This window comes from Dufourea novaeangliae, unplaced genomic scaffold, assembly GCF_001272555.1.
Source record: "Dufourea novaeangliae isolate 0120121106 unplaced genomic scaffold, ASM127255v1 scaffold16, whole genome shotgun sequence".
Lineage (NCBI taxonomy): Eukaryota > Metazoa > Arthropoda > Insecta > Hymenoptera > Halictidae > Dufourea > Dufourea novaeangliae.
In genome coordinates this window covers 569,656-713,834 of record NW_015373891.1, presented here as the reverse complement: position 1 = coordinate 713,834, position 144,179 = coordinate 569,656, and the positions used below count along the sequence as shown (strand labels likewise).

Below are 144,179 nucleotides of genomic sequence, written 5' to 3'. Positions count from 1 at the left end.
CGTGAACAAGGCAGAAATTTGAAAACTGAGTAGGCCTGGTATTATAGACGCTAGTAGTAGAACATCGAACGGATCGGACATTGAGCACTGACAATGAGTTGCACGTGGGTTGGACGTTTTTGGAGATGGATTTCTTCAAAGGTAAATTTTTTAGAAACAGAATGAAATAATTTAACTTTTACACTTAGGGTAAATGTCCCAATTACTGCCAGTATCCTTAATACTTCTACTTTATTTATTTTTCTTAATAATAACGTATAAAGAATTGTGTACAAAACATTTTATTGTTAAATTTATATACTCTGATTTACATAAAAATACAGGAATGCATGTAATTGTGTGTACCTAATGTTTAAAAATTAATATTGAAAAATGAAAATGCAATTTGCACAAGACCCATAATTTTACGTATTCAATCCATACCTATTGTACAAAATGAATTGTTAAAATATATAAGAATTACTTTAACTTTCGAGATGACAATTACAGGGACACTAGGTTAGCTCGCTGATTTTACAGAAGATTTTTCGGTTAAACACAACATAAAATGATTAAATGGAATTATGCCATAATCTCGAGCTGGCAGTAATTGGGACATCTACTTACATTTTATTTAATAAGAAACCCATAATAATTAACATATTGACTGTCACGTCGCACAGGTAACGGTGAGTATCATTTTACTCAGAAGCTAAAACTGAATATTTTGTATTAAATTATTAAGTGAAAAATGTTCGGATGAGATCTACAAGCTTCCAGAAAGTCTGAAAAGTCAGGACAGTGACAGACGTGAGTATTCTTTTGCCAGAAGAAGGATTTATAGGTGGATGGCTCGGCGTTTCAAGTGTTACGCAAAAAAGATAAAGAACAGAAAAAGTGAAAGAGACATTGAAAAAAATTAACGTCTGCATATGTAACCGGCGTATCTTTACATTGAATTAAAACTGCGTGTACACATGTATCAATGCACCGAAAGAAGTTAAAAATTGAATATGATACAATCGAATATTATAAGTCGCAGTAGTATAGTGCCGAATTGATCAGACAATTCCTTGTTTTCTGGATTCATGTTACGAAAAAAGCTTCTTTAAATCTCTTCAATGGCCTGAATAGAACACTACTACTAAAAATGAAAGAAAGTATTTCTTACTTATTTAAAATTTCGACGCACAGATTGTACCGGAAGAACAATCGAGGTGGGTAAGTTTGCACATTTCTCTCGCTCTTATATCCGTGGATCGTGATATTGACGTCAAGTTTCGAACGAGACGTTTTGTCGTTTTCAAACCGAAGTTAATGATAATGTGTCTGAAACTTCAACCAGTCCTCCGGCAGAAATTGCTGAATGTTGCTACGTTCGCCAGCGCACAAACGACAGTATTTATTTCCACGTTCTTGTAACTAGCAAGACTCCTTCCTGTAGTGATACACATTCACCCCCGGCAATTGCCTCTTACGTAGAATTGCATCTTGCTCGACAATTGAAATTCAAAATTGATTCACGGGACGGAATTCAATTTAGATATTCAAAACTCCGTGTTTACATTACACGTTCCTGCAGTTCTCTTCAAGAAAAATAAATATTGAAGGATATTTCCTCACAAGGGAACTTCGATACTCCGCAAATTCTAATTTTCTTTAAGCTCCGCAGGTTTGTAAGAGAGTTCAATTGTGCAATTTTTCCTTTTTGCTAGTATTTGGTTCTTCGGTGTGAAATCGCCCCTTAAGGTTAGCCTGTGTTTTATTATTATACTGTACTAGATATAACAGAAAATGTTAAAATTAACATTTTAATATGGCATTTTATTCTCAATGAAACTGTGCAATCAAATTGTTAAAAGTTTGTAAAGCTTTATACTCAGCGTTCAACGCTCTTTCCACTTGCAAAATCAAGTTTTATATATCCATTAGTTTTAGATCTAACTTGAAAAAACAATTAGATTGTTCGATTTCAAATGATTGAACGAGGTGCTGTATTGCACACAAGAAACGACCTGTTTTAAATAGTGTCTACATCAGCAACCTCTATGACAAGAAAAGAATCTTTTATTTCACTCTGCAGGGTGTTAATAAAAATGTGAAACACTTTCACAGGGTGAATTCTACATGTAAAACTAAGAGAAAAATCAAGATTGATTAAAGTGCGTTTAAAGCTTCGTTTCTGAGTTATTAATTGTAGAAAATACAGGAAAAATACGCGTGAAATACGTCCGGCACGATGGGTATACTACTTATAACATTCGATTCCCAGCTAATACACAGTATCGAGAGATGACCTAGCTAAATTCAAAATGAAATAAAATCAAATCGATTACACCAACACATGAAACAACTGAAGAGCGCTCCTCTCAAGTAGAATATCCTGCCGTGTCAGTCGTATTTTACATGTATTTCGCCCGTATTTTTAACAATTAATAACTCGAAAACGTAACCTCAAACGGAATTTCGTAATTCTTGAGTTTCATTTGAGTTTTGCACGTAGAATCCACCCAGTGGAAGTGTCCCACATTTTTATTAACACCCCGCATAAAAATGGGAAATTATTTTGTACTCTACAATGAGCAAATACTCGAATACACTTGTATTTCGTAATCATTTCATCAATAGGTACCGAATACATTATCATTTTGTATTCTGTACCCAACAATGTGAAGAATACTTTTTGAAATGCTTTTTGCCCGTCACTGCTTAACCCCTTGCCTTACAACATCGAGTCAGATTCATGGTGACAATATCAAAATGGATTCAACAAACAGAAATATTATTCATTTTCTTTCAGTGAAAGTGAAATACTACTTTGCTGATATTAATATTTAACTTTTAGAGCAAATGTACAATTGCTATAAGTACATTGGCGTAACTAGGATTTTTGTCTGAAGGGGGCCACATGTATGTATTTTATACCATGTACGTGGGTTGCATAAAATAAAGTTACACATTTTACAATAATTATTTACATATTTATGTAACACTGAAACTAAGAATAGAACGATATAAACATAATTGGTAAAAATAAATAAAATGGGAAAAGAAATTGGCGATTGATTAAAAGCAAGAGTGTATGATGTACAGATACCTATAGTTAAAATCTATATAAGCTTCAATGTGCTGTTTTTTTCTGCAAAAACATTTTTCACATTCTCGAGCGCAAGTTTCCTTATTGCATTCGACCCTTCAATTGATGTTACAGGATTATTAGTTACAGTAGAATGTTAAAATGAAACAGCTTAATTCTAATACAATGTTATTTAATACTTTAACGTAATGAGAAGAGTATTCGACACAAGTATTTATTTTTTATAACATAAGATTTTACTAACTGACGAATGTTTTTTTACATATTTCACTAATTTCTGGACGGGGAGGCCCGTCCGCATTCTGGGGGGAGCAAGGCCCTCCCCCTGGCCCCTACCTAGTTACGCCAATGGATAAGTACACGATTTCCTGTTGTTTCTGAGGAATTATTGATGATAAAGTAATTCTGGAGACTGCAAACATCAAGAAAATCATAGGGTAAGGGGTTAAAACAATGTTCGTCTGTCGTGGGAAGACAGACGCAGTCACAGCAAGCACGGCGCCAAGGACGCCGACAGTGGTAGTAGCTAGACTGACTGGCGAAGTCAGACATGCGCTCTTAAAGAGAGAGAGAGAGTAGTCGCGGCGGCGGTGGCGACGACGGCGGCAGTGAAAGAGCCAGCCGGAGCGAAACCCACGTTTCAGTTTGTCGCGTGTGCTGGCACGGCGCGCACATTGTACATCGGGTCCCGCGTAAGGAACGCCTCGTCGAGAAGATGCCCGTGATTCGAGGTCCTCGGCGAGGGTTCGCCGGTCACGGCCGCCGATCGAGTGTTCCGCGCGATCGTCGATCCACCGCCACCCTCTCTCAACGATTTTCTCCCGCAGAGGAACGATGAGGTCAGCAGCAACGAGAAGTGCCTCGACACCGTCGAAAACCAGGAAGACTGGCCCTACGTTCGCATTCGCGAGGTACCTACTGCGAATACTTCGGTCTTTACAATGGCGAATTTTGCCTCGCACCCGACGCCAGAGACATTAATTTAGACGACAGAGAACAATTTTTTTGTTTTATATCTTTTCGTGTCTTTAATCGATTCATAAATCCCCTTGTTTTGTTCCCGACACGTGGTCCAGTGAACCTATACAACAGTGATTTCGATACTTTTTTCCCGTTCCCCATCATCGTCACGTGTTTCTACAATTCGAAGTCGTATCCCACTTTTTCCCTGGATTTTATATTTCCTGTTTATGGTGGGAGAGATCAGAAGAGTGTTCAGTTGAAGTCTTTTCTTTTCCTTCACCGGAAAACTTGGAAGAAGTGCACGGGCGAATGATACCGACTTCCCTCGGAATCTGAATCACCCCGTTCGTGTTGCGATGTTGCTTGCAGAGGCGTTCGTAACGATTGTTCGTTGCGTGACGTTTGAACAAACATCATCTTGCTCGGGGAAAATTGTTCCGGGACGGAAGCAACGTAGAGACGATTGTAACACTGTTCGCGAAATACGTGTCTCGTGGCCAGAGGAAGAACTTCTTGGTAAGGTACCCAGTTCAAATTAAACACATTTTCAATCATGCAACGGAGGTCGTGTGTTTTCGATGTGATTTGATTGTGTAAATTTGATAGGGGTCGACTATTATTACCTGGACCTTAATTGTGTTTACCTGCAGGTGAAAGAAGAATGCTTGTTTAAAAAGTTATGTCTGTTGATGATGCGATAACTAAAAGTCCAGTTACGAGTCAAATGTTTTAAGTTTTTTCTTTTTTTTGAATGGGTTTTTTAGACTTTGTTAAATCATCATTACCCTTTAGGCATCTGTTTTTGCCAGCGCTGCAATAAGCGCCACCTATCAAATGCATCAACGAGAAATTAAAACAAAGCACTTTGTTATTATCCTAAAGAATGTATTGATAAAAGCCAACACACTATTTAACGATATGTTATAGACTCTTCTTTTAACAAATTCGAAGATATCAATTATTTCTTTAACGTTCTAACCGGAGCTCAGTGTGGTATTTTATAAATCTAGTTAAACTAAATTCATGAAGCACCACTGATAGGTTTCAGAGGAAAACACTGAGAACAATAGTTGTAGCTATTGTAATTATATTCTCATTACACAAAATGGTTTTTTCATTTTGGTGAATATAGTCACTTTGATTATTATTTAAACATATTCAAATGTCTATAGTATAATAACAATTTACATCACTTTATTCGGGAAAATCCAGAGAATTATTTCATGTAAAATGCTACTGAATATCAATTACTGTAAAAGTGCAATACATTTCCAAAGTTGAAAATTTTCAAGTTTTTAAAAAATTGATTTTTTTTAGAACATTTGGGGAAACACAATTTCAAGATTCGTATTCAGCTCATAAAGCTTTATAAGAGACGCCTAAGGTTGCAAAATTGGTTACATGGATCATTTTACAATTGCTGACAGGCATACTGCTGTTCTTTCATGTCTATATAAAAGTTAATTTGTATAACCCTGAATTCCTTAAGATTTGATATAAACAAAAAAATATGTCTATATATCTACTTCTTTTTAAAAGTAAATTTAACAAGATTGGAAAAATACCATACTGTACACCGATCATGGGACACCGTTGCACATCGATAGATCATACAGAACGATGATAGATTGACGAACTCTTTTTATTCCAGCTGTGAACTGAGAACGAATGAATCATCGGTGACCGAAATTGCCGGTCGTTCGAGCGGTTGCGATCTCTCGCGATCGCCCGATATTCTCGTTGGTGCCACGGGCGGCGAACCAGAATACAGTCAACATTCTGCGCACACACATACATCGTGTCAAGCCATACACACTGTTGCTTGGCCCTGTTGGCAATTAGCAACCTAAGGAACAGCCGGAAACGAAATAATGACGGAATTGCCGATACCGTCAGTCAGCAACACCCACGCGTACACGCAAACCGGAAATGAAGCCCAGTCTCAATGCCAGGTGCAAGATGACAAAAACGAGAAGACGGAAAAAGCGGTACTGATGGTAACCATCCTCCAATTTTATTTTCATTTGTCGCCCAGCCTCGAGCCCATAAATGACGTCCATCAGAGGGGTACGGCGAAATTCTCTTCAAGGAAACTCTCTTATCCATCTATGACAATCCGTCAGACAAATGGGAGGTGAATTATTGAGACTTTGACCGCGACAACTTCTTTTTCTACGCGTTTCTTCGACTCGATAAGGGGAGACCGAGACTACAGGGGTGTTAATAATAAATGTGGGACATTTTCACAGGGTGGATTCTAGATGCCAAACTAAAAGACGAACATCATGAATAACGAAATTGTGTTGGAGCCTTCGTCTCCGAATTATTAATTGAAGAGTCCTGGGAGAAATGATCATGGTTCATTCGAAATCGAAATTAAGATTTTAGCATCGTGTGCTCCGGAAAGGTATCGAACTATAGTATAATCAATAGCAAAAGTGGGCATAAGCTAGAGAAATTAAAAATCAAAGAATCCTGGGTTCGGGAATGAACGATCAGTATCACATTTCTGCAATGAAAGAATGATTTAGGTACAACTCGATAGATCAAAGTCTGGACTAGAAAAGAAATTTTACTTTCGTAAAAGTTCTGAACGTTTAATTTTCTTGAAAAGATTCAGAAACAGATTATAAAAACGAAAAATATTAAATCTTGGATCGTATAGAGTGAGGGGTATTCATAAAGCTTGTTTTTCAAATGAAAATTTAAATTGAAACCAAATGAAACTTTTACTGTTTATGACTGTGATCATTTTTCCCTTGGACTCTTCCATTGCTAAAAAGTATTTGCGCGTATTTCGCCCGTGTTTTCGACAATTATTAACTTGGAAACTCAGCCTTGGACGCAATTTAGTTATTCTTGATTTTTCATCCTACAAAAGAACATCCCCAGAGCGAAAATATTTTTTTCGTTCCAACTGGCATGAATTTCTAGAGAATGAAAAACTATTGGACACGTATTTTATAATTTTGGCTAAAAAACGATTTGAAGGGATGCAACAGCCTCTCAAGAAATTCACCGCTCGAAATATACTTTTTACGATTACGTATAAAGTAATCGATGTATTGAAAAATGTTTGAAACAGAAGATGCTCAGTTTTTAACGTAGAATTATAGGGATGCATAAAAAATGTGTTATCTATGGTTTTTAAAAAATAATAAGTAATCGTGAAAAGTATATTTCGAGCGGCGTATTTGGAGGGACTGTTTCACCCCTTCAAACAGTTTTTAGCAAAAACAAGAAAATACGTGTCCAATAGTTTTTAATTCTCTACAAATGCGTCCCAGTTCGAACAAAGTAAATATTTTCACTCTGGGTATGTTCTCTTCTTAGTTTTCCATATGAAATCCACCCTGTGAAAGAGTCCCGTATTTTTACCAAGACCTTGAACACATTTTCAACCTATTCATAAATGCTTCCATACTTCATCAATGTTAAAAAAATAACTACTCAAAAAATATTTTATCTCAATTTATACCAAGATCATACGAAGAATAGTCATTGTTTACTTTGGTAATCAAGTTAACTTCAATGAAATTAAGTACATAACTTTATAGTGTTTATTTTACAAATTTAATTGATTTTGTACCATTCCTAACAAAAAAATTGATATTTTCGTTTTGTCTATTTAAATTAATAATATTATCCACTGTGGCGTGGGCTCGCTCCGGATCAAGAATTATTCTATTTCGATGATCATCGCATTCGCATTTGATCCCCATTAACCGGATGCGTAACGAATTGTTCAATTTATAGCCCTGGAGAGCTTAATCCCTCCGTTTGTGAATATTAGAGCAACTCGTTGCGTGACTCCGGCGTGATCGGCACCACGCGTCGTTGCATCTCGTCGGGCGAGCCCACGGGATGGGAAAATGGGATTATTAATCGGCATGACGGGGTTTTAATTCGCAGCAAATAGAGGAGATTAACAGCCAAGTGGCGCAGTTCCGCGAGCTGCTGATAAACATCGGACAGCATCGAGATTGCCCGGAGATGCGGGAAAAAATCCGGAGGCTGCGTCGAAACTGCGTGGACGCGTGTAAATCTACGTCCCAGAACATACTGCCACAAGTACGAAGGTACGGAGATTTAAACAATTATTATTTTCTTTAATAATTTTCGGCCCCCCGTTGATTTTAACTTCGAGAGACATCTGTACCGTTTCGTAATTAAATAATAACAAAACGATCTGCAATCGAAATCATAATAATGATAAAATAGAACAATAAAATGGGAATTTTTAAAATATTCTGATATTTCGTTCTTTCATCACAGTTAGTTTTGAAAAACGGTACATTTCCTATAAAGAGAAGAAACAATGTTTCCAGGCAGAAAATCAGTCTGTACAACTGTAGTTGTAAGAGATGTACGCGAAAAACGACATGTTAAAACAACAACTCATATAATAAACGTGAATAACAAACACGATATTCATCATCATATTTTCTGTGTCTTATGACGGTGAATGTATAACGAACAAATTAATAAGTGATTCAATCACAGAAAAGACCAATCCGATCAGTGGTCACGAGACCAATCGATGGCCAGGAGGGTTAAGAAAATGTCCCGAAGTAAGCGCGAAAGAAAGGGAAAGGGGCAGTCCGTGGACCGATTGATTAACCAGTTTACGTCGATTACGCCGATCGAACGTTAAACGAAGACGTCGCACAGGGACGAGCTCGAGTTGCCTCCTGCTAATGAGATTTTAATTAACGCGGTAAAATATCCGATCATTCCATCAATAACGTCACCTCTTATCTTGTTTAGAAAAACAAACGTATTAGGGGCACCAATCGGTAATCCACTATTTTTCGACGAAATTAGTATTCGTTTGTGTTGAAATCAAGGATTTCCGCTGTTTCAATTATAATATCCATAACGATATCTTAACACTCTACACCCCGCTCAGCAGTTAGATCAACATGAATCGCAGGTAGTGTACTACCAAATCCTTTACGTAACCGTGCTACCGAATCGCATCATATTGGCATTGATCCGACTAATTGACATCTAACTAATTTGCAACCTCCTGCTCCATTGAATATCCTTATATAAAACACCGTAAAACCCGTCTAAACAAACAGTACCGCATCACGAATCAAATTCTATCACTTCCGCATTCAAATGAAGTGTCAACTTTGGAGAGACTATTTAAAAAGTACCAAAAAGTACTTCCGGAATCTTTAGTGCATTTATGTAGAACATATTAAACTTTACATTGAAGTCAAATTTAACTGCTCAAGTTTGCTCAAAATGGGGAAAACAGACGAAATTATTATCCAAACCTCTACCGTAGTAATTATACTTAATTACTCAAATATTAATTGCGGTACTTGTAATTAAAAATCGTAATGTAAATTCATTTAAGTAATTAATTAAATTAGTCATAATCAAATGTAGTAAATTAAATGTATTTCAATATTTGATTATAGAAAGTATAATTAATATAATACAACAATGTTTGGAATAAAAGTCAATCAGCATTCAGTTGACAACAAATTGCAATAGTAAATATTAATAAGAAAAAAACTTTTTATTCAATAAAAAATCAAGAACACCTACATTTTTTTAAATGGAAATGTACATTCTTTATGCAATAACCGATGCATCTGCGCATTATATTTAAAAAGGTAATAGGGTATTTAGGACGAAAATTGATTAGTTCAGAAGTAATTATTTTTTTCCCATACACACATACACTCGCAACACTGTGCGGTGGTGTACACGCAGAAACGCGTTACCATCGTCTCAAAATCCTTAAATAAAAGGCATTGTCCGTTCCCATTGTGCCGAGAGGATTGATCGTGGCTATTATGGCCGCGTTTGTCCCCCACCCCCCCCCTCCGCCGAATTACATTTAATTCCCGTGAGAGGAAGAAAAAGTTTATCCCCCGAGGGTAACACCAGGGAGGATCGAGTCCGAAATCGATGCAAGATCGATAGGCTCGTGACAAAGGAGCGTTGCGCGGGAAAAAGTTTCTAATCCACGGGAAAAAATTTCTAATTTCCGTCCTTTGTATCATCGGATTCTGCGCTCAGAAGAGTCCGTCATAAAATATCACTCTAATTTGTTAATGCGTAAAATACGAAAAAATTTAATGTATTATTCGTTATATTGTATAGTCGTAAAAAGAGAATACACATTATGAATTTATTGGTCATAGTGTCGCCAAAATTTTAACAATATTACAACAGAGTAACAGTGGACTCTATTCCCTGAATATAATAATGAACCCACACCAAGAGTACCAAAATGTCTCAGGAACCATTCCATATTTCAGAACAGCAATTTTCCATTTGACAAAATACATTAAATTTCTCAAAATCACTCGTCACAGAATTGTTCTATCTGAGAAACAAAATCGTTCGCTACTCCGTTTACCATAATGATCCTGTCACCTCTTCTGGAAACAACATACGGTACCTAAGAGAATGGAAAGAAGGATGGGGTGTGTAAGCGGGGTCCGGCTTTGAAGTTGACAGCAAGGAATGTGTGATCGATTCCGTGGAATTGGTTTCCTGGAGAATAGTGACCGTGGTCCAATCTCCAAAGATTTCCCGAGCTTTGAGAAATTTCCTTGGAGGAGCGGGTCGGTTCTAATGAAAATCTAAATGTTTCATGAGATATCCCCCTTTCTCGTCCACGCTCTCGTTGCTCTTCCGGGTCTACGATCAAGTGGCCAATGAGGTCGTTGATTAATCATTCGCACGCTCGTGTCGCTGTCATCTGAACGTTGAAACTCTTTTAACCCTTTACGCCCTGAGGATACTTTGTAACACAACACTTATATATTACAATAAGAATGCTGCCATGCACCGTTTATGTTTAGAACCCAACTAGAACTAATAAATATTCGGTTGAGTTATACGTGACTACCTTCAAGGATGAAGAAAATATATTTTTTCAGAAAAATCCGTATTACCTATCTTCGAGTTCTGGAATAAAATCTACGGTAAAAAAGAAACAATAACATAATTCAGATCATAAAAGGTTAAGTTTAATAGTACTGTACGCAATTGCACAATCTCTATCGTACCATAAAGTTTACTGCATCTTTCTCCTACGTATAAGGATAATATTTCATATATTATAATGCTACTCCACGTGAAAGTCGTTCGACGTCATCCTTTCCCTCTTTCAAACTCGCTATCCGTTCCTTTATTTTAGTTCATTTTCCGAAGCTTCCTTTAGCTTCTGCCCCCTATCAGACGTTCTATGCACTTTGCCTTAGTCTTTCGGCAGGTTGAATTTCATAGCAGCAGAAATGCTGAACCTCGGCTATTTCATCATTTATTTTGTGTATCATGATACAACGAAACCGTGATTATTATTACTACGTGATGAACACAACATAATTATACGTATTGTTAGTACAGTATATGTCGATATATTATTCTCCTCTAATGACTATCGACGCATCGTGGGCCTATTCATCGCTTAGATCAACAATGGCGAAGTATTTTTAGCAGTAGGCCAGAATCGAATGAAAAATTAAAAGTCGCGGGTCAAATATTTGAACTGAGTAATTTAAATAAATAATAATTGAGAGATTTATATTGTGTTTCGCAAAGATTTGAAGTCTCAATTTTTTTATAATTTACAGAACTTAGACTTTCTGAATATTCACGCGGGTACCTTAATACTTTGACTGCCATTTCACCCAATTATGGGTTACACGTACACTGCAAAGAGGGCTAGATTATTTAAATACCGTTACCAAATTTTTGTGTAAAATTAATATTGCAGTATAATTTAAAACAGAGACCAACAGCCCCTATTAACTAAATGCAGTAATCTGGCTACGTATGGCTTTTTTCACTGTGACAGTCAACGTGTTAAAATTGTTTCACAGGTCACTCTACGATCATAGGGTTCCCCGTCGCTGGCTTAGATTTATGGTTCTTCGGAACGGTTTCCTCGAACAGTGAATTAAAAATTTCCTCGAACACGAAGGTGACGTCGCGTAACTTTTTCTGCGTGGGCGTTACGTAACAAGAAAACCGACTCACATTCGTCATTGGCTCTAGGATATTTCCACTTACGCCTGTTTGAGGATTCTCGGTATTTTGAAGGGACGTTGTTGTATGAAAAATAGAAAGAAGTCAGAATTACTCGACCCACGGGAGGAGATTCTGAAGAACTTCATAGGTAGTTTTATTTCGAACAAAAACCTCAACGACGGTGTCAAACTTGAGTCGAACTCAATCAAATACATTATCGTCACTTATTCACAAATAATACGTGATTATATTTCATTCGCTAAATATTAAATAGGTACTACAAATCGAATGTGAGTTCACACACATGTCAATTAAAATGCTATTAACGGTGATACATTTACATTCTCTGATCTTCGTCAACCTATAAAAAGAAGTTCAAAAAGTTTGGTAATTATTTAGGATAGAAGGATACCTCATCGATTTCGTTAACCTTGGAATATGTTATCCTGAATAATTTTTTCCTAAACATATAACTGTCTTAGATTTGGACTTAATAATAGAAAACAAAGTAACCTCAATGTATATCAAACTTTATCGTATATTATCGGGTTTGCGTTCGGTCAGTAATTGGAAATAATTCTGTCATCATATAGCGGTACATGTATAGGAAAAAATTACTCAGAATGTTGACCTTGACGACATATTTCCAGCTCATCGAAATCGTATCAGGTCCCCCTATTCTAATTACCAAAAATTATCCAAATATCGTAGTTACAACGGTCACTAAATTCCTGGCGAAGATCAATACCCCAAAGTGTCGTATCACTCCGAAAGTTTGCTTATCCCTGCACTCACAACGCCAGATTAATTCGTATAATCAAGGCTCCACGCAAATTGAAACGTTTCACCAGCCTCCGCTTCTCCCTAACAAATACACACACACTCGATACCACATGCACGCTTTAATCCTTTAACACCCAGACCTAAATCAGTATTTCAAAATTATATGACTGATATATACGTATGTTGTATCTTATTTTGAAATCGAAAATATCGATATTAAATGATACATTTCTGAAAATTTACAAATTTATAAATTAACTAATTTCTTCATTTTCGTATCGAAATGAAAGTTGCAAAGGATCTGGGAAAATATATTATTATACCATTTTAACCATCATTACAAGAATAAAGTCATTATAACTTACTTGGTAGTTCTAGTGTTAAAAGATTTAATGGTTGTTTATTCCCCAGCAATTGAGTGCCCTATTGTATACACATGAGCTACCTAACATAAATACACGTGTACTCCGCCCTATACCTGATTAAGTGCGAGAGGGCGGAGAGTGGTTGAACGAACAGGAAACACTTGGGAGCCGGAAATTTCGCCTATAATCAATTATTCGGGCCTGAACAAGGGCGAAATCCTGAGTGGAAAATTGAATCTGGACCCAGCCGTTATTCGTTTATTGCGTGTTGTGTTGTGTGGTAGTCGTATCGTTGGGTAATTAGTTCGCGACACGCGCGTATAGTTGCGTGGCGCCACCGACACGCGCGCGCGCGCGCACACAAAACGGTTGGTCCCGCCGCGGTTCTCTGGTAACGGTCGCCACATAATTCCTGCCATACGGTTTCGAACGTCAAACGCACACACTAATTGCAATTTAAGCGATGCTTAAACGCCCACCCAGCGCTAGGTGGAACGATAACCGTCTGTTGCGTTCCCATTTTACCTTTTGCGCGAGCTCCAAGGTAGAAACGAAAGAGGAAAGATGCAGCAGATCGGTAGACGATCAACGGAGGAGCCATCTAGAAAAGCTCGAAATACGCTCGATTTATCGCGTTCGAATAGTACCACTGATGATCCCACGAGATACAATAATACGTAGTAATAAACGTATCGTGTGCTCCATACCTCATGGAATCATTCGATTTGGTCGAATAGATGATTCTGTATGATGTGAACGTAGGTATTAATGCAGATATTTAATATTGTTCTTACAAAGTACTGAATTAATGGGAATTTGTCTATTTCATTTGTTAACACTAATTTACAATTAGAAAACAATTAGATACAATTACAACTATTACAATGAGAAAAATTAGGAGTAATTGGACCTATGTTGATTAGACATGTTTTACTCCACTCATAAGCATCTAAAGTCTCAGACCCTTCTTTTACACCTTGCACAGTAGTTTTACTAAAATCAGTATCCCCTCAGTATTTAACCAATCTAACTCATCTAATATCACCTGAACTCGCTCAACTAATCTAATTCAATGTCTACCTAATAATCAGTAACCACACCCTTCCATAAATATCGCCCGAAGAAGATCAACGGGGACCACGCAGAGACGGTCGAGAACAATCAATCTATCACGCGAACAGTTCCTCTTAATGCTTCCGCGCGCGATACAATAATACACAATAACCAGCCGGTACATCTCGTGCGCCTTATCTTACAGAATCACGCTGTTCCAGTATCGATTCCCCGGCGACACGAACGCTGCGGTTTCATTTCGTGCTTCCGTGAAATTTCTCGAGAAAAAATCGTCGCCCCTTGACACGCCTTACCTTGCAATTAACGCGTCGATCGCGTATCACCGCCGATTTTGTCGTCGAAACGTTTATGGGCAGCACGGCCGCGTGATTAAACGGGGACACAATTTTCAGCGTGAACGCCATCGTTTAAACTTGCCTGCGCCCCGATGGAACTTCCGGTCCCGCGAACGGAAGCGTAAAGGCCCGTTTCCATGCGAAACACTTAGGTCAGAGATTGATTTCTGGATTGTGTGTACGCGCGTTTTTTTTCTGATTTCTTCGCGATAAGAATAAGAAATAAGAAATACACGTGTACAAGGTTGATGTAACAATTTTGAACTCATCAAGTGTCTCCGCTGACTTATAGACGGGGGTGTATAAGGTCTGATCAAAAAGTTCGGAGACTTTGTGTACTTATTTTATTTCGATTTTCCTTGAAACAATCAAGTGTCTTCGCTGACTTATAGACAGTAGTGTACAAGGTCTGGTTAAAAAAAAAATATATATATATAATTCCACAGAAAACAAACTGCAAAGTTTCTATAAAGTTATTCGCTTTTTACATATGTAAAGTTGAAATTAACGATGGGTTTTTACTATTTCTGTATAATACTTATTGTTAGTGTAACCTTCACTTTTTTTTTTTGAATGAATATACGAAAACAAATACGATGGAGCAAGAAAATTGGTGGTATTTCGAAAATATCCATAAAAATGAAATTAACTTTATAGAAATTTCATCTAGTGTAAGCGTAAATGTAGTCCACCATGCTTTAATAGCCTTTTGACACCATCAATCCAAGACCTTCGAAAGTTTCACAACGTTCTTCCAGTGTGTTTCACATTCGATAAATATTTTAATACTTCTGAACAAGAGCGTGCTTGTATATTAACAAGCATGAACGTACGTGTCACATAAAATATGTAATACTCTAATTGAAGTTACTATAGACTCACGCTAGGAAACTTTGGTAACACGATTATAAAGAAAGTGGAGGACGCACACGATTCTGCATGTTGATTAGACTGAAATAACCGCTCATTTAGTATGAGTTATTTAACATGACACAGGAAGTATATCGACTGTCCTATAAACAGTGGAAAAATTTACAGTAAAATTTGCATTACATAGCCTTTCATTTTCGAGGAAAATCAAGCTGTAGTTGTTCGTCTGCCACCGAACAGAGAATGTTTCGTAACACGTGAAATTGACTTCAGCCCTGGACAGAGGATGCAAAATTAACCCTTTCAGTGCGGAATAACGCAACATGAACAAAAGCGGTCTGTGTAATCAGAAAAAAAATAGTTGCTACAAACGTCATGGACGAGTACTTCTCCATACTGACGGATACTCTGAGCGCATTGTATGCGCCCTGGGGCCGAATTGAATTTTTTCGTCTGAGCACACATGTCCGCCAATGGTAGTAGTAAAGGGTTAATAAAAGAAAGCAGAATTCATATAAACGTGAACTCTGTCAAAACCTTATTTCCGATTTGCACACATTTTACACACCAATGATTCTACAAGTTAAGGCAGTATAACTGGTTCTAGTAAATTGTTCACGAACAATGCGCGACAACTCTTTCTTGTTAAATTGTAAAAGTACAGTTCTAGATTCAATTCAAAGGCTCTGTACTGCCTGTAGAGAGAAGTAGTTACACATTACTGATCTATCGAAATATCTAGTAGCTCGAAAATACAGCCAAATACGGTACACGCCTGTAAAGTGGATAAAATATTTCGAAATAAGGAATACCTTAGAGATATAACATAACATAAAATATTATACAAAACATGGTAAAAAAAAACTAAATTTATGGTACAAGGTTACTAAATCTAACTCGATGAACAACATATCATTCGATATACCATTACAGTTGGTCACAAAAGTATTCAGCCACTTTAGACATTAAGTAAATTTTGCGTTGAATTGTAAGTTTGCAAATAAAGAACTATATTAAAACCATTAATGATGTTTAATGATCATTTGTGATAAAATAAACTAATAAGGTTTCGATATAGTTTTTTATTTGGAAACTTCCAATTCCATGCAAAATTCACTTAATCCCTAGAGTGGCCGAATACTTTTGTGACCAACGAAGAAACTGTCCGATCCACATGATTATTTAACTACCACAACAGAACTAATTCTCTCTTCCCTACAAATCATTCCAATAAAATCATATGTTCCTCCCTTGTCAAACGCATCCAATCCTCTAACCACAAAGTGTCCCGTACCCCAAACAGGCCCCGAACGCGTGTTTGAATCCATGAAACTCTATTCCCGTTAATCGACAACGGGACTAACAGGGGTAATTGTCGCGAGGATCAAATTCACCTCGGTAACCACGTTAACGGCGATAACCCGCGAGAGACACAAGAAAGTTTCGGGAAGCAGCGGCTAGAACCGGAAGCGAACGATAAGTGCGAGTTTCGCACAGCGGCGGAGGGTAGCAGCGAGGTGACAGCGAGCTGGCGATAAAGGGGATATCGAAATTGATAGCCGGGCAAACGGTGGGAACGTTTTATTAGATTTTTACGATGCTTCCCTCAATAACGACCGTCTGCCGAACTGGACGGTGGAGCACGTACTCATTTACGAGTCATATTTCGTCCCTGCCCCCTCCAGACGGAACGGTAACATCAGGAAAGAGAAATAAAGGTGACGGCGACGAGTTTTCCAATTGGCGCCAGCTACTCCCTAATCTCATAACATCGACGGTCATACAGCCATTCAATCTAGTGCACGGTGGCGAATTATTTCAGAATCGTGGACAAAATTAACATCTTCAAAATTAACTAGGAAATATTGAGATTTAGCAGAGTGGAATTGTCTCGACAACGAAACCTCAAACGAATAAAATTTATTATTTACAGTCAATCCTTGATGAGTATTTCTGTCTTCTGGTCATAGTAACTATGTTATCTATTTGGTCACTTCGGACCCATTACCTCCCGCATCCTAATTTTCACAGTAATACACCTCTGTTACTCAAACCACGTGTTTCAGGTTCTAATTTGAAATCTATAATTGTTGCCGAGACATAAGGTCGTCCATTAAAATTTTTACCAGCACGATATATCTTACATGACTTCATAGCAGCGATTTATTCCGATTAGCAACTTGTATTAAACTTACCATGAAAATCCCCTTATACTTGTGTAAGACTAATGAAATTGAAAAATGCATCTCTCAAGTAGAATAACCTGTCCCGTGTCAGACGTATTTTGCGCATATTTCGCCTGTATATTCATCAATTAATAACTCGGAAATTCAGCGTCAAACGGACTTTCATCATCATTGATTTTCGTCTTAATTTTCCACATAGGACTAACCCTATGCAAATATGTCTCACATTTTTATTAACATCTCGTGTATTTTCACCGATTAATAACTCGGAAACTCAGCGTCAAACGACCTTCCGTCGTAATTTTCCACGTAGGACCCACCCTATGCAAATATGTCCCATATTTGTATTAACATCTCGTGTATTCAAATGCACTACAGAATATTTGTCTGAACGAAACCGTCCCGTGACCGTTCCATGTTTTGAACGGGATAGCACTAGCCTTACTTTACGGGGCTGTAAAACGTCCGGAAATATTTTTCTCGCCGTCGTGTCGGTCCGGTTTTACGATCGCGCGACGACGGTTTGTTTCGTCGGGCGGTGACGGGTGACGCGGTTCCTTAATTCCACGATTTCTCTGCGTTTCCTTCTCGCGCGAAGAAGGACGCGTCCTCCCGTGGCCCTCTTTACGAATTGAAACGCGGCCTCTTTTCGTGGGAGGGGTATAACAGGGTTTAAATATTTCGCGACCGCCCGGGGAACGGGGGAACTTAAAAAAAGGAGACACTCGAGGGATGCGATCTCGTTTCGCGGGGAAACAAACGCCAAGCTGGCCAGGTGTTTCCACGGGAAATGTAGAACACCGCCTGTGACCTTTGTCCGAGTGAAAACGTTTGTGTACTGGGGTGTTCCGTGACTACCGGTGAAATCTCGGCTTGTTAACGAAATTTGTTGTAGGAAACAGAATTTGTCGTAACGACCGTGTACATTCGATCATGAGTAGACTGCGGCTGTTTATGCATTTATAGTACCTTTTCATATGGAAAGTGCAATAAAATAGAGGTTTTTGATCAATTTTAATATTATTGTGTGCTATTATTAACATAATAAAGCCTCTGAAGGAGAATTCAAATTTCTACACAATTTTAATTTTTAGATATTAGAATCTGTAATTATGAATTCGCGTTAATTTCCGCAGTCTAGTCAAGAGAGATATTATGTACGGTATAAGCTAAATTTATTCAACTATTCATCTCCGGGATGTCGTAGTAAAGTTCCTTATTGAACTTCTAACAAGCAATTCCATTATCGAGCCTGATTAACCTTTTGAAAATTTGCAATATCTTCACCGTCAAGCGTATCTCAGGTTTATACGTGTAATTAACTGTTTGAACTATCTCCCCGATTCTCAAGGAAAGGCCATACCAATTTCCCCGTCTGAGAAATCTTCAATTTTAACGAATAATCCTAACGCAGCACATTTTCTCCGAACGAAAAAGCTGCCCTAACTGGTCACGGTCGGGTGAGAGTGCACTAGGAATAAAGTAGTTCTTTAAATCGAAGTCTTAATGAACTTTAATACCTATTTTCTTTTAGAACTGCCTTTTTTGTTAACTTTATATATCAATGGCTACGTTCCTTTCTAAAAATAAAAAGTTGAACTTGATTACGTAATTTTTTTTTTTCATTCAAAATCCCAATTTTCTATAAATGGTAACGACCCCAAAAGTTTATTTAAGACATGTAAAAAAACTACTGTAATAATTTCTTGAAATATAGAACATATTTGAAGGCAACAATGAGACGTCGAAAAAAAATTGTTTAGTCCGTTTAAGAAGTACCCTAGAGTGCACGGTAAAAAGAAAATGGCCTGGTCGGTCGGGAGCCTCTAATTGGGCCCCACGGTACGTATGTACTTACTTCGATTTGCCGCTCTCGGTCGGCCGTTGCATTTTTCAAATAATTAACTCGATGAAGCTCAGCGCAGCCGGGATATCTCGTCGCGGTTACCAGCCACCGAATGAATTACGGTCACCGAACAAAAGCCGAAGGAATAATAATCGCGAGACGAGGGACCAGGTGGTTCTAATTTCGCGGGGAGGAGGGAGATCTTTAACCCTCCGTGATCCCCGTTATTTTTACTGCTTCTGTCACCCGCCCTCGATCTTTGACATCTAAGACTTAATTTCTGTTTAATTTATAAGCTTTCAAAAATCTGAAAAAATTCAGGGATATTTCCCAGAGTCTTTAGTACATGATCCAATGATTTTTAAAGTTGGGTCAACTTGTTGAAAAACTACTTCCTCACCGATTTCAATGATTTTTGAATATGTTGTAGAAATCGACATTCTGAATAACTATAAATTAAAAAGAAACTAGTTCTTCGACAAGTTTACCTAAAGTTGAATGTCGAAAGATTTTTTTAGTAACAATTCTTTCGTTTCGAAGACATTTAGGTGCGAAATTTGGCTTGTGTGCCACAAAAATGACCCAGGAGGTGAACAGAGGATTACCGTTATAAACGTCCACGGCGAGAAATAATAATCCATGGCAAAATGACCCGTCTCGCGTTCCAGGACTACGGACATCGGGATTCCAGTGGACTATCCGAATCTGATGCTTCTGTTCAATGTCGTTCAATTATTCCTGCGCGAACTCGGCAAAAGCGAGAATCTGATCCGGATCGTGCCCATGGACATGACCGAGTATTACGGTAAGTCTGTAACAACAACGAGCGAGCACCTTTTGTTCGATTTTATCCACGAACGTGTCAGGTCAGGGCCACCAGTAGGTTCAGCCGTTTAAATAAATCGACAACGAGGCCCGCGGGCGCGCCTCTTCATGAATGTAACATCGCAACGACCCAGTGACAAGTTGTCGGGAGTCGGGACGAAATCGACGAACTACAGCCTCTGGCCATTGAGTTAGGACCACTCACAATTTGTAGCATCTTACATATTTTTAGTGAAATTGGAGGATCTGAACGTAATCTAATAATAAATATCATTAACTACTAAAGTATACATATATTTTCGTTTTTTTACACACATGCAGGTAAAGAAAATTTTCTCAAGGCGATTGGAAATGACTTCCGGTTACAGTTTGAAGGGCTGGACATTTGGACTGCAACAGACGACAAAGAATAATCGTCACATGTATCCTAACCTAGGCCAAGACAGAAAATATAATAATACGAAATAGAAGATGAATATGGTTACATTACACTTGTTACTGATACTTTAGCATAAACACTTAGCATTCACTTGGTCCTCAATTGCAAGCCACGCACTATATAGCTCTCATAACACACTACGTGGCACATCTATAAAACCACCCTAAAATTTTCAATTCTTATGTATTGTGGTTAAAACAAAAGTGTACCAAGTATTCAATGTCTAAAATTCTGTTGAGAAATAACCTTTTTCCAGAAAAGGATAGATTATTTTCCCTAGAAAAAAAATGATTCATAAGGATTGAAAATTTTAGGGTAGTTTTCTAGTTATGGCACGTAGTGTAGATACTCAATATTAATATATAATAAGATATCATGTATACTAATATGTATATAATACTATAATAGTTAATACATTTTGTAAATATATTTCGTTCAGGTCTTTCAATTTCACTAAAAATACGAAATATGTTGAAAATTATTGCGAGTGGTCCTAATTCAATGACGAGGGACTGTATACATATAGTACCAAAACCGATATTATCGTTAGGGCTTTCAGCTCCCCGGCGTCGTTTATCTCCGATCACGACGATTCCCCAGCGTTGAAAATGTGTTTTTCTTCTCCCATTACAGAGTCTCGGACCGGGCCGTCGAACATCGGCAACGTGATCACGCAGATTCTCCTCTGCAAGCAGATCACGCCGAACTTCCACGAGGAGGAGCTGTGCAGCATCAAAAAGGACTCTGAGGAAATTCGAGATATGATCAACGAACTGCAAGAGTTCATGCCCCAGTCGGACGGCGATATAGGTAACACACGTCTTGTATTTTTCACCGGCTATTTTCCGCCTTTTCCACGTTCTCGCCGAACTTTATTCTCCTCTTGTCTTCCAATCCACCCCCTTACCTGCACGCAAATTTTATCCAGGGGGATGTTACTGTTGCTTATCAAAGCGTAAATACATCGCGCGTGCATCTTTTGAATAAATAAAAGCGCCCGACGCGATTCGATGAGACGTACGAGCGTTTCCTGAATGGGACTGTTAACCATTTTATAAATCGACAAGATCGTACAGTTCTATGTTGATTTCCCTCGATACTGCGAAAGGAAACGTGAACACGTTGATCGCTATTCTTATGGGGTTAAATACACTTTTGCTGAAATGTACTATCAAATTTTTTCTTTTTAATCTTTAGACTGTCGAGAGTATCATTTTTGGGATATTGCAAAATATATAATAGTGATTTACGAATTATTTTAGTGCGATTTTTATGGTCTTTAAGGAAATCTATTATTTCGTACCCCTTAATTGAACTTAAACACAATGTCTGAGAAATAAAATAGCCAATCGATTTTAAACTCTTCGTCACACAGACACATACATTGTATGCGTTGGGAAAAGTTCGCGAAGTTTCGCAGTACGTACAATTTCAAAGCAATTATAAGTTTCTTCGAATGTAATCATGTTCGACCACAAAGAGCGCCGCTTGCTTTTCTCTACCCCTTTTCAAGGTTCTGGGTTTGGTTCTAACAATATTCTGTAAACTTATATACTCCGTTAACGATTAAATCTCAAGCATTATTACACGAAATGCATTCACTGCGACAAGGGTTTCTACAGCGTGAACCGTTTCCAAAGGAGTTCTTGGCTTCAGTAAAAAAATAAAGAGATGCTGGTGAATGAAAATTCCCTGATTTGAATGCCAATTTTTCTCCGAAATCTGGAAATTACGTAGAAAATAACTTCAAGCAAGTGTAGTGCACAGCTTTAACAGGATCACACGTTTCCACCAACACGTCCCTTTCTCCCCTGAGTTTTCGTTCTCTTTATTGCCCTCTAACCACCCTTTAAAGATGTCTTGTCCAAAGTGACAAATGAACGACATCAAGCCGCGAAATACCTCTACCAATTACTAGTAATATGATAGCGTATCTAAAGTTTTTCAAGGGCAGAATTAAAAGAAATAAATTTAACATTTCGTAATATTGTATTTAGTAGTATGTTGAAGTAATAAGACTACATCTCGTGTTCAATGTGACTTCCATTAGCAAGAATGCATTTCTGAGAATTTATTTCTGCCCTTGTATAACCCTGAAGACCATAGTATACTACATGGTTGAACTCGTGTTAATGCCCACTTTCATATGATATAAAAAAATATGTAGCATTCCATTTAAAAAAATTAAGGTCACCTTTGTTTCTAGAAAAATATTAAAAATACAACAACTTTAGATAGGCTATCATAGTACTAGTAAAATATACTACAACTTCCTCCTCTTCGGTTTTTTTCTAATGTTTACCATTTACGAAAAAAGCGATGGTACAAATTATCACGAACATCCTGTACATCTCTCTCTAAACACGACTGAATACATCCTCCCGGTCAACAACATTCGGGTAACAAAAGACGTATCGACACATCTCCGGGTAACAACGTGTTAATATCCCTCGATACCGCCCACGAATGCCATACAACAACAAAAAAAAGCCTTCGAGCTTTTGAAGATGCACAGAACCCTAACTCGATCACGCGTTTCCACGAACGCATCTCTTTGTCCTCGAACGCCCACGCCCCTCTCGTCCCCTTTTGTCGCCAGCCGCCTATTCCTCCTCTTCCCGCCCTCTCTATTCAACCACCTTTAATCGGGTTACTCCGTAGGCCAAGGTCTGGATTTCAAAGGAGAACAAGTTTCCCGTCTCCGTCCATCTGGCTTGGTCCTCCTCCACCTTCTTCGCCACCTCCTCCTCCTTCTCCCACGCTCCCGGCGTATTCCCATTGATTCCACGGAACAAACGTATTACCTTCCGACCGGGATAAGGCTCTACTATAGAGTTACCCGGTTCAATTCTCGGCCTGGGATGGCCGCACGCGAGAGGAGAGGTCGGCCGGCTTAATTATCCGTCGATGGAACGGCAGAATTCTCAGACGGACAGATCCTGATGGCGGATCGGACGTTCGCGTGCTTTTACCATCATTGCGAATCGCCGGCACCATCCAGACAGATCTGGGCACGATTTTATTCGAACAATAGATTAGTGAAAAGCAGTAGTATTTTAGATTGTCATCCTGACTTTTAACCCTGCTGTTCTCATCAGGTCTATATGACCAGAAATAAGGTTAGATTTCAGTAGGTATTATATTTTTAAATATTCGCTTTTAATATCCAATGTACTTAAATTTTACATCTATATTTTGTGTATATCCTATTTCTTAAGAACAAAATCATTTCAAAGTTTGAAATAATTTTATTCGAAGGCATACAAACGTGAAGAATAAGTGAGGAGAGTAACAGGGTTAAGTAGTTACCAAGATTAAATATTTTGTTTGCCAAGAGTTTCTATTTATTCAACAAGTAATCTTATTTTATTGTAAAAGTTTGAACTTCCACGTTTAACACTTTTCAACACAAGACCAACAACATCTACTAACTAAACGCATATACTGTCGACGAGTTATGACTTAAAGAACGCAAAAAAAAAACGTGCCTGACTACGTACGGACTTTTCCACTGTGGCAGCCAACTATAAGTGAATCAAGTGAAAATGGCAAAACACTTTTTCTATTTATCTGTCCCTAGATAACAAATTTGCTCATCTCTGCTTCCATATCGCGTATCACCGATGCATGTGTGTCGCGAATCCGTAGGGAATAACTAGGCGAATGTGGGGAGTTGGGTTGGTTACGGAGTACCGTGGAACGAGGTCTGACATTGAACAGGAACCGGGTCAGGGTCGGCCGGAAGTACAGCGGACTTCGCTTCGAGCGTTCCTCGGAAAATTCACGCCTCGAGGGAGAACCCGTCCCCGTTTTTATACGCAAATAAAAATAAGAAAACACACAGGCAAGGGAATCGGACCGACTTCCGGAGAAAACTACCGAATAAGGGAGGATGGTTCTCTGCGGAGTATAGGCTTTGTGCACGTTTCTGTCGACAGAGAACACTACGGGTGTAACGGGGATGGGAATAGGGGGAAACAGAAAGGTTAACGCACCTCGTTGAATCCCGTAGTCGACCCGGAAGAACGTGTCTCCACCGGAGGATAGGCATCGTATCTGAGATTCGACGATTCCATGAAACACACCCTTTCGGTTCGTTGACTGCGTTCCCGGAAATACAGAAACGGAACAGTGTGCATACACACACCAGAGTGAACACGTGAGAAATAAATAATAATATTTATTTCCATGGGATAAAGCCCATTAATTTACAATAAGATTACAGTATATAGGTGACACGACTGCAAACATACATATGTTACGATTTAATTAGAATATTTAGCTTTAGGTTTGGTCCGTTCTATTTCCCGGTAGATTTTAATCTTGAATACTTTAGAGTCCGGATTAAAAAAATCAATTTGGTTGCTATAATTGTTCGTTTGTGTACAGATTTTATTAATTGAGTCACTATTGTTAAATCTGGATGTGTACGGTGAAGGTCTGAAGCGGTGGAGCTCTTACTGGTCGGGCAGGAGTATTGAAGTTTAATAGTGATATGATCTTTGCATTGTTTGTTTGACCGTTAATAATTTTATGTAGAAAACACATGTCCGATACCATTCTGCTTGTTTCAAGCTTATTTATATTAAATTTTTGCATTATTTCATTATAATCGTGATCGCAAGGATGCATTGGTTCACCCTGACTTATATGCTATTAAACAAAAAATTCTATGTTGCGATCTTTCAATTTGTTGTGTGTGTTTCATAAATAGCGTACGCGACGAACGGAAAACGCGAAAGAATATTATTTAACGTTAAACGGGTGGAGGATCGGGTCAAGGACAGAGGGAGAACGCGGTGAATCGAGTGTGTGTTGCCTGGCGTTCCCCCGAACGTGTTTGCCAACGGAAACGAGAATTTCGACGGGACGGTGAAAAAGGGTGGGAAAATTGAGGCCCCCGAGAGAGGGAAATATGCCTCCCCTCGACCGCGAAGCCGATAAAACAATTCGAGCCGCGATCCGCGAAACAATCGCGCTAGCCACACCGACAGCCTGGCGCACTTGTATGTATTGTATACAGTAGGTACGTCGTTTGATCGACTGGGTCTGGAAACCGACGACCGTTCGCGATTTCGGTTCGATGCTTTCTGGATATATGCTAGTTTGTTTGCTTTTTCGACGGTGGGAATAACTGGTATCTAGATCCGCGTCGTTCGGTGCATCGACCGGAAATGATTGTTAAACGCGTTGTCTTCCAGGGGAATTTTGTATGTAGGTGTGAAAAGGTGATAACATGGAACAAGGTAGTATATGTATATAGAACAGGTTGTTATTTCCGTGACTACGGTTGGGATTTATCCGGAAACAGTAGTAACTATAACTATTGGGTCATGTATCTATTGCTCATTTGACGTACTTGCATCTGTATCATCAACTATTTTGCGGTCGTGAGAGCAGTTCGTACGTTTTACGGAAATCGAAACTTTTTTGTGGGGCAACGTTTAATTAATGATTTAACTATGTATCTTTGTTGCGAAATGTAAAACGTTATCTATACTATGTTGGATCGCAATAAGATTAAAGTTCAAAATAACTGGATTGATTATTTGAAAATGTTTCACTGTTTGTTGAGGGTTGTTGGATCATTCTGAAAATGGCGTTGGCGGTAATAATAATGTGGCGAGACATTCGAAAAGTAGAAATCTGGAAAATCGACCCCAGTCTAAGTAAAATGACTCTAAAAATATATCATTCAATTCTTCGTTTCACGAAAAAAAAAAAGAAGGGAAGATGCCAACATTACGCGGTTTTCCCAGGTGGTCACCCATCCAAGTACTAATCGCGCCTTCCGCAGGTTGACTTCAGTGATCGGACGGGAACTGGTGTTCTTCAGCGCAGTATGAACGTTGGCGAAAAAACCATTTGCAAATTGAAATAGATTATACGAGAAACACACATAAATAGTTGACAACTAATTTAACCTATTCACCGTGAAGACATGTTAACTTGTCATTGGAAACTGTTTCTTCATTACGCAAGACGAATTATCTTGCCAGTTAATCTTAACACATTAAGCGCCATTTGTATCCAGATGAATATAATACATTCTGGCCTAATGGGTCACTATATTAGTTTGGATATTGTATTTAACGTGTTAAAAACGTGAAGTATATAGAAGTAAAAATGGACAATTTTTTTCTTCCCTCAGGGGTTTTAGTTGGATAGACACACAATTCAAAAATATATTAAATCTGATCTAATTTTTTCCTGTACTGTATTTCACATGCTATAAATACATAAAATTCGCAGTTTAATTCTAAGAAAGTAAATACATTATACCGAACAGACTATCGAAAATCTACTGTGGATCGAAATGAACGGTTTCTAAATAAAAGGCTGCAAAATTCTAAACGCCAATTTCAAACCAATGTGACAATTTCTACGTAATTTTTCCGTAATACATAATACGCAATCAATATCATTCGTATCCAAAGTGAAGGAGGGTATAATGCACTATGTATTTTACCCGTAAAAAGAATATTCAATCCAGTGTATACTTACGCGAATACCACGATAGTATTCAGTGCTGAAGGGGTTATAAAAGAGTACGGTTCAGTAGAGAGATTCCGAGTGTAGATTCGAGTGTATGCAGGGTAGAACGTTTCGGACTAGAAATCCTCTCGATATTCTATTGCCAAGAGACGGTTACAGTGTTCCGTTATGACCCGGATGTTATCGCTTATAAGCGTTCATTCTATTTCCGTTCCTCGGGACGGAACTCCAGGCGAAAAGTCCCTGAAAATTCCGCTCGTGTTCGCCGTGACGAGATTGACACGAATGACACGCAGTGAAAGTATTATCCTGGCGCAGCAGCCCCGAGGTCAAGGGCGTTCAGCGTTCCAGTTTTACGCCCGAAACATGTGGACGCAAAAGTTTCCGGGAAAATGCGAGCCAGCGCCGACCAGAAAAGGGTTTCGGGTGCGTTCGACACGGAAAAGAAAGGGTGAAACGGGCGGAGGAAAATACGGAGACCGATGATAGAAGAAGAAAAGAAAAGATCTGAGGTACTCGAAGAGACCTGGGCCAGCAGTATCCTGGACAAAAGATATTGTAAGAGGAGAATAAAATAGAAACGGAATTTTCTCCCCTACATAGGTTTCGATTTATGCAAGATAACAATGAGATAAACAGACGTGCACTGCCACGTGAACAGTAACAATGAATACATTAGAACAATCATCTTCGTAAAGAGTCAAGACTAGCACGCATATATGCGAGTGACACGAATAATTTTTCTTTAACCCGGAAATGTAGTGTTGTTCCAATTGTTTAACCCTTTGACTACGAAAGGCGTATACATGTACGTGACGCATTGGTGTCGACTCTAGGCGCGGAACTTTCACAGCTCCGTACGAATACAGCCCCGTTTACGCGTCGCAATTTATCGTGGTCGCGCCGCATCGAAAGAGTTAAGCCCCTCCCTTTTCATCGTGCTTCAAGTCGTATGATTTTCCGGTATTGCTGGTCGTGCAACGGGTATTACGATCCTCAGAGCTTGTCATGGCTAATGACGAGGATGTTTCGCTCGCGACAAACGTTTGCCTCCCCTCTCGTTTCGCTACAATCCGCTCCGACTATTATACGCGCCTTTCGAGCCTTCACAAGAGATCAATGGAAAGTTGGCGTTTCACCGCTTTCTACAACCCCCATTTGATTTTTCCGCCGATGTACAGGGTGTACAAAAATTACTGGCTTCATTGGGTGAATTTAGACCCCTGGATCGGTGGAAATTTGTAAAAAAAAAAACTTGTTGCAAAATTGTGTGTATGTGTGACATTGAAAATTACTGCAATGTACGTCTCGAAGAGAGGCCTGACTCAAGGAACCGTTTGTACCAAAGAGGAACCGATTAGTAGTGGGGATGACGCACTGGTATTTAACCTGTAGCTTTTTGCGAGCATTTATCAATAATTTACTATATTCGTACCCCCGTATTTTCTTGGAACACAAGTTTTAATAACTTCCTCGTTGGAAGTCTGTACCGCATTAATTTTGCTTTCGATTGATGTAAGCTTTATGGAGAAATAACAATTTAGTATAAGAGATACAGGAATTTCAGTAAACTACCACAGAATTCATGTCACAAAAGCATCCAATCGAAATATTACATATCTCGTCGGGTTTGCATTTCAGTCTTGTTCGAAGCAGTACGCATTACGTTGGCACGCAATATCGCATTGCAAGGAACATTTATTGTCAAGAATAAGCCGACACTATCACGGCTTGATGCACGGTACCTATACGTTTCGATGCATCTTACCGGGGAACTTTGAGGCACGGATTTTTCATCGAGAATTCTCTTTAGACGCTCGTCCATCGACGTTAGCAGGCTTACTGTGATCATTAGAGGTGTATACTATCGATCCACAACACGTCGAATTTCGAATACTTTGCTGAAGATTGGCCCGATAGAAAGGAGTGCACAGTGCTGGGAAATGGAACTGGACGTAGGTAAAGATAACATACGCTTTTCGTTTCCTTAGAAATATCGTGTCTCGTGGAGAGCTGTCGCGTTTCTCGTGAGCTTTTTGTGGTATAAAAGAAAAACGAAACTCGAGCAAAGCGTCGAGTACGCGGATGTTTAGATCGAGGGGGACGCGAAAAAGGCAGTTTCGTCGTGCGAAGAAGACTGTTTGGTGCTTCATAGATTATTATTGTAAAATGATCTTGCTAAGGTATTACTACATACACCATGGAAATCAATATTTCGGACACCTGATCGGTACCATAAATACCCATTATTGAAATATATTCGTGAATAAACTTTCGAGCGATACTGCAATACGGTATATTTCCCATAGACCATCCCTTTCGTTTCCTCCTCAATGCTATTTCTCGCGTACGGAACCCTGTGACCAAAAGTTCGAAAAAACGTTCCCGTTGAGTCAACAATACTCGTTCATCACAAATTCCAACAAAAATCTTCGTTGCGTTACGGAGAAAGCAAAAAAGAAAATAAAACAAAAAAGGGAAGAGGACGTTCGCAACATCTCGGTTCCGTCGTCAATCCCGAAACAGTTCGCTTTTCAACGTCGAAGGAAACTCCCTTCCAGCGAAATTACCCTCCATTAACTAATTACACGGCGAAGAGCCAGCCCCCTTTCGGCCGAACAATTTAACGTACTAAGGTCAAACAATTGCGAAATAAATACTTTCCATCCGCGGCGGCCGTTCTCAATGAGTCGTACGCCCGGAGGTCGATTCTCGACATCTGGCAAAATATACAGGATATCGTGTAATTGGTGGTACAACCAGGTAGGAAGTGATTCTACGTGAAAAAAAAAGTCGAAAATGTAGAATATAATTTTTTCATTCAAGGCTTCGTTTTCGAGAAAATCGACTTTGAAGAATAATCCGAAATGCGTGTATTCATCATCACGGTAGTAAGTAGAAACTGAATGCAATGAACAGACGCGCTAGCCAAGTTCTATTCAACTACACGCGATCCAGCAAATTTTCAAGCGTAGTCCTGCGTATTATCAAAATTTCCAAGCGCAGTCCAGCGTGTAATCTTCGAATTTTAAAAAATTACATTGAAAATAAGGTAAACAAAATAACTAGAAACCCCCCGATCTCCTTGGATGGTAGCGCTCATATTAAGAATCTATGATTTAATGGAAGCGTTAGCACACTTTCCGAGGCGACTAATACTCGAGAGTTGAAACGGTAATTCCCACATTTCCAAAAGATTGCGGTGGAACGTACGAGGTGTGACGGTAATGTTTCGAGAGTAATTTTGCTTCCGTCAAAATGGCAACAATCTAAACAATTACTGACCTTTACACAGTTAATAAGATTAAATCATTGTTTGCCAAGTGTCTACTCGTTCAAGAAGAAAATATTGTATCATAAAAATTAGAATTTCCACGGTTTAATCAATTAAAAATGGCGACAAACTTTTTCTACCTTTATCTAGATAATGAATTTGTCCATCTCGGGCTCACGTCCATTTAATCTTGCAAATAGACAGTTTAAGTGAATTATTCTCGAAACTCTACTGTCACACTTCTTCCATGTACTTAACGGAATTCCATTCTCGCGACTGTTTGCAGAGAAGTTCGCGGCCCTGCGGAATCCCGCGATCAGAGGGGCCAGGGGAAATGGACGGCGGGCGTATCCATGGAACCAGATCCACCACAGGCCCATCAGATCCAACAGACAATCGTCCTACTTTCGCGGCGCTCTAAACCTCTTCTGCTGCGCCGCGAGGGCCAACTACGTCTAAGATAAGCCGAATCTTCGTTTTATTCGACCGCCCCCGGTCGAGACTATGCGTGCGTGTCCCATTTCATCATCGACTCGAATCAGTCGACACGTGGTGCGCACAATGTCTGACGAACAGTTCCTGGAATGATCTTTTCGTGAGAAATTCTATTAATGCTTGTAAGCGATAGAGTATTGGATAAGAATGTCTATATAAGAATGTAGTTTTATTCTCCAATCAACGTATACGTGTACTCTCAACTAGTAGCAATAATACTGCTAATCGATTAACGCTCTGATTGCCGATGATGCCACATTAGCGCCTGTTGTGTATTCGATTGATGTAACTGTAATCGCGCAGGTGGCAGCACATCTCCATCCGTGTACTTCAGAAATGCACAAACGGGGGATATGTCTAGTTATATTTTTTTTTAATTCACACGTGAATTATAGTGAACTTTGATTATCCAAAAATACTGATGAAACTTACTCGCGCAACTAGCCAGGCCTGTATAGTGTCGACACACAGATTACGTATTGATTACTGTTTTTGATATACAGGTATTTTATTGTTCAGACGTAAATAATATTGGTTATTGTTTGTCGAGTGTACTTTTCTCGTTATAATTTGTCGGGAACAATCAGAGTTTAACCGTATAAAAAATTGATACAATAGTACCACAACAGCTATAGTACTCATTCAATTCCATAGGAGAACTTTTACGGAGCCTTTAAAAAAAAGAAGGGATTACGTTGGATCTAAGAAACGTATAATTTTGCTAATCCTTAATATTTTGACTCCTTATTAAACCATTCCAGGAACTGTCAGAATAAACTATGTATGTAAATGTCTCAAGTTCAGCGAATGCAAAAGAACTTCTTCGACTTTCCTGATGCTGGACCCGGGGACGCTTAACCAAAATGTGATATGCACCTTTTGCTTGGTCACAATGTCAATCACAATGTCCACAAGTCATTCGCGAGTTTCTCTAGTGAAAGTTTTACATATCACTTTTTTGGCTACGAGGTAAAAGTGTATTTTCTTTGGCAACGCCAGTGTGTATGTGTCGGCACTGTCATGCCTTATGCTTACTGCTTACACGCGGATTGCCTAGTTTCAGGTCTTTTCGGTCTGAGTATTTAATTGTTGATAACTTGAAAACAAAACCTTCAACACATTTTCGTCGTTCTTGATTTTCCTTTTATTTCGACATGTAGAATCATCCCTTGAAAGTTTGTGACATCAACGGCAGAATACCCCGTATTGTGTCGCCATTAACATTATATTAATGTCAATTTCAATAAAACAATGAATGTATCAGTGACGCGAGGTATAGGGGAAATAATTTTAACATCACGAAACCATTCGTAAGTCGAAGTTCAAAACCGAAAGATCAATGCAGCTGGTTCTTGATTTATTAACGAATTCGCTATCACTGTCGCATGTACATTACAAATCGAAATTTTTGAATCAATCTCTGATATCAGGGAAATAGAGATTTCCTGAATAAACAAACAAACCTAAATGAGAGTAACATTCGCATCTTTTATTACTACAATATTATGGCTTTTGACTGAGTACTTCAATGCCTAAATACCTGAATACTTGACTACTTATGTACTTATTCTGCGTCAAAATTCGTTAAAACAAAAAGAAACAAATGATTTTACGTAAAAACAATTCGAATGTGTTGAATAAAATTTGTTCGAATTGGGTTTCGTATTTTAAAAAAAGGTGACTTCGATATCCTCTTGAATTACACTGTATTCAAAAGATTCTCGGAATCGATTTTCTCAAAATAGCATATACACGAGGACTCGTGAACTGATCTTGTACGTCTATGTGGATTCGTGTATATCGTGTCGATGTATGCATGTATGTACTTATAAAAATGTAACTTAACGAAGAAACACACCTGCATTTTCTCTGTTCAGTGACCTGAACAGGGCTAGGAATAAAACACATGATTGTACATCATCTTATGTCTGTGAATTAATAAATGGTTGATGTGTCAAAATACACATTTCTTGAGAAATTTCTGTAAATAACCTGAAACAAAAACTGATTCCTTGGATTAGAAGCTGAAAAAGAACGGGTTAGTAGACATAAAGGACAAGGACAATTATCAGACATTTTTATGAAGTATACAAAAATCAAAAAATGAATTTACTAGAAAAAGTTGTTAAACGAATTAATTTAAACCAAAAATTGAAGAGGACTCTGTGCAAAGATCGAACAAGAATAGATTTCGGGGAATATAAAAATACTAATTTTTTATACAAGTACTTTTTATCGACTCAGTGACTGTACCTTGTTTTGTATCAAAGTAATATATACTTCACTTTTGTGTATTAAAAATTGTGATAAACATTTGTAGAATTATTAAAAATAGAATATTTTCCTTTGTAACATAAGTATTTTTATCAACAGTATTTCCAACGTAAACACTTGGTGCACAATAATCAATAATAATCATTCAATACAATAACAAAAAAATAGAAAAACAGCAGCCACAATAGGGCGCTAAAACAAGTAAAACAAAAGCAGCCACAATAGGGCGCTAAAACAAGTAAAAAAAAGCAGCCACAATAGGGCGCTAAAAAAAGTGAAAAAATAGCAGCCTTGTAAGGCGCTCAATCTGTCCACTCTTTGGATTTCATTTGCTTAAAAGAAAAACCCGTGAGTGGACCATTCGTTTTTCCGTAACACTAATTCATTGAATATGATGTGAAATATCCCGAGAGCAGCCACATAGGCGCTTATCACACGCAACACTAATCATTTGTCAATAAATGACCAGTTTCTCAAAACACGCGAGAGGTGCTTTCTTTGTTCGCCACTCTAATTTATTAAATACATAAATAAAAAAAAACTCCCGTGCACCTTCACCTTACCACAAAGTTGATAAAGTTGGTGCAGCCACCTGGGCTGCTAGTGAACCACATTTTGCAGCTATTTCAGCTGCCTTGTGGTTCTAGTGTGGTTCCAGCATAGTTTTGGGCATTTCATAGATCGTAACACTAAAACAAACCCGGTCAATCCATGTCGCAACACTAATTCAACGAAGAAAAGGACTATTTCAATCAATCAACGTTGTGACTTTAATTCAAATAAGAAGTATATGCTATCGCGCTCATTATCGCAACACTATCTAAAAATACAAAAACTATCTCAAAGCAATCGCGAACTCATCATACACAACACTATCCTTTAAGCAACTAAAAAGATCAACATTTAGAATTCACAAGACTAATGCAACCCGTGATTAAGTCTCATCCGCAACACTAATTCAATCCGCGACTTTGCCCAATATGGCTGGTCGTTGGGCCGATATGACGGCCAATATACAAACTACTACTACAATTACAGGCGAGTACAGTGAACAAATATTTTGTAATGACTCCACATCCGAAGATGCAGAGCCATTCGTTGCTGCCCTCTTGAGTACACAGTTTGTGCTGGGCCTCTTCTTTTCTTCGGCGGTCCGCCCCCTGAAACCCTCATGCTGCTCGGTTGTGGACGACCAACGACTCGAAGAGTCTGTATGATCGTACCACGAGTACAATCGAGCAGGTCGTTCGTTTCGACAATCCTATCTTTCCGGCCGCGACCGCGACGACGACCCCCTTGGGGTTCGCCGAATTTGAAGAATCGAAATCGAAATCGGAAGCAGACAGCATGCTCCGTCTGGTCCAGTTTCGAATCGACGCTACAAATTATCCCGGTAGCAGGACTACCACGCGAAACCTATGCGAGCCTACCCGAGCCTACCCGAACCTACCCGATCTTGTGATAGCCTGCCCCGGCCCCTACCTACTTACAGTCTAATCGTACACATTCACAAATCAAAGAATATGCTACCTACCTACTAACCCTATATTTAAAAAGAATTTGGCAAAAGACAGATTCTCACCAACACACAACACTCCACGGTTCTCAAGCATGCGCCCGGGTGCAAATCAACCGGACACCTAGAGAGGACGTCCCGGGACGCCTCCGACACCCGAACGTGATATTCAACTTGCACACTCTAATGTACGTACCATTTTCCTGAAATCGACTGGCAAAGGCTAGCATCCATTGCGAGAATAGAAAAATTGTTTAAGCAATATACGTATACTTGGTACACTTTATATCGATTACGCGTTAATTTTCTCGTCTGATAGCGAGATACTCTAAACCGGTACATATTCCATGGAAATTTTATTATAAACATTGTATAAAGCAAAGGAATATGTACGACCGATACCGGAAATTGTGCGAAATTGTTCCACGGAACAATTACAGATGAAATGTTAATTGATAGAAATCTAAACGACGCAATTCCACTGCCTGACCACACACACACATAAGTGGAAAATACGTCGTGCACGGTAAGCTAACGCATTGCCAGTCGCATAGACATGTTATTATTATATGCAATCAAGTCATCGTTCCCCGTTGCTCTCGCCCAACCAAGTAGCACCTGGGCACGTGAAAGGGTTCGAGCAACGAACACGGAATAATTATCCTGAAAATCCTAACTAAAATAATTATTACTTTTTGCTCTTCTAACGGGCTACTTCTCTTTGATTCTTTTTCATTGCATTTTGCAATAAAAATGACTCGACTTTATATTAATAAAAATTGAAAATCAAAGATTGACTATTTATTAATATTATAGGATTTAGTTATTAAGACTCTAAGCAAGACTCTGCAATTAGATAAATGACTCTACGTATTGAATAACCCTCGGGCGATCTCGTCGCCAAAGGCAACGTAAGACATCACATAAGTGTAACAGACATGTCACTTTGACATAGAAATCTACCCGTCGCGAAATGCCTTCTTGTACATGGTCTGTAATATCATATTTATCTAGAACTTTACGGTCAAGCTTAATCCAAGTGTACCAAAATACACTATTTAATTTTTATTTCTGTCTTAGAGCAACGTGGTAGTACGTATTTCTGATATAATTCAGTACAAACTGTTAATCTAGAATTGCATATTCTTAATGATGCTTCATGAATATTCTTATTTCTATTAAAACTATCAATGAAGACAAATATATTAATCTCAAAACTTCTTCGCAGTAAACTGATATATTATATACTGTATTCAAATAGTAAATAAATTTAAGTTATATTCATTTAGTTATTTATCTACAAATGATGGTATAACTGTTGAAAATAATAATTAACAGACTAATAGGTGAAATAAAATTTTATTAAATACTAACTGTCATAAAAATTAACTCTAATACCAAAGGTGTCCAAATGCTGCCCACGAGCTACAAGCAATTACAAGCCTCCCCTCGTAGGTTTCCCCGACTACCGACCTTAGATTGACTCGAGAGAGTCAATTCAAGTCCCATAGTCAGAGTACCTCCGAGGGAAAAAATGCTGCTCGCAAGAGTAGATGGACACATCTGGGCCTGCCCTTTTTTAAAGGACAGAATACAAATACTCATTCTTTCTGAGTATATACGTCTACCATACAAATATGTTTGTGGAACACATGCTGGTGAAACACAGTAGTACCTTCCCTGCATTTAACGCTCACACTCCATTAAAGTGGACGTGAGTACACGCCAGTACGTCTCGGTACTCTACCCGTGTACGTAACCGTATGCGTTCTTTGCCATTGGCAACGAAAGCACCGGCCACGATAACTGGAAATCGCAATGCACTTTTCAATGGTCATACATGCACAACGTGTTAAATTGTTCCATAACACGCGGTTTTTCACTAGGTCGTGCATATCGATACACAGGTGACATAACTTAATACGTCTTCTTTTTATGCACCGATACTTTATCGCGATTCCCAGTACACGTGTTCCATTATTTCATGGAACTTGCAAATACGAATGATACCTTTGTGTCTCGCGACACTGGTTCCGGTATATGAAACGTGCTGTCGCGTCTCGTGGTATTGCGCTAACTACTATAACATTCTCATATGAGATGGCACCACCACGTTTTCCCCTCTATTTTAAACATACCGGTGTGGTTTCCGTTCTTTCTACTCTATGTCCGAATTTACCGTCCACATTTATTTCATCCATTAATGAGTTGAATATTACTTTTTTATTATACCGTTATTTATAGACCATTGTGAATTTATTGTACATTCTACATTCTGTAATTTGCCTTATGTAGATCGTAATTCATTCTATATTCATAAATGACATCAGACGACTGTATTGAAATGTCTGCAATGAAATTATTGCACACATCACCATCAAATTACTGCACTTTCTAGTGAAATGAATAACATACTACCATGTTCTCGCTATATACTCAATTAATAAATAAATGCCAATTGTTTAAACAATAGAACGATCTGTCTTAAAAATATCCAAGATCAATATCTCGTGTGCATAGGCAATGCAATTTCGTTTACACCATGATCGTCTGTATACCAAACATGTAAAATTTAACTCATAAATATACTTTGAACACAAAACATTTATGAATTGTATTACTAATGATATACGCGGCGTACAAGAAGACCCTAACCTAACTAAAAAACACAACAGATCAAACACTGTTCGCGGATATGCAATTATACGAACACATATCCACATTCACTGTACTCGCCAAAAGCACGTATACAACCAGTCGCCCGTGTCGCTTCGGACCTATCGTCCTACGACATGATTGGGGACTAGAGGAATAAAAACATGCAGACTCACCAGACGACTGAAGAGTTTCGTATATGACTCGAAGAATCTGAAGAAATGGTGTAGTTTCGCCCGAAGACATCCTCTGCAGTGGTCGGTGATGCAGCATCTGATTAATCTGAAAAAAGGGAACGGAACTCATTATAACCTCTTCTCCAAATCCTAACTGTTTCAGTTGAACTGTGTAAGTAATAAAATACAAAGATACTTACTATCTCTATTAGTAGAGCTTCGCCCAAAAATATCCTCTTCAGTGATGCACTGACTCTACTTTCGCGAACGAGCATTTTCAAATAGAAAAAAAAAGTACAATAAATGACTATCGCGACCGTAGATTCCAGCCAGCGAAAAAAGTGACTCTAGTTTCACGACTCAAAAAGCAGTGTCCCGACACTTTGAAAGTAATTGATAATATGCAACAAACACTGACTCTAGTTTCGCGAGGTTCTAACATCTCCGGTGAGATTCTACTCGGAGCCAGTTCGCTCCGCATAAACAGAAAAAACTTCTACGATGTAAACAAACACTGACTCGACTCGACCGCCTTGCGCGCGGCCACTAAATACCCTGAAAAAATGAAATATAATACAGTACATGTGCACCGGCCTATCCTTTTTATTTTTATATTCTACCAAGTGTTTATTCAGAAAATACTGATTCAATGATAAATATGAACCTAAATATGCAATGTGAGTTTAACTACGAAAAGGTATTAGGTCTACCGAAATGTTCTGTCCGACAATGTCATTTCACGTTTCAACACGTTTGAACGTGTTCGTTTGAAACAAATATGGCTGCCTCTTTTTAAGTGAAATATTTATCAAAAGAATTCTTGTTCGATTTTAGCACGCAGTAAATCACGAAATCGTGATCATGCGTATGGTCAAAAACAATCGAAATACAACAAAATAGAAATATGCAATGGAGTGTAGACAATTTGTTATAATACATTACCAGAATTCACCAATTTCCCGCCAAATTGCGTCTAATGGGAGATTCAACTGTCATGGCATCAGTGGCGCGTTCTTTCTAGCCGAAATTCTGAAACAGAAAATAAATATTAATACCAAGTAATTATAGTAAATGAACAATGACTGAGTCACAACGAAACAATTATTGACTCGTGGAGGGTCGCCAGAGATTGCAAATTGAACAAAAACTGCGTAAATACTAATTGATATCAGAGGGAGACCAGAAATCGCGAAACCGATACGCTTTATCCATCAATACCAAGTTAATTTACGATTATTCACACTGAATTGAATAGTTATTAAACGAAAATAACGGTAGAGTGCTAACGAAAATACTAATAACATAAATGATTTAAAGTAAAAGGTAATAATACTTACTTCGCCACGACTGAGATCACTGCACGTCTTATCACTCCAGCTTCCCCGAGACGAATGACAGTTAGCCCGCCTAGCCCTATGATTGGCTACATTCAGTCTATTCGATTATGTTACAAGGTTCGTGATTGGTGGATCGGCAGGTGAAGATAGGTTCCCTTCCTCCCCACTCCACTTTCTATTTCAACGAAGTAAAATATTCACCACCATATTATAATTCAATTTTTTTTTTCTTGCGTGTACTCGAGATTAATTCAGTGGGGAATGACTCTCATAAAACGGAAAAAAACAGAAACACAAGTACGATTTATCGGAAATGTAGTTTTATAGTACTTATGTAGTCCCTTGGTTGCAAGCAATCTGAGAGCCACTGGTTTTGTGCATTTGTTTAGCCAATTTTTAAAAATTCACATTCCAATTAGTCTACGATTAATAAAAGAATTCAACTGTGTACACACCACGGCCTATCTCCGAAAATGTTTTACTCCAATTCGTTTTATATGGAAAACATTAATTACGCTGCCGTCTTCTCGAAGTTTTGAAACCTACAAACTACGATGCTTTCCTAGCGCCATCTATAATAAATGCGTCCCGCCAATCTGAGAATGGCGCCAAAATTTATAAAATCTTGACAGATATATATTACATACCTATAATTTTATTTCACTACGACTTTGTACTAAATAAAAATATATGATATTATTATTCCCATCACTAGAAGTTATACAAAATTTTGTAAAGTGGTAAAAATTACTTTTTATATTATCTAATTTGGTGAATATGTTACTACGTGATACATATATGCACATATATATATATCTCATGAAAGAACTGTAGGTAGCCCAGAACCTTGAGCTAATAAGCTTGAACAAAGATAAATTAAATTTAGACGAATTACTTTAAAATAAAATAAAGTCAATCATTTACAGTGTAAAAGAACCTATTCATTATGTTTTCTAATCGTATATATTTGACTTCCTCGGACGGTAGATGGTACAAATATGTTACTATGAATCCGTTGTAAGAAAATCCCTAGCAGACAACACGAGCGCACTCATGGCAACTCATGGCTGACGTTTCAGTCACTAACAGTCACTAATAAACATAAACCGTCAATGGGATGTTTATCTTATATGTAGGTACATTATATATAAATGATGCACTTTTATGCGTCATAAATGCCGTTTTATACATGCACTCTATAACAGGTTTAAAATATTTCTATGTTTAATTGTAACAAAGCAACGCCGGAATATATCACACTGTGCCATTAGACCTTGAATTACAAAAGTAATGTTAGAATATAATAGGATAAAAAATATGTAAGTTAAAAAGTATTTAAATGAGCTGCAGACTTTATGCATGTGTAGCATATATATTCAATGTGTAAATAACAGAGTATCCTGTAATGAGCATAAATTGCTAATCCTGGAAACTATTTTGGTTTATTTGAAATATTCTTTCACCATATGGAAGGCACAAATTATATGTTAATACTTGTGTTTTTTCTGCAGAATATTATTGTATATTATAAGAAAGTATCAGTAAAATGGCTGAGAAAGGAATGGTGGGAAACATTCCAATTGAATGCTTGACTGGAGAACCAGCAGTAGTTTGGTCTGGTTGGCGTACATTAGGAGATAGAGAGCTTGTTAGAGAAGCATCTGCGAAGGGCACTCACATAAATCTTGCATACAAGTGTATAGCCCACAGGCGAAATTGTTCCATTGAGGATGCTAAACATTATTTTAATAAGGAAGTGGAACTCTGGACTACAGAACTCTTAAAGAAACGTCAAATTTATAGGGCTTCTCATATTTTACAAAACATGGTATATTTAACTTACCAATAGAAGTCATACATTTATAATTTGATGTTAATATGTTCCTTTTTATCATAGAAAAAGAATCCGGTGGAATATATATTTGAAGTTTGCACAAATTCTAAAGATTCAACATTAAGGAACTATTTATCAGAGTATTTAATAAGTGTGGCACATTTTGAAGCTGAGCATATTGATTCATTGAATATATTAAAATATATTATACAATTTGAAGAAAAATATATGTAAGTTTCTTTGTATGTGGTGAGTTTAAGAAAGAAAATTAACAAATATATGGTTTTTAGGATACAAGATGGTTTAAGCTCAGTTCTTTGTATAGAAAATATTATAAAATTACCAGAAAGGATAAAAGAAGCATTGTGTACAGAATTATATTTTTCTATAAACGAATGCACTCTCTTAAAAAATATAACTAATATTGTGTTATGGGATTATTTATTATCAAATAATAAAATTGAAATGATTAGGTTTTGGATTGATTCTTATTATAGTGGTAATGCAATTAAAGAGTCAAATGATATCAATGAAGAATACAAGTTATTGTTTGCTTCCACAAATATTGCACCAGATATGATTGAAAATATTGATTCTTCGAATGCCAGTAATCTTGTAAAAGATCTGGTTAAGAATCATCTATGTAGGTATGTCTTTCTCTAGAGCATACTAAAATATTATAATGTGTATACAAATACATTTCTATGCACTTGTTTATTAATACAATGTATGAACATCTTAGGTATGGAATATTTGTGGAAAAAGAAAAACAGGATATAAAATTAACATTAGCGCGCATCTGTGGCAGCGCAATGACGCTATCAGAATTTGACACAGTATTGTCACGTGAAACGTGCAATATTAATAAGACTGAATTTTTGCAAACAGTCGATAAGGAACTGTGCCTTGCTCATTGTTTGAATGATACTTCTACTCAACAGGATAGAATTAAAGTTGAAAATCTATTAGATACATTAACGAAAATGTGTAATAGCCAAGAGCAGTGTGAAGATACATTAATAGAAGGCATTTTTGGAACAATTCATTACCTTTCTGATGATATGAACGAATTTTTGAAACAAAATTATCTGATTGTTTTAGTACTAATATTTTTAAATTTATCTAAAGGAAATGTGGCCGACATTCACAACACAAATAATGAAATGAAAGAAAGTGTACTCAAAAACATATTTAAAGGTACAGATAATTTACAACTGGGCGCTTATAGCATTTCCAATGAAATTCTTCAAAGTACATTGAAACATGTACCAATTCTTCAGCACATTATTGAAAATACACCAAAGAAAGAGGCCACAATGTATGAATTATTAGATGGTTATAAAAATTTAAATGTAAAACAGTTACTTAAGTGGCGCTTCAATAATGAGCCAATGCCTCACTTCTCCAGTGAAACACTTGTTAAAAAATACGGACATGTAGAAGCACTAACGTATGAATATTACTTAAAAGAAGCCCGTCCAAACATGGCTATACTTAGTTTAAAACATTCCCAAAGAAAGTTAGTAAAAGGTGTATCTTCTAGAAGGTAAAAAACCATGTTATAATTGATATCTTTATTGTTTAGACACATATATTACATACTTCAAAAAAACTGATTTTAGGAAACAAAAAGCAAGTCTTTATGCACATATTCTTGCTCTACGAAATTTAGATAAACCAGACATAGTTTGTGGTTGCATTTCTTTTATTGAAATGCTAAGTATTAATTCAGAAAATTTAAGACTTCATGTAACAGCAGCAAATTATGTACAAAAAGAAGTCAATGTACCCATTGGTAAATTAATACATCTTCTTTAATCAATACAAAACCTGGTATATTTATTAACATTTGCATTCTTTAATTTATAGGAAATTTATTAGAGAGCATAATATATAAAAATGAAAATGATCTAAACACTGTAATGACCTATCTTGAAAATAGTTTTCAAAAGAATATATATGAAAATTTCATTGAAGATAGTCAGCAAGTTATAAACATGCTGAAAATATGGGATATTATTGTACGATTTGCAAAAAGTCACAATTTCCCTTTACCAACGAGCTTATTAAAATTTTTAGCCAACCAAAACCACTGGTTCGAATTTCTTTTAGTTTGTCAGCTTTTTGCTTATCCCTTGAATCAGGTACTAGTTTTATATTTAAGTTGACCCATTATTAAACATAAAGAAGTGAGAATATCCTATTATTTTAGGTATTAGAAATTACTAAACTCTTTGAAGATCCAATTATGAAAGAACACTTGCTAACTTGTTTAAATAATACACAAATTACCAAAACACAATCAGCTGTTCATAGTGATCAAAAATTGAAGTCACGAGATGTCAGACAGTCGCTGTATTGTAAAATTGGGGTTAAACAAAGTGTAAGTAACAAATGAAAAGTACAGGGGAGAAAAGATGAGTGTTTTAAATATTGAAGATCTACAACATCAAATATTATGTAATTTTTTCTGTTGAAGTTACTAAATACAGAAATGAATTTCACTTTGCTAAAGGACTCTCATCCTCTTTTCTCCTGTATTCAAATGCCATGTATGTCTAATAGATTCCTTAAAGCATTTGAAATTAATTGTAATATTGTTAAAAAGCAGGGATCTCCACTTTCTGATTCACCAACATCGACAGACTCAGCAAGCATTTCTGATTCTTGCAGTACATTAGAATATCCCATAAATGACAGTGTTTATTCGGTAGATGATGACTTATGGTTGATTATTCTAAAGTGCCATCAAAGTCCAGATCCACCTGGTGCACTAATAAATGCATCTCGACTAACATCAAGACCTTTTCTCACCGTTTTAGCAAGTTGTTATGAGGTATTTTGGTTACCCTATTTTTATCAATTGTGCCTATTTCTTTTACTAATACTATTGACAAACCAATGTACTATTGAAAATCGATTTCAGCCATCATCAACAGCAGCCTATTCTTATTCATGGATGATAATATCTGCTGCAGATGAAAGTATCATGTTTGATTATAAGGACTGCTTAGAACAGCAAATATGGACGGCGAATCAAGTTTGTAATTTATTAAACGAAATGGTGACTTGTGGATACATTGGTACCCTGAATAGAGCTTACAAAATATTTATGCCTGTACGTACAGTTTACATAACAATAGCATTGTAGAATACTTCATGAACTTTGTTATATTGCAGGAGAGTCCATTCAATGAATTTTTCGAATTCCTTCTACAGTCTGCAGTTTATGGAGACTTCAAAGAGTCTCTACAGAATTTATCGAAATTCAAGATGCAATGTTTGAACCTCAAATGCAATGTACGGTATAACATTCTTAAAATATTTCACCTTTTGATAGTTTCTGTTTAGAATCACAAAATATTGAAATTACAGAAAACTTTAGATTGGGACTGTTCAGATGGCTCGTACTTAAACAACTTATACTGGTTTACAATTGTTGCCATTAAGTGTGTTATTGCAATACTTGCGTGTGGCTTTAAAAGCACGCATTTACAAATCAAATTCCTTGAAACATTGGTAAAATGTAATTTTTATGCAGACTTCCAAGCAAACTTATGTATGTCAGTGTTTCACTAATTACAATGTTCGCAATAAAGAACATTAATTTGTTAACGATTTATTCATACATTCCAGTTCAAAGTTTGTTGCAAATTACAAAAATTCTTCAAAACACTAATGTTACGTTCAACTTTGCGGATTTCACGGTATCAGATGACATGTTTGAATTTAATAGAGAAATTCAGAGATGCATCAAAGATTTGTTACAAGCAGAAAACTATGCTAATGCATTGGAATTGTCAAATGTAGCAGGTTTGAATTCATCCGACATTATCTTAGCCCAGGTAGTGTATTAATATTTGTTGATGTTGTTCATTTGCCACTTTTTAATATAATATTATTTTCAGTATCGATATAAATTTAAATGTATGCAAAGTAATGATAAATTTGATAATGCATTTTGGAACGAATGTGCACTAAATTTCAAGAAATACAAAGTTCTACATGAGAAAGCTACTGAATTTTTTGTTGAACATGCTGAAAAAGTTGCTTCTCACCACAAAAGGTATACATTCTCTCAGACAGTTTTTTTTATACTTCTTTCGGGTACAAAAATCGTCTCGTGGCTTTTGCAGGTATGAAATATTACGTTTGGCTTTTGAGACATTGAAGAATGTTGATACAGAACAAGAAACTGTGAACACACTAGAAATGGCGATGTGGAAATCGTGTATATTAGCAGACCCTGAAAATATACAATTAGATAGCGGACCTTACATTTTCAATAAACTAAAGACGGAATTGTTATCAGGACTGGATAAATTGAAATTTAGTTGTACATTAAGTGATCCGTCTGAAAAAGATGCTGCTGAAAGATTACTCAACAAATTAATTGACTTAGGTGAACTACATACTGCATTGAGAATTAGTACCATTTTCAATTACAAACATAAGGTATGTTACATTAAATACTAATTAATATAATTTAACAACTTTGCGTACAGACATTATCGGAAATATTTTCTTGCGCATAGGATTTACACCTTCTAATGTTATGTTTGAGCTTGGCTGAAGGTGAAATCTCACCAAATGAATTAACTTTCGAAGAAACAAGTCTTCTGAAGGAAGGAAATAAGAATAAACAACAAAAATATAGTGCTTTAAAAAATCGTGGTTTGCAAAGATTGTCTTCCTCTTCTTCATGTAGGTTTCATATTTACTTTCTTATACAAATGAACATAATGGGTATTCATTTATTATATATTCTTTCATCTAGTGACTACTGCAACGAACTTGAATGAAATAAGCAAAACAAAGGACGCGAACGTTCACAAAGTGCAAATGGAAAGTTTATCAATTTTACAAACAATATTCAAAACCTTAAAACATGGTCAAGACATATGTCTAAGAATCGTATTATATTACAAACTGGCAATGCAGTTAGGAAGAAGTTACCATTTTTTATTAGTATTAAATGATCCCGTTCAATTTTTACAAGAGGTAACAGAGAGTAACATTGAGAATAAGTCAGAAGTATTTCATGACATAATTACTGCATACAAAATGAATAATGATACTGTAGTAACATTTTTAACTGAAAATATCACAGTAAATATTATACGTGCCATAGAAGGTACATAACAACTTAAACATAAGCCCTCTATGAATTTATTATAAGAGTCTGCCTTTTACAGATGGACAAGAAGATAATATTTGCCTTTGGGGTTATTCTTTAAATTCGAATTTCCGTATAATTATGGAATTATGCAATGATGTCTCACTTCTTGGTGGTCAGCTTTTAAAAAGGGCAAGCAAATTATTTGGACAATCTCACGGTGAAAAAACAAATGGTATTACAATAAACGTCATTCCATACTTATTATATTTATGTTTCACAACATTATTCCTCCTTATTCAGTATCCACTTTGAAGACAATTGTAGAATTATTAATACGATCTCATGATTGTTTTACAACTTCCTGTAACATGGAGGGAATAGCATCAGTATTACGAAAATGTCAGAATCTTGTAAATGTTTTGCAAAATCTCAAATTATGGACATTATTGGTACGTCGTCAATATACTATAATAAAAAATTAAAGTATTTACTGTATACTAACATACCATTTTATTCTAGGTGCGACTTGTAACTGGCGTCGGTCGTTTCACAGAAATGAATTACATATTTCAAATTTTAAAAGAGAATGATCACTTTGAATTCTTACTTGGAAAAGGATTAGATAAGGTTCCCAACATGCTGCTACTATAAAAGCTCGTATACATATACAGTAAAATACAGTATAAAATACATTACAGGTACCTGGACTGAAAATGGCACTTTTGGAGTTTTTGAAACGGAATTGTCCTGAAAACAAGGATCTTTTTACTTTGGTAGCCTTACATTTTCGATTGTATCATGAAATCGCACTGATGTGGGAAAATGAAGCGAAAAATATAATCAAAATATTAGTATCGGATGCAACAAAGAATCATGGAAAACTGCAGAGCACTGCTCAACATGAAATCAAGTTAACGAAAACGGACCATGTTCTGGAGCAACTGCAGTCAGCTGTCTCCAGTTTCACTCATGCAACACAATACTATTTAAAGGTAAATTTATGTATAGGGTGAGAAATATCTCGAATATTTTAGGAAATATTCAATTATTACGCTCTATGCGTCTCAGCTTATACGTTATTAGACAAGAAAACAATTCTGTATTGCGATAAATCAATAATATATATTTGTACAGGCCAACACACTAAATCTTGCTAGTCGGTGTTCGGATCAAGCACAACTAGTTGCCTTCCAACTTTCTTTGTTTACCATAGTGTTTAATAATCAACAAGTAATCTGTATTCTTAATTTAAAATCTGAAGATGTTGACAGAATATTATGCCATACTTTAAGTTTCTCTCAAGCCCTTATCGTTATAAACGCATACAATTATCACGTGGATTGGGCTAATGTAATATATAATCATTGTATATTGAACGTAAATGCAAAATACTTAAAAGATTTTATAGCTGTCAAAAAGCTAACTCCTAATCTAGTACAAGATTGTGCACGTAGGTAAGTTGCGATTTAAAGAATTATTTTAAAAGTAATTTATCGTGTATAATAATGTTTTGTCAACTAATTTTCATTCGCTACAGGTACAGATTGGAGAAAAGCATTACTCATGAGATGACACACAATATGAAAATGTTAGTGTCTGAAGTATCAGATGTAGAATGTAAATATATGTTGGCAAGCCAATTAGGATTTAAGGATATTGTAGAGTCAATGCTCAATAATCCTATAATAGGTGCATACCTCAAAGATACTGTATGGAAAAAGGGGTATAATGTTACCTGAACGTTTAACATTCCAATACCTATGCATCTTACAAAACACTTCAATGAATTCAGGTTTTCATATATATATACACATGACAGGAAATTTCTCCAATAACAAATAAATGTTACAAATGTATATATGCTCTTTTATTTTTGTATAAATAAATATTTTTCTATATTACACTTTCTGTCTTGAATTCATCTATAATCTATAATATGTTGTGTGTATAATACTTCGATATTACAAATACAAATTTTCATTTATTTAAAAAAAGAACCCACTTCTAGTGCTTCATACTGTAGATGAAAAAACTGATAATCAATTACTAACTATGACATACGAAAATACGCGCCACAAAAAGATAAATAAACGTAACAATTCCGAAATAGTGGCAGTTTTTAAATTGGACGCATATATTAGGAAATACGAAAAAAAATGTGGAAAGATATCATCATTAAAAGTATTATCAAAGAAACAACTAAAATTAGTAAAACTCGCACATGAATTGACAGAAGCTATTGAAAACGAGGAGATTAACAGAGACATGGGTATGAATTTGTGGGTTCTTGCAATAGTGTATAAACAGTTCATAATTTTATTATTTATATTGTAGCATTTCAAATACTGAAAGCATCTAACAAATCGATAAAGGAAACAATATCTAAATTACAAGATTCGATGAAAATGTATAAAGAAAGCGTAAGATCGGAAATTGCAAAGCTAGACAGCTTAAATACAGATCGTCTTTTAAATATTAATTACATATACATATAGTTTATTAATGTACATTATAAATTATATATGATAATTAGTAATATTGTCAATACACAGCTAAAATTTTATAAGTCCACTTCATTGTATAACTCTAAAACACAACACACCACATTTCACATACAAGTTTTAATTATAAAAATGAACTTAATTTAAAATATTTTATTTAGTCGCTTCAAAATTTCCTTAAAATAATATCTCATTAAAAGTGTTAAATCGACTAGAGATTCATTTTATGACTTTATTTTACAATAAGGCAGTCTATGATTATTGTTATTTGCATTACAGTGCAAGTAACAATAGTACATCTTTATATTCATTATTTAACATTAAAAAAATATTGAAAGTATAAAAAAATAATATCAAGTAAAACGTATAAACACATTATATTTAAATACTATTAGTGTTGCACACATTTCTGAATTATATACACATACAAATTTCCGATTTTGTTTATCTACATTTTATAATTTACAAAAATCATTGCATTTCGTCGATACGAAATACGATAGAAACGATATTATAAATTTATAATTTTTTCTTAGACTTCTTTACATTTATATTTGGTCGACGTTTTAGGCAATTCGTGTTCTGATCACACGTGTCAACTTTCCTCTTTATACTTGCAGTCTCTAATATCGGATTATTTAATTCTCTTTGCAAATTTTCAGCCACATGAAAATCGCAATGTTCAGTATATTTCGATAGAGGTATCATTTGATAGCATTGTAAACATTGCTTAGAAGGGAAGTCTGCAGTGTTAGACGAATCTCGTTTCACTAGAAATGTATAAATACCTTTGCTCTGTTGCCCTTTAGATGTATTAGTTTTAGATTTACTTTTCACCTTTGAATTTTTTAGTAAAGTGTCCTTAGTAGTCTCTTTACGTTGTGGTTTCAGGTATAATTTTGCTTCTTCTTGTAGCTCCATAGGTAACAAAGCAAGTATACCGGGATCAATATCGCCTAAATTAGGAAATATATCTTGCAATTTTGTACGAGTAGTACATTGCGTAACGATACCTTTACTATCTTCACGGGTATATATACTGGAGGAAGGTTGCTCCCTTTCAATTACTTCACTATCATCTTTAATATCTGCGACTGGTTCAATATAGTCGATTTGAATATTAGAATCAGTACAGTCATGTGTCTTAAAATCAGTATTTCTATCATTTATGAGTATTGCCCTTCCCAAAACATAATTTTTTTCAGATCCATCTTCCTGTATACGATTTTCATTTAAATTATCGCAATTGATGTTACTATCTTTATCGTCATTTAATTTTATTAATGCAGTTTTAACTACACATGTGTCTTTCGATGTACCTTCTTTTGGATTAAGAATATTCATAAAGAAAGATTCCTTAAATTCACTTTGACCCAAAGATTCATTTACATTTGAATTACCCTGTTGCCTCTCGTAAAGTGTCTTTCTCTTATTTCGTTCATTTAATGACTCAATTAGATTATTTAATCTTCGTGAGGTAGGCGACGAATCTGTCTTCATATCGGTCATTCGTTCATTTAATTTTGAGTTATTTATAGAACCTTTTTTAACATTCTTTACTTTGCTCTTCGATGTATTTGTCGTTTCACAATCATTAACATTCGACGTAATAATCTTATTTATGTTTATATTATCCATTTTCGTAGCACTATTATTATTCGACAATTGAATACACTCCATCTTGGACACTTCCATTTGACCGCATGTTTTCTCCCGATGTTCAGATTTACCTGGTTTAAAAAAATTCATAAAAGTTTCTCTGCCCTTGGCTTGTACAAATTTACCAGCCGATACTCCTAAATATGCAATCGGACAATGTGTACACTTAGATACAATCTCTACGCAACGATCTGCCATTTTTTCAGGCTTGTACGAAGTTAAGGTACATGAACGAGATTGGGATACAGTAGTTTTGTTCTGATAATATTGATAGCATATCGTCAGCAATGTTGCGCGTCGTTCGTTCTCTTCATGATCTTGTTCAAGACGTTCGCAGACTTCTGCCGACAATTCACCAGCCCAATGTTTCAGCTACAAATCACACCATGTTTTTCACATTATATGTGTACATATTTACAGACAGTGAGTAAAGGAAGTATTTGCACAAAACCACTTTTCTACAATAATTCTTTAAATTTCTAAATTATGCAAATAATATATTTCTTGTTATTATGTACATATATCTTATTCCATTCAATATATTTACTATAGAAGTTTTATTTAAACTTTATTCTTTCACTTACAACATCTATTGAAGTAATAGCTTGTTTCCCTGGAAATTTTTTACACGCACCAATTGACTTTGACACAAGTCGCATAGTAACAGGCTCATTATCTATACCTCGCGCAATATTGTACAACCACGACCTAAACATACATACTTATAATTATAGTGTCGACTTAAAAACGCCAAAACAAATGGTGTAACATACCCTGTTTTCTCGTCAAAACGTTTCTGCAAATATTGCAATGAGTATTGCAATAAGTCACCCATAACATTACAATTAAGCGATTCAACAATAACATCTCCAAACTTTCCACCAAGATTCCTAACTTTTTTAATTGGTAATGTAGAATAAAGTGTGGATACTGTACTTGGAGGTAATATTGTTTGACGGTTCGGTTTATGTAATCCACATGCTAATTTGGCTAATATCTAAGGACATACAATACATGTATAACACATTTCTTTAATATATGAAAGAGTTAATATAACATTTCACCTTATTTTGCGCTATGCCTGCAGAGCATTTATATCCTGTCTTTGCAAATATGTCAGATCTCAATTCCTCAACTATTGCACCAGCTACAGCAAGTTTTTGAGCGTTTACATCTTCAACTTCCTCAAAAACATTTGATATCCAACTTTTTGTACCTTCGCTTCTTTCTTCTGAAATTTTGCAATGTAATTAAAACAAATACAAATTGTTCTGTATAATCATTTTTCCCTTACCCTCGTCATTTTTTCCAATTTCCGAATATCCTACAACAAATGTATTACAGAGATGTGTTATTAAATCTTCAGTAGTAATAGAATTTGTAGACATTCTTTTATCAACAATATCAGTGATGTCTAAATATGCTTCATCTACACTAGCTCGTTCTATTATATTGCAATGTTTTCTTAAAACATCAATAACATCACGACCAGCACTTCTATACCTGTTTAAATAATTAGAAGTTTAAGATAAGAGTGATGCATTTCTTCTCTGCTAAGAGCCATATGATCCCCACCATCAGCCAATCCAGTCTTCTACTATTAATTAGTCCAATACATGTAGCGTGCAAGTGGTCACTTCACCAGCCATCCCGTTTAAAGGACCATAATTGCATTAACACATTTGACACCGATGACTCAACATGTAAGTCATATACAGACACGATGTAAACATTACCAGTTTCTGGGAATAGTCTTGTAATAATATGTCGGTCTCGAATGTGTTAAATACATTCAATAAAAGATTATATTGAAACTCAACATACCTTGATGTATCTGATTTCCCACGAAGACATGGTACACTAGCTAAAATAAGATCCGGACATTTTTCTTTAGCCTCTTCACCTCTCATATGCCTTGTAACACCATATTCTCTTGCTTCATAGTTAACCGCAATTATTCTAATTCAAAAATATAGTATGCCATAGTGCTTATTAACATTTGTATTAATATAAAATAATATGAAAGTTACATCTATTGGACAGAACTAGAAGCCTGATTCTTTAGTTGTACCTTGCATTATTGTATACAGAGCCTTACCCTCCTAGTTGCCACTGATTATATTGTACAACAGCAAGTGGTTTCCCATTATATTCTGGTTGAAGTTTCGTTTCTACTTGACAGAAAAAACAATCCATGTCGATTAAGACGACAATCCTATTATTACTTGAACTTGCCATTTTAAAATTGATCCTTATAGTAGCCAAACTTGTCAAGACAGATTAAGAATATTCGTGGTTTTCTTTCATTTTTATTTTACATAAATTACCTAGACAAACGAATTTTTTCTACCTCTGTTTGCCCATACATTATTTGACTCTTATTGGAAGAACACCGCGGTATAAGCATAAAATTTATACATAATGGGATAAATACTTTTCAGGTTAGTAAATAAACAGAAACGTCGCAGCCCGCGGTTTTTCAAAAAGACCACGAATTCTGACTTACAACTAGTTTGCCAACCCTAATTGACCCTAATCTTACTTTCGTTAAGGCACCGACTAGATATAAGATAGACCTATCATCTTATGGGACTTCGTGTCTCATGTTCTGAAATACCGATAATGTAAAAAGTCAGGGATTTTCTGTTGCCCTCATTGTGTGTTCATTTGTGCTAATAATATCAGAATTCCTGCTTTATCGGTAACGTCGGGTATTAACATTAAAATGGTAGCAGGGTCATGTAGCCCTATGAATGTAGGACAGAAAAAAGCATTGGATGATGGGTCTATTCTATAACTAGTCGGTGGTTAAGGTACCATTTACAGCAAAATGTGCAAATGAATAGCAATAGATGTAGGACCACATCTTTTAGGTGTTCTATTCTTTAGTACTTTAGACACTAATTATGGTGAATTATGCAAAATGCAGAAAATGTATATATTACTCCTTTTGATAGTTGATGAAATTTTTAGAACAATTCAATCATTCTGTTTACAACTTTGTCATATTTGCGAGGAAAAAGAGCTAAAAAATAGTATATAGCACAGCGACAAGTTATACTAGCGTATATCATAATTACTGTCAATCATCTGTCAATACACCAATGAGTAACATGGCATAAGAGTGAACTCTCATGTCGGCTGGTAATTCTGAAATTATTGAAGTGGAATGGACAATTATTAGCATCGATGTAACCACTATTTAGCAACTTCACCTTGCTTCACTGGCTTCACCTATGAACAGCAAAGGAGAAAACTTCGCATTAAACGAATCGAAGAGTAAAGAATCATCTATGTTGCGACTAATCAACAATATGATAAATAAAAATTGAACATTAACCGTTTTCAGAAACGTTCTTCGGACACGCTTCGTTCTGATTATTATATTTTGCATGTGTTAGCCGTTAAATTTACGAACATTAAATAATTTATGAATTATTGAAAATACAGTTTACAGATGTCTGTCAAATTTCGGAACACCTCAATTGCATCAAATACAATATAAACGCGTTTTTTATTGCAAAGTTTCATTCGTTCTTTTATTTATCTATAACTCGGTGTGAAATACTAATATTCCTGTGACAATGCCAAGTAAAAAGAAAAAATATAATGCCCGTTTTCCAGCCGTGAGTATCAAAATAACATGTAAGATTTTGGAATGAGTGTTTCTGCAAAAACATTAAAACCTTACATATTTATGAAATTATGACTTACGATGAAACCAATACTGCAATTAACAAGAGATCACGTTTAAACAACGGAAACCTAGAAAATTGTAAACAAATAATTATGCAAGAAATTTTACACATACATAGCTAACCTAATTTTATATTTCTGCATTAGGGTCGAATCAAGAAAATTATGCAAACTGACGAAGAAGTTGGGAAAGTTGCACAAGCGGTGCCAATTATAATCTATATCCTTTTTATATTAATACGAGAAACATAAGTGCCACTATGTTTTTCAAATTTAATGCCTCATAAATCTGTATTTAATTAGTAATATTATCCTTTCACAGTGTAAGTTCCTTAACTGTCTATATACCTAGAACATTAGAGTTGTTTGTGCATTCCTTGCTTACAAAAACAATGCAAATTACAAATGCCAAGAATGCCAAAACTCTAAGTCCATCTCATATGTAAGTACATACAATCATTTCAAACAGATCTTACACCAGTAAAAATATAATTGCATATCCTGTAATTACTAGGCTGTGAATTTTATGTATTTATGACACATGTAAATATATAAAACACAATATAACACTATATAAACACTTTAATAGAAACTACTAAATATTTATTTTTAATTTTAACTGAACATGTCCTTCAACATGTGAAATAGATTTACCTGTGATTCTCATTTATGTAAAATAGTTTATAAAATTATGAAGTTGCATACTTATTCATAGTCTACTAATTAGTATTAATATGTTTATTACTCAATGACATTGATATTCAAAGATCACAAAATAAAGGCAGAATTAGTACTCAATGTGAACCATGCATTATATATTGTTACTACATTTGTTAATACTAATTAATTTTATTGACTATTTAAAATTTACATAAGGGACTTTAATTTAACCCTTTTGTTTTGACATAAGACACCCATTTATTGTTAGAAATACTGTGGGAAAAACAGAAGGATGTAAGATTTCATTACAAAATTTCTATTCACCAGAGTGTTTTTAAATATTTAGCATCTACATTTAACACCACATGAACATTAAATGAATCGAATCGACCCATGGGATTAAAAGGGTTAATAATTATACTATATAAGCATTCACAAATTTATAACTTTTCCTTTACATTCATTTGTAGGAAGCAGTGCATCTTGTCTGAAAGTCGTTTCGATTTTTTGAAAGATTTGGTGAAGTCGTTACCAGATATATCAGGACCCGACGACGAAGTGCCTACACCACCATTAACACCCGCTCCAATAACTTCAAATCCATTGAATACATCTGTCTCTACTCCTGCATTGAGACATTCTGATGTAGGGTGAGTATCAATTAAAGTAAATAACATTTAAAATTCTAAATGTACATTATATTTTTATAGACTTCAGAAACAACAAATGGGATTAACTGCTGAAGTAAATATAGAACACAAAAATTTGAAAGACAATGGTGGAACAGGAATGTATAGTTATTCGAATGTTGGTAACCAGGCAGTTACGAATACATCTGGCTCTCAAGTTCCAGAATTTCAGATATCTGTGCCTGCATCGTTTCAAATTAGTCAACCAAATTTTTATACAGAAGTTAATCCTATGAATTTGAGTACAAATACATCCAGTGTAAGTGCGAGCAATCAACCAACATCAAATTTCGCTCATACTGCCAATCTCGACGAAGATTATGATACATAGTTATTTTTTAAGGATGTTAGGAACATGAATTCGTATATTATTAAATGCAGAATGGTTGTACATGCGTCTGCTTGATGAATATTATGAATTTTCGTTCAGACTGTTTGTTATGAGTACATTAGAGTACGTAATTTACATTATTTAAACAATCTTATTACATGTATATGCTTAAACAGCTGTAAATTTTTATATTTTTATATCTATTCTGTCAACAATTATGTAGATGTTGTATTCGAATTAGTTGAGAATAGAATATTTGGTATTTATTAATATTTTCCATTACTGTATTTGATTAGAAAGTACTCGTATTCCTAGTACTTTACTTTGATGTATACACATGTATAGTAGGCGTGAATGTTAGAATTCAAACAATTGTTGTGTGCTTTAAAACAATACTTTTATTATTATTGCTCTGTAGACAAGTACAATTTCGTTTAGTATTCATACAATTGCGCAGGTACATTGTACATTTATGCAGGTACAAATACTTTTAATCGATAAGGGTGTAAGTAGTTTCACATTTTGTAATCAGCAAAATTGTTTAATGTACCTCATTTAGTTTATATGTACATTAGAATGTTTATCATTTGCAACAAAATGTATACAGTAATGAGCTTTACAACTAAGATTTTTTTACATCAGTCTAAGGTAATATACATATATATACATATGTAAGGTATGCAATTTTTATAGAAGAGAAATTAGCACATAATGAGACATTTTTTATCTGTTAACGTTTATCACAGTTGATTTAAAAATTTAACGTCAAATATTTGTCATTACCGGATACATATGTTGTCTTGTGCATTATACAATCGTTAAAAAAAATATTTTATGCTTTATAAAACATTTTGTAACGCAAACATGTGTTGTACAGTTGTATATTCTATGCAGATAATGCGTATCTTTTTTATTATAATCATTAATTTTGAAGTTAAAAGTGTAAAAAGCACTCGCATTATAAAAATGAACAATTAAATTCCATAGAACCAAATTGCAATTAACAGTTACATGACTGTAAAATAACGTATACACGATAAAGATTAATCAGAAAATAAGCAATGCTTATGTAAAAATAGTTAGTGACTGGTATGCAGAATAATGCACATGTTGTATCTATACTCATAGCACTACACTTTTTTCTTATAGGTAACTTATTGTAAAATATAATTTAAATTTGATAGATGGAATACTTGGAAATCACAGAAAACTCGTTTAATTATTGATCATTGTATTTTTTAATAAAACACGACTACTTGATTAAAATTAAATAATATTGATTAAAAATGAAATTAAGTTATACGCATTTTTATATATTTAGAAATCTGTACCTAATGTGTTAAGAGAAAATAAGTTTTAATAAGAGGAAGTTTTCGATTAATTTTCAACTGAATGGTTAAACCAACAAAAGAAGGACATGTTCTAAAAAAAATTAAAAATAACTCTATTTCTTTATAAATATGTAATCAATATTCTTAAGTTATTAATTTTTTAACAGTATACAACTTGATATTACAGATTTATCTTTTGTAGAAATTACAAGACTGACTGACAACTTCCTCTCTTAAAATTGATATGTATATTTATATTACACATCTGTAAATAAATACTGATAGAATTATTTTAATAAGTTTGTTAGTTCATGTTATACTTGTTTATAATTATGATATGACTTGTGTACATTAATGCTGAAATGCCTTTTACAAAAAAATTGATGCCTTGGAAGCAATAAAAAGACAATAGATCCAAACATATTTTTAATCAAAATTTTCCTATACTTAAATTTACGATAATAAAGAAGTTTACCTTGTGAAAACGAATTGAATAAAATTAGAAACTATTTAATATTTGTACATAAAAGTAACTGTCTTTTAGTTAGAAAGTTTTATATTACAGTAACTAATATATATATACAACTATATAGTAATGTGTGATATATATATATTTTTTTTATTATACAGTTGAGCTATTAAATTTTATCAACATGTAAATACATTGCAATAAAGAAACTTTTATTTAGATAGATACTAAACAATTGTCTACCATATTGTATTTCTTATGTTGCATGAATGCATTGGCAATTTGTGATATTAAATACAGATTAGAGAAATGTGGTATTGTGCAGAAAATTAGATATAAATAATCAAAAAGCATATAAATTAATTCATTAAAAATATTGAAATACAAATTGCAGAATCAATATTTGATGTGATCTAGGATTTTTATGTTAAGAAAAAAAATGTTACATTCACCTAGAGAAATTTGCTTAATATTACTAGACAACTGGCAATCGTTTCTAGGTATAAACATTTGTGAAAAATCCTTCAAAAAATCTTTAATGTTAACAGTCGTTATGTAGAAATAATTAAGTTTGCAATTAAAAAATAAACAATAAACAATTGGTATATGTGAACGGAACGGATCTTCAAAAAAACGCTGTTGATGAATTGACATGTTTCAAGTGGAGACAGACATTTCTTGCTGACACAATGCATTCTATTTCGGAGTAATTTTTAGATGAGCCTCATGTTAAGAAACGTTTTAGGAGATTTAATACTCATTCTTATATCATAACAGCAATAAAAGAATAAAAGTTTTCAATTTGTCGAAAATACGGTTGCCTCAAATGGAACTTGAATGAACTTCGTGTATCGTTTAATGTCAACAAATCATCGAAGAAAATTTGAAGTTTGACGTAACTCTGGTATTTTATGACGAGAGAAAGAAATCAAGATGTACTGAAAACGAAAATTTTTGTTTAGGTAACAGACTCTAAATACTCTGATTTCTCCTGTGTCACAAAACCTTTGACCTGATGATTCATACTATATGTTTTTTTTGTTCTTTACATTGTGAAATGTAATCATTCTTAGCTTCTCACTCATATTGTATCATTAATTAACTTTCTATACATCACACGCTAATCTTCTGCATTGTATAATCAGCTAGCATTGACAGAGTAATACTAAGTCATCCTGTTTAGTCATAACAATCTTTGTTTATGTTTTGGCTTTAATATTGTTGACTATCTGAAATTTGTTTAAGATTAAGAGATAATGTGTGTGTTACTTCATTATTTTGTTTGTATGAATCTCCATTATTGTTCTTAAGAGAATGTATTTAGTGCCTATGCATCTTGCATATTTAATATATTTTTATAGGGACAGCATGCAATTATTGTATATAAATGAGTAATATTATAATGAGAAGTTTTAAATTAATCAAGACAAGTAATAACTTTATGGTGAATTTTATATTAATTTTTCTTATACTTTCATTATATTTAATAGAATTTTAGACTTTTTTTTCTGTATTGCATTGTATAAGTTATGAAGAAATTTATATCAATTTAGAATAATAGCTTTAAGAAGAGTACTAATTAATAGTAATAATTTTTTCTATAGTAATTCATGGCTATTTGCTTACTTTAGATACCGTATATAGCACATGTATTTGCTTATTAGGTGCATTGGAACATACGTAGTACTGCTGTTCATCTGTTCGAGTACAAGTATCTATGATGTTTTCATCAGGTCTTAGCTGTAATCTCTCCTTTCCCAGTTGTCTGGGATACCCTCAAGATAGTGAAGAACTCATACCAAAAATGGCTCGTGAGCCAATAATCCTTAATGTTTATGACATGGTAAGATAATTATGTTCCATAATTTGCATTAGTATATAGCTTTGAATGAATGAATTTTTTATTTCAGTATTGGATAAACGAATATACTACACCTATAGGATTGGGTGTATTCCATTCAGGAGTTGAAATTTATGGAACAGGTGTGTATACGAAAAGCTTTTGTTTCTTAGTTGCAAAAAATGTGACATTATTGTTATTTTGTAAAAATTCCAATTACTCCTTGTTAAAGATTAATCATATTAATTCATTAATAGAATATGCGTATGGAGGACATGCTAAACCAATCTCTGGAATTTTTGAAATTGCACCTCGAGTTGCAGAAGAATTAGGAGAGCAATTTAGATATAGGTAAGTTTCTTCTTTTCGATGTCATATTTTCTTCGTAATAAGAATATTAATTTTGAAAGTCTCTGCATTACATACAACAATATGTTTGTTTGTTATAGACAGTCTGTACATATTGGATACACAGACTTCACAGAAGAAGATGTGAGCAGAATTGTTGCTGAATTAGGAAAAGATTTTAGAGGCGATCGTTACCATTTAATGAATAAAAATTGTAACCACTTCAGTAGCCAACTTACACTTGTATGTATATATATAATACCAATATACTAATTATTTGCTTAACCAATATTACTATAACTAGTTTCATCTTGTGTTGTAGATTCTCTGTGGTCAAGAAATACCAGGCTGGGTAAATCGTCTTGCATACTTTAGTTCTTGTGTACCATTCCTCCAACGCTGTTTACCAAAAGAATGGTTAACACCTGATGCGCTCCAACATTCTTTGAGTCAAGTCAGTTATCATGAAAGCACACCACCATCAGATACTTCGTTGTAACATATGGCTAATTCTGTGGAAAGGGGAGGTTTAAAATGCCGTAGGAGTTACACCTTCTAGAGAATTTATGCAACAAACAAAGGAAGTTTATCATGACAGTGAATATATATCGCCAGGATTATGAAATTCAAGAAACAGAACCATCAAGATGACGTACAAATTTAATATTGTACTCCTGAATTCCACTGGTGATCAATAGTACTGAAAGAATTACCTTTCTTGCAACATGTCGTGTCCTAAACATTGGACGGCGACAGTAAACAATGTCGCGTGTGTTCTCTGTTGTATTATACAGTCGAAGTTTAATAGATATATATAATTGATAGGTAATTGTGTATAAATCAAAGCCATAAAGAGACTGGAACTTATTTATTTACCGATTACGCGCATTATTGTATTAAGAAATTTCCTGTGGCTGAGATTTCATGCATGTCATGAGTCTTCATTTTAACTTGCATTTGCAGAATAATATTTATAAAAGCACATTAAAATGCATTATCTAGATAATTAAAATTACATATTAATATCATTTTTTAAATTTATTCACTGTATCTTAGAAAGTATTCTGTAATGTTTCTCCTAAACACTCAATAATCTGATTTACGTAAACGTTACAATTATTTGTACATTCGACGCTTCCCTGTACAGCTGCCACTACTATTTTTAGGAAGTTTAAATGAATAATGAATTTAATAAATACTGACATTCATACGTAATTAATAATCAAGTTAAGTAGAACTTGTTCTTCATGTATATGGTTTAACAAAAATATGTTTTCTGCGAGTACTTTTATAAAGAGAGAACGTATTTATAATTTTATAATTAAGGTAATCTGAGTCAACGATTTTACACCATATGAATGTCAAATTTTGTAAAGTGCTCTTGGATTTTGCACAACATAGGAATAAATGCAGAAGCATTATAATTTCCGAGGCTTTTGCCAGATTTGTAATGCAATGAGTTTTTTGTCGAACATTCATGGCAAACAAAAAAAATTACCAATGTTGCTAAAACTGTTGTTGATGTCAAATTTATAATGTTACGTGTTAAAAGAAATTCATAAAGCAATTTGAATACGATACCAATATTTAAAAACAACATAAATTTTATTAGACATTTCATATTCGTAAATTATAACATGAAAATGCAGTAACACGTAGTGCCAACTCGATTTTGTTCTTAATTCAGCCTTTAGGAATAACATTAGAAATTCACATTTTGCATACAATTCAGATAGACGTTATTAATTACGAAAGTTACATTCAATGTTAATATGTGAATATATTTTACTGTGTGATTTTTAAAAAATTAAAGGTATACGTCAGTTACATTAAAAAACCTCGACATTGAATATATTAGATACATACTTATTTCAATGATTGTATTATGCAAAACATCTTTTAAGATAAAATTTCGAGTTAATTTTGAATAGTGAAATTATTTAATATGTAGTGTGTACAATATAGTAAATTTATTGATCTAAATTTACGTACTTCTGTACGATACACTTAACAAATTTCTGATTAAATTATACTATATTATATTTGCGAAAAAGATTCTAAAATTGTTACCAATATTTCATAGAACTAACCATGTTTAGTTTTATATTTTTGACTAATACTTATGTATTGATAGATCATTAAAAACTGATTACTTTCTTAGTATAGCATAATAAAATAATGAAGTATACAAAGCACAATAATATACAGTATAAGTACAAAAGCTTGTGTAACTTTCTAAATGACTTTTTTCATAATGCTGTTTCGTTTGTTTTTTCAGTAGGAAGTTTCCTCTTACTGTGAATGATTTCTTTTTAAGCAATAAACATTCTAAAAATTACTGCACCGATTTATTGACTGCAACAGCACACAAAACCAATCACCCAATAGACTTTATATTTACAACTAACTTATCGTCCGTTTTAAAATCAAGGAATGTACGCACAAACTTTTTTCAATTTATTAGTATATTTCCTTTACACACGAAAATTAAGTTATTTCTTAATGTACCAGTAGATAATGAATAAAAAATGTATATATACTCTTCTTCTATTGTGGAAGATTTTGCATGAAACAAAATATGTAAAACATAAAGAATATAAATACTACAAAATCTACAAAACAGATGTTCTTTACGACAGTATCTTATAAACATAAAAGTTTGGTCTTCTTTCTCGCTGTGTCAGCGCACTTTCAATAATTTACAATGAAATACAATCTTTCATTTAAAATGCAAATAATTGCTTGCAATTGTTTTTAATAAATATCGTAAATAATGCACATGTTAGTTATAAATAAGTTCGTAATGTAGCGTACACTAAACTAAGTTGCTAGAAAAAAAATGATGATTAATAGTCAGGTCATTACATGCACTGGTACTAAACCAATGGGATACATAAATCATTATTAATTGTTACAGAAAGTACTCTAACAGTTCATAAAAAAAGTAAAACTATTAACACATACAATCTATGTATGCATGTATGTACGTATGTATACATATAATCATTCTATTCTCGTGCAGAATGCCGGTCGTACATTTTTTGATTACGCGTCAAAAGGAAGCAATAATTATAGCGCAGTTTATTTCGTCTTTTTTTTAAACATATTACACGATGTACTCGAAACGTTGTTGTCATGTATTATGTGCACGCAAAAGAAAATTGAAAACAAGAAGAATTGAGGGTCTAAAATCAAGTTGAAATTGCGAGCTTCTTTAGAAATTTAATTATTTACAAAAATATAAAATCAATGCTATACAAAGTGACTATTTCTTCGTATGTTATTTATCGATAGACAAGACTGTTCAAAGATAAAGCAACATAAAGGCAAATAGATGCGTCTTTGATTTTAGAACCCTTAAGTAACAATGGCGGAAGATAGGCAAAGTATTGAATTCCGTTTGTAAGTACAATATAACACGTACAATATTATAATTTATAAACACACCTTGATTATACTTCTAGAATAGATTCTAGACCTCATATTTAAACTTTTTATTTTACTCCGATACGGACAGCAATGCCTGTACTATTACATTCTTCGTTTTATAACATTAACACGTTTCTTCTATTAACGGTGTCTCCTATATTTTTTAATATAAGAATGCCAAATCTATTGCAGTCGATATATATTTTATTTATAATACATTCTTGTGTTTTGACCATTACACAGTCATTTGTCGAAGACATTTCGTGGTTACCATTTGTTTTTCTGGTATAACACTTGTCTCTTAATAGTTGTGTTACGATTTAACTGTGTGTCTATCGACGATGATGTTTCAAACAGTTGAAGCTTCGGTCTTATGTATTGACGTTGTTTTGTGAAAGTAATGAGAAATTAAACGGAATGTAGAGCGTCGATGTACCTACCAATAACATTTTCAATATTTTATAAAATTTTGACATTTCTTAAATTTGTCCCGTTAAAATTCCTAATAAGTATATGACAATTCAAATGCAAGATTAGATTCGCGATTTTCTATTCTTAAACATCTTGGACTGATATTGTGTAATTATTTTCCCGTTTGACTGTTCAACATGTCCAAAGATTTCAATACGAAGAAAAACTTTCGATTCCCATAGCGTTCTGTATAAACAAACAATTCAGGATTCTCAATCGATACACGTTACTCTGCATTCCAACTACTGGCATAGAATCCTGAGATAGTTATCATGTTCTACCAACTTTTTTCATTCAAGTATAATTAGCAAATTTTTATAAATGTACATGAAAATTGTATATTTTATACATTGAAACATATAAAACTTGTTATCGTGTTTGCCTGTTTTCTGTGACTTTTACTTTTTTTTTCATGTTCACCCTAATCTTACATCTATAGAAACGAACTGAATGCAACCGATTAACCGTTATACTGTCCCTACAAATTTGAAAGTAACGTATGATTTCTCTTTTTTTTTTTTGGATTCGTTGATTTTTAAACGTTTTAATATAAAAGTAATAAAAAGGTTGCAATAGCGTACGGCATTTACAGTTCTGTCTTATTAAAACTGTCGCAGAAACATTAATATAGAAATTTCATGTTATTTGGTTCGAAATAATGATTATGTTCTCAAAACTCTTCTTTCTCAGTCATGCATTGCACTTCCATTCTTTGATCGTGAGGTTGTAAATATAATTCTTTGAAACGAACTAATGATTCTGCATTGACACCTATCGACTTAAGGATAGAAGAAGCGGTATATTTATGAATGAAAACACAGTTTTCGTTGCAGTAAGGACAAATCAATGCTCAACATCGTTTTGTTACTGTCGTTATAATACTCGTACGTTGTGTAAAAGTTGTTTAGAGCCACCTCGCTTATATGACTACCTATTATCAGCAGGAGATTCCGATAAATTGCACGATTATCCTACTATTCACACGCTGAATAAGACGATGCACTTCACTGCATTATGACGCAATAGAAAATATTTAGTCATAAGGCATCAGATCAATTCATATCTTCCATATTCATTTAATGTCGCTAAGAATGATTGAGTATATAATTAACTTGCAACTATCTTGTTTATACCTAGATTCAAAAGTAGGTACGATAGATTAAGTAGATTAATTCTTTTCTTTTTATTGCTAGATAATTTGACTGAGATTTCGATTTTTATTAATTTAAAACGTAGTTAGTCGCAATGATTAAAAATTTTAATTATGCAAAAAAAACCTGCTTAAAAATTCACAGAAAAAGAAAAACGACACCTATTGTGACAATATATGGCATCGTAAAGCTGGCTCAGTGATCTGTTGAAACGCATAAATTATTTACAATAATTTATCATTATATTATAATTATAAATTGCCTCGTTAAGTATATAACTTATTATGCATAAATTCATGAAAACCAGAAAGTCATTGCAATACGTTATCAAAAATAAACTAAGGATAACGTATTTATCAAATGCTCATATTGAACTAAGTATTTTAAAATGTGCAACTTACATATATTAAAACGTCGCTTCAATTATACGTAAGAGTATTATGCTTTTAGTTGTACGTTTGTAATGCAATCCAACGTAATGCACAATGTTTAAAAAAAAAAGTGTATTGCACAAAATTAGATAAAGAAAGAAATGTCGAAACTTTTCGGCTGATAAGATCAAGCACAGACATCGTTTTTATGTAAAGTTATTACTATAGATACTGTAATCCTATGATTCAGGTAGTGCAAATGATTACAGTAACTTCTCCGTATCATTAGAAGTGTTAAATAATTTTTTACGAGTCGTACGAGGACGAACCATGATCGTGAGCTGGACTTGGAGGCGTTGATGGATTTGAACTGTTGTTTGAAGCTATTGAATGTCTGGGACTTCCACCAGAAGTATGTTCCTATAGTAATGAAATATTTAAACCATTCTTTATTAAAAGAAACCGTAACATCTACTTGGAAAGTAGTGCATAACCTTTTACTTCCCCTCCCCAACAAATACTGGAGAATTAAAAATACTCTATTCAGACATAAATATTTCGTATAAAAGAAGTGAATACCTTGTCGTGTAAAGATGCGATACTACCAAGAGAAAGTGGAGTATGGGATCGTAGATGTACGGATTCCGAATCGACTTGGTCCACAGGAGTACGTGGTAACGAAGGCGGAGTAGCAGTTGGTCGTGGTGGTGCTGGTCCTCTTCGTGACGATGTTGAGCCTAAAATAAATGATAAAGTATTACGTTACGATATTGGCTGTAAACAAATAAAAATGAAAATAAAATTAAGGACATACCATTATGTGGCGAATATCCGGAATTTCTCGATATATGAGAACTGAGACGTCGTGTATCAGATGGAGGATGTCGAGGTGGTAACGGTGCTGGCTTGCTCGGTGTTTGAAGTACAGGGCCATATAACTAAACGAAAATAACACAGAGTACAATTTTAAAGATAAGACCTTATAAAAAAGTGTTCACAATGACATAATAAATTCCTACTCTTTGTTGGCTGCTGTGAAGATGAGAGCTACTATGGTGACCACTGTGCTGTTGATCAGCTGTTTCGAGTGTGGTAGGCAAATCTAATAATCGCTGTATCTAAAATAATACGTCAGATACGTATAAAACGATATGTACGTTATTAAAAGCGCAATGAAGTGTAATTGACAGAACTAATTTAAGTTACCTACCTGTATCCCATTGCCTGGACCCATATGACTGATATGATTGAAATTTGTTGGCGCGGATATCATTTTGGAGCGTCTATCCGTGGGACGAACAGCTCTATTTCCTTCTCTCAATGAAAATCTTCTACGTGGTCTTGTCATTTGTCTACCGCTTGCGTCTAGTGGTGTTAAATTGAGTAATTCTCCTATTGTACCATACAGAATTTATACCGTGTTTGATAACATTATATTTAACATTACACAACTATATCGCTAATATGCAAATAAATTGTACTCACGTTGATGTAGATTGCTCAAGAAAATCACGTGTGGCATGTCATTAATGGTGCATGACGTTAGAGAGCCTGATGTGTTCAGTGGTCGTGCTCGTTTTACGTTTAGTGTTTGCAACCAGTCTCCAGTTGTACAATCAAACACGTCGATGTGAGTGTCGCTATAAACTAGTAGGTAACCTTCACAATAACCTGTAATATAAATTAACCAGTGTAATACCTAGCATAGAATACGAACACGCCTTTAAACTAGCATCTGGCAAGTATACTTACTAACTGCTGTAGGAACAGCAGGATACATAATTTCACGATCTCTACTCTTTCTACCTTGGCTGTCAACATATACTGCCAATGTATGGAAGACTAACAAGAATTCACCACGCGGTAATTCGATACAACGTAAAGCATCCACAGCACTGTACGTGAGAAAACCTAAGAGCGTATTCTCAGAATGGACCAATGCTAGATTACACAAAACAATCGATTAATACAATTATTCGTCTTATTATAATACACAAGTTCTTTTTATATTTCTGTTATACTATTACTCACAAATTGGGTGATGGTCTCCTAAAATGCTGTAGATAGAAAATCCAGAAGGATATCCGACACAAAAACGGCCATCAGAAAGAACTTGCAACGTCTGTGCGTGACATGGTAACATCAACTCGCGTATACGTTTGTGACGTGTTTTCGTACGCGTTATTTCGTAGATGATGACTTGTGATGCGTTCTATGTCAAAAAAAAATACACGTTTAAAACAAAGGTGATTAGCGCATTAGATTGAACTCACCTGTTTCTTTATGGCAACACATAAACAATATGTTAATGGACTGCGACGTACTACTCCTGTTGTTAGAGTAATACACCCCTTAGTTTCTGCAACTTTAATCCATTCAACTTCATCTCCATCTAATGCACGTACTGGAACCAGCCGTACATGACGTTGTTTTCCACTTAAAACTACAATTAATTGTTCTTCCGTTACATATTCCAATAAGTATATTTTCTTGCCCTCTCCTACTCTTGCAATTTCTAAAAAAATCACATATATTAGCCATAATAATAGACAACTCTTCCGTTAAATATCTATAACGTTAAGTACAACATACCACTACGATCTAAATCTAAACAGAAGAGACCTTCTTCTGTCCCAATGACTAGACGATCTGGATCAATAATTGCTCCTGACATCACATTTTTAATGAGCGCCAATGTATTATCTAATAATTCTTTTGCTCTAAAAATCTGTATACAGGAGGAGAAATATAAATAAAACTGTATAAGTTCCTAACATCGTAAATTCTGTGTACACTACTTACCGTTGTATTAGGAAGATTGTTTTTCTTTAGTATTCTATGCAGTTCACTCAAAGCAACGACCCATTTTGTTTTCTCGCTTTCAGTGTCTGCAAGCATTAACGTGTGATTCCTCAAGCCTGGTGGTTCTAGCAGGGATGTGGTTATCTAAAAAAAGTTTAGTATTGCAGTAAGTCATAAAGAAACATTAACACGTATGCAATATAACAAGATGAAGAGTTACCCTAAATATGCACGGAATGTCTTTCTTCGTAGCATGAATGACATCCGAGTCTCGCACAGAACTAACGCTAAATTCTTCGTCTCGCATATCTAGGACTTGAGACACATACACAGATGGTAATGCATTGCGATCTGGTGAAATGTCATAAAGAAATAATTTGAAATCGCAAACAACCACAAACTGACGAATCCAACCCTTTTTCACTCCACCCATTTTTGGCACTTTAACATACCCTTCATAGGCTGTACCTATACCCCGTGTGGGATCAATGCCCAGTGGTCGTTTTGCTGTAAAACCAGTACGTTTTTATTATCATTATTCGTTGAATACTTAAACTGTTGAAACTAACTAATACAGTGTATAATTTACTTTGATCATGGGGAACAGGACACATTGGTGGCACCTTATCGCAACAGGGCATATGACACGCAAAGCCGCAAACTTCGCATACTACTCCTTGCCTCGTTAAACCCACCATCAATGAAGTGCAATGGTTACATTTTGTAGGCGCAGAAAATGTTCTTACTAAGAACTGATGAGATTTTGGTTTCGGTTGAAGATTAGACTGTCCGTGTACTGCTGACGATTTGTTTAGAAGTTCATGGGACAACGGTGATGTTGGATCCTAAATTTTAATAGACAATAAAGTTTTAATAAGATGCAATATTTAAATGACATTCGATTATATGTAAATACTTACAATGCTGAGCTCAGACAAGTTACTTTTACTGCTGGAAATGCTTGGTGCACGATTGTCCTCAATATCGGCCTCGACACTATCTGCGCTTCCGTGACGTGTACTGCTTGCAGTTTCTTTCAAAAAATGTTCTAGATATGACATTTGAGACGTAGGACGTTCTAAAACTGAAATAGAAAAAGTACGTATTAAAAGGATAGTAATACATTTATGAAGTGTGATTAAAATTTCGGATGACTGTAATTTTGTTTACATTGTTAAATTAATCAAAACAAAATATAGAAAATTTTCTAATCTCCATTAACATACACAATAAAGTAAACTTATAGAAAGTAAGAATATTATATGTTTTCCTTTTTACAGAAGTTTAAGTTTTAATCGTAAACTTCATAGCACCCTTATTCAAACGTTTTTAATGTAATCACTCCACTGCAACTTGCATCACACAAACTCTGTTAAAATAGTGATCGTTATTACGTATACGGGGATTGATATTTTATCGTTCACCAGCAGAAGTAGCAAGCAGATAATAAAATATACCAAAAGTCAATCAGATCAAACAATCGAAAGGCGAAAACATTCAGGCACAACATACCTGTTAATCATTTAATTACAAAAACTGAGTAGATTATCAGCTACTAAGATTAACAAAGGACAACCATCACCTAAAAACGATGAAGAACTACCAACGCTATCCTTAATTGGGGGACGATTATTTTCAACATACAAGGAAACACATAGTTGTTCTTGATGGTAATTACATAAAAATCCACGCAGAGCTATGTTTGGAATCTAAAATATGTTCAAAGATTGAATGTACCTTTTATTATTCGTCGTACCTCTCAAAAGTTTAGGATCACTTGTCACTCATAACATTCACAATTCGCAGAAGAAAACAGTAGAAGTAAATTACATATCGTGCTCTCTAGTTTTCGACGGCATAAAAAAAACTCTATGTATCTTTTCTACTCAAAAAAGATTTAAGTCTATCTGATTAGATAAATGATTCCAGACTTTCGGAGCTGTAGTAATCATAACGTATTAATTTTTTTTTTGTAACACAGTATAGTGGGTTTACACAGCAAGTTGAGAAACACAGCTCTGTGCTTTGTAATTAGCAAATCCAGCCGACCAGTCAATCAAAATCGCGGGTTTTCTCTCTGTTGCCACTTCATTTACCAGGTGGCGATACGATGGCGACGGCATTCTGACTGATGAATGTGTTGACGGGAACGAATCTAGTTAATAAGCGACATGTCGTGACGCGGGGAGCACGCATTACTGGTAGGGGTGACGACGGCTGATGTACGATGATGCGTTGGGGTTTGGTGCTAACGATGTTCGAAGATTTGCTTGACGTTTTGCTGGATAGGACAGCTGTCACAAATACAGTTTGAAGATGAGCAACAAGAGGCCCCAGACACAGCTCGTTACGCCAATAAACAGAGGCACTTTGTAGTCTAGAAATCAGAATCGCATACCGTACCGGAGGACCGAATTACTATGCTGGATAGATATCCCAGTAGCAACGATCTCTATTATTGGTAGCTTATATATTGAGAACAGACACATCTTATATTTTATACATAGCTCGTAATTGTGTTTTTTTTCCGGTGGACATGGATTATAAATATAAGAATATTCAACAACAGTACATATTTATATTGCAAGCAAAACATTTTACACATCTCCGTGAAAACTGGAGGTGATTGAATAGTCTAAGTAGAATAGAAACTATGTTTCAAGTGCCTTATGTTTCGTTCAAATAATATTCAAAGATTATTATTACCAGCATATATATGTTTACACGTGTATTGTACCTGTTCAGTGTAAAGTATCTAAAAAAATATATCAATTCTTTTGGTATGGTATTATTATGGTGATACTATACTTGAATGTAAATATTAAGATTTGTAACAATTCAGTGTTCTACTTCAGTAACGGTATTATTCGCCGACTAATTAACTATTCCTATTTACAAAAGACTTGCAAAAAAATGGAGTATTCACACACTGAATCATACAAATTTAATATAAATTCATTAGTTGGCTAAATGTAGAATACAGGAAGAATGACTGACTATACTTTCCAGAAGCACTACATTCCATACTAGAATGAAAGGAATTGTTATGTTCTAATTTTTAAAATGAACATCGTACATAGTAATAAATACTTTTCTTAATATGCGTGTATAATGAATACTAATTTGAGATTTGAATGCTATGCATGACTAACATAAATGTAACGTAACAATTCCGATGGATTTTTGTTGAACACATGCAAATTTGTTTGCTTCGTAATATCAATAACACTAATCGTGTGCCGTTTTTTTGTATCTAGGAAATCACTCGAAACAAAATGGTAGCGAAGTTAAAATCATTATTCGCCTATTCATTCAGTACTCTCAATACGATAATAATGAAAATATAAACGTACAAATTATATTAATTGTGCCGTAATTTTAGAAAGTGCTCGTCAAGATATTATAAAAGAAAAGTGTATGTAAGACATAAGTATATTCATCGCTTGAAAACTGTGCATTTACAAATTACATACATAGCGTGTATCGCAGCAATTTGTATAATCATGGTTGATACAAAATTTTTATGAGGACGCAACAATGAGATTTTCATGACTTTTTTACTTCTAGCATTGTTAACTGAAATGTACTTACAGCCTTCGCCCGTGTCAAGCCTTGTTTGTAACTCTTTTATTTGCATTTCTTTGCGTTTCATCTCGTGCGTGAGAGTATCGAACCGTTGTCTGAAGTCCCTTAACTCTCTGTGAACACGCAGAGTTCACATTTTAATATATATTTGACAAGACTCATCAATGAAAATTTTTTAAATACTAAAAATTAGAATAATTACTTTTGAGCAGCAATCAAGTCCGATCGAGTCTTTGTAAGTTCTTCGGATATCGCCTGCTTCGCTTGAATTTCACTTTGTAAAGAACTCTGTAAATTCAAAAGTTCCATTTTATCGAGCTTCTGCGATCTACGATTACGCCAATTCTTGTCCGCCATCGTGGAACCGCTTCCTACACCTCCTACACCACCAGAGTGTTTCAAGAACTCCAGTTCTTCTGTCATTTTCGTGGCTAACGCCTGAAATATGCAACCATACATATGATTATATTATTAAGAATCCATTCATTTTAGTAAAAAAAAAAAAAAAACAAAAGTATAGTTTACGAAAACAAACCTGTAAGTATCCTCTAGCATCCTTCTCATCGGATACCCATTGGATAATTTCAGTGATCTGAGCTTCCCACTGTGCAATAGCTTCCTTCTTATTTCTTAATTCTTCATATTCCTCTTCCAGTTGCCGCCTTTCACCTTGTATTCTATTAACACTATCGGTAAGAGTGGTCAGTTCTAACATTAGTTTCTTATTCTCTTCGACTAGCATAATTTTCTCTCTCTCGTGACGTCTGTTTAATTCGTTTATAGTTTCCTCGCTGTCGGTAATGTTTTCCAATCTGGCAGCGTCCAACTTTTCTTTCGTTAATTGAACCTCTCGTTCCAATAAATCTCTCCTCGTTTCAGCCTCGTGCAGTTGATCTTGAAGGCTACGAATCTCAAGATTGAACCTGCTTTGTTGCTGGTTCAAATTTTCATTGTACTGAACCTCGAGTTTCTCCACTTCTGCCTTTAACCTATTGATTTCTTGTGTTGCTAGCGCATGGTTCGCGCTCACGTCATTCCCTATAGATCTTTGCCTGATTTTCTCAGTCTCCTCCTGCATTTGCTTACAATACTCCTCACTGCGCTCACGTAATTTTCTTTCCTTGCTCGTTTCCGCCATCGCTTCCTCTACTCGATTTTCTAGTTCTCTCCGCAATTTCTCGGCTTTCCGAATATCATGCCGCAAACTGTCGACCTTCTGCATTACAACTTCCAATTCTTCTTCTTTATCTCGAACTTGCCTGGACAACTTCTGCTTTTGTTGCCTTAATTCTGATAACTTGTCTGTGACTTCAGTATATTCGGCCATCGCTAGTTTCCGTTGCGTTAACGCGTCTTTTAACTCTTTATCCTGAAGTTTAAGCTTCTCTTGTGCATCTAATTTGTCCTTAACAGCTTCCTCCTTTTCTGAGCGTAACGAACGCACGAGCTTTTCTAATTCTCGTAGTTTTGTCATGTCACCGTTATCTAGATTGCGTAATTCACGTGGAACTTCCATTGACTTTAACTGTGACTCTAACTCTGAAAAGTGCGAATTGAATTTAGCGATAAATAGAATAATAAGTGTCTATACTTATATAGAAAGTTCATAACATATGCACTCACCACAATTGCGTTTAGTAAGTGTGTTTATCTCATCCTGAAGCTTTCTTGTTGCATTATTAGAATCTGGTGATATGCCAGGTGAAGAATGAGTGACTTGATTCTTCAAATCTTCAAGTGCTTTTGTCAACTGTGCATTCTCTTCCTCGAGTATTTGTACCCGTTGATCTTTTTGTGTTATAGCTGGTAAACAACCCAGGTCTGATATGCAACTGTAATTAATAAATATACAATTGTATCCAAGCGACACATTTACACTGATATAAATTGAATAAGATTTTCTCCTTACCTTCCTTGAGTAAAACTAAAACCAACAAATGGTAAATGAAGCGCAGAAAACGCGGAATTCGCTGCTGGTGGTACAGCATCGGAACTGCGAACATCTGTATCATCAACATCAAAATTTGATGTATCTGTTGGCGAGGAAACTTCAGGAATGTAAGGTGCAGTACTGTCCCTAAGAGTGTCCCAATTAACTCCGTCAAACCATGGGTGTTTCTATATTATGTAATTAGACGTTAATTTTATATAATATAGCTGCAGTGTTAAGCTAAACAAATATACCCAATAATACCTTAAAATCATCAATTCCATTCTGACCTAATCTAAATTCCGAACTACATATTAACTTTCTCATTAAATCTTTAGCTTCTTCAGAAACTTCATACATGTCATCTGCTGGGAAGTCAAAGCAATTCTGAAATTGTATACAAATATAGGTGACTATGTATACTACGGTATACATATACTACGAGATGTGTATACGTATCTACACTATGTTACTCAATTACCTTATGATTCATAATTTTTCCGTATGTTTCGACTAGAGATTCCGCATAAAAAGGTGTCTCCCCATATAGCATTTCGTACATGCATACTCCTAAAGACCACCAATCACACTCAGGGCCATACTGTCCCTGTCCATCTTCCATTGCCTACAACATTCCATGATGAATTTAAGTAGATAATTAACAATTTTGTAAGAGTAATATAATACAGAAATACATTACCCTTAATATCTCTGGTGAAATATAGTCCGGTGTACCAACAGCAACGTTACTCTGTACGGTGCCATCTTCAAACAATCGTAAACACGATCCAAAATCAGCTAATCGTATGTGACCGTTTGCGTCTAACAAAACGTTGTCAGGTTTAATATCACGGTGCACATAACGCAAGTCATGTATGGATCCTATAGCCAAAACCATTTCAGCTATATAAAAACGTGCCATATCTTCTGGAAGGCGATCCTCGAATTTGCTTAATAACGTTAATAGGTCTCCACCACAGTAATAATCCATGACCAAATACTGCACATAATTATTTAGAAGCAAATAATGTATTTTTCTTCTTATACACGTTGATAACTGAAGACTGAACATAAAAATTGCCGAATGTAGGCATTAAATGTATGGCACTAACAGCCTCTTTTATGTGCAGCCTTCAATTGTCTTTAATGGTATTTATAAATGAAATCTTACCAAATTATTGTCATCTTGAAAGGCATAATGAAGATTTGTGATCCATCTACGATCACCGTACACGAGTACATCTCGCTCCTCTCTAAAGCATGCAGTTTCTGCACGCTTTAGCATTTCCCATTTGTTCAAAATCTTCATCGCAAAAACTTTGTCCGAACCACGCATTCTTACAACACATACTTCCCCAAATGCACCTCTACCTATAACTTTTACTATCTCAAAATCCTCTCGTGCCAGTTGCAAACTCTTTATACAAGTAGCCACTGGTTTTACTGCAAAAAATACGTACCAGTTACAAAATAATTATAATTAAGAAATAATGTATCAGTAATTACAATTTTTGAAAACTGTGTATGTACCAAATTCAATAAAATCCGAGACAGTCTTCTCACGTCGTAAGGAAGAATTACAGCATTCATCGTATAAGACAAGTAAAATATCAATAAGTGTCTCAATAGAAAATGTGTGGCTTATTCTTCCTTCCCCTTGCACAGGACCACCAATAAAAAGGGCTTCTAATTGGCGTAACCTTCCTCCTATGCCTATTAAAAATATCTTTTGTTTATTCACATGTACAATTTGTATATCAGTATTATAAAATAAAGTGTGTTATTAACAAATAACTTATTATATGTTTCATAACATACCATTGATTGCAAGGCCCTTTGGCATAATATCAGGAGGAGGTTGATTATATTGGTGTTGTGATGAATCTGACATGTCTCTTTTTCGATAAGGATGTCCCTTACCAAAATCTTTGGATACTACTTCTGTCATTCTTAACAATATTATTCAATAATATTTCAGACCACCACATAATGATGTGATGACAATCCTAAAATATTTCAATATTAAACAATTAATAAATGTCAGTGCAAAGGATATCTTAGGTGTGTTAATAAATAATCCACTATATTGTTTTTAATCAACTGATAACACAGTTTAAATTCAAAATATCTTCCCATCTTTGTTTTCCTTAAACATAACAATTGGTGTTAGAGAACGAAGATGAATATTAACGAAGCAGCACAAACTTTTGATTTTCTGAAAAAAAGATATTTAATTTGACAAGATATAGTGAATTATTTATTTGAAGATCTAATTATATACACTTGAAAATATCCAATAAAATACATATTTAATAATGTATATAGAAACATGTTTATAATTACTAAAAAAAACTGAGTAACAAATGTAATTTGGTTTTCTTTGTATACTAAGATATTTAAAAAGTATAAAAACATAAACACTATATACTATGAGCTTAAGTGCATAGTGACAATTTACCTTAAGAAGATAATTCCCAATAGACATATCTAAATAGGATCACTTTCACTGTTTAAACATTAATTTTGTTTACAACCATGCGGCAACAGTCTCCCGATCATTTTATCAGCGTATTACCAACAAGCAATCGAACTTCTGTTTTCCCTTACGCAGAACGTCGAAAATCAATTCCCTTTAACTTTGCGTAGTATATATGTTCCCGCACGCCACTACGTGTAAAACAATCGAGTTTCATTTAATTCATCATCGGCCATGGTGCCGGAATTACTCACGTCGGAAATTACGTAACTGCTTACAAAGATAGCCAAAATATTTGGCGAAGAAAACACGCAACAAGAGGAATACGTGTAAATAAAGCGTACAGACAAAAATAGTGCAACGGGGTAGGGCACCGCATTCGCGGTCACCGAATTCAACAAAATCACCAAGACAACTCGTGTCCCGGAAGGAATCGGTATTCCATAACGAAACTGTACAGTACTTGTTTAATGTATCAGCTAGAGGATGGAACGTAGGCGAACGTTAAAGCTCATTGTCCCAATTTCGGATATAACCTCGACGCGGCACTACCAACACTCGCTTCGAAACAAATATCTGACGTAAAATTCTTATCGCATGTGAGAAGAATGTTTTGAGTGAAAGGCTTTTTCTTCGCCGATCCGGACTGTTCGCTCGATCGACACGAGCATATCTGCCGAAACGATACGCCCCGCTGTTATACTGGTTTAATTGTTTATTATGCGCACCATTCGATTATCACAAAACATCTTGCATGGCCACCTCCAAACCCCCAACAATTTGGCTGACCCCCTGGCAGGCCCCATATAGAAAAAAAAATATGGCAGTCCTACGTCATTGAAAACACCCATGATAATTCCCTACATAGATTGAGTTCTACGTATTGCATACGTGAAATATGAAATGACAAAGTGGGTTCACAGTGACAATTTCTTTTATTTATCGAACCATACACCTTGGTCTTTTTTCGATTCGTTCATAAGTGGTTCACTATAAGAATGTAAATTGTGTTCTTTTTCCAAACTAATGAATCATAATATTTATCCAAATTGCACACGGATACAAATCCTGATAAATCTTGTACAAATATTCAAATGAAAATATTTTGATATCGTGGAGCATAAAGTTTACACTGAGATGATGTATTATTTTAGAACTTACTAAGCGATTTAAATTCTATATTTATACCGGTTGATTTCTAATAATACCTGTTAATAACGTTTTAATAATATAACACTTATATTTTACGTTTTCACAAGATTGTTAGATTAAAAACGTAAATTTGACTACATAATACATAGTTTGTGGTGTACAGAATATTTCATACTTACTTAATGTATTATTTTATACCAATAAAGTGACATGAATCACATGTATTTTATACATATCCATTTACATGAAAGAAAAACGATTGTCTGGTTTTATACATTACAAAATTATCAAAATATAGATTCTAGAACAAATGGGAACATACATAAAAGACGGAGCGCTGCGATCGATGCAGAGTTGCCGATCATCTTTTCTATTTATTATACGATTTTTCGATCTCGATTACTTTTATTATGAAAAATCGTAAGAAAGACGCTTGATGAATATTTAAGGAATTTTTATCGCAATTTCAATGCAATTAGTCAAGCAATTCGAATAGTTCGCACTCAGTACATTGTGGAATGTGCAAGGAGGAGCTACTGTGTTACGCAGCTCTGCATGATGCCATCAGAAAAATACGTAATAAACACGAAGAATTCGTGTCTTATGCGCTGTCGAGTTAACATTTTGCCGCTTGACATAAGATACGAACTATTTCGCGGGGATACGTACACGGTTAAATGATATAAAACCGTATTTCTTATTTTTACTCGGTAGCATGTATACGTGGCAACAGAGCAAAGTAGACGAGTGCTCTGTCACTTCCTAGTCAAAAGAAATTCTTCGGGCACAAACAATAATATATTAACACTGTTAAAATAGTGAGACAGGGTGTAATTTGGAAAAAGTGCTCTCGAATACACCACCAATACGTTTAACTGTCCCCGATGTGATCGGTAGAGAATCTTTTTCTGTGTATAGTCACGTACCAGCAAGCGTCGGTTTACATATTACATGTGCAACCTGTGTTAAACTCTTTCACGGTTAGCATTTTACGAACGTATCCAAGAAGAAATGTAATTTAATTCTGTTTAATGGACGCTGTGCGTTAATTATTCAGTTAATCACTGGAGAAAAATATACGTATATATCATTGCATGAATGAATATGTAAACATATACACACATCTTATTTACATATATATATTCACAAGGTGTTGGAATACACAAATATTTGGAAAAGTCAACGAAAGGAAAAAAACAATTGTTGTAAGTTCTATTGTCATGTTCTATTTCTTTGTTAATTGTATCCTGTTGATTTGCTTTGAATTTGCAAATATTAAATTAAATTATAATATTGTTTAGTAATAAGTATTTTTCAATCATTTTATTAATGAGTTAATTTTGTATATTCATAGTATTTTTATGTGGAATGTAATATCTTAATAAGTATGGGAGTTTTTTTATTGTATGTACATCGTACACAATACCTCTAAATGATTTGTATTGTTATTACTAAAATACAGATATTTGTGTAAAAATTTTCATGTTCATAATTTACTTTGCAGAAATCACAATTAAAGAGACAGTTATTTAATCTATGAATAACAGTTCTACTAATAATACAAATTATTCAAGACGTATTAGATAACATAAGTTACTTCATATAATGAAAGAAGGTATTGTGTCTATCATATTTTAATTATCTTTTTTTTTTGTTGACACAGGTATGTTTTGAGTCTGCTGAAATATTTATGGCTTTTAGGAACACAATAAGCTAATGTTTGCTATAGTTCGTCTATTATTTATATGGTGTTTCGTTCCTTGGAACATTATATATATTATGAAGATTACCTGATGAAAGAACATTTTGTATCAAGAAGAGAAAGCAGCAGCAATAGTGCTGCTAATGGTGCTTTGGCACTGTTACTATTGTCCTCCTAGCAAAACAATGGAGGAACCAGCGAAAAAGAAGCAACGTGTTGAAAACAATGATGTTGAGAGGGACACATTATCAGATATCGAGCAGCTTCAAAACAGCCTGTTGGCACAATGCTTATGCAACATACCAGAAAGCAGTTTGCGCAAGCCTTTCACCAGTGCAACAGTGGAAGCTACGGATGGCACTTTTCGATCTTCACTGTTATCAGAGTGGGGAACAGATCAGACTTTAGAGTTCCTAAGCGCTTTGCAACTTCTGTTTGATTTGGCCATTAAGCAAAACACCAGGGGTGTAATGTGCAGAAGAGTGGTAGATGTTTGTGATGCGCTGGCGCGAAACGAGCATGGCATTATAGATCAAATAATCGACCTATCCTGTACAACAAACAAATTCATATCGTTTTCTGCTAGTAGAGTTCTCGCATCGTTTTTTATCGTAACAAAAGAGAATATTGATACAACATGGCTGGAGAGATTAACACAGTCTTTAGTAAATACTCATTCTCCGAGTCAAATGTTATTCACTTTGGATATTGTAAAAAGAGTTGTAGAACATAAGGACTGCAGTATTCACCCTCTTGAGGATACAGATACCGTAATGCAACCGACGCATTGTAATACTATAACGATTTCAGATGCAGAAAGTTTCGATAGTACACCCGTAAAAGCAATGTGCGTGAAAGCTTTAGAGTCTAAATGGACCATACTAGTATCAAAATTTGATGCCATTCTTAGTTCGTATACGCCACAACACGAGTCAGTCGTTATCACATTCCTCGATCTGTGGGAATCTATTATCTCCGTGAAAGCTAACTTGTCTGTTATTGACACAAAACTTTTTTATTCTCAGTTAGACAATCTGGTTGTACTTTTGAATGCCAATGTTCCTGGTGTAATTTGGAGACATCTTCTTGGATTATTTAATGAAGTATTATGTTATGGAAGCACTTTGGCATTGCAAGATGTACTTCCAGACGAGCCTTGCTCTCTTGCACACTTAATTGTACGTGCCGTAAAAGATTGGAGATTATTAGATGCTCTGCCGTATCGATATGGTTCTGGAAGATTTGGAGGCGGTACTGGAGAAGGTGATCGTCCCCTTTTGCAAAAGATAGTGTTGTTAGTTTTAAAAAGTGTCGCTGTGACTGTTAAAGAGACACGTAGCGATTCTAGTGACTCTTCTTTGGGCTCTGAAGCTGAAGATCTTGATGCTGATATGGCGGTCATTGAAAGAAGCATACGAGAAGTCTTGCGTCAACTGGATCAATGTGTAAAAGCACTGATGCCGTTTCACCCTGAAATGCCTTTGTCACAATGGGTTGTGCAAATGTTTCATGATCAAGATGATTTTTTGATCGAAGGCATGGTCTGTTGCTTAGATGTAGCAGTTGGTTTATTTTATAGAGGACCACCACAAAATGATCTTGGTCACATGCTTAGTCCAACTTTAACATTCGTACAGTTTATACATGCTGTATCTCATGATCCAGATGTTTTGTTAGATTTACTTGTTAGTAATGAAACATGTTTCTTATTATACTTATTGAGATTCTTGAAGTACATTAAACGAAACTGGACAGAGTTTATCTCTTGTTGTGGAAGAGAGTTAGATGATACCATGACAATATTGATAAGACTTCGTTTAGCAATCGATAGATTAGTATCTAAAGCTTTGTTTCCTTATAACATAAATCCAGTTCTACGTTTGTTAGAAAAATGTGAGTCCTTCTATGAAGGTAATATAGAAAATTAATTATTTGATTGTATGATAAGTGTGAAATTCAAAATTCAGATTTACTAGATCGATGTGTACAAACTGTAAGAATAAATGAAATTTTGCCAGCTGGCTCGTTTTATCAGCCGGAAACTATTACGAAATTGTACAGCCTTGTTAACTTCATTTTTTAAAAACGACTGAATTAAGCTACTGACTTGTGTAGTATTGAATACCTAGATTAATATTAGAGGAATGAAAAGAAAATATGTTTATTTATTGTGCTTAGCAAAAGATTATTCATTTGAAAAATATTATTGAATTTTTACTGAAAAATTAATGTTCTGCATTTCATGGTTGAAGTATCAAATGGGTTGAAGTAGTACAAAGGATAGCTAAAATTACATGCTTCACAATGAAATCGCACTTTTATGGTGCTATGAAAGTATATTTGCCAAAGCACCATTGGAAATAAATTTAAATGTATACTATTAGAAATAATATTTATGTGTGTACATCCAACTAAATGTACAATTTGCCAGTGAAATAGAGTTTTGTAAGCTGGATTCTGATGTGCACAATTATACCTAAAGATATCTCATAGATACTTGTGTACATAAATTTTATTTCATTTTACAGAAAATTGTTGAAATATTTTCTAAAAGATATTTTTAAAACCACTTCCGTTTTCAATCATATTATAAAAGTGCAAGGTATTGAAGCATTGGACACACTAGTGTATTAGATTATAAAATTGTCTTTTCAATTTTATGCCAGTGGCATTAGTAAAGTATTTAATTTTATGATTTGTTAACTCAAAATATATAAATAAATTTGTCTCAGTTTATTCTTTAACTGACAATATAAGAAAACTAAGTTTTTCTCTATCTTGTCCATGTACTTAAATACAGGTGTAAAATTTAATGTTTGTAAGATGGAACATTATATCATATTGTCATGATTAATTAACATTGTATAAATAAACAATATTGTATAATACTGGAAATATATAAAAGCAAAACTACTGGCAGTGGTAAATAGGAGTCATTGACATTTAAAGTTATGCCAGTATTAATAAATTATTTTATCCAAATGGCAATCATTGCTCCTAAAGTAACTTTAAGAACAGTACTTGCCACGATTGTTTTGCTATCTCTGTATTTGTATATAATAATTGTAATGTTAATTATTTTAAGATTAACTCTGTAAGTATGATACATGTAATACACTAAAAATCTACATATTTTTACTTTTATAATCATGGTCTAAACTTATTTATTTCACTTTTCCCAGTGCGGATTTATAAATTATATATTTTTATGTATGTATAATTTATTGCTTTAATTCATATATTCTATTTTTAAACAAATACAGTAATACATAATTTAATGTGGCATTGGAAGCTTATTAAATTTAAAAGTACAACATGCATCATTTCTTCATTTCATATTTGGGATACGACATCTGTTGTCACTTGCCACGTATTATTATGATCCGCGTAGGTAAAAAAATCTACTCTCTGACCTCTGACAGTACATACTGCAGGGAGAGATACTATTATAATTTGTGTTTAGTTTATTGCCGGTTTCGTTGTAAGTACGTTTTATTTATACTTTGTCAGTAAATTTTATAACCAGTAATGGCTAAATTTTTCTGTTAATGAAAGGTTTTACTAAAATGGAAATCAAGTTATTGGAAAGAATACAGAAACTCGGGTAAGCGGTTAGAGGTTATAATGTAAAGTGTTGATACAACTTGATTTATAGAAAAATTATCGGTTAGATAAATTTATTAGCTTTATGTGAAACATTCGAAGTTAATAAATATAATTTAAAATTGTTTTTCAATTCAATATTTTTAGTATTTACTTTAATAGTCCTAGTATTTATTAAAATTTCATGTTATTAGGTACAATGGGGAGTTGATAGATTCCAATAAATATATGGAAGCCTTAAAACTAGGCCCAAAGTCGCCAGAATTTACAAAACTTGTTGCATGGCTGGCAGATGAAATAGCAATACTCAATGATATGGATGAAACTATCCATCCAATAGTGTCATCAGATGATTCTAGTTCTTTCTTATTAGAATTAAGCTGTTTTCTTAAGGAATTAGGATGTCTAAATGAGAGACTAATGTCAGGTAATATTAACTCAAGATTGTCAACTCAACAAGATAGGTATATTTTGTTAGATTTTTTGGGAGCAGAATTGATGGCTTCCAGATTGATAGAATCTAAACGACATAAAACTTCAACTTCCGTGGATGTTCATGTTGTAAGTTTTTACTACAAAATAAGGGCTAAAATAATATAATTATTATGAAATCCTCACAATTTTTATGTCTCCAATATAGGAAGAAAGTGATACAGCTAAAGACTTGAAAGATCTCTTAGTAGCATTAAATTTTGAAAAACCACCAGATGATATTACTCCTGAGAAATTATTTGCAAGACTAGAGAATAAGTTGAAAGATGTACTAAAAACAGTTCCACCTGAGCTTATAGGTCAGCCATTAATTACTAAAGACTTTACAGAAAAAGAATGGAAAGATTTAGAACACATTCAACAGGAATTGCAAGACGAATATAGAATGCGACGCGATATGTTACTCAAACGATTAGATGTAACAGTACAATCTTTTTTGGTCAGTATAAATAAGTAGCCTCAATTAAATACACTGAAATTATTGAAACTTAATAATGCTCAAAAATAAGTGATTTATATTTCTGTACATAGTGGTCGGATAGGGTAAAGACTCGAGAAGCTGAGCTAAATAAACGGTACGAAGAAACTAGGAAATTTTTAAGCGCAGAGCCTGATATTACATTTGCCGACTTGCTAGCAGTCAGAGATGACATAGCATTAATTGAAAAAACAAGCAATGCAAGTGTTAGAAAAAATACTAAAAGTGACATCAATTCAATAGAGCGTATGAACAGGAGCCACCACCGCCTGAAATGCCACCATGGCAAAAAGACAGAGTAGCAGGACCTTCAACGTCTGGGTTAGTCAATATTAATAAATAATCATACACAAAATGATTTAAAGCAAATATATAAGTTCACATTGTTTTTAATTTAGTGGAGGTCGCGGAGGTCGCGGAGGTCGCGGAGGTGGCTACAGAGGTCCGGGCAATAGTGGATATGCAGATGGTGGGTCTTATGGTTCTAACTATTCTACCAACAATAGTGGATTTGGTGGACAAGCAGGGGAGTATGGGGGGAAACGAGGAGGAGGATATGGAGGAGGTCAAGGGGGAGGATACGGAGGAGGTCAAAGTGGTGGATATGGAGGAGGTCAAAGTGGTGGATATGGAGGAGGTCAAAGTGGTGGATATGGAGGAGGTCAAAGTGGTGGATACAGAGGAGGTCAAAGTGGTGGATACGGAGGTGGTCAAAGTGGTGGATACGGAGGAGGTCAAAGTGGTGGATACGGAGGAGGTCAAAGTGGTGGATACGGAGGAGGTCAAAGTGGTGGATATGGAGGAGGACAAGGTGGTGGGTATGGAAAGACTCAAGGAGGAGCATATGGAGGAAATCAAAGTGGAGGATATGGAGGAAATGATAGTTATAGTGGAGACAACAGAGATGCAGGTAAGAGGTCTGGAGGGAATATTATAAATAATATATCATTTTGACCAAACTATTGATTATCACTAGACTGTAGATGTTTATAGCATCTCCTGACTTGCAAAACGTAGTGAAATAAGATTCAAGTAAAATTTAATAGTATTTATGTGTTATTGTTAACATATTAAAACCTCTAGTAGTAGAAAGAAAGTTCTGTGCAATTTTGTTTCGTAGATATTAATGCCTAAAATTGTAATTTTGCGTAAACGTCGGCAGTCTAATTGTCACGAACTCTAATCAGGGTATGATCACCGATATTGCTATACAAGTAATACAGATTCTGCTCAACAATTTGATAAAGGTGGACAACAGTATCAAAGAGGAGATGCAGGTGGTGGTAGCGGAAGTAGGGGGAATAGAGTTCAGGGAGGATGGAATCAAGGAAATAATTCTAGTACAGATAACTATCAACGTGGTGGATACAATAGAGGTGGAAGCAGAAAAGGACGCCAATACTAAAATGCTATTCCTAAAATACCATTCTTACATCACGTTCTTACATCAGTTTACATTAAACAAGCATAATAATCAGTATCAATGATCTATATAAATTTACGCTTTCTTGTTTATATATTTTACATAACATCTTCAAATGCAATGTGCGATGTAAGTTATAATATGCGATATAAATTAGGAATATTAAGTTTAGTTTTTAAATAAATTAGAAGTTTTTATGTTATTTTCAATATATATTTGAATTACTTGTAGACATTGAAACAGTCATTATTTATATATTTATAACATTGACTTTGTCATGTATTTGTATTTGAATCTTGTAAATATTCATTTTTCTGTATAATGGAAATGAACTTTCCTAAACTCAACAATGTTTTGTATTTGATAATATAAAATTAATTGATTCAATTGAATTGTATAAAATATGTTAGTAAATATATACATATTATGATTACATATTATTAGTAGTTTTGGGCTTACCTGCTATATGAATTTTCTGAGAATACCTGCACAATTTCTTCTATGAATTTATATTTCTTAATTAGATGAATCAAAATTAAAATCCGAAGGGATATGGTAAGAAAATTTATCGGAAAATAATCTTCTGATGTCCTTTGTAACTAGGATGTAGAGGAGTACCATCTATACTTTTTTTAGTTCATGTTCAGTGTTCTACTTATCAGCCGTCTATTAGTGAATACAGCGAATTTTTGATATATGAGAAAACAAAATGCCAGTAAGTGTTTTTTCTGACGAATCATTTCATTTACCATGGTTTATCTATTCTCAAGAATCAAAAGTTCTGCTAGGCGGGAATATTAAGCTTGATGCGGTCTAATATGCATATTGCATATCTACTTAAACATTTCGCGCAATACGTCATAGTTTACAAAACGGGTACGATCTGTCATTAAAATTCTATATAAACGTCAGTGCTTTTCCATCAAAGCGTTATTTTTTTATCAGACCTCTTATCGGTCAATATAAAAGGAAGTAACATTCCCTCGAGAAATGACACATTTGCAAGATACTTGATTGAGTGATTATCTCAGGTGAGTATTGACGGACATGAAGATGTATAATTTGTTTCTAACGTTACTTTGTAGAATAATTAATTAAAAGTTTCTTTATGCACTTTGGTAATTAACACCATAAACAAAGATTTTGTATAAAGTAAATGTCTATATAGTTGATTTTTTAGCAAACGTATCGAAAAATAATTTGTACTTTACATACTAGGTTTTCAAAGGAAGTTACTTATATAAATTGCAATTACTGATAAAGAAGAAAGATGTCAGGTGGAGAAAGGAAGAAACGTGCTTGTGATAGAGGACAAGGATGGGAAGAGGCAGGCGCAGAATTCTATCAGGAACGTTATCCAGCAGCCATTGAAGCTGATTTACAGCAAGCATTACAAAGGGATCCTTCTCATATAGCTACTTTATTACCAAGTAAAAAATCTCGTGTTGGTAAGTTTTTGTATATTGGGTATATATTTAAAATACAGGTGCTACTTCTAGAACTTCATGTTCCAACATATTCGTCTTTTGTTTCTAACATTTATTTTGTTTGAACGTATCATGCTCTATAATACATGTTAAAAAACAATGTAGTGTATATATAGAAATAGGACCTGACTAGTTTCGTTGTATTGACCTAGTAACCATTATATGTGTTATATTTAGAAAAGACAATGTTATCTTATCGATGCAGATAAGATATTAGATGGAATAAAAGGAAATTACAAAATAATCATATACAGATATTTTATTCTGAACCATAGAAATGTAAATCATGCATACGAATGAAAGTAAATCATTAAATACACAAAATAATAGGTGGTGCCTGTATTCTAAATAAGCATTGTATATTGAAAAAGTTATACATAAGTCAAGTTATTGTGTATGTGTTATAGCTACTGCCAAACGAATACGTAATGACACAAAAACAACATTGAGAAGAAGGACTAGTACAAGATCACGTGGCACAACTACATCAAGGCGTATGTCAACAAATATTCATGATGCAGCAGTGTCTATGTTGCCTGATTTATCTGAGAATTTATCTAATGAAGAACGTACTTGGGAAGAAATAATGCAGATCAAAGCAATGCCCATATGCATGACACAAAAAATACAATTAAAAAATCAGTTACAAGTATGTCATGCAAAGTTGTTATCAATAATGTTAATAGAGAAGTTGAATTTTTAATGCAAATATATAAATTTGTACATGTATATATTACATACATACATTTATATATTTCAGAGTGCTACAAAATTAAGATTACAAGGTTTTGAGCAATTGAAGTGGCAACGAAGAAAAGCTTGGCAACAATTTCGTATAAGAATGAAGGAAGCATACTCAAAAATGGAACTATGGAATGATAGTTTGAAAACAATTGGAGGAAACTTTGGAATGGGAATAGTATCATACTTTTTATTCATCAAGTGGTTAATGTATCTGAATATTCTCTTATTCTCACTTATGTTCTTATTTATTATTTTACCTGCAATATTAATTAATGTGCCAGGGGAGGAGTCATGTGAAAATTCTAATAGTAGTCACAGCATATCTTGCTGTTCAGAGTTATATTGGAATATAACTCAAGAAAGCAACAGTATAACTGGCTTTGTACAAGGCATTGGTATTTTAGAATACACTGCATTGTTTTATGGTGCATACACTCGTATGTCTTACGACGTTTCTGGCATATTTTATAACTTACCATTATCTTACATTTGTGCAACTATTAGTGTGTTTATATTTAGCTTGGTAGCGATTGTTAAGACAGCGGCCAAAGGTTTCAAGCAGAGGGTCGTTGAAAATGAAGGTCAATTCTATCAGTACTGCAATTTAGTTTTCGGTGGTTGGGATTATTGTATACATAATGAAAAGTCTGCCACTATAAAGCATAAAGCATTATACAATGAAATGAAAGGATTTTTAGAAACCGAAAGATTGGAAGAAGAAAGGCAAAATCGAACGAGGGAGGAGAAAACAAAATTCTTTTTCATGCGTCTATTTATTAATTTAATTGTTGCAGCTATATTGTGCGGTTGCGGTGCATTCATTTACTATGTATTTGAATTTTCCTTCGATCATATCTCACACCAATCGGTTCAAAGCTACGATATAGGGTATATATCGTTGAATGGCATCATTATGTTATTCTTGGAGTTTCTTCCATATATTTGCATTGTTGTTTTAAATCTGACAGTACCGTTTTTATTTCGCTACTTGGTCACTTTGGAAAATTATAGTCCATTGTTCGTTGTGCGCATAACACTTTTCAGGACTATATTTCTACGATTTTCTTCTCTAGCTGTATTACTTACATCATTTTACAGACTAATTGTAATTGAGGTATTGGACAACGAATGTACCAGTAGTCGTAGACCATTATGCTGGGAAACGTTCGTGGGACAACAATTTTTTAAACTCTATATAACTGATATTTTTCTCCAGTTTGTCATGACATTTTTCATTAATTTTCCTAGATCTTTAATAGCAAAACACACAGAAAACAAAGTGCTACGTTTTTTCGGAGAACAAGAATTTGATTTATCTAAGCATGTGCTAGATGTTGTTTATTTACAAACAATATGTTGGCTTGGTTGTTTCTTTGCACCGTTATTACCATTCGTTGCTGTAATTGGTACTTTTCTGCTGTTTTATATCAAGAAGTTTGCCTGTTTAGTAAACAGTACACCATCAAGTAAAATTTATAGAGCAAGTAAATCAATTTCACTTTTCATGTTCATTTTGTTCATTTCTTTCATTCTATCTGCAGCTCCAGTCGGCTACACCATTGCAGAAATACTGCCATCAAAGTCTTGTGGTCCATTCAGAGGTTTTAAATCAGTGTGGGCTTTGCTCATTTTAACATTCTCTCAGTTTCCTAATTGGCTTCAGTCGATTTTATATTTTGTTAGTACTTCTGGATTTGGTGTGCCAGCCTTTGTTGTTCTTATTTTATTTTTGTATTATTATTATGCAGTATCAGTAGCAAATCAGCACATGGTCACAGTTTTAAAGAATCAGTTGGTACTAGAAGGTCATGATAAACAGTTCTTACTTAACAGATTGAGTGCTTTTATTAAGCAGCAACAAGACCAAAACAAATACCACCAAGAACAAGCAAACGAGTTAGGCACATTTTCATAAAGAATTATGAAAGTTAAAGTACTTTTTATGTAGCAGTTTAAAAACGCACAAATTTCGTAAATGTACAGTATAATTAAGTCTAAGCTGAATGATTGAAATTTGAATGACTTTTGTTGACATTTTATGTGATAATGAGACTATATAACTAATCTTGTCTATTTATATTAAATTAGTAGTATTACAAAACGTTCTGATGGTATAGTTATATAGTGTTTGATTATTTCATTAAATGGTGACTCCAACAGAGTTATACGAAAATTGTCATTATGGACAATATGAAGAGGTTTATGTATTTTATGTTAAGAAATTTTGCATTTAAAAACGCACCACATTCATTGCCAAACAATTTTTATAACAGTTTGTCAATTAAGTGAAAGAGTATTTGAGACTACGATATGCTTGTTGATTTAATTAGGTAATTTTAAATATGATAAAGGAACACCTAAAAATCAGGGTACAAAATGAAAACCGTGCAATAGTAGGAAAAATCGCAAAGTATTTATTGTGTACTCGTAGTTTTAGTAACTATACAGACAGAATTTATAATACCTTAACATGGGATAGAAGTAAGTATGTAAGACAGTTCTTTTAAAAATGACTTCTCAAATGGTAGGCAGAAATCTTATTTATTGTTTTTTTTTGGTAGTATCACAGAATATCATAAATTTACATTTTAATTTTATAAACAAATATTAGGGTGCTTTTGCTAAACTAAAGTGAAGTGATATATGGTGGACCTATTTTTAGATTAGCTGTGTATTAGAAACAAAATACAGTTGTAAATAGGTTTTGTAGGCTGATCAGAAGACTTTTAGGAATAAGAACATATTTTATAGTAGAATATTTATTAACTATGTATCTACATAGATACTTATCAACCAATAGTACTATACTTTTCCGAAACATTTATAATTTAATTTATTTATTTTCATACGTCAAGAATATTTATTATTGTTTTTGAATTAATATGCCATACATACATATTATATCAGTAATAGCCATCTCTGAATATTTTTACTTTTTCAGTATATTGATCGTTTTATGGTGTAAGAGGAAAAAAGTTGCTTTACCTTATAACACTGCCATTGTACATGAGAACAAAATTATATTAACTTTTATATACATATATATATATATAAAGATATGCATATATAAAAAAATGTCTGTAGGAACTATGCATGTATGCAATATTTCTTAGAAGTAATCATTACAAATTCATAGGACTGCCAATGTACTTTACATAGTTTCAAGAAATGCATTTTATATAAATTTTATACAAACATGACCACATGCAAGTAGCTGTGCGTAATATCACGTGAACACAACTTTTATTAAAGATTGTTCTGCATTCAATATTAATTTAATGTCTCTAATTCTAATTTGATATTTAATATTACTATTTCTTTGGTAACATAAAGAAACAGTATTAAAAAGTATATATAGATATATAATATACTTAGCAGTACCATGCATAACAAGGAAAAATCTTCTGTATTAAAAAGATGATATATGCTTAACACCTTTATTGCAAAATTTTATATATTTACAAAAATAAGAAAATAAATTACGAATATACTGTTTATCCTATAAAAGACTGCACACTTTTCAAACAGCTTTCCTAATTAAACCAAAGATCATTTGCGATGTTTACATATTTCATAAGGAATTATAAGATGTCTGTTATGTATGACAAGAATATATGCTCATGACGTAAAATATGGTTAATAAACTATAATATACATGAAATATACAAAATATTTATTATTATTTCTCTTTAAAAGAAAATACAAAAATAGTTTTAATTTAATTACGTAACAAGACTGTCTTGCATTTTGGTTGTTAAATGTTATTATTTCAATTATGATTCTGTAGAATGTAGCTAAAACAAAAAATATATCAAATAATTAAAAATACCTTGTTCAATTAGCATTTGATACCTACTGCTTCAGCTATGTCAATCCAATCAATTGCTGCTGCTAAAGCATCATTCTTAGATGGGATTTTATCATAGTTCCAATAGGTAAAGTATGAAAATGTTCCTGTGGAATATAAATTTCGTTCCACATTTTCTACTTCAGGTTTCTTGTGTTCAAGAAATGTGACACCCTTATATCCAGAAGGTATTGTCACCTTTCTTCCATGAAGGGGATATCCACGAAATGAAGAATTGTAATCTTAGTATAAAAAGAGGATACGTTAATTTAACCTAAAATTAGTTATAGGAATATCGTATCTAAAAGTTTAAGCATTGTACAAGCATTACAGTGTATTAAAGTTTCTTTAATTTACACATCTTGAAACAATTGCGCTCGTAGAAATGTTATTTTCTCTGTTAAGTAATAAGGTATGATAAAGACAAATTTAAATACAACAAACTTACGTTCATTGTCAACTTTTCGAATGTAAGGTGTAAAATAGGATGAAACATTTGCAGATTCATTGCCATGAATTTTGCACGGCATTAAATGCAATATATTTTCTTTCGTTTCGGATACATCGTGTTTCAGGTGTAAACGTATAGCCATGTTTACGACGAAAATGGCGATGCAATATTTCGGCGGGAATACACACGATCTTTACAACTGATGTTATGACAAAGTGAAATTAAAAAATTCATGAGACGTGTTAAAGAATCATTGCTAATGTTCATTTTATAGTAAACAATGAGATTTTTTGCGGTAATATTTTGAAAGACTCTATGTCCATGCTTATTACATTAGGTGTATATGTATAATACATAAATGGTGTTCTAGGTATAGCAACACATAGGTATAGAATAGACTTATCATCCAATGCTTTATTCTGTCCCACACTTCGGGGCTACGTAGCCCTTGTACCATTTTAATATCAATACCCGACGTTACCGATAAAATATGAATTCTGAGTGTATTTGTCTTTGGCATTAGCCATTTTCTGACTTTGTTGTTTAACTTTACAAAGTTAATTACAGACAACAGAATTATTACGTAGCAAATAAATGTAACATTTTTTTCATGTGTATACATACTATGCATTTTAAGTTATGTGAAGATTATATTTTTTCCGATTCTATGAGTTCCGATTTAGTAAAAACTTTCAGAAAACGTATGCCCATAAAACGAATTAAACAATCGTAAATTAGTTTAAGATATCTAGGATTATTTCAGGACTTCAGGATTAATTTGTGTAACTTGGAAAGTATTTATTTATTATTTATTAAAGAGTTACTATAATTTGGATTATATAAATTACTCAGATGTGATACGTAAATCGATGTTTTCTATTGTTGCTTCTATGTGTAATTTCTGTGTCGTACAGTCCCTATTTTTGTTTAGTGCATATAATACAGTTAGTTCATATAGTTCATGAAGAAATTTGCTAATTATATTTACAAGACCGTAAAACTTACCGTTTACAAAATCGATTGTTTTTTTTTTTGCTATAAATTAGCAGTACCGATAATTAGTCACCACCGCGACAAGTAATTCAATACGATATACGATCAAAGAAATATATAATTTCCGACCATAGTAAAAAGATGTTATTTGTGAGTAAAAAATGACAGCTTCTCATTTTGCCCGACAATTAGGATCTGGTTGGTGGCGATCTGAATTCTGCGAACTCTGCGATTCACACGTCAGGATAGGTCGTTCGTACTCGCAGGACATGTGACGAGCCATCTTCAGTGGGGATGACCCCCTCCCCCTGGCCGTTGCCGGCGCCACGAAAAGTAGTGGGGAAAATTTACCACCGTAGCGCGACGCGCACACGTAGCGTCAGTCGCAGTCGATTGCTCGATTTGATTCGGTCTTGTGCATTTTGATCTCTGTTGAGAGGAACTTCGTGTGAGAGAACGAGTTTTTTTCCCTGTGAACAAGAGAACACAGTGTTCGCGAACCTTAGGGCGCACGTCACGGCAAAAGTTTACGATTCTCGTGTTGTGTGAACCGTTTTTTCTTTATCCCCGCGGGGCAAGGCAGACTCGATCGGTTCAAAGATGAGCACGCCGGTGAAGAAAGTGCCTATCCACCTGCAGGTCAGTTTGCCGATCTTCTTTATTTTTATCGTTGATCATCTAGCTTCCGCGAGAGGCTCGTGTTTCCCTTACTGATCGAGCGTCCGTCGTGTAAATAAATTGCGTAGGAATAGATTGTACGGGCGTGTTGAAGGTGGAGCGAATTTGGGAATGAGACCCGGCTTGTCCCTATTGTTACGTGCTGCGTCCGTTGATACGACTGGAAATTACACTTGGTGTCGTTCGATCGATACCGAATCTTTCTATTAAAAATAAGTCTTAAATGAAACGACAAACAAAGAATTCACGTAATATTCATTCTTGTCGAATCGATAATCTCATCGTGGTATCGTTGCCCGTGTATGTACTTCCCGTTTCATTGAAAAATCATCTTCGTGGTGATGATACACACGTTCTCGGTCTAGTATCAAAAGGTCTGTGAGAATATTCGTGAATTGAATGATCAGAAAATAGGTTATCAACCTGTTTGCGAAGGTTACACAAGTAAAGGTGCGTCTACCTTTGGGGTAACCATCTGTTTGAATAAGAAAAATCAGAAAGTTGATACCAATCGTCTTGATAATTAGTATCGCTGAAAAGAGAATAGATTTCAGTATGGCAGCGAAGTAATCGGTGCCGGTAAATGTCTCCGTGTACGTATAAACAGGGGTAAACATCACTGGGGCTTTGAGATTATCACGGGTGAATGCAATGTGTATCACTGAATTCGATACCGCCCGAATCTTGCGGCTACAAGCGGCGTTTCCACGGAAGCTGTGTGCTGTTGCATCGATTTTGCCCGCGTTTCTGCGTACCTATTAGTTTATCCAATATACGGAGTTGTCTTCGTATTGCGTTCCGTACACATAGTAGCCGCGTTTACATTGGTCGAAAGAAGTATCGGTACACGCCCATTTTTGTCAAGATAATATTATGGATTCTTTAGTTTCTATTTACGATTATAGTGAGCCTTCAAACGATCTGTTTGTAGTTCTATATTTTTTGTTTTGTACAGTATATTTACTGCAAGAAACATGAGTGCGGTAATATATTTTTTTATCCATATTCAAATTTATTTTAATGTTTATACGATAAAAAGAATATTGAAAGTTAAATATGACTTGTAAGTCAAATTGATCTGAACACTGTACGGGGGTTAAATTGAGTTATTGTAATAATTATAATGCAGTCTCGTGAGATGATTTTCGAAGTTCGATTTTAATATAATTCGCGGTGATAATCGTTTTTATTACTTATTAAATAAACGGGATAAGCTCCATTAGAGTACATTCTACGTAAATGTAAAGTATGTTCGGTTTATTCATGCTGTTATTTCTCTAACTATTGGAAAGGCGAAAAAATATTTCATATGAGAGTTGGTTGATTTTATGGAGTAAACTTAATAGAATATTTGAACATTTATTTAAATTGTTATTTACAGTGATTTTAATAGCAATATAAGTTTCTAAAACGGAACTACATATTTTTATTGTTGCTATATTATATAATTTGATTATTTATTTTATTTGTGTTAATATAATTAGACATATTTGAAAGTTCTGTTTGAACAATAATTTCTCAGATAACTGTATGAATATTGTGGCAAATGTCAAGTTCGGTTAGCGTTTTTTAATTGTAACGTCTGATCCGTGAGACAAAAATAGTGAAGAATAGAAAACGTGGACGTGTCATGTAGACATACAAAATACTTACAAATAAATTCCATTCTTTTACGAATAAAACAATTTATAGACGAATTACGGGTCCGCATGAAGTTGCGTATAGAGCGCAAAGTCAGTGAACTTCCGATCGATAGCCATGCCGGAAGGGTTATTTACTCGAGCGACATTGTAACACATAATTCATTTGTTAGGAATTATTCTAGTATTTATAGATGATATTGCATTGAATTGTAAGAAGATACACGAAATAAAAATTATTTACTTTTATACTATTCGTGCGCTGTCAATGCTTGTGATTACACGCTCCAATCTTTAGAGTCTAAAGTTCCGATAAATGGAACCGACACGTGTATATCTTTCATTAAACATATAGCAAGAATTACATATGACTAACTTGAATAAACATTGTAATCGCATCGCAAATAACTCTCTCAGTTTCATGGAATCGTTGTTTTCATAAGGTAACATATAAAAATGTGAATTTTTAAAAACATTTAGGGTAGAATTGAATACAAATAATTATATATGTCCCGAGATGAGTGGCATGCACAAAACACTAATCGAATATGTGCAATAACATTACTTTACTGTATTTTATTTCGAGAAAATTGAAATATTCTTTAGCAGTGTGAGTTTACATATTATTCAGCTTGGGTGTGCCTATTCATTTGTTAACTATTTCCATTTGCGTTAATGTTTAGACACTGATATATTACGGAATTAACCATTTTCCAAAATATTTTGATACAAAATCGACCGTTGAAAGGTTGCAATGTCAATGGAAACCGATCGTAACGTACCGCCGACTGTGTATTACAAGCAGAAACTGCGAATAATAGACATGCTCCGAGACACGCAACTTGGGGTTACTGTCAGATTTAGTTTTCTCGAAAACGAAGCACCACGTAATAAACATGTCATTACCAATTTTCAGTTTGCTTTTATGTGCACACAATTGTCTCCTTGATCCCACCACTCATTGCGGAGGATCATGAATGAACTAGTCTCTATGTAATATTTGAAGAAACTTTGGACATTGTGTTCGGAAATGAATCACGGAACTATGCTCACTTTCATTCTGAACAAATAAAATGCATATTTTGTTTGTAGATTCTACTTCACTATCAAAACATACTTGTTTCTGTTATTATGTTCGCCATTTAAATCTCTCTTATGATCGTCACTACAGGAATCGGTAAATTCATTATCTAGATAAAGAGTTTCGAATAACGAATAAAAGATAAAAACAAGTATTCCGCCAATGTTTATCGATGAAACGTCGAAATTCCAATTTTTATAATAAAATAATCTTTCTTGAAAGTTACCTGGCAAACAAATTATTCAATCTCATTCAAAGGTGAGAATGACGCTCTTAGAGCTATTTACTAGAAATATGTATGTGTTATTCGAATAAAATTCTGCCCAACTCTGCGCCATTGTAGCGCGGGCGGTTCTTTCTGCGTCACTGTTAAAACCGAAAGTTTCGTCGCCGCACCGGTAGCGAATTGCAAGGTTGCTGCCTTATTGATCCAAGCGCCTTGGCGCCCAGCACCGGTCGTCTATCTCATAAAAGGAGCCTAAGTTGAAACGCCTTGTATATACGCCACATTTGTGCACAATGGCACCGTGTAAATTCGGTTGAGTTCCATACACCTGGGACCATATTTGTTTCTAACGGGGCCTTTTTTGGAGCATTCCAAGAAGGGCTGCCACCCTTTAAGCCTTTTTAAGAGAAATATGTTAATTTTAATAGATACCTCAAAAATTGCATATTTTTCAAGGTATTTTTGGACGATACCCGGAAAACTTATAAAGTACTATAAGACCTAATTTTCCCCGTGCACTACTTCCGAAAATGTGGAAATTGTTGAAGTGATAAGTATGATTCTGGGACCGGGGACACCAGTTCGGCCAAACCCGCAAAAGGGATCTCAGTTTACGGTTATCCTTGGCTGTACAAATTGTCTCCCACCATAACCATTATAACAATATTAGTATTTATTTAAAATATAAAACAGCTAAATAAAGAGAAATAACATCGAAATAGTAAATAAAAAAAAAAAAACATTCCTTACGGTGATCATGAATTTTCGATATTCCGTTTACGGCATTCACGGTTATGTAATTTCTTCGAAACGATCGTGGTTTCGTGAAGATTAATAACTTCTGCTTTCTTGACGGTCTTCTGGTGCTAGAAACCGCAGGTTCAACGGCGGCTCCTCGACGCACGGGAATTCTCGCTCCGTGGAAATCGTACGGGGCGTGCTGGGGCGCGCTGTCTAGGTAGTCGGGGGAAATCAATAGTTCGTCGACACTACCGTCGACCTAAAGTCGGAAAAACCACGGGCTCGATTTTACGGGCACGCACTCGTCGACCTCGTCGTCGCCCAGCGCTGGAATCCACCGATCTCTCCTCCCGTCTGTGGCGAATGTCTTTCGAACATCTTTCCGTGGTGAGACTCCCCAGACAGCACCGTACATCCTAAGGACGTCCGTTTCATGTCCAGTTTATATCCGAATGTCCTACGTCCATTTTGAACATCCCTAGGACGTTCGTAAGATTTAAATTTCGGATGTTCTGGAAACGTCCGTCCCAAAAGTCCTACGGATGTTCTCAAAACTTAAATTTCGGATGGTTTCGTTTAGAATATTTTTATTTTTGCCAATGTCATTCCGTGCAAGGTGATGGAATCCAATTTTGATCGTGTTACTAGTACTTCCAACCTGTGTACCGATTCTTACTATCTTCTTGCGTACGTAAAGTTAATTACAAGTAGTAACTTATCCATGTAGTTTGCTCCTGTTTGTACCTAAAATTTTGGTCAAGTGTCAATCAAATTGTATATCGAATTTCTTTCTCGCTTCTAGGACATTTATTCCAGTAACTACAAGCTTCACCATTTAAACTTCCGCGGAACAGTGTACTTTACAGTTTGCTCAAGTTTTACTTGGTTCTCCGTGTCATAACCTTATTAACCTTAATTGCACGGTTCATTAACGCACTTTGTTCCAATCAGTTCGTAGTCTCATCAATAAAATAGTCCCATCAAGTTCTCTCCTCTAGTTTCATGGTTTCTGTTCGCGAGCAAGTGGTCTGAACGTACACGCGCGCCAGCGAGATCCTCATCTTTTTGCCTCACCGAGAACTTGACGGCAAATTTAGTCGTATGGAAGTCGGTCAGCCAAAATGCAGATTACCCGCGTTATTCCGTGGGGCATACGTAAATAGACACGCCAGGGAAGCCAGGTGTGACCCGGCGTTACCGTTTCCGCTGCGACTCCCCGTTTGTGTACACATGGAAATTAGAGCGCGAAGGTGGTATTGGTATTGGCCTTTTTTTCTCTCTCTCTTTTATCCCCAGTTTTATTCGATTACGCGAGCTCAAGGACGATTGGGGGACGGATCGCACTTGAACATATTCTTCCGTCAGCATGTTTGTGTAAATTGGACTAAACTTAGACCTCGAAGAACGAAGACAATTGTATCGGAAGTATAAAAAGTTAATTATCCAGTTACTTAACAGACTAAGCATTCACTTTTATTGTGTTAATCGTGTTTTTGGAATGTCTCCAATGTAATCTAAATTCAGAATTGGGAAATTATTTCTACGACTTAGATATACATAGCACCCTCATGAAAATAAAATTTTAAAACATTTAAAAATAGAGTATGTAATAGAGTGTACCAAATGTAATTTTTAGATAATTAGGTGTTGCCTGAATCTCGTTTGAACTTTTCTATTGTAAACACGGCTTCTTTTACAGGTTTCTTAAGTGCCTTCCACCGTTCAGTCGGGGTCTTCTTTAAACCCGCAATGTGTGAGGGTCTGACGAGGCTCGTGTCGCGTTGCCGCTCGGTATAATGCGTTCACAAAACACTATATTATACTACTAATTTTTTAACAAGACAATTTATCCTATAGTACGAAGTCATGAACATTCTGTATTCGTTATACAATAAGCTATCATTTGCGGGTAGAATCGATATCATTCAATTTTCAACGGATTTTAAAATCATTTAAATTTAAGATTTTTACCAAATTTTTAAACCGTTTTAATCGAAATACAGGATGTTCCATGAGAATCATGGGCGTAGCCAGGCACTTGCTCCCCCCCTGGACAGTAAAAAGTGGCTTTTGGCCCACCCTACAAGAAAAAAAAATTAGATTTTTCCCCCCTCCCTTTCCAAAGTTATAAAATTTTTTCGTAATATTTAATATTGCAGTATAATGTGAAACACTACCAACAGCCTCTATTAACAAAAAGCATACATTTTCAACGATTTATGTCTTTAAAAACAAAGTAGAGTATGTCTGTCTACGTACAGCCTTTTTCACTGTGGCAGTCGATGCTCTAATATTTTTTCCAGTGTGAAAATGGTCAGCGAAGGAAACGAATCCGCAGACCAGATATAAAACACAATACAAGGGATAAATACGACTCGAAAGAAGAAAATACAGGTGAAATCGATACCCCTCGAACGCTTTCCAAGGAGACCTCCCGAGGGTATTCGCCTCATCGCGCGCGCCGTCCAAGTGAGAGATCTTATCGGGCCTCTAGCGACTCCATTTCGGTGGAAGTTGCCAGGCGTTCGTTCTTATCGGGTCGATTCAACCCCCTCGATGGAATCGCCTTCTGTGCTCTGTATACATATAAGCTCTCGCGGTTTGTTAGCCGCGAACGGAGTCGCGTGCTCCGAAACATCGTCGCCCGAAGCGGGGCGTGTTCCGCTTGGCACGCGGTCCAATTAAAGCCGGATTTCTTCGTCGGTTACTTGCTACGGGTGTTCATCGTGCCTACAAGCCGCGCGAAATCGAAGAGGAACGATAATTAGCTACTTTCACGATGATGAAAAAACAAATAGGGATTTTTCCGCTGGTTTGTACTTAAGGAGCGAAACTCCGACGAGTTTCTAACGCGACTACGACAATATGGCAGCTCGGAAAGCTTCAGGCCTACGATTAATACTTGCGAGTGTTGTTCGTTGAAGGATTAAACACGATAAGCTTATATTTTGAAAAAAATACCATGGAAATAAAATTCTGTTAGCTTGAATAATTCTTTTTAAAAAAATGGACATAATAAAATAAATTAAAGTTACTGATAACTTTTTTTTAGGTAGGCTGTACTGTTATGGTAATATAACACTGTCTAAAATCAAGAGACCGAGAATTGCAGAGTATTGTGTTTTCTGTGATCGTTCGCTTAAACGTGATCAGTAGACTGCGGATTTTTATGCAAAATAAAAGTTTCTAAAGTAATTGATAAAGACAGGAGCAATTGTAGAAATTTATTTTTCCTCTTGAGCATCTTATTGGGTTCGGAATAAAATAAAAAACTCGTTGGATCCGATGAAAGTTTTGTATTTCACAGAGCCCTGTAGGCTATAAATGCATAAAATCCGCAGTCTAGTGATCAGCTTATGTTATTCTATTGCTAACTGTCCGATCGGAAATTCGTTTGGCTAGTATAACATGATTCAAGGAGAGGTTTAAGTTAACATTCTGTGTAGTAATTACGTCGTTACGAGTTCTGAACTTTGATAGGAGTATTTTAATCAAGAATTTCACTTAGCAAAAAAGACTTGAACTCCGATTTACATGATGTATTTACCATTCACTCTTTATGTTTTCTAATCAGTGTCGGTAACAGATTCTACGAGACGAAAAAACTGCTTGTTTTCGTGTAATAAAAGACCTGGAGGGACAGAGTTTATGCGGGAGTCCAATAAAGCTTAACATTTCGAAGATTCAGTGTTTATATACAGAGTGTCTAAGCCGACTCGGGGGCTAAATTTATACCCCTCATCGGGGAGTAAGCCTCGCGTCTCTTATTTTACTACCATTTATTATTAACTCGAAAATACACATAGAGAAAATACGATTTAAGCGTGCCGGTCAATTTGATCGGCTAGCAGTATGAACGTACCTATTATTATAGGTTTTCCTTTGCTTAGGAGCAGTTACGGGTTAAGTTAGAAAGAATCAGAAAAATTGGTCGGAACGTCGTCAGACAAGTTCGACAGTCTCAAATCTGTCGAGACATCGATTTTTCCTTGCAAAGGGACCGTCAAAGTATCACGAAGTGGATTGAAGCCCGCAGGCTTGAAGTCCTCGGGAGCATATCTTTTTACAAAAATCACGCCGGCTAACGGAGCCTGACGTAGTATTTTAAGCCGCTGTCCGCTGAAAATATCCAACCGGAGATCTCCAACACATGAAACGCACATGTTCACACTCCCGTGCTTAATAACTATACCGCGCGGATGACAAGGTCTCTGCCTACGTGAAGTTTCCCATTCGATTCTCACAGTCGTGCCGTCACCGAAGGTTACCCTCGTTTCAGATGGAAAATTTAAAGAAAGACGTGTGCATCGCGTTTCTTCGAGTCTGTCGGCGAATAGAACGGTGTAGACGACCGGGACGTTCATAAAGGTTGATCCAGAAATAGTGACTGAACCTCGGGAGGTCGTTATACTCACCTGAAGGTTGTAAAAGGTCATGTGGTCAGTTCGAGTTTCTGAACACTTTTTGTTCCTAATGGACTTGGGCACGAGTGTAGAAGCTAAAGGTACTTGCAGTGTTGACAGTTTCTATATAAAGAAGCTTGCATTGGTGTGATATTTGTACCATTATTGTTAACAATCTAAACTTTTGTAATTTTATTTCGTGTTGTCTTTTTGTCGAGGAGGACAATTTAGCCGTTGAGTCGGTGACATTAAGACTTGAATCTACAGGGTGTTCGCGGTAATTCCATCGTTTTTTTTTCGTAAACGGTGAACATTAGGAAAAAAACCGAAGAGAAGGAAGTTTAGTATATTTTACTAGTAACATGATAGCGTATCTAATGTTTTTGTATTTTTAATATTTTTCTGGAAACAAAGGTGACCTTAATTTTTTTAAATGGAATTTACATATTTTTTTACACTATATGAAAGCCGGCATTAAGACGAGTTCAACTATGTAGTATACTATGGTCTTCAGGGTCATACAAGGGCAGAAATAAAAGAAATAAGTTTAACATTTCGTAATATTGTATTTACAAGTATGTTGTAGTAATAAGACTACATCTCGTGTTCAATATGACTTCCATTAACAAGAATGCATTTCTGAGAATTTATTTCTACCCTTATATGACCCTGAAGACCATAGTACACTACATGGAAAAAGTACACCTGATAGATCTACAGTAAATACTCCATGAGTGTTCGAAGGCTCCTCGGAACTGACAAGGAGAGGACCCCAGAGAGTTTAGAGTCATTAATTTATGAAATATTTAATGTTCACTACCAGGGAGTCTTCGAACCTTCATCGAGGATTTACTGTACTTCTTCACTTCACCGCCGACTATCCTTACAATCCTATATAAATCGAGGACAACATCATCTGACCTGACAATTGACACCCCACGCAAATGCAATTCCAATGAATGTCTCATGATATGGTCGGATTGTGGATACGATTTAACGAACGCCACGCAGCATTGCAGAAGGGGAAAGCAGATTTAGATCGATTTCACCGAGGGCCTCGGTGTTAACGGCGGTTTAGATTCACGCGGGGGTCGAAGCAATTTCACGGGGTGGAGGCCCCAGCCCCTCTGTAGCCGTTTGTTGCACCACGGGTTGCATTATCGTGCAGAAAGGGTGCGGAAGTAAAGTCGGTAGCGAAACGTGGGTGGTGGCTGCATCACCAACGGATTGTCCTTTTTTTTTTTTCACTCCCTTCTTGCTCTGGCCCCTCCCGTAATCTTCTCCCCTATCCACTTTTATCCTCTGCCCGGATGGGGAACGCCTCGGGGTTGGTTGTCAAAAGTCCTCCATGCAGTCTGGACCCTTTTCTCTCTCGGATCTTTTCAATTTGCCCCACGCTGAGACGATATTTACGCGTTTTGTATGTTCCTTTTGTCTACGACACTTAGCATCCTGTTGAATGTCTGATCGAAACACGAATCCTCGGGTACTTTGATCTGGTCATCGTAATTCTGATTACCAAACATAAAGCTGACATTTGTTCGGTGATGATGGGGGAAGTTACAGGAGAATACTGGATTTTACATGTTTTTTTTTTTGTGTTATTCAGTTTGTGGTGGCTCCTTCTGTGCTCCTAGCTCCTGAAAAGTTTTCGAGTATCTGTCACTATAGGGGTAACTTGTAAAGAGGAAGAAACCTACTACCTGTCCCAAAACTTTTATTAAAATCGGAGACCTATAGATACATGGTGTCCCTTCCGTTAATGCCATATCAAAATTTCAAGTAACACCATTGAAATTAGTAGAATCCAACCAGTGTTGGGAAGAATTTATTCGAATAATACACAGTGAAAAGCAGCAGTATCTAAGGGTGTCGTTCTGAGCTTTAAACAGTTAACGAAATTAACTACTTGTTCGACAAATGTCGATTCATTCATAAAGAAGTATTATGTTATTATAAAAATTGAAATTTCCACGTTTAAACAATTAAAAATAACGAAATACTTTCTTTTATCTTTTATTCGTTATTCGAAACTTTTTATCTAGATAATGAGATTGCCCATCTCTGAATCCCACCGATCCACGTGTACATCTAAATAAATCTGCACTAAACTCGGCAATATTCATCGAACAATCTGAAACCTTAAAAAAATCTTTAAAGCGTCAAACTATCAGCAGCAAGCAATATATCCCTGCTGTCAGAATTGTGCCCACCTGTGCATATGGGAGTTCTAATCGTTCGTCGACACTCGAAGTGCGAAGTGATTCTAGTACAGCCGTCTGTCCATACCTTATAGCCACTTCTGAATAAGTGGGTGTATAATTAAACAGGCCAGGAGGCTACCTACTTCCTTCCATTCCGTTCCTCAAAAGGGAACAATCCCAAGATCCTTACTCGTATCGCTTCCACCGACGATTATTCGTCTAATTATCTTATCGTCGGGCAATCTCGAGCAAATTCGTAACGAATAAAAGAATAAGCATTCCCTTGACGGGTTTAAATGCAGTAGCTGAGCAACCGTTTCCGTCTGGCCGTCTGAAAATAATACGTATATGGCGAGCCTAGTTAGCACTGGTGATTGTATGCTAATCCCACGGACTAGGTCAGTGAAAAACGCCCGGTTTTTCCGTGGAAAGGAAATACAGAACGGCCAGAGAAGAGAAATCCTCTTATTCTTTCGAACGGAAAGATGGATCGTTGGGCATTTTACGCTAGCCACCACGCGCTTATCAGTCAGAGCGCATCGCGGACTTCTCCGGTACTGCTCTAAATCCAGCATTGGCGGAAGTGCGTGAAGCGTAGCTTCTATTATATGTATACTGATTGGTATACCATAGCGTGGAGCGATACACGCACGTTAATCGGCCGCCACCGGATGTTGGGACGCACGCTGCAAACGAATATCAAGGACGATACACGCGCCCTGGGGGGCTGTTCCTGGATTGCAAAAGAGGTCTCGATCATTATTTGTGAAATTGGTCGAATGAATTGCGGCTTCTTTCTTTTCTTTTTTTTTTTTCAATCTTTTTAACGACTGTTTCAAGTCACTTTGACTCGATGGTAATGTTTCATTTTTAATTACATACAGCGGTGTTAACCCTTAACTGGTAGGGTCTAAGGAACTGCGGAAATATTTTTAGAATATTTTATTTTTATTCACTAGTTATTTAACCTTCATGCTGTGCATTGGGGTCAAATGGATCGCAGTCATTGTAATATGCGACGTAATAAGGTTTTGCACCAAATAAATATGCCAGGCAACTAGAATTGCTTCAACTAAGGTTTTACACACACATTATTAAAAAAATATTTCTTATGAATTAATAAAAATAAAATAAAAATAACTATTTAAAAGAAAAACTTTAAAAAATATATGAAAATATATATGGGGTCAGCTTGACCCCGTGCACAGACTATGGGAAATTTACTATGCACAGAGTGACGGTTAAAGTGATGCTTGTTTATTTCGATGTTCTCTTATGTGATAATGCAAAACAACTAATTGTATAAATTACGAATGATAAAATTGCATTCGAAATATCGTTTCTTAGTTAATAATTGTTGAAGATACGGGGAAATAATGCGTGAAATTCGTCTGGCACGATTATACTACTTACGACAATGGATTCCCAGCTGATACACGGTATCGGTTGATGACCTAGTGAAAAAAACTGAAATGAATGAAACCAACTCGTGGAATAATTGAAGAGAGCGCCTCTCAAGTAGAATAATCCGACGAGTCAGACGTATTTTACGCCTGTATGTATTTTTCCCGTACTTTCAACAGTCAATACCTCGGAAACAATGCCTCAAACGCAATTTCATCATTCTTGGTTTTCGTCTTATTAATTATATATAAATATAATGTCTTAAAAATGATATATTTTAGATCACATACATCACATCGAGATTTACTATACCTTAAACAACATTTCACCTAAACCTCGAGCAATTTCATAATATCTTGTAACATTTACTGCATATTCCATAAGTGTTCTAATACTTACGAGCGGGAGTGTAGGCAACTCTCTCTTATTTACGACTTACAATCATAACTGCAAACACTCGAATGCAAATTCTCGCTGCTCACCTGTTTGCGAAACGACGAAAAAAAGCAGGTGTGAATAATAATATCGACCGTTCGTTTTATGTTTTCAGAGCTCGCAGAACAGGCTGCTGATCAAGAATGGAAAGGTCGTGAACGACGACGGCATCGTGGCCACCGACGTTTACATCGAGGACGGTATCATCAAGTAAGAGTCCCACGAAACACATTGCGCGTAACCGCGGCACGCTCGTCGCTGCGTTACGCAATCGTAATAAAAACAAGTTGTGTACACGCGTGTTTGAAACTCTGTTGCTTCGGTTTCATTCAGCGTTCGGGCGGCGACCGTTTCTGCTCGTTTCCTCCCCTGATCTGTTCACAACATGTTACGCAATCATTTTGCGCAGGATTTCGTCCTGATGATGAATGTTTTGATGGAATGAAAATACAGACCTGTCAACAGGGTGACTTTTCGAAAGCACGAACAGTCGTGACAAATGTGAATAACGCCCCACAAATGAGAATGTTTTGTTGATTCTTGGATGATGATCACTGGGTCACATTTTGTTTTGAGTTTTAGAAGAACTTCATGCAATGGTTTCTGAGATTTAATTCCAGTTAAAAAAAAAATAACAGCTAATTCGGAAGGAAATTTGTTTATAAATGCACTGTCTGCTATGGAAAGGACTGCAGTTTCGAAAAGGTTTAGCCTTCGATTTTTATGAAACTTGATAGAATCGTTCCAAATACTCACATATGAGGGTATGTAAAGGGTTTTTCGGTGCAATTGAAAATTAAATGAGATATGTTAATATTATGGTGACGACACATAAAGTATGTTTTGTATCGTATTGTGTGGTAAGTCACGCATATAATAACTGATATGGGACAGTTTTAGAAAAAATTATTTCAGTAGCATGAGACGTTGTATGTCACGACTTGAGACGCAATATGAGTGGGTCGTTCTACGACACTAAGTTGCATTTATTGTTTTAGTGTTATCTCAGTTAATTTTCAATTTTTCCGAAAAACCTTTTTCATGTGTTCATTGGGGAGTATTTGGCACGATTTTACTAAGTTCCCTGGAAACCGAAAGGTGGACCTTTTCGAAGCAACATCCCCCAAAAATGTGTCCGAACAGAAATTAAAACAGAAGTTCCAAAATTTTCGTATAGGACTCTGTGTAATACAATAAAGGATAAAACTGTCATCGGATCCAATGACTATTCTATTTTAGTCTGAACCCAATAAGATACTTAAGAGGAAAAATAAATTTTGACATTACCGCCTGTCGTTATAAATTACTTTAGAATATGTTATTTTGCATAAAAATCCGCAGTCCAGTTACGAGTTAGGAAAAAGGTTATTTGTTGAACAGTGTTATCGAGAGACACAGATTAATATGGACAAGTCCAACTCGTCTACCCTGGTGAACGTGTTAATATTCTCAACGTCGAAGTCGATTAACGTTTCATTGAGCATTCAACTCGCGTGTTCGCTCGCCGCTTTACGCAACCGAGCCGCGATACACGCCAGTCGTTTTATCAATGAGCGGCGAGCGTACTGGCGCGAACCGATAACACGCTGACGGTCACCGTAATCTGTCAAAGAATCGGGACGTGCTAATAGACGGCTGACAGCCGCTAATATTGGCCGTCCGCTCGAGACACATAATTTACTCGAGGCGTTAACGATCGAACCGGGCGTTGAAGACGCGCGATCGATATTTGTTATCGATGATTTGGTTTCCTTTCGAATCCTGGGAAGAACGTGGCTGGGTTAGTCGAGACCCTCACGGATATTTCTATGTTTCTGTGTGAGCCTTTTTTTGGAACGACTGATTTTTCGAACTTTGTTTTAGAATTGGTTTTCTTGAAAATTTGGTCACAGTTGACCCAGCAATGGCTGTAGGAGGTTAACGGAGACATTCTTAACGCTCTTGTGGCTGGTGAACAAACTTATCTGCGATCAATTGTTTTCTGAATTCATAGGCTTGTATTGTAATACTTATGCTGGAAAGATCTCAATCTCTTCTGTTTGTAATTGAAAATACGAGATAGTTGTTTAGAAGTTCAGTCGGTACACCTTTGGGTCTAGATAGGAGAATACTGATTAATTATGTATATCGAATCTTGACGTTTAGTGGATTCGGTGGTACGAAAATTGGTTAAATGTGAGTGAAAGTGATTAAAGTTTGAATATCATTACGCTTAATAATGGGAGAGAATATGTATAATTATCTAATCTGTTTATTGAGTAATATTTCGGGTGCAGATAACCTGTAAGTTCATTTAGTTCACATCTGAGCCTCTGCAAAAAACCACAAGAATATTATAAAATGACGAACGATAATTCTATTTAAAGCATGCTTTCATTCTTTATCGTTCGATTTTCATGATACTACAATTCACCAAGTCTCGTCTGCGTCTCTCGAAAACCGACAAATAAATACATTTTAGCTATGTCTAGAGCCATAGTGTCCATAGTAGCCACTGGTCGTGATAGTGTTAATATGCTGAACTTTAGACAATCGTTTATGTCGTAAATGTATAAAATTTACTTATCATCATCTCAACATAATTCTCGGTGTAAAATTGAAAACTGTTCTGTTCCTAGGGAAATGGGACGGATTATGGTAATACCGGGCGGGACAAGGATCATCGATGCGCGTGGAAAGTACGTGATGCCCGGTGGCATAGATCCGCACACCCATTTCGAATTGGAGTTGATGGGAGCGAAGTCGGTCGACGATTTCTACCAGGGCACGAAAGCGGCTGTGGCCGGCGGCACGACCACCATTATCGACTTCGTGATTCCCCAGAAAGACGAGTCCCTTCTGGAGGCGTACGAGAGGTACAGAGAGGTCGCCGATCAGAAGGTCTGCTGTGATTACGCGCTTCACGTCGCCGTCACCTCGTGGAGCCCGAAAGTGAGCTATGAACACATCGACTAGCATAAACACTAGAAATATCAAACCAGTCAAAATGACTGGTCAATGCACTCTTACAACGATCTTTTGCACCTTTTATTACGATATGAGAGTGAAGACATTAGTCAACTTCTAAGTTTCTAAATTTTCAAAAGTTTTCCACGTTTGTCCAGCGATCGAAGCAAATATGCGTTTATCGTTGGTAGTTCTAGTGTTAATGCAACGCAAAAGTTGTCGCCCTGTCGATGTTGGGCTGAGGTGGCGACAATTTTTACTATACTCAGTCAGCCAAATTTTATCCAATGCCTGTTATAAAGTTATGGCTTCAAGTTCGATGCAAAATTTGCTATAAACAACTCGCGCAGACTCTGATCCGTTTATGCCCTCAATTTGACACAGATTATGTGGCAAGACTTGCTGCCAATTTGCTTTACCATTTCAGCTGGCGTTTCCTGCAAAAAATAAGCCAAATGTGGAAACAGATGGCTATGGTTTTTTTTAGACATCGTTTGTCATTATTTGTTGGCAATCTGCTCCAAAGTTGTACACAACTGATTATTAGGGATACTTTGAATTGCGTCGATATTATTTCCTTATTTTCATCGATAAGTTTCGAAAGACAAAATGTGCAACATTAATTGCCAGTAGACGCACGATCAGAGGCGTTAGTTATTTTCCAAGGGACGTCTAAAGCGAGATAGTTGCGCCACAACGATGCATTTCACACGCGCTCTCCACTCTATTTAGTCACGCGGAATTAGATAATTACCGTAACACGAGTCCTTCCTGGAAAAGAAAGCATGTCTAGGCACGACCTGTTTCTTGCTAGGCTTAAGTTCAACGACGATTGTTACATGAACCTACTTTCGCACTTCAGAGGACAATGTTAAGTATCACAAGACAAATTAAACCTGGGTTGTGCTAACATGTCTACTTTAGGGGTGTCCTGTATTAATTTCTTTAGTACTCGATTCCAAACCATTGGCGGTTAAAGAAACTGTTCCAGGTTCAAGTTGATCTTCTGACTTTGCAGACTATGAGTCTAGACATGAAAAAAAGTAGGTACAGTAGCCGTGATGACGATCTTCAAATTCGGTGAGAGAATTAAAGTGGGCTAGTTATAGGTTCACTGGACGAACCTTGAGATTTCTCGGAGGAATTAATTAAGAAATTCCAAACCAATAGATAAACCAATATATAGGAACAATCCTTACTAATTATGGAAAAAAAAACAGAAGATTTTCAGATAAAAATAAAGCGGGCTAAATGCGTCAGTCCCGATATTTTTTTATCACAGTAGTACTATTCTTCTCTACACATTCGTGCTAAAGATCTCGAAAGTTTACTCGGTAGAACGATCTAATCTCAAAATCCAGACCGGATGCAATCTCCCCCGAGAATGACCTGAAAATTCACAATTCCCTCGCGCTTAGCATCGTCCTCCCACAAATGGTGACGGAACACGAGCATTAAACAGCGTTACAACCGTGTGTCCCATTAGAGGATCGAAATCTTCCGTGCAAATTGCCTGGAAAATTGCGCCTTGCTGGCTGATCGGCGGTCATTAGAGTCGTGTATCGTAACCGAGAAACTGAGACCTGTGACTCGATCGGTTTGCGGATCGATCTACCGGGTGATGGATCATTAGACTTTCGATGGACGGCAGCGTTGAAACAAGAGGGTGGGGGTCTAGAGGGCGCTGTAGCCCCGGGCCTCATGTTCCAGGGAGGCCCCTTTCTGAACCTTCAATTTCGTTATGATTAAATGTTGTTCAATTGTATTTAACCCTTTGCCTTATAAATATTATTCGTTTTCTTTGAGTCGAAGTCAAATACTAGTCTACTGGTATTAATATTTAACTCTTAGAGTAAATGTACAATTGCGATAAATACACGAATTCCTTTTGTTTCTGGGGAATTATTGATAATATAGTAATTCTGGAGACTGCAGCATCAAGGGCTTAAAATAAATTTCAATTTTTGAAAATTTATGTATTTTGTTGTGCTGTACTACGAAAAAATCGCCCCCCCCCCACGCTTTTCAATCAAGGGGCCCCCCGAAAATCTGATACCCCTTGGCCACAAAAAATCTTAATCCGAGCCTGATGGACGGGCAGAGGCCCCCTCTAGTAGCTGCCTAGTATGTCCATTGAGCGACAGGACATGCTGGGCTGGTACGCTAAATATGGGAATAAACGGATAGGTGTCCCGCGGTAAATTGGCAAATCGGAGATCGGCTCTGGGGTTCGTGGCCATCACGATAGCTGCTGTTGCGGTGCCGTCGACTCGTAACTGTAATCACGATCGTGAATGGAATAACGAACGAAACGGATGAGGAAATCGCGAGTACCGCGTACGGATGCATGGTAAAATGGACGTGCTCCTTATTTGCTGGCGCTTGTCGGTTTGTCTGTATAACGGACAGTGATGGTAGAGATAGGTATCACGTTAGATTGGTAGAGAAGGTTTGTTGCTTCTACACGAAGCTGTAGTTCAAACCGTGAACAGCTTGCAAGATTTCTTTGTCGATGCAGAAACAACGATGGCCTGAGGCCATTTGGACCCTTGTATGCATCCTTTCTTTCTTAATACAGTAAATCCTCGATGATTGCTCGAAGACTCCTCGGCACTGCAAGAAGAGGACCACAGGTGTAACGCTGACTTTTTAATGAGGTTTAGCAAAGTGATAGATCTTGGAATTCTGGAGACAATTATATTTGTTTCAATCGTATATGGTTATTAGTTTATAAAATATTTAATGCTCAGTGCCGAGGAGCCTTGGAACACTCATCGATTTACTGTATGTTATAGGTACTTTAGTAGAAGAATATTGCCCAACCGTTATTGATTCAACAAATGGTCTAAAGTTCACTGTTGCGTATTTACAGGTGAAACAAGACATGGCGACATTAACGTTGTCGCATGGCATCAGTAGCTTTAAGATGTTCATGGCGTACGCGGGCATGTTCATGTTGAGGGACCCTGAATTGATCGAAGCGTTCAAAGTATGCAAGCTTCTCGGGGCGATCGCCATGGTTCATGCGGAAAATGGTGATATCATTACCGAGGTAAGATCAATTTTTGTTATGATTCTATTAAAATGACTATTAATGATACCTATTGATCCTAAGAAAATATATTGTACACCCTTGGTCACTTTCTTTTATAGTATTTTTTCGTTATTCGTCACAGGAATCTATTTGTGACCATAAGTATTTTCCAGGACGTTCGAATACTCTAAAAAATTTATTATACTCTAAGAAATTTACATCTGTAAATCTTTAACGTAGTTTACACTAATTGGCTGGCACGAATAGACTTAGTTCACCGTCTCACGAATTTCCTCAGAAATAGATCATTAGATCGGTACATCCGAAATTGTTTCAGAACACGAAACGATTACTCGATGCAGGAGTTACGGGGCCAGAGGGTCACGAAATGTCACGCCCTGAGGAAGTGGAGGCTGAAGCTGTGAACAGAGCGTGTGTTATAGCTAGCCAGGTAAGTCGGTAGCAAAATTGCTCAAACACACACACATATACACATCGACGAATAAAAGTACTGTTTTTAGATGTCGAATTCGTATTCACTTAGTGTGCTTGTACGCACTTTCTCGAACGTTAGCTTGCAAGGAATCATTTGTGTTACAGTACTTTGCAGAAACAGACATTAATGGATGTGCAACGCTTCTTTTTACGGCTTCTGCCATGTTTCCATTAGTAGTGTATGCTATATACGTGCACTTTTGAGTTCATTTATGTTTGTTTATCTGTGATCGATTATTTTTGTACGTCAAGGGGACCACTGGAGACGGAATATCTAATAATCTGGATGAATTATTTCATCGTCCAACATATTTGTTGAAAAAGGTAAATACAAACAACAATGGAACCTACAAAAAAAGGACCAGAGTCGCAGTACCGAGAATTTTTTACAAGATGACAGCCTAGCTACCTCGTACAGACTCCTCTCAATTATCGTCTGGCTTTTTTTTACGATTATTGTCCAGGCAATATTCCTACCACTGGGAGGGGGAGGGGTCGTGAAACCTGTCAAGCGCATATTTTGTTGCCCCTCCGCTTTTATTGCCGAGGCTCGGGCAAAACACGAATTTACGAGGGTCTGAAGCATTTCTCCCTATAAGATTATTGTCCCGGCGCGGACCTGAAGACAATAATCGAGAGGAGTCTGTATTACGCAGTCTCAGTAGCTCTATAACTTCAATGCATTGGCTAGTAAATCCAGATAGAAACTCATTTTCTATATGACTCGTTTATTTTGAACCTGGTGTAAGTCTAGATTTTCATCCTCGTTTATTTATAATTAATTTATATTTGTAATCATAGCAACCACCTTATCGATTTTCTCAAAACTGGTCTTACACCTACTTTCCTAATAAACCAGCTCCTACGTATATCGAATACTTGCACGAGTTACAAAGAATCAAAACGGCCATCGATCAAATAAAATCCACGTTTCTTCCAGGTCCAAATTTTTTGGCTCCCGCTATATTCCGTGTCCAGTGGTCCGCATAACCGCGGTGTACACCGACGAGCAAACTCGGCTTCCGCTAAGGGAAAATGTGAGGTTGGCGAAAGGCCTCCTACCATTTAATTTTGGGAGTTACTGAAATTTATGCCATATTAATATTCGGTTTAACACTTATTCCTGTACATGAAATAAATTTAGTAAGTGCTGGGAGACCCATCTACGTCACTTTTTTCCCTAGCGGAAGTCGACTTTGCTCGTCACTTGTACAAGTAAAAAAAAAAAAACGATTCACGTTCCCGCCGCGTTTTTCGTTTCGCGAAGACAAGGCGCTTCAGTTTTTAAGGGCACCAGATCATTTCCGTTGTACCGATCGAAATTCTGCATGCTTAGGTGAATTGTCCACTGTATGTAGTGCATGTGATGAGTCGTAGCGCCGCGGAGGCAGTGGAGACCGCGCGTAAGCATGGTGTATGCGTCTACGGCGAGACATTGGCGGCCGCAATCGGCACAGACGGCACGAACTATGCGCACAAATGCTGGAGGCACGCCGCTGCACATGTTTTGAGCCCACCGCTCAGGCCAGATCCGGATACACCTGGCATCCTCATGAACATGCTGGTCAAGTGAGTCGACGACAAGCCGTGACAATTCTCGTTCGGGCGGGCGGGTCACCTTGACATCCGGGGAGAGTAACTTAACGGACTTCTGGATATATATTAACCCCCCTCGCTCTCCGTTGGCTCCGCTACGGGGGCAGATATACTATACTGGGTGTTCATAAAAACGTGGGACATTTTCATAGGGTATATTCTACATGCAAAACTAAGAAGAAAGTCAAGAACGACGAGGCTTACTAATTGAATATTAAAATTAATTAAACAAAATCTAACTAATACCAGTTTTTTGGAGCAGATTTGTTATTATTAAATGGAGCACCGTGTCATACGGCTAAATCAGTGAAAACATTTCTCCAGGACAGAAATATTTCGTTACTGAATTGGTCAGGAAATCACCCTGAGCTTAATCCTACTGAGAATGTTTGGGAACTTCTGGAACGAGGAGTTTTTAAAGAAAATATTAGAAATAAGAGGGTTTTAATGGAAAAAGTTATGTATCATTGGAATCATAATGAACATTTAAAAAAACAAGAAATGTTTAGAATGACCTGTCGAGCCAGACATATTCCACGCGTATTTCGTCCGTACTTTCAACAATTAATAACTGCCAAACGAAGCCACGAACGAAATTTCGTTACTCTTCGTTTTTGTCTCAGTTTGGCATGTAGAATCGATCCTGTGAAGTATCCCACATTTTTATTAACACCTTGTATCTGAAAATCGTGTTCAACCGAAAATCAAGTTTTATCGAGTGAACTCGTCCTTCTCGGTTAACAGGTGGTTCTTTTCGGAAGATGATCCGCTGAAACATTGGCGAACAGAATGTCCGTTCGACCAGCGAAAGTGATCAACGCCCAATTGCTCACATTATCGATCGAGAAACGTTCGAGACCGTTTATCAAACGTAAAATTGTGTGTATCTAGCTCGACTTACGGGCACCGCGATACGGGTCACGGATTGATGTTAACAGCGCGATTCAGGGATTATCTACGTCAGACTGAACCGATACACGCGAGCGAACATTAGCCGTTCCACGATGTTGCATGCGCCGGAAATTATATTTAGAAATTCTGTCGAAATTCCCCCGTGCATGCACGCTGTTCGTAGCCGCAGTTTAAATTTCTTTCGCCCAGATTTCTTTTTCGTCTCGGGCTTCGCCTGTTCGTACACGGTTGGCACGGTCTCTCTTCTTTCGATGTGCACCCACGTAGCCGTAGTTGAACGTGCATTCGCTAGACACTGTGCGTGAACACGGTTGAAAATGCTTGGAGGGCTGTTGAGTCTTCCAGAAATGAAAAAAACATTATTATACTCCATCGAATAGAAAAATAGTGAAAATTTTAAGTATGCCTGGATCGATTAGAAAAATGGTGAAAATTAAAATTTTCTCACAATTGTGACATTTTTTGGGAAGAACATATCACATCGGATGACGTGAAATACGTATTGTTGAATGGTATCAAGAAAATTCGTTCAAAAGCATTTGAAACGGAATCGATCATTGTGTCTTCTGAGATGTTCAATTATATTGGTAATTCTGAAAAATTAGAGACAGTCAAATTTAATATTTGTGTACGGAGTTTCGAGTGAGGAGTGAAAGATGAATTACTTGTTGCTCATTTTTGTTGATTGAACAAGCTTACCTGGTGAGAGAGTGCTGCGCCGGCCCCAGAAACATGCTACCCTCTGCTTACTGAGAAAATGATAAAAGAGAAAAGAATTTGAGTGAACATAAGAATTGCAATTACCGAATAATCTGTTATTTCAATTTGAATGGACATACGTACTTAATCAAATTAACTGTTAAAATCATCTTTGTTAAAATCGCTACTGCTTATTATAGAAAATATCAGTTTTTAGAACTGAGTTGCCTCAAATGATCTATGTACTGTGATTCGTGATAAGGTGTACACCATTTTTTCAACCGTGGTCACAGGTCGATGTAATGTCTGTGGTAAAAGCAGGACGAGAAAGTAGAAGCAGAACGTTTTGGCTTTTCAAAGTCCTTCCCCAATTGGGAACTTTGTTTCCTCCTTTATATCATAGTTCGGAGCACACATTTAATATTAACTAAAATCAGTTGTAATTCAAATTCCTAACCAGTATCAATTCTAATCCTTATACAAACAATACATATGTCTTCTTAAAATGGTTACTACACTACAGTAAATGATCGATGAGTGTTCGAAGGATCCTCGGCATTGAACATTAAATATTTCATAAACTAACGGTTATATGTGACTGAAACAAATATCATTGGCTTCAGAATTCCAAGCTCTATTACCATGCTAAACCTCATTAAAAAGACAACGTTACCCTGAAACGTTCTTCATAGAGGCCACTGCATTAACAGTTTAATATTATTTAAAAAGAAAATATTATTTTCGTAGATTTAAAGTCTCAGTTCGTATTTTGCGTTAAAGTATATCTGTCAACTAGGTTTTGCACTTTCAACATGGTATTCAAAGTGTCAGTTTGTGGAGCGCATCCCCGAGCTATAATGACGTTGCAAGAACAGTAGAGATTCGGATTTTTCACGCCTTTTAGGGTTCCGGTGGCAAGTCCAGCGTCCAGGGACGGTTTGGACTTTTTTTGAAGAAGTAGCAAATGACACATTTAGCGGCTTTTACCCTCAATGGTATCACATAGCACCCCCACTGAGAGGGTCACACCAAAAATCACTATAGCTCGGTGAACTTTTCCATTTTAGCTTTTAAAGGAACGATGAACCGATTTTACACGACAACCTAAATATTTAACCCTCATCCGTCCCTCATTTTCCCAATTAAATTTGTCCCTTTGTGTCAAATTGCCCCAGTGATAATAATTAATATAATGAAGTTATAAATAGTTAAATTTGCAAATTCTTTAAAGTCACGAAACGTCCGTTAAATTGATCTAAACATGAAAGAAAAACGTCATTTCTTAGGAGAAAACTGTGTTAAATTGACACAAGGGATGGATGAGGGTTAATCAGTGAACGTAATAAGGATTTAAACGATGAAATAAAGGAAACATCCTAATGACACATTGGGAAATAATTGCTGTGACCTTGGGGTAGCCAACACGTTCTGAAAGGAGAATAGAGCATTGAGAGGATTAAAATGTCGCGCGTTTAGGTGAATAGCCCGCTATACGTAACGGCGGTGACGAGCAAGTCCGCCGCCGCCGTTGTGTCGGAGAAACGGGACCAGGGTGTCGTTCTGTTCGGGGAGACACTAGCAAGCGCCCTCGGTGTCGACGGTATCGAACAGTACGGGAAAGATGTCGAATTAGCGAGACGTTACATTACTAGCCCGCCGTTGAGACCCGATTCCACGACACCTGTTTACCTAATCAAACACCTAGCTGGGTAAGTAGTTCATAACTTCAGAACTGTGATCACCAGACTGTGGATCTTTCTGCATTTATAGTATATAAAAGTATGTGAAGTACAGACAAACCTTCCATCGAGTTTAATAAATTTTTCATTTTATTCTCAGCCTGTTTAAATCGTTAACAGGATGTCGAATTTTCGATTTTTATTTCTATGTGTACTTTAGAAAATTCCATTTTGTATAAAAATCCGCAGTCTAGCGATCATATTACCCAAATGGCGTACGACCTACGTGTGGTAACTGTTTGTCGTTTTATTCCGATCCTCTGTTGCTTTTTAATGTTTCGAGCCTACTCGTACAGGTTGAAGAACCACTGGAACTGTCAACTGGGAATGTTCGATTCCGATTCGATTCTTCGGAAGATTGATTCCCTTGGGTAACACGCCACTGCCATGCATAACACATACGCTAATGGCCAAGAGTATGGGAACAGAGTTCGTGATTGATGGAACGGTAACTCATTATTCTGTCACGGGAAAAATAAAAGTTATGCAATCAGTACATATACAAATCACTTCCTATCAGCTTTGACACGTTACCTTCATTAACTCTCTGCAGAATATTTTATTTTCTCTTTAATTATCAGACTTGGTCATGGGCGTAGCCAGATTACCAGTCAGAGGAGGAGGGGCAAAAATATCAACACATCGACTGCCACAGTGAAAAAGGCTGTACGTAGCCAGACAAACTTATTTTGTTTTTGAAGTCATAAATCTGTTGGTCCTGTTTCAAATTATACTGCAATATTAAATATTACGCAAAAATTTTGTAACTCTGGGAAGGGGGGGGGGTGGCAAAATCCAATTTTTTTTTCTTGTAGAGTTAGGCAAAAGCCACTTTTTTTCCGCTACTCCCATGGACCTGGTCCCATACGTTTGGCGGTTAGTGTATATGTTATACATGGCAGTGATGTGTTACCCAAAAGAATCAATTTTCAGAAAGAATTGAATCGGAATCGAACATCCTTACTGTCAACGATGCGACATACAGAAGTGCAGTATTTCCCTATTTATAGTCTAGCTGCTCAGGACTCACTGTGTTATTACAGAGAGAAACGATCGTTATTATTCTTTTACTAGATAACAGGACGTTCTTTATTGGACTGTCATCCTTAATATTAGGTCTACCGGAATGTTCTGTTCGTTTTTTAATTAAAAAAATAATAATACATATTCAACACATTTTTCAAAATCATGAAAAAAAAAAGATTTGACAAAAAATTTGCTATAATCACGTTAAAGCTCTCTTGAAACCATGCTATACCTGATAACATTTTCGATAGGACTGCTAATGACAGAGACTAAAGACATCTCTATGGATCATGATTCGAGGTTCACTCTGTATATTTGAAATAAACACGTGATAATGAGATGACATTATCGGACAGAATATTTCAGTAGACCTAATTAATACGTTTCCTCGGCGCTCCTACGAAATCGAAGAATGATATAGACAGATTCTGGTAATGACTGTGTTACCTTTGATGGAAATTTCGAAATGCACTCGAAGACATGCCAACGCTACTGGGTCAGAAACGACCTGGGGGCGGAATAAGGTCAATCAGGTGTTTGTTAAGTACACTGTGAACACGAGTGTTTGCATAAACACCCGCAGTCTATTACGTGTTCACTGTTTTTCTCGCTGACGATGACTGACGACACGGTCACTGTCCTTCTATAACGATACCTGACGATGCAGTCACTTCTCTCTCTCTCTCTCTCTCTCTCTCTCTCTCTCTCTCTCTCTCTCTCTCTCTCTCTCTCACTGTTCACAAAGTCTATTTACTGACTTCATAATACTCCGGGGATAGCATTGCTATTATAAGATCCACGCAGTGCGCTTATAGAAAGGGAATACTACACTTCTTTTTACGTTTCAGTAAAAAACTTTCAAATTTAATTTCCGTTGTGTCGATAACGAACCTAGACTAGCTTTCTTTAAAACAAAAATTCCCAAGTACCACCTTTTTCCAGCTATTAAAGGATAAGGGGCCTTAAGGGGCCTTAAGGGGAACCTACTTGGGAATTTCTCGTGAAGAAATTGTTGAACCAATCTCCTTGAAACTTTGAGAATACTTTATTGTACAACTAAACTGAATACAAAAATTTTTATTTTCACGATAAATCCATGAATATTATAATTATAAGGACTTATGTATATGCAAGGCTGGATCAGTTGGTTGAATATTCTTTTAGTTACATACCCCAGTGTGGAACACCTTTTTTGCTCACTGGCTGCACATTTGTCCTTATAACTATAATAGTTATGAACCTGTCGTGAAAATAAAAATTGTTATATTCAGTTTAATTGTATAATAAAGTATTTACAAAGTTTCCAAGAAATTAGCTTAATACTTTGTTCACAATGAATTCTCAAACAAAAATTCATTCAATTTAACTGTTTATATCAGGCTCTCGTGTACTTCCAATTCGATCATTTGGAGATTTTGGCGATCGAAACTGGCCGGGATACCATAAAGTCACGGCGGCGGGGTTGCGTAACGAGGGCATGCGTTCGCGTCGCCGCGAGTATTCAAATGGCGGCAATAAATTACGGCAACAAATTGGCACACACGATGTTAGCGTAACTGAACGTAATTCTAATAGACATCGCGTGGGAAGTCGCTTTTATCTCACCACACGCGGCATTAAACTTAATTAAGCCTGTGGAGCCGGAGGAAAAAGTCGTTCAAAGCTGATTCGCGAGAATGGTCCCGGGCGGGCGCGTTATGGTCCGCGAGATTTCGCTCGATCGCGTGGGTACTTTTGATAACGGGATCGATTTAGCTTGTCAGATGTCAAGGTAACCTTTTACTTTCCATCGATTTTTCCTTCTTTTTTTTTTTTTCTTATTCTCACGCCCCCGCGAAAATAGTTACCGTTTGCGATTATTGGGCGTAGGTGATTATGTTACCCCAGGGATGTGGTAGTTTTGGTACCGGACCAGGTGCAAATTGACCGAAATTTTTTAAACTTATGATAATTTGCTTTTGTCTATGATGACACACAGTTGTACTTACTTTTTTGCAATGATTTTTCGTTGTGTTATGTTTGAAGATACTGGGGTAATTTGGTTAGCCGTTTCGGGAAATCCTTTGCTGTCCAAAGGTCTTGATGCTAGATAATTTGACCCCAGAACGGCACTATGTATCAGTCCCAGAATGTATCGAGCCTTCGAAGATTTGAATGTCCAACTTTTATTTTTTTTTTTTAATTTTTATTAACCCTTTGCACTCCATTGGCGCTGCTACAACATAAATCACCGTGCAATCAATGTCTTATTGGTTCAATACAAACTAAACTAACGAATAAAATTTCAAATACAACCACTTACAAATCTTCATTGGGAAAACAGAAATTATTCAGTTCTTACTCAATCTTAGTCACTAGTCATTCAGAATGAAAGAGTCTCGGTGCGCAAAGGGTTAATACCTTTGAAATTAATAAATACTGTTAAACAAGCTTCGCACTGCCATAAGAAATGTTCCATATATTGTCACACTAAAGCGACCAAATAGGCTATAGACAAATGCAATTAGTGGTTTATCATTTCGTAAGCTGTCGTCGACAATAGAAAAAAATAAGTATTTTGGATCTAAACTGGCATTGTACAGCATTAAACTGACATTGTACAGCATTGAACGTAGTACCTTATCTCCCCTTTGATCTTCCAAATGGATATTCAGACGCTCGAACGGTGTGTTCCATTCCGCTTGACCGATTTCACGGCAGCGTTATATCTTGGCGAGTACTATACCTAGAAAATGACAGGACGTCGTAGAAGGGTCACAATCTTTGGTTACCGCTAACGTGGGTCCCATAGTGTCGTTCTAGGGTTAAAGTCGGGATTAGCGGACGAATGACCTCGGGCGTTTTGTTCCGTTAGAGATAGCCTCCAGGTGACCGGTAGCGACAACTGCACGTTCAACGCCGAACAGAAGGCACTCGGTAAGGACGACTTCACCAAGATCCCGAACGGCGTAAATGGCGTCGAAGATAGGATGGCGATCGTTTGGGAGAAAGGCGTTCATGCTGAGATAATGGACCCGACCAGGTTCGTCGCGGTGACGAGCACGAACGCCGCGAGGATTTTCAACTTGTACCCGCGGAAGGGGGTGATAGCAGTCGGCTCAGACGCTGATATAGTCGTATGGGACCCCAACAGGAAGCGTACGATTTCCGCCGAGACCCACGTGCAGGCCGTTGACTTCAACATCTTCGAGGTGAGCCCCCGATACGTATACATTATGCTTTAATAAAGTCCTTTGTTCGTCGACCGTCGCAGAATTCGCTTTTCGCTGATCGTCTGCCGACCCACACCGCGAGCACAGGAAATTCAATCATCTAGCAGGGTTGATTCGATACCCACCGTCAGGGGTTGGCCTTTATTTTCTTGTCCACTTTCCTGGTTGGTCAATTAAGCTTATGTAGGGGAAAGGTGTCTAAAACGATCCCTTTAAGGCGTAATTTATATGAGCCGTTTTTTTTTTTTTTAAAGTGGTATAAGTCCAGTTTTGGAAAACAATGAGTTAATGGTAATTTTAGGAAGATATAGATATCCTCTTTTTATATTTATAATCATACATTCAACGGAGCACGGTTTCTTGATAAAGTAATCAAAGAATTTTAGCTGTATAATGTTATTGGAAAAATATTTATTTCGAAAGTGGAATAAGTCCATTTCTAATAATCATAGTTAAAACAACTTTCTAATTGCAATTATTATTGGTTATTACGACTTCAGTGTGCACTGCCCTTTAGCAGATATTAGCTAGTGCTTTAAAGACCTAACCCATGCATCGTTTGGCTAGAATTAAAGAAGAATCGGGGATGAATCTGTTCCAGGGTATGGAGGTCCATGGAGTACCGGAGTACGTGGTAGTGAAGGGTCGTGTCTGCGTGGACGAGTGCGAAGTGAAGGTTGTCCACGGGTTCGGAAATTTCATCGAGACACCGACCCACGCTAGTTGTGTATATGACATGATAGAAGACAGGGAGAAGGTACGTTATATCTGCTTTAAAAATTAAATAAGGAACAACTAGAATATTAAACAAAATTTCAGTTTAGAATTTATCTAAGAGAATAATGGAAATGGTCTGTCTATTAAGAGCTACAATCAAGTCAATCTCGTAGTGAAGAAGTATGAATATTCCATATTGAATTTACTAAACATGAATCGTAGTTTCAGTTGCATAAATTGAAGGAAAGTCCTATTTTGCTGATATTACTATTCATATAATGCAGATTACAGTTACACTGGCAACTTTCTTCTGACATTAGCAACAGAATTAATCTAGCGAGCGCACTCGCTGCAAAACACTTAAATCTCCATCTTTGGATCTCACCTGGTAGAAAAAGTGAAAATGGTACCGATTCGCCGTAACAACAGGTTTCCATAGATATATAGAAATCGCTGCAACTAGTTCGATTCAACATTCCCTGTAAGACTTTTCACAGGATCCTCTTGCTTTCGATACACATGTTGGTTCCTATTGGTTCAAGAAATACGCAAAGTGAAACTTTGTTAAATAAAACTTCAAACGTATCGATTCAACGAAACGATCCACGAATCACGGTGAAACTGTTTGCTCTGTTTGTTCAGAGACCGCGCGGTGTGGCGAGGAGCGAGGTCGAGGCAAAGCAGTACGCCGAGGAGGACGCCATCCTGAACGCCTTGAAAGAGGCTAGAGCTGCGGCGGCAGCAGCCTTCGCCAAGGCCCCTCAACAAAACGACATTCACGAGAGCCCGAAACCGAAAACAATCATACCCGATTGCGTGCCGACCTTACCGGAGTCCGCTGTGGTTACGCCATCCTCGAAAGGCCCACGAATGGAAGGACAGAGAAATTTGCAGGATTCCACTTTCTCCATCAGCGGTGGGTAGCTAAGTGGTTGCTTGGACGACTAGTGCTGTCAAGAAACGAACCTGGCTCTAGAAAAAAAAAATACTATCGTCTTAAAATGTCGATGTGGACACACCAATGTATTGTAGGTGGTTAAGTTGACGCTGAACAGTCTTCTTTGTTAACACTTGATTAGTAGATAGTTTGTATCTAAGTTAATTGTACACTTGAGAAGCAGTTTGATATGGAGAAATGAAACACTAGGGCTAAGATAGGTAACTTTAGAGAAGTAAATCAACTACTTCGACTGGATAATTTCATATCACAGACAAACGTCGAAAGGAAAATTCACCCAGAAGTATGTTGAAGAGTTCTTTTTAACCAAAACAATTAAAATTGTATATTACTGGTACAATGAAATTGATTGAAAAATGGAAAGAAATTTTTGAAAGAGTGATACAGAATAATATGGATTTTAAATCTACCCTTGAAGATACTACGAATTTTCCGAACAACCCAATATTACGTTTGTTCACACGTTACTACAGACTAGAATCAGCAGTTGCGTACGCGTCGGAGTAGTTGTACCTTATCCCGAAGAATATAATTGAAAAAGGACTGAACAGATATCTTATGTTTCTTTGCAGAGGACGTCGAGGAAGCGAGAAGAGCCTGCATCCGCGTGAACAATCCACCGGGCGGCCGCAGTGCGGGAGGTTTTTGGTAATTTATGAAAGAAAAAGAGTCAAGGTCCGCTTTGCATATAGGGATTTTTTATTACGAACAAAATAAGGAAATCTCACCCACTCCTTCGTCACCCTCCTTATCATTCACGTGCACACACTCGTCATCTGCCCCTCCACCTACGTAACTATCTCTCGTTTCACGTTCGAGTATCGCGTCAGATTCGCTTTCAGGTTCGCTACTTTGTCACCAAACAAAAAATATTAACACTTAAGTTCAGTCGTTTCCGTTGCTTCGTCACAATTCACGTAATGTGTATTCCCTCCCATCGATCAAGGTCTGTTCCATTAAAGGAGGATTCGGACACCACCGGTCAGTAGAGTTGTGTACACTTCATGTTCGCCTCTCTTTACGTTCTCCATTTCTTCTCGCTTTATTATTCTCTCTCTCTCTCTCTCTCTCTCTCTCTCTCTCTCTCTCTCTCTCTCTCTCTCTGTCTGTCTGTCTGTCTGTGTGTGTGTGTGTGTGTGTATGTGTGTGTATCGTACGCTTCATTCGTTGACCTTGGAACGGAAGTTCCTTCCACGCGGAAGTCAGATCCGGCGCGTGTAATGGACGTGCGTGCAATTCGTTGATTTTAATCGACCGTACAGAATTTTCTGGTTTGCTTAGTCTATACACAAGTGACACTGGAACTGTAATCGGTTGATCGCAAGACACATATTAGGTTGTCGCATATGAAACGTCCCTCTTGCATTTAACTTCCTAGCAGCTTGTAGCTTGACTACAGCTTCGTGTAGGAGAATATTTTCTATGTGATTTCTTTGAGCATTTAGTAGAGTCTGAAACTATATTCCGTTTTATAGGGTACATCAACATGTATTCCACTGTTTTTTTAATAGTATTCTGTGTTAAATTATGGAAATAATTGTGCTATCTTCATTGTACTCTTCATTTTTCCCCTTTATCTGACGCCATTATGGATTTAATAACTTTATTGAAACACTGTAAAAATTATAGTGAATTACTTATTGATACAGCTACAGTAACTTTAGATATATCCAATGAAATTGCATTTCTGTTAGATATAATCTAGAATGATAGATAATACCTTTTATCGCATCACTCTAATAGTATGGGATTCAGAGCACAGATAAGACGATTCATATGCGCCAGCCTAATGATAGAAATTCCCAAATATTTTGACCGGTAAGAGAAGTTGAAAAGTTGTCCAATGTGGTAGTGGAAATTGTGACCATAGTAATGTCTCGCTACTAGTCCCCTCTTGTGTGAAATACCAAACTGTACTCTACAGTTGAGACATTACTGGAATTTAAAAAAGAGGAGGTATTTTTTTTTTTTAAAATGCACATCGACATTTTTTAAAAATGAACATCCACATTCGATTACTTTTACTGGTATGTTTAACATACAACTGTGCAAAACTCCGAATTTGTGCAATAACCGAGTCTTCTTGGTGAACATCTTTACCCTTGCAATCTTACACTTTGTACACGTTTGTACAAGCTTTACAGAATTGCAGAGCACAGTTCTGTTCGTTTCTTTCCTGAAAGTTTTTATCGATGAAACGATGCGTTGTAAATTTGTTAGTCTTGTAATCCAAGGTCAAGCTTACGAGCAAATTATTTATTGCGTATACATGTACAATTTATGGTACAAAGGAAAGTCAGCATCTGTAATGCAAGATCGCGGATCTTCAAAGGTATTTAAAAAGAGAACGATTAATGTTATCGCGAATCGTAAGTTGTACATTAAACGATTGTTAGTCGGTTATTGTTATTGACTTTCGTTCCCGTACGATTATATTTTCGCGTCACCCGATTCTCATCGTCACGCTGACGTCATTTAACTGACCACTGGACTACGGATGTTTATGCAAATCCGAAATTTCAAAGTTCATTTAACAAAAAGAAAAAAATTATATATGAAGATATTTCTTACGTTAAAAAAAGAACAGAAAATCCACAGTCTAGTGATTATTACTGATCACTAGATGATTTGATAAAGTTGTATCTTAAACTTTATGGAATCATTAATAAACTAAATATGCTTCAAGTTTAATCCCCATCGTTTGTAAATGTTCCAGACAATTCTGAATCTGCATAAATATCCACAGTCTAGAGATCATCAATGCAAATGTTACATGACCGGTGTAACCATTTACACACGGAAACTGTTTCTCGTTCTCATTTGATCAAGGTTTCCCCGGCATGCACCTGTATCTCACCTGGACATAATATGTTTTATAAACTATCGATCACGTTTAGCATAGATCACGCCGTAAGGTTAATCGTAAGAGTCAGTTTACTTATTAAACGACGATTGTTCTGTTTTTTCCATCGCGTCCCAATGTTAACGACACGATTTTACTTGTAAAATGTTACGTTTCACCGGTGAACAATAGAGATATGTCTTCAGTTAAATATGTATCTGTTAATTGTACCGTGTGTGTGAGTGTGTAAATACTTAAAGCAATCCTCAGTTCGCAACTGACCCCCGAAGAAAACACTTCTGGACAGTTTTGTTGGGAATCGTCGGAGGATCGTGAAACTCGAACCTGTCGATTGACCCGTGGAGATCATCGCGAGAAAACGGCACACAGCTCAATTGTCGTAACGGGCAGAGAGGCGTTAAGCGCCCGAAGGAATGAAAACAAAAAAAAAAAAAACAAAATTACAACTAGAGGAGACTTTTTTTAGATCTTTTTCAGCGCGTTTGTACCCGTGGCAGAGAGGTTAAACGAATTTTTAGAGTAGCGCGATCGAGGGATCCTCGATGTTCGGCAGTAACGTATTCTAAAAGTCAAAACTTTGGAAATTCGACTCTTTGAGTCGCGACAAAACGGAGTTTCAGCGACACACTGCATGGATCCGCTAATCAGCGGATAGATCTTAGGAAATAGCAACTGGATTACGCACAAGTTTATATAGCAAGATAAATACAAGTGAGTTACGAATACGTCAGATTACTTTGCTGTGCTGAAAGTGGAAAATTAATGCGACGATACGCAAGAACGCGCACAATTATCGCTGAATTATCATATAACTTAATTGCATGAAAATTCTGTTATGGGCTGATAAGTTAGGAAAGAAGAAATACGAATTATTTCAAGTAGAAAGATGATACCTCACGGAAATAATAGTTTTCGTGTCGCTATGAAACCCTGGAAATTTAGACAATTAAATATCATCTTCGTCCATATTGTTTTCTATATTTTCTATAATTTGGACTGACTAAATAAAAGAAACGATAAGTCACTTAAATATGTGAGATAAGACAGAAACTTAAATAATTATATAATCAGTTCTATACCATTTTGAAATTCATGAATTTAAAGTATTAAAAAATTGTCTGAAACATCTTCTACATCCATGTCATATAATTTCTAAGAAATTACTAAAATACGAGAATTTATACTATAATCTATTTTTCAGTCAGTTATGATAACTTAACAAGTTAAGTTTAAGTAATCATTTCTAACTTATCAAGCTATAATTCGTCGTTATGAGAACCCTACATTCCGAATCTTACCATGCTGCTTAAGATCATTATTCTTTTCTGCCTTTATTTCCTTTCCGAAGAAATAACAGACTCTTCGTTTCGACGTTATTTTACTCGATTATAGAGACGCGTACCGTTAACGCACGCACTCGCCTGCGAAAGTAACCGATAACCAATTTTAACATGGTAAAATAACGTTAAGTGTAACGATATTAACGATAATAATCAACCGCATAATAAATATCCGTCACGTGCTCACTAATCGTGTAAGAGCGAACCGGAAATATACTCCGACTAAAACGTGCAAGCCTTCTCTGAGCTACTCAATAAAACGACCAAAAACCGTTCTAACAGTTGTAACAGAGAATCAACAACCTCATCGTGCGAAAACCTCGTTGATAGGTGCAGCTTCTGATGAGGGAGACTTTTTCGATCGCATTTAGAGACGAGTCCGTGGTGGTTTTTGAAATAGATTTTTCTAACGTAATTTCGCGTACGTTTCTACGAGTTTCTACACGTGAAATAAGTTAATAGAGATAACGGAGCGTGACTTTTCATTATTGGGTATAATTACGGTAAGGTACGGATTAGTGCAACTGAACAGGGATCGCTAGGTGCCGCTAAACCGGGGAGAACGGTCACGATTCTTGGAGTTTTTAATGCATTGGAATAGTGGATTACAGACTCTTCTCGATTATTCAATAATCTTTCAATAATCTTATCGAGAGAAATGCTTCAGATCCTCGTAAATTTGTTTCTTGCCTGAAGTCCGAGCCTCGGCAATAAAAGTGGTGGGGCAACAAAGTATATGCTTGACAGCCCCCCTCTAAAAAAAAAAACGTTTGGACAGTAATCGTGTAAAATTAGCGGGACAATAATCGATAGGAGTCTGTATGTTACAATTCCTTGGTTATTTGAGGCACACATTGATTCGAATAATTGCCAAATAACCGGGGTCTGATTTTGATAATAAGCCCTAACCCAGATTCTACTGGTATCTATAGTTAGTACAGACTTTGAATGAGAAATAACAAGAGAGGATAGAAGAAAGTACCAAGAATGAAAAAAACCGTTTCACTAATCCGGATCTTAGTGTAATAGTATATAGATATCTAGACTGCAATTACTTTATTAAAACGACTCACCGTTTCCCGAGATTCGTCATCGCTGTACTCTGTTAATACTTGTTGGATTGGTGCATACGAAATATCTGAATTTTGTAGAGCAATGACATCGAGTTCCATTATACTTGACTATTTCGTATACATTATTCAAGGGAAAGAAATATTTTATGGCAAATTGATGTTAAGTAAACACAAGATGTGACAATGATTCATAATAATTTATTTATTTATTTACACTGTAGATGATTTATGCAAACACAGATTTTCAAAGCTTCAAGAATAAGCTTGAAAATGAAATTTGGTTCTTTTGTTAACAGTTTTATTTTACTCCCGGAAAATCGGACAATATTATGCAGTTTTATTGCATTTATTTTTTTTCATTCACGTTGCATGTGTTCCCATATTTCTCTCTGGTTTTTAAAATCTCTAATATATACTACTATTCTATATATAAAAAAATATCCAAACAACAATGAACCTTGTGACTTTATTAAACATTTTTCATACGTATTAATTGAAACATTTCATATGCACCGATCCAACAGAAAATCGGAGGTGCATGATTACATAAGACTGCTTCACGCCTGATTGATCGAGAAACGGTTTTATTTCACTTATTGAAGACCTGTTGTCCTCGTTTATACAATACTTAGACAATTAACAGTTCGTTGAGTCTTTCGTCGTTATCGTACACGTTAAATTCGTTTCAAGTCGACTATCCTTTTCTTTTTCTTATTTTTTAAATAAACGTAACAATTGGCGGTTTTAACAACGGGGATAACCGGATAGTGTATCCGTTCGCTAATTTGAAAATCCGTATTTTGCGTAAAATGGTTTCCATAGGAATTCACTATCCGGAACACGCGAGGGCTTGGCAAACAAATTTACCTTTATAAAAACGTAATTATCAATGTGTTCACGTTGCGTGACCTCGAGTCGAGTATTCGAATAAAATGTATAGTTTATCGATATAATAAGTGAAACAGCTAGAGTACCTATTTATGTCTGTTACAATGTATGTGATCGCTTGAAATAAAAACTTGACATCAATATTAAGCCCCGTGGTTCATTCGTCTCTGCCGTACAGAGAAATATTATTCCGTTATTTTTCAATTTTTATTTCATATATTAGTTCTTTTTACGTGATATACGAAACACACGTACATATATATATATAGATAAGTCTTATTATTAACATTGTAAATGCGTTGCTGTTTCAAGTTAAGGATCCTCTAAAAAATTTTACACGAATACAAACGAAAATTACTCGAGCTTGTGATGTAAGATACTAAGCTTATCTTTCATTTAGTCTTTCTTTTACATAAACATAATTTAACATTCGTCTGGTGGAGTCCACCTACACTATATTTGTATTGTACTTATTTCTTGATGTATCGAAGAAAGTTAATGTACCAGTGAAAAAGAAACTATCACTGTGAACATTATACATGATCCTAAACTGTTAAGCATAATGTATCCTTCGAATAATACAATCACAGAAAAATCGTAAAATCTCATTTAAAGTTCTAATTGTACACAGACCGGTGAAGAAAAGATTCTTGCCAAACGAGTAGCAAGCTGCCCACACATTAACGGCAAGAATCATTCGGGCAGTGGAAACGAATGCTTCAGTACAAATACGTAACTGTGGACGTAATATTGCTCGCGATTCGAAAATTACATCATCACAGAATTTCGTAGAAGAGATCGGTAATATTAGTATCGCTTAATAATAAATGTAATATTTCATTACATTCTTTATACACACACCGTCAAGACATGTATTCGTTGCAATTTCCTGCTCTACTTTTTCAAGAGTATTTTTTGGAAAAAGAAATCTATTGTTCTTCCGCCCTGTGACGAGCTTTCACTAGTATATTCTTCAATTCTGATGTTCGAGGACTTTTCTTCTGCAAGAAATATAAGGAACTTGAAATTCTATTTTTCCAATTATTTTATCTTATGTTCACTGTAGGTTACTTTACCTCAGATTCGCTTTTTGCTAAGGTGATTTGACTGAAGAGTCTGCCACCTTCGGCTATGCCGCAACTGTGCTCCAATTCTCGTCTGGTCAAATCAAAGATGTCTGAACCAGTCCTGTCCCTTAAGTGTTTGCAAGTTCTGAAAGTAGATTAACAATTAAGTGTCGTGTATTTCTTTTACTCAGGCAAGCTACCCCCTCAGGGTTAGTCAAACATTTACTTTTACTTGAATACAGGAAAAAATAATAAAGAAAATTAGTTCACGAAGGTCTTAGTTTAAGAACTTTTCATGATCTTCTACCTTGTTTCCAACATAAACACGTTAACGAAAATGGAGAAAAAAAGTAAAAACATAGAAGATTAGATGTTTCTGAAACTAAATTTCTTCTAGTGCCATTTAAATTCAGTCACTTAGTCCCAATTGCTTCACCAACAAACTACGTATCATCAATAGCAAATAGCACAAGATTCCACAATTATATCATACTTTTCTGAAAATCCTTTGGCAGTCAGCCAGGTCTGGACTTCGCTGGGGCTGGAACACTGGTCCAAGATAGCGTCACGAGTGACAATATCATTCTCGTTCTGCTTCTTCTCGCGGAATTTCATTAGAACGTACTTTAGCTCCTTTTGCATCTCTTCTTGGTTCATCAACCCTTAAAGAAAACAACAAATGTAGTAACAGTAATCAATTTCTCTGAATAATGTAAATATAAATCACACCACTAGTGGACTTTCTGCTTTTGTAAGTTCCTGTTCTGCTGGAACTGGTTGAAGAAACTGATGTCTGAGACTGCAATGGTGGAGGCGGAGGTGGCAGGGGTGGCGATGATCTGTCAGGAACAACGATTTCTTCGATTACGCCAGGGGGTGGAGGGTGGATCTCAACGATTTCCGTCATCTTGTTCGACTTTGGTTTCGGACGTTCGTTCGTGTGAGACAAGTCACTGGTATCGGTGCCATTTGTTGTGATTGTTACCTTGTTAGTTTCGGTAGACTCGTCTGTAATGATTCGTGTTAAATAACAATTGCCTTTTCTCAAGTACAGTAATACCCCGAAGTTACGTCATGGGTGGTTTTGACATTGGTGGTGTAAGTCAGGGTACAAATTTCTATACAACTTTATATTAATCTGAGCTAATCGGTTCTTTGTTAGCAGATCTAAAAATAAAATGCTAATTTATTGCTAATTTATACTGTTTTATTCATTACATTAAGCTATAGAAATACTTATGTGACATACAAATGGCAGATAAGAGATGGGAGAGGAGGGGAAACAATGTATGGCGTAAATGCGTATTCGCGTAAATCGGGGTATTACTGTATTCGAATTGTATAGCAAACTTGGTATTATTTAAGGCGTTCAAACTTACCCTGAAGTCTGGGGAACGTACACAGAAGACTCATTTCCAATGGACGATCACATGGAGAAGCACACTTTAAGCAAACGCAACGGCACGACAGTATAATCATCGACGTAAAAGATCTACGATAATATACGGCAGGATACTCACGTACAACAGAAGCGTTTTCACTTTCTGTGAAGATTAAATGTCTTCTAATAATTGAGCTTCTCGGAAGTTAGACTCATCTAAATATTTTTGATACGTATATTACGACGCTTGCTGTATCCGATGGAAATTATTTTACACCACGTATTAATATAAATATTGTTTAATGTGTTCAAAAAAATCTTCGGTAATTTCATGTTTTCTCAGGTTTATTAATTCATCAAATTTAAAACAGCATTTCCTAGAATACCATAATTCTTTTCTACTTTTTCTTTTACATATAGTTGATCAATTGGCCTACCGTGAAGCTCAATTAAGGGATAAAATTTTAGAAATCTCAAGAATCTTCGCACAAGTAGAAATGCTCTGCAATGAACAGACATGCCCAACAAATTGAATTCCACGATTCTTCACCATAGACTTTCTCGAAAATGCATAGAATCCTGTATAAGGAATTTAAAACGATTATTGTATACGCATCCAGTAAACTGTTCCTTATTTTTTATTAATATAAACTACCAAAACTGTGCAAAAGGTTCTGGAGATTTTCTGTACTATGTAGGAAGGACGAAAACATAGCCGGAGACAAGTACAATCAGTAACCGAGTATATTTATTAATAATTGATGTACATAAATTACAGTGCAACGAAATACTGGACGGATTGTACCCCCATCCCGTGGACACAGAACAGATAAAGGGTTAAGGGTTTTTCACTCGCTCGAGAAGTGGATCGCATGATCGTGCACACTATAAAGTATCCTCGTGGAAGACTTTCATGGCCCCCCCCAGGAGGCTATTAAAAGACATTTAAAGTGTCTTCCTACCTTTTGCTGACCAAAAAAACCTAATTTCTATCTTTCTCGATAATATAGAACACTGTATTTTAAAATTGTACGATTTCTAACGATATCTTTTCCGAAACCTTGTTTTTCAAGATGGCGGACACGGTGTTTCAAGAACCACTGAATCAGTTGACAAGGAGAAGAACAAAAGAAAGTACTTTCTTTTGGATCCTGCAGAAAAAATTAATCAAAAACTATGAAAAACAAGTATCATTCGCCTTCAGAAACATTGTTTATCTGCATTTTTTATTCTAGGAATAGATTAAGTCCTTTGAATCAATGACCACACCGATTAAAAATTGTACGGTGATGAATTGTAGGAAGACATTTTAAGAATTATAAAAAAAGGCAATGAAGAGGAGAATTTAGGTATGCAGCTTGGAAGCGCCGTTAAACAAGCGAAACGTCCTTAATGGATGGACTTTTCATCGCGAACCCAGCGGAAACGCAGAGCAGTTGCGTTCCACGAGTTTCCACGGGTTTCATCCGTGTCCGTTTGCCTGACCTTTTACACTTTCGTAGGAAAACTATACATATCGTTCTCATCCGTTAAGTGTCAATTATATTTATATATGTATATGCTAAGATTTGGTTAGTCGATAAATATAAAAAAATATGGTATCGTCCGCCCTACGGTCGCTAACAAAAGGTACGGTGTTAAAATGACCCCGAACGCTGATAATGTCATGCGGTACCGGGTGCAAATGTCAGTTTATATAATCCTCAAACAAACGTGAGAGAAAAACATCGATAGGCTGTCGATACGTCAAACAATAATTTAAACGTTTCGATTTTCGAGATTTCACCCACAGCGCGCGTTTCTGTGCATTATTTTCATTGTTAAGCCGCGCGTGACGAAGTCATCATTCTCTTGTCCGTTAGCATAACTTCCGATTTATATGGATATAAAAGAGACAAGTAATCGATTCGTTGGAAATAAATTATATCGAAGTGTAATTTTCGAAGTTCTTTTTTGCATCCATCAATTGGATACTGGAGCACAGAAACATTCGTAAAATATCACTCGAAACATTGGACAAGATCGAAGAACTTGGAAGAATGGCGCCGGAACATTCCAGTATATATGATTCTTCCGGTTACCATTGGTCCCTATCGTGACTACGATGCTGACGATTCGATCGATTGCTCGCATATACCTCCTTATATATTTATATTTATATATATACACACCAGTAGAAAATACGGTATTGACATAAAAAAAAAAAAAGAAAGAAATAAGAGTCGGACATCGTGGAATGATTCGATTGGACAAAACGATACGACGTGTACACGACTGCTTCGAATGATACTTGCCGCTCGTGGCTAACCGTTTATGTGTCCCGCGCGGCAAGAATCATTTGCGCACGAAAAGATGAAGACACAACATAAACACTGATTATAAATAATATCAATTACGTCACGACGGTAATGCATTGGACGGTTTACCATTAACGCAACAACGGTGACGTACTTTGCGGTTAATGCTACAGCCATGTTTCTTTTTATTTTTTTGTGGAAACTAATCTCCCGGAATAAATCTTAACGCGTTTTCTTATGGTCCTGTTGAAGCTGGGCGGGAATTATTTTCCAAAGAAGCATGGCTACACACTCGACTTTCAGCTATTAAACGCAATTACCTACAAGACTCAATCAGATCTCGTGTCTCGGTTTTACTCGACGGTTTTGTTCGATCTTCTAATATCATAGACTATCCACCGATTGAAAGTGGTTCCCCTTATATTCAACACAACGATTCCTCTATTAATCAGGCAAAGGAGAAAGCCACACACTAGCCTGAATCACTAGACAGCTTAAAAGTATCGGAATTCACCTTTTTTCCCGAGTCTCTCTTTCCTCACCCAATCAGCGGGCGCCGGCGGTGGGATAGCGTGTGTCCGATGGGTCGCTTCCGGTCCTGGACTCGTGCTGGTCCTTTCGATTTCCGAGTCCTACAAAATCAAATCGGTATTAACAACACGTAATGACACGGCGCAGATTATTTAATTCCAGGACTATTAACTAAATTAAACTACAGTAAATCCTCGATGAGTGTTGGAAGGCTTCTCAGCACTTACTCGGAGATCTCTCCAGGTGTAACGCTGACTTTTTAATGAGGTTTAGCACAATGATAGAGCTTGGAATTCTGAAGCCAGGCCATTAGTTTATGAAACATTTAATGTTCAGTGCCGAGGAGCCTTCGAGGACTCTCTGTATAAACTCTAACAAAAACACGCATAAAACAAACAAAAAATGTTACAAAACCCCATAACCGTCACCCATAAAAGCCCCAGGAGACAATGTTCCACAAGCACCATTCCGTAATAATCGTAACCGGTGACACAGATTTCACAACAGCAATTACGAACAGTTCAAGCGGACCTTTGCCATCCGAACGTAACTACAATTTCTCCGTTGACTCTCTCTCACCTCATAATTATAGCCGTGCCCCTGTCGGGGGTATCGGCTGGTGTACAGTGGATTGTTAAAAACATCGTTGTCGGCCGCGTGGCCGGGATTATGGGGCGTGACAATTGTGTGGGGCACGTGGGCGACCTGGCCCCTCGCGTTCCTCGCCTTCCACCATTTCCGACTGTCGTCGAGTATCTCGAGATACTCGCCTCTGACCACGGTCAGCTCTTTGTCGTTGTTCGCCGTACGTGGATAGGTGACTTGCACGATCTTCGCGTGTCTGGCCATCAGATCGTCGAGCCATGCCTCCTGGGCACGATCGATCGCCGCGCCTCTGGGTGTTCTCTCGATCGAGTCCACGGATATATCGCTGTGTGCTCGTGTTTGATCTACCACCCTTTCCTCCCTCGCGTACAGTTCCGAGGCGGGACCGTAATTCCTCTCGAAGTACTCGTTACCGCCACGTTCCTCTCTGCTTTCGTACTCCAAATAGTCGCTGCTGTAGTGAGACTCGTCTACCTCACGGTGATTATAGTAAGGATCGTTTTGTTGCTCCGGTAGCTCGTCCCTCTTCTGTTTGTCCGCGTTCAGCAGTGACGCCAGATGATCGTGATCCCGATCCTCTGGTATAGGGTACTCGGGTGACCAACCGTCCATGAAGATCGGATGATAAGGCGGTACGTGATCTTTCCATTGGTCCCGTGGTATCAACCATGTATCGCCCAACGAGTGCCAGAGCTCGGTCTCTTTACTGGTGACGCAGTTCATCAACAGATTCACCGCCTCTCGGGTCAACAACGGCGACACCACTTTGCTAGGCAGATTCGGATCGTAATTGGTGTCACGTGACGCGTCGACGATCAATGCCAACGGGGTGAACAGAAAGTGGACCAGCTCGGGCGCGTTCGGATCGTGGATGTGCGCTTTCAGTTTCGCGAGCAGATTGAACGAGAGCTTGAACTTTTGGAAGATATCGATGAACTCCATCTCCGGCGGCGGTTTCGCTCTCATCGTTAGCATACCGTCACCGAGATTCCGTTTCTTCGACTTGCGGTTCCGTCTGCGACGTTCGAGCTCCTTGGACGCGGCCGCGGCGTGCTGCAGCCGGGCGATAAATTTCTCGATGTCATCGAAACAATGGTTCAGAATCGTCACGTCCCGTTCGTATTTCTCCGAGGACGTCGAGGACACCTCGTCGTTGTTCTCCTCCCGGGATATGTCGTTCTGGCCATCCGCTGTGAGCAACAAGAGAACACAGACGTTATATACATGTACAGATACTTACACATTGAATTATTCCGGCAGAACGTGACTGGCTCATGCAATATTCAATAATGGAAATAAAAGAAAAACAACTGGGCGGAGAATCGATGGAGAAGAGAGGAAAGAAAACAAAAGAAAAATGAAGAATGGCGGCGTACCATTGTTCGCGTTAAAGGCGGACACCTGTTCACGGACGTTCACCCCGTTCAGGGGTGGTTCCGGTGGCGGGAGAGTGGGGGGCGGCGGTATACGACCCCTGGGCCCCCTGGGTGATCCGCCAGGGACCAATTTGCCCATCTGTAGCATCTTCAAGTCCTTCACGAGATCCTGGGCGGATACGCTCTGACACTGGAATATATGCATCTCGGCGCGCTGCCCTGAACCGCTGTCATCCGCCACTGTGAAGACGAGAATGTTGTTATACATCTCCATAGGGTCCCCCGACGTGAATGCGGTCGGTTCCTGTATCAACGAGGCTGGGAATCGCTCCATGACGGCCTGCATACGAATTTATCAACGATGCATTAAGTGAAACTCAAACCTCAAAACCGCCGGCTAATGTAATTTCTCACAGATGTTCCACTTTGTTACATTCACGACCGAGTGCTTCGATGCAATTAATAAATTCTACCCGATGTGCTCGTGTCTGTATTGCCCTCTTTAGCTCAATTATTGTTCTAACAGTTTCAAACGTCCGAAAAAAAATGTGGTCTTATAATTTTCTTTGTGCCGTACTGAATTTTCATCGTAAGGTATCTCCATATAGGAAACGGTTTAAATTATGTTTCTTGTATTTTTTTGTTCACACACGGCATAAACGTAAATGATTTACTATCAGAAATGTCTAATTTAGTAAATGTTACATAAGACAACATAAACTAGTAAAATCATCTGAAAATCAGTCAAGTCATTCTAACTTAAATAAAACAGTAAAAATTGCATGTAACTCTAAATATTTCGAAAAATCATGAATAAGTATAATTTGTTAGATAAGATATTTTAACTAAGGAAGGCAGTGTATGTGCCTCTGGGTGTGCTTATGTACGTGTACGCATAGCCGGTATTTTCGCTAATTTCGTTAAAGTGATCGTAAACGGTTCTTTATTTCTTTTTCTTTTCTTTTTTTTTTTTTTCATTCTTTCGTACGTTCTTTTTTCTGTGTCAAGGATGGATCTTTACCCCCGTCTCGTTGTCCATGATCAGGACCCAGTTCCGTTCCAGACGGAGCTGCATCTTTTGACTCCAGATGCCGTTACTCTTCTCCAGCTGCAGAAGTCGCCGCATACCGTCCGCTGGATAAACAATACCGGTTTCCTTCGTGACCGTGAACGTGGCCAAATGCTCCATCATGTACGTCGGCTCGGAGCCGCTGACTCGGCCGCCCGATGTGCTCGATGGCCCGCTCGATCCTCCGTCTAATGGATAGTTATTCATCATTTAATACACCGATTATCGTTTTAACGGCCTCCCGTTATATCGTAACATTTCTCGCGCCGTCTGACGCGACTATGACGCGTATCCGCGTTGGTAGTAGTTATACTACTGTTTATTCGTACGATACACAAAACTCGTGCATCATCGTTGCTTACCTTTATTATAGGCGGAAGGACTGTGCCCACTGTTATAGTACGGCATCCTGGCCAAATTTAAGTGTACCTCTTATCTGAAACATTCAATTAAAATGAACTTTTTAACGAAACCTATAACAATATAATTATTATTTACTTTTTATCAAACGAACGGTACTATAATTATCCACTGTCATCGTGTTTTTCCTTTTAGCAACAAACATTTCTGAACAGAGTCCTCGTCCATATTACGAATTCTTTTACAATCTCGAGATCACGATCAGCTTTCGTTTGAAAGTTCATGCACGGCTATGTATTTTCTCTCTCCGTAAAAATTCGATCGACATTAAAAGCATGGTCCACTTTTTTTCGTCCGCTTATTCCTCTCGTCGGTACATCCAGGCGACGACGACATTCGTACGCGGTTCAATCGCTTAATGACTGACTGCGGCCCGATACTTGCACGTCCCGTGTCGCGTATCCGGCTACCGGGTCATGGGGACCATACTTGGCGGCACGAAAGCCAGCTTGTAACCAAAGTGAAATTCCAATGAGCCTAATTCGCTCGCCAGACATGTCGGGAATTCCTTTCGCGCGCCATCCACTTATCGAACCTCGTCGACCCGAGCTGACGTTCCTCGGAGGACGAATCGAACGATGACGGTTTTTCATTGACGAACGAGCTTCGCGATCTATAGATCGATCGATTCATAGAATCCTGACCAGAACTGGTGCAGGATATTTTTCTTTCGTCACTGTATAGCGATAAGATTGCTCTCGGAATTAAATATACAGGGTGTCCCACCTAACGTGAACAGTTTGAATATTTCACTTGCTTTTAATTTGTAGAAAATTTAGCTAGTGCTCAAAATGAGATCCTTCAAGTTGGATACATTTTTGGAGTAATCCCTCTATCGTAGTTATTTTATTATTTAAATCTACTCTCTTATATTTGTGCAGTTTTTGTATTGGAATTCACATGGAGGTCATACTATTTAGGTCATTGGATTGATCTTGACTCAACTATCACATGATTATAAAATATGTAGTTCCATTTAAAGAAGAATCAATGACATTGAAATTTCGAAAAATATGATATTGAGAAAAATGTTTGCTTATTGTAGTATTTGCTCGTTCTAACCAAATAGTACTATGCCCTCACATTTTTTTGTATCTTCAAAAACAAGTGAGATGTTGAAGGTGTTCACGTTAGGTGGGACACCCTGTATTTCGACAATTGAAATTATTTTCTGTCTAGTTTACTTATATGTAATTTTATCAAGAATCATTGCAAAAACGCAGACTATATCAAGTTCACTAATCGCAATTGAGTCAACTATTCGAATATCAACAATTGCGTGTGATAGTATCTAACATTTCGATAACAAGTTTGATAAATTTACAGCACACTTAAATCGACAAATACAATTAACAAGGTCGTCAATTTACTCTCAACTTAACGAAACCCAACGATAAAGACAATCCAACATACATACAGTGGGGGACAAAAATATTCGTACACTCTTCAAAACGGAACGACTTTTTTCAAATTGGTCCGAGTGACTTAAGTTCTTTTGTCAAGTTAGGAACATTATTTTACTAAATGATGTGTAAAAAAAAATTGCAATTGGTCCGAATCGCAAAGAAAATAGTAAAGATTGCTTTTTACAACTTTTTTACTTGAGACTGTAATGAAAATTTAATAAATACATATACAAAATCAGTTAACGTTGTTATGAGATACAAACGATTGAAAATCGGACCAATTTGAAAAAAATTGCTCCGTTTCAAAGGATGCACGAATACTTTTGTCCCCCACTGTACATGTACCAGTTCCTTTCAGTCCAGTCTACGGTCTACGAAAATTCGATATCTCCCGAAAACATCCTTCGATTTCTTTATTTCCGTACCCGCCTAAAAATAAAGCGTTCTGTAATCGTTAATTATCGTGCACGGAGAAATTCGCCCGTTTTATCGCGGCGATCGTACCGCGACAGAAGTACACGCGATACCGCGAACAAACACGGCCAAACGTCACCGAAACGGAACGGCTCTCGACGGGCTCCTCGAAACGATTTACGGTCTTTATGAGCGAAATGTCCCGCTAAGCCCGCATCGTCGGGCCTTTTATTTAACACCTGGCGAAACTGCCAGCCTCGCGGCGACTTTTTGAATCGTATAGGTTTCTCTCTTGGAGCAAACACACAATTTCACATTCCTCGAGCAGAACTATGCAAAAGAAACAACGAGCCTATCCCTACGGATCCTCTTCATTCCTGCGGCTTGAAGTGGTTTGAAACCTCGAGTACATAAGAATTTACCATGTGGCTACTCGCCGAAGGCAGCTCAATGAATGAAGATTCTTTGATGCGCTTGACAGAAACTGATCAAAGCATTTGGGCCGTTTTTATTCGGTCGATCAGGGACTTCTATCGAAACGTAAAATACCGGTATTATATGGAAAGGGCCTCCTACCACTATGTAAATTTATTTCAAGTACTGAAACAAATGTTAAATCGAATGTTAATTTGGTTAACATTTGTTTCAGCATTTGTTAACATTGTTTTCAAGAGAGCTTTAATTGAAACTGTTTGAATTGCATAAAGCTCTTCAATCGTTATAGTAAACATATGGAAAGATCCTCTGTCGATGGATTCAAGTTCGAATCTTGAGTATTCTTAATTACATTACCCTCGACAGAATGCCAACAAACGTAAAGAACGCTTAACATTCAAATTCGAAACGCAGAAAATGGCGCCTGTTGGCTGTCCAGGGGAATGCTTTCGTTCTGCCAGGGGATTAGCCACCGTGGGAATCCGCATAACAGAGGAGGCATTGTTACACGTTCTATCAAGTGTCGTCTCGTATAGTGGAATCGTGCGTACAGTAGGCTACGAGCATCCGATTGCAATTGTACCTTCTCTATACGTTGTTCTACAGCTTAATACAAACGTGATTCTCCAAAGGAACAATGTTGAAATACAAATTAGACACTTTCTCGTGTTCACGTATGTATTTGGACCTCGATCACTTGAACGCTCTTGGTACTTAAGCAGCTTAGGGCCCTAAGAGCTGGGATGGATTTGACCACTTTTTTTGTAGGTATGCTAATTATCGTGTTATGTTTTTGTTCAGAGTTTTTCTGGCTGGTAATCGTATAGATTAAACTTCATCAATCTTTGGTAGTCAAAATGAAACGAGGGGAAAGGTAACAGAGAGGAAGAAGTGAAAAGGAAAGGCGTTTCATCTTGGACCAGCTGGTAGACTTGTTAGTAAGACTAGCAGACTCTGTCTTAACCCTTGGACCGCGGTACCTGGGCCTGTTTTGACCCAGAATTTCAGAAAGTTCACGTACTGTTCCAGTTAACAGAAACTAACTAAAGTATACAGTTGATTATATATCAGCATTTTATAAAAAGACCAGTTTATTTTCAAGAAGTTTGTTCCAAAATACATCGAAAGACTGGTGAACAAGGGTCGTATTATAGTGTTACGTATAAAGAACGTCAAGTGCATCCAAATTTGTCCTGGCAATGTAAACCGATTCACGTTTTACAATTTCATGTAGAATCTCCTCAAGATCCTTAAAAAAAATGGCCTCCACGTTTGTCCCTGTCGTTCGATAATTTCATAAAAATTCTGCCCACCGATTCAATTTATGGGGCGTGGTTATAAGGCGAGCAGGGTGATTTTTCGAGACGCGAAAGCTGAGAAAAAAAAGTTTGAAAGCCAAGCTTCCACGCGGAAAACTGAAATAGACGATCGAAGAGAGAAGTGGAGTCGACGGCGGCACAGTTCCATTTCAAGTGTGTATGATTTTACGGTGACGGCGGATTTGGGTCGTGGAACTATATCGCGATCCGTTAATGGTATTGCGCAACACGCCGAGATACGTGACTCGATAAAAATGGCTGTATCATCGATGGTGGGAATTCACAGCCGCGTTTCCACGCGCGCGCTCCGTCTCTTTGTTGCCTTTCCATCCTCTTTTGCTCGGAGCTGAATTGGTACTTACGAACCGCATTGCAGCTCGAAGTTCGAGGGGATCGTAGAAACGTTTCCATTTACGGAATGATCGTGGACGAATGATTTTAAACGATGTTGAACGAAACATGGCGATTTTGGGTCATTTCGAACAGTGACGGTATCTCGAAGAGTAATTTATGAATTAATACCAAGAACAGGGGAATGTTTGATTGATATTACAGTAATGTCTCGATGAGTGCGACGTACTTGGGTCCGCTTTGGAGCATTCATTTTTCCTGGACGGAAAAAAGAGGCTTTCGTCCCACCCTACAAAAAAAAAAATTGGATTTTGCACCCCCTCCCTTCCCAGAGTTACAAAATTTTTGCGTAATATTTAATATTGCAATATATGTAATTTGAAGCACGACCAACAGCCTCTATTAACAAAACACATAAATTTTCACTATGGCAGTCGATGTGTTAATATCCCCCCCTTCCCCACAGGCTACGCCCGTCTCTCCAGCCCCTCATAAATTTGTTTTTTACCAAATCTGCTTAGCTTCTGATTAATCTATTTTTATTGATTTCAGAGGGGGACCGCCCCAGTGGTGGGGATAACGCCGTTGCTCGTGTTGCATTCATCGAGGAATCACTGTATCATAACCATGGGCGTAGCCAGTGGGTTACATTTTGGGGTGTTTTTTGCACTACTTTAGAAGACAAAAACTAGACTTCGTCCTCCCCTTCTCAGAGGAAAAAAATTACATTTCCTCCCCCTGACAGATAACCTGGATACGCCTATGATCACAACCAAACAGAATACACGAACCTAACCTAAAAACTGCAAAGGGCCAAACTTCGCTCGTGGTAAAAGCATTTTCACATTCCTTCGATCGAATGGCATCCATTCGATGGAAAAGTTACCATTTACTTAGGCGTGTTCCATTCTGAATAATTACACGCGTCGCCCGTTTTCATCGTCGAACAGGCTGAGAAGGTGTGCAAGGTGATCAGACACAGACGGTTCGATTTGTTTGTAGCGCCGGCGAACCGGCGGATAAGCGATCGCCGATGGAGCAATTCATTCTCCGGAGGCGCGTTGAGGTCGTAACTGCGGACTTAGAAATGTCGTAACTGCGACCTAATAGTAGCTACGGCGAAAAGGGAAGGGAAAAGGAAGGAAGGTGAGTGGGCTTCGTTTATATGCCTTCGAGATCGAAGCGACCGATGCATTGCCGCGAACGCGCGAGCCGTGAATTCCTCGGCGACGACGCTCCGAATTCCAGATTTCTATCGGTTTTCATTCAGGCCGTGCCTACTTTTGCCAACAACCTCTCGATCAATTGGATCCACGGGAATCTTTCTACACCTCGAACGAGCTCGATGGATCCGTTCGTTTTCGAGAATTAATTCTACACCGGTGAATTTGAACACTCTCGAACGCCGCCATTTTGTTTGGAAACTGTACTTTGTCGGTGGCCACGGTTAGGTTTCCAACATTCTATTCAGTACAGTGTATTTATGCTATTAAGTTCCAATTAAAAGATAAAGACAGTAATGGTAATATCGTTAATACGTCATTACCGATTGTGTCCACACTCATAGCACTCGTATCTCTATTATCTAGGCTTTGAGTCCCAAAGATTGCAGAGATGAGGTGAACAGATATAATAGTAAACGGTATTTCGCTGAGCTGTAACCTTTCTGAATCTTTGCGAAACTAAATGAAATAACTGAATAGGAAATTTCAAGAAATTCACACTGGGGATGATTCAAATATTTTTCCTTAGTCAACAAATCTTGATAGGTAGATGACACTGGTGTCATTCGATTGCTGCATGGTCCTAATTACAATTTTCCTGTTATCTTCACTATCGAGAGAATTCAGTTTGTTCTTCTTCCTGAAAAATTTACTTTTCCATAGATGTGCCCTTTTAGAAATTTCCTATTCAATTGTAGAGGGGGTAAACCAACCAGTGAATGACCGAATTGCTGAATTTATGGACGTTTCAGATTAATACTCGAATGTATTTATTTATAAGAACAAAACAGCCGTTGGAATTGCAATTACGTTTATTTTTCTTGAAATTTTTATAAGAACAACTACCTACGCTTATCGTAATTTCTGAACAATTATTTATAAAGCCCAGTAAATGACTGCTACATTTCTGAAACATTTTTAATAAGAATTGTACATATTATGTAATGTTTGCTTAATACGCTAAACTAAAAATATCGGATATTAAAACTGCAACTATACCCCATTTATAAACATTTAATAATCATAAATTTATAACTTACATTTCTTTGCTTAATATGCAGTCAATTACTGGTTGATTTACACACAACTGATGTTCTTCCATTCTGAAATCATCGTTTCAATCCCATCTCCACGAAACATCACACTTTTCTCATCTCTAAAAACAGGTGTCCGAATACCTATGAACGCTCCGATATGCTGGTAGGGAACGTGTCACGGAACACCGTTCGATTCAGAAAACGTGTGGAAAAATAGAAAGTGAAATACTATCGACGATCGCCCGGTCCCGTTACCGGTCGATCATGGCGTCCCGCAGACGGGACGCGCAAGAACACCAATGATGGGTCCACGGGGCCCAAATGGTGGGAGAAAGAACGGAAATTCTTATCGGGGCACGTCGTCGCCGGCGGCGGCGGTGACTAAATTATGCAAATCTCCCCAGGAGTGTCTGTCGATTGTACGCAAAAAAAAAAGCAAAAGAAAAGAAAAAATAGAGGTGAGTTCGATCGATCGGAAGGACCCGCAGGAATTCGATTACGTGTGGCCGTCCTCGCGGTCTCGAAGAGAAGGAAAACAAGATATGGAAAAAAAAAAGGCAGCCCGAACCCGATGCCGTATGTATTACGTTTACGACTCAACGACAAGGCGCGAGCCGTAATTGCTTATGGATGCGGACACGCCCTCCGAGGAAAAATTCATCTAGGGAATGCGCTGAAGTAACCGCGTCCTTGACCGTACTTGACGGAAACGGCGTTCGTTCTTCTGGGATACCTTCTTCTTCTTTTTCTTCTTCGACGTCGCCTAACATGGACTGTACGATCCGGAGGATCTCCTTTTGAATTTTGCGGCGAGACGCGAGCTTGCCCATCGCGGATGGAAGAAGAGAAGCTTTAAATGGAAGTCCTTCGAAGATAAATACGAGGCTC

At 36.5% G+C, this 144,179-nt stretch overlaps 12 protein-coding genes across 13 annotated transcripts; 8 read left to right on the top strand and 4 right to left on the bottom strand.

The window, feature by feature from the left end:
- The first annotated feature begins 5,910 nt into the window (after window positions 1–5,910).
- On the top strand, window positions 5,911–30,991 carry LOC107187624. The gene is made up of 5 exons (XM_015575770.1): window positions 5,911–6,036; window positions 7,952–8,118; window positions 20,168–20,304; window positions 21,397–21,573; window positions 30,819–30,991. The coding sequence occupies exons 1-5, from the start codon at window positions 5,911–5,913 to the stop codon at window positions 30,989–30,991; spliced, it is 780 nt and encodes a 259-aa protein (XP_015431256.1).
- A 9,040-nt stretch (window positions 30,992–40,031) lies between these two features.
- Window positions 40,032–47,677, top strand: LOC107187615 (spatacsin). The gene is made up of 23 exons (XM_015575759.1): window positions 40,032–40,117; window positions 40,497–40,813; window positions 40,883–41,049; window positions 41,110–41,466; window positions 41,562–42,365; window positions 42,442–42,614; window positions 42,689–42,963; window positions 43,032–43,202; window positions 43,431–43,655; window positions 43,746–43,937; window positions 44,000–44,119; window positions 44,195–44,378; window positions 44,456–44,664; window positions 44,728–44,885; window positions 44,956–45,274; window positions 45,355–45,523; window positions 45,597–45,953; window positions 46,015–46,170; window positions 46,239–46,387; window positions 46,458–46,565; window positions 46,637–46,930; window positions 47,073–47,392; window positions 47,476–47,677. The coding sequence occupies exons 2-23, from the start codon at window positions 40,532–40,534 to the stop codon at window positions 47,675–47,677; spliced, it is 5,391 nt and encodes a 1,796-aa protein (XP_015431245.1). The 5' UTR covers window positions 40,032–40,117; window positions 40,497–40,531.
- Window positions 47,678–48,958: 1,281 nt separating this feature from the next.
- LOC107188332 (DNA polymerase eta) lies at window positions 48,959–52,449 on the bottom strand. Its single transcript, XM_015576611.1, has 8 exons — window positions 52,197–52,449; window positions 51,923–52,057; window positions 51,393–51,601; window positions 51,163–51,329; window positions 50,872–51,095; window positions 50,683–50,806; window positions 49,573–50,470; window positions 48,959–49,506 (listed from the first exon to the last, which is right to left on the bottom strand). Exons 1-8 carry the CDS (start codon window positions 52,334–52,336, stop codon window positions 48,959–48,961), a joined length of 2,445 nt encoding a protein of 814 aa, XP_015432097.1. The 5' UTR covers window positions 52,337–52,449.
- A 1,233-nt stretch (window positions 52,450–53,682) lies between these two features.
- Window positions 53,683–55,474, top strand: LOC107188582 (DNA polymerase epsilon subunit C). Its single transcript, XM_015576896.1, has 5 exons — window positions 53,683–53,724; window positions 53,942–54,014; window positions 54,143–54,236; window positions 54,925–55,104; window positions 55,165–55,474. The coding sequence occupies exons 1-5, from the start codon at window positions 53,683–53,685 to the stop codon at window positions 55,472–55,474; spliced, it is 699 nt and encodes a 232-aa protein (XP_015432382.1).
- Window positions 55,475–58,979: 3,505 nt separating this feature from the next.
- Window positions 58,980–60,096, top strand: LOC107188410 (desumoylating isopeptidase 2). Its single transcript, XM_015576702.1, has 5 exons — window positions 58,980–59,117; window positions 59,185–59,257; window positions 59,372–59,465; window positions 59,564–59,705; window positions 59,785–60,096. The coding sequence occupies exons 1-5, from the start codon at window positions 58,992–58,994 to the stop codon at window positions 59,959–59,961; spliced, it is 612 nt and encodes a 203-aa protein (XP_015432188.1). The 5' UTR covers window positions 58,980–58,991; the 3' UTR covers window positions 59,962–60,096.
- A 5,094-nt stretch (window positions 60,097–65,190) lies between these two features.
- Window positions 65,191–75,708, bottom strand: LOC107187856 (serine/threonine-protein kinase Genghis Khan). Its single transcript, XM_015576044.1, has 26 exons — window positions 75,660–75,708; window positions 75,020–75,207; window positions 74,732–74,914; window positions 74,373–74,644; window positions 73,902–74,201; window positions 73,683–73,826; window positions 73,466–73,588; window positions 73,181–73,389; window positions 72,895–73,103; window positions 71,807–72,810; window positions 71,474–71,709; window positions 71,278–71,384; window positions 68,607–68,770; window positions 68,276–68,531; window positions 67,907–68,193; window positions 67,687–67,830; window positions 67,477–67,612; window positions 67,158–67,399; window positions 66,916–67,096; window positions 66,637–66,825; window positions 66,370–66,555; window positions 66,095–66,276; window positions 65,904–66,002; window positions 65,699–65,822; window positions 65,464–65,621; window positions 65,191–65,304 (listed from the first exon to the last, which is right to left on the bottom strand). The coding sequence occupies exons 2-26, from the start codon at window positions 75,147–75,149 to the stop codon at window positions 65,191–65,193; spliced, it is 5,379 nt and encodes a 1,792-aa protein (XP_015431530.1). The 5' UTR covers window positions 75,150–75,207; window positions 75,660–75,708.
- A 2,304-nt stretch (window positions 75,709–78,012) lies between these two features.
- On the top strand, window positions 78,013–80,459 carry LOC107188544 (protein lines). The gene is made up of 2 exons (XM_015576849.1): window positions 78,013–78,034; window positions 78,493–80,459. Exon 2 carries the CDS (start codon window positions 78,675–78,677, stop codon window positions 80,457–80,459), a length of 1,785 nt encoding a protein of 594 aa, XP_015432335.1. The 5' UTR covers window positions 78,013–78,034; window positions 78,493–78,674.
- A 1,501-nt stretch (window positions 80,460–81,960) lies between these two features.
- LOC107188172 (protein FAM98A-like) lies at window positions 81,961–84,565 on the top strand. Its single transcript, XM_015576423.1, is given in 8 exon segments — window positions 81,961–82,012; window positions 82,087–82,135; window positions 82,329–82,695; window positions 82,775–83,065; window positions 83,158–83,341; window positions 83,344–83,425; window positions 83,503–84,014; window positions 84,352–84,565. Coding segments are annotated over 7 exon segments (1,632 nt in total). The 5' UTR covers window positions 81,961–82,012; window positions 82,087–82,097; the 3' UTR covers window positions 84,510–84,565.
- Window positions 84,566–85,777: 1,212 nt separating this feature from the next.
- Window positions 85,778–88,673, top strand: LOC107188161 (transmembrane channel-like protein 7). The gene is made up of 3 exons (XM_015576413.1): window positions 85,778–85,975; window positions 86,422–86,663; window positions 86,775–88,673. The coding sequence occupies exons 1-3, from the start codon at window positions 85,798–85,800 to the stop codon at window positions 88,671–88,673; spliced, it is 2,319 nt and encodes a 772-aa protein (XP_015431899.1). The 5' UTR covers window positions 85,778–85,797.
- Window positions 88,674–90,429: 1,756 nt separating this feature from the next.
- LOC107188572 (ribonuclease H2 subunit C) lies at window positions 90,430–91,199 on the bottom strand. The gene is made up of 3 exons (XM_015576885.1): window positions 91,054–91,199; window positions 90,615–90,847; window positions 90,430–90,552 (listed from the first exon to the last, which is right to left on the bottom strand). The coding sequence occupies exons 1-3, from the start codon at window positions 91,196–91,198 to the stop codon at window positions 90,532–90,534; spliced, it is 399 nt and encodes a 132-aa protein (XP_015432371.1). The 5' UTR covers window position 91,199; the 3' UTR covers window positions 90,430–90,531.
- A 1,244-nt stretch (window positions 91,200–92,443) lies between these two features.
- LOC107188058 (dihydropyrimidinase) lies at window positions 92,444–123,179 on the top strand. 2 transcript variants are annotated; one of them, XM_015576306.1, is made up of 10 exons: window positions 92,444–92,688; window positions 104,977–105,071; window positions 107,480–107,792; window positions 110,680–110,859; window positions 111,179–111,292; window positions 116,020–116,252; window positions 120,163–120,499; window positions 121,122–121,277; window positions 121,880–122,153; window positions 122,768–123,179. In XM_015576306.1, the coding sequence occupies exons 1-10, from the start codon at window positions 92,650–92,652 to the stop codon at window positions 122,845–122,847; spliced, it is 1,821 nt and encodes a 606-aa protein (XP_015431792.1). In that variant the 5' UTR covers window positions 92,444–92,649; the 3' UTR covers window positions 122,848–123,179. The 2 variants fall into 2 exon arrangements, with proteins under 2 accessions (XP_015431792.1, XP_015431783.1); XM_015576297.1 differs by lacking the exon at window positions 116,020–116,252 and adding an exon at window positions 112,673–112,905.
- A 6,109-nt stretch (window positions 123,180–129,288) lies between these two features.
- On the bottom strand, window positions 129,289–137,114 carry LOC107187608 (epidermal growth factor receptor kinase substrate 8-like protein 1). Its single transcript, XM_015575746.1, has 9 exons — window positions 137,049–137,114; window positions 136,639–136,874; window positions 135,618–135,957; window positions 134,215–135,431; window positions 133,619–133,736; window positions 130,156–130,434; window positions 129,920–130,088; window positions 129,436–129,571; window positions 129,289–129,360 (listed from the first exon to the last, which is right to left on the bottom strand). The coding sequence occupies exons 1-9, from the start codon at window positions 137,092–137,094 to the stop codon at window positions 129,289–129,291; spliced, it is 2,613 nt and encodes an 870-aa protein (XP_015431232.1). The 5' UTR covers window positions 137,095–137,114.
- Between the last annotated feature and the right edge of the window lie 7,065 nt (window positions 137,115–144,179).

What these genes read in the sequence shown, in the direction of transcription:
- LOC107187624 (XM_015575770.1), top strand. Translation starts at nt 5,911, where the DNA reads ATGACGGAATTGCCGATACCGTCAGTCAGCAACACCCACGCGTACACG. An exon ending in GGACATGACCGAGTATTACG is followed by an intron (nt 20,305 to 21,396) that starts GTAAGTCTGTAA and finishes CTCCCATTACAG; the next exon opens with AGTCTCGGACCGGGCCGTCG. An exon ending in CCAGTCGGACGGCGATATAG is followed by an intron (nt 21,574 to 30,818) that starts GTAACACACGTC and finishes GACTGTTTGCAG; the next exon opens with AGAAGTTCGCGGCCCTGCGG.
- LOC107187615 (XM_015575759.1), top strand. Translation starts at nt 40,532, where the DNA reads ATGGCTGAGAAAGGAATGGTGGGAAACATTCCAATTGAATGCTTGACT. An exon ending in AAATTGGGGTTAAACAAAGT is followed by an intron (nt 43,203 to 43,430) that starts GTAAGTAACAAA and finishes GTTAAAAAGCAG; the next exon opens with GGATCTCCACTTTCTGATTC. An exon ending in TTGGAAAAGGATTAGATAAG is followed by an intron (nt 46,566 to 46,636) that starts GTTCCCAACATG and finishes AATACATTACAG; the next exon opens with GTACCTGGACTGAAAATGGC.
- LOC107188332 (XM_015576611.1), bottom strand. Translation starts at nt 52,336, where the DNA reads ATGGCAAGTTCAAGTAATAATAGGATTGTCGTCTTAATCGACATGGAT. An exon ending in GGGAAATCAGATACATCAAG is followed by an intron (nt 51,602 to 51,922) that starts GTATGTTGAGTT and finishes TTATTTAAACAG; the next exon opens with GTATAGAAGTGCTGGTCGTG. An exon ending in TGATTTTAAGACACATGACT is followed by an intron (nt 49,507 to 49,572) that starts GTACTGATTCTA and finishes ATGATAGTGAAG; the next exon opens with TAATTGAAAGGGAGCAACCT.
- LOC107188582 (XM_015576896.1), top strand. Translation starts at nt 53,683, where the DNA reads ATGCCAAGTAAAAAGAAAAAATATAATGCCCGTTTTCCAGCC. An exon ending in ACTCTAAGTCCATCTCATAT is followed by an intron (nt 54,237 to 54,924) that starts GTAAGTACATAC and finishes ATTCATTTGTAG; the next exon opens with GAAGCAGTGCATCTTGTCTG. An exon ending in TTGAGACATTCTGATGTAGG is followed by an intron (nt 55,105 to 55,164) that starts GTGAGTATCAAT and finishes ATATTTTTATAG; the next exon opens with ACTTCAGAAACAACAAATGG.
- LOC107188410 (XM_015576702.1), top strand. Translation starts at nt 58,992, where the DNA reads ATGATGTTTTCATCAGGTCTTAGCTGTAATCTCTCCTTTCCCAGTTGT. An exon ending in TCCTTAATGTTTATGACATG is followed by an intron (nt 59,118 to 59,184) that starts GTAAGATAATTA and finishes TTTTTATTTCAG; the next exon opens with TATTGGATAAACGAATATAC. An exon ending in TCAGTAGCCAACTTACACTT is followed by an intron (nt 59,706 to 59,784) that starts GTATGTATATAT and finishes CTTGTGTTGTAG; the next exon opens with ATTCTCTGTGGTCAAGAAAT.
- LOC107187856 (XM_015576044.1), bottom strand. Translation starts at nt 75,149, where the DNA reads ATGACAGAAGTAGTATCCAAAGATTTTGGTAAGGGACATCCTTATCGA. An exon ending in GACTTGATTGCTGCTCAAAA is followed by an intron (nt 71,385 to 71,473) that starts GTAATTATTCTA and finishes GCGTGTTCACAG; the next exon opens with AGAGTTAAGGGACTTCAGAC. An exon ending in TCCTGTTCCCCATGATCAAA is followed by an intron (nt 68,194 to 68,275) that starts GTAAATTATACA and finishes CTGGTTTTACAG; the next exon opens with CAAAACGACCACTGGGCATT.
- LOC107188544 (XM_015576849.1), top strand. Translation starts at nt 78,675, where the DNA reads ATGGTGCTTTGGCACTGTTACTATTGTCCTCCTAGCAAAACAATGGAG.
- LOC107188161 (XM_015576413.1), top strand. Translation starts at nt 85,798, where the DNA reads ATGTCAGGTGGAGAAAGGAAGAAACGTGCTTGTGATAGAGGACAAGGA. An exon ending in AAGTAAAAAATCTCGTGTTG is followed by an intron (nt 85,976 to 86,421) that starts GTAAGTTTTTGT and finishes TATGTGTTATAG; the next exon opens with CTACTGCCAAACGAATACGT. An exon ending in AATTAAAAAATCAGTTACAA is followed by an intron (nt 86,664 to 86,774) that starts GTATGTCATGCA and finishes TATATATTTCAG; the next exon opens with AGTGCTACAAAATTAAGATT.
- LOC107188572 (XM_015576885.1), bottom strand. Translation starts at nt 91,198, where the DNA reads ATGGCTATACGTTTACACCTGAAACACGATGTATCCGAAACGAAAGAA. An exon ending in TCGAAAAGTTGACAATGAAC is followed by an intron (nt 90,848 to 91,053) that starts GTAAGTTTGTTG and finishes TTTTATACTAAG; the next exon opens with ATTACAATTCTTCATTTCGT. An exon ending in GGATTGACATAGCTGAAGCA is followed by an intron (nt 90,553 to 90,614) that starts GTAGGTATCAAA and finishes TTTTTGTTTTAG; the next exon opens with CTACATTCTACAGAATCATA.
- LOC107188058 (XM_015576306.1), top strand. Translation starts at nt 92,650, where the DNA reads ATGAGCACGCCGGTGAAGAAAGTGCCTATCCACCTGCAG. An exon ending in ATCGAGGACGGTATCATCAA is followed by an intron (nt 105,072 to 107,479) that starts GTAAGAGTCCCA and finishes TTCTGTTCCTAG; the next exon opens with GGAAATGGGACGGATTATGG. An exon ending in TCACCTCGTGGAGCCCGAAA is followed by an intron (nt 107,793 to 110,679) that starts GTGAGCTATGAA and finishes GCGTATTTACAG; the next exon opens with GTGAAACAAGACATGGCGAC.
- LOC107187608 (XM_015575746.1), bottom strand. Translation starts at nt 137,094, where the DNA reads ATGCCGTACTATAACAGTGGGCACAGTCCTTCCGCCTATAATAAAG. An exon ending in TCCTTCCGCCTATAATAAAG is followed by an intron (nt 136,875 to 137,048) that starts GTAAGCAACGAT and finishes ACTATCCATTAG; the next exon opens with ACGGAGGATCGAGCGGGCCA. An exon ending in AGAGAGACTCGGGAAAAAAG is followed by an intron (nt 130,435 to 133,618) that starts GTGAATTCCGAT and finishes GAATCATTACAG; the next exon opens with ACGAGTCTACCGAAACTAAC.